Source organism: Podarcis raffonei, chromosome 4 (genome assembly GCF_027172205.1).
Source record: "Podarcis raffonei isolate rPodRaf1 chromosome 4, rPodRaf1.pri, whole genome shotgun sequence".
Classification (NCBI taxonomy): domain Eukaryota; kingdom Metazoa; phylum Chordata; class Lepidosauria; order Squamata; family Lacertidae; genus Podarcis; species Podarcis raffonei.
Window position 1 is genome coordinate 9,690,640 of NC_070605.1, and position 144,179 is coordinate 9,834,818.

General features: G+C 46.5%; 2 protein-coding genes and 3 pseudogenes across 2 annotated transcripts; 2 read left to right on the forward strand and 3 right to left on the reverse strand.

Annotated features, from left to right (window-relative positions):
• Nucleotides 1–659: 659 nt before the first annotated feature.
• MAP6 (microtubule associated protein 6) lies at nt 660–66,362 on the reverse strand. Its single transcript, XM_053385415.1, has 4 exons — nt 64,708–66,362; nt 21,602–21,815; nt 15,400–15,596; nt 660–867 (listed from the first exon to the last, which is right to left on the reverse strand). Exons 1-4 carry the CDS (start codon nt 65,517–65,519, stop codon nt 768–770), a joined length of 1,323 nt encoding a protein of 440 aa, XP_053241390.1. The 5' UTR covers nt 65,520–66,362; the 3' UTR covers nt 660–767.
• A 13,515-nt stretch (nt 66,363–79,877) lies between these two features.
• LOC128413257 (uncharacterized) lies at nt 79,878–79,948 on the forward strand (annotated as a pseudogene).
• A 9,858-nt stretch (nt 79,949–89,806) lies between these two features.
• MOGAT2 (monoacylglycerol O-acyltransferase 2) lies at nt 89,807–131,354 on the forward strand. Its single transcript, XM_053385416.1, has 6 exons — nt 89,807–89,940; nt 103,239–103,417; nt 119,726–119,930; nt 121,877–122,051; nt 122,932–123,131; nt 131,160–131,354. Exons 1-6 carry the CDS (start codon nt 89,847–89,849, stop codon nt 131,312–131,314), a joined length of 1,008 nt encoding a protein of 335 aa, XP_053241391.1. The 5' UTR covers nt 89,807–89,846; the 3' UTR covers nt 131,315–131,354.
• LOC128413258 (uncharacterized) lies at nt 93,279–93,349 on the reverse strand (annotated as a pseudogene).
• Nucleotides 94,434–94,504, reverse strand: LOC128413259 (uncharacterized; annotated as a pseudogene).
• Nucleotides 131,355–144,179: the final 12,825 nt, after the last annotated feature.

Genomic DNA, 144,179 nt, shown 5'->3' on the forward strand with positions numbered 1-144,179 from the left:
ATATTTTTCTCCCCTTTCAAACCAATGGAAACAAGATCTACAGTGCTCAGCCCACTAGGCATCCCTAGTAATTGGCCTGTAAAGGCACAAACCCGCCAAGACCATATAACACTGGTCCTGAAAGCCCTACATTGGCTCCCAGTACGTTTCCGAGCACAGTTCAAAGTGTTGGTGTTGACCTTTAAAGCCCTAAACGGCCTCGGCCCAGTATATCTGAAGGAGCATCTCCACCCCCATCGTTCTGCCCGGACACTGTGGTCCAGCTCCGAGGGCCTTCTGGCTGTTCCCTCACTGCGAGAAGCCAAGTTACAGGGAACCAGGCAGAGGGCCTTCTCGGTGGTGGCACCCGCCCTGTGGAACGCCCTCCCACCAGATGTCAAAGAGAAGAACAACTACCAGACTTTTAGAAGACATCTGAAGGCAGCCCTCTTTAGGGAAGTTTTTAATGTGTGACATTTTTATGTATTTTTAATCTTTGTTGGAAGCCGGCCAGAGTGGCTGGGGAAACCCAGCCAGATGGGCAGGGTACAAATAATAAATTACTATTACTTTTTGCTCTCCAGTTTTTGCCAAAATCCAACCCTCGCCATTCTCATCTGGGGAAGCAACTTGATGGGATGGATCCAGACACAATTCTGCAAATGATTCCAGAGGCAACAGAGGATCTAGCACCACTTTATTGATTTTTGGATTATTATTATTTTTGTACTATTATTCAAATAAGTCTTTTACACGTTTCATGCAGGCTACATGCTTGTCCCGTCTGCTTACTCAGGAATGGAAGGCAGGGGCTTAACGTCGACCAGTTGGTCCCGTCCTAAGGAAATGGGTTCCTTGTCTGTAGCACCAGTTGTTTTAATGGAGGCACTGAAAGCAAAAAGAAAGAAAGAAGTCATCATGCCACAAGACTGACCGAAAGCTTATTCTGTCACACATAAAAGCAGCAGAACTTGCAATCATTTGCGTAGCGTGGAACTGCAGAATGTGGTCCATAGGCAGCCAACTAAGGTGTCATCGGGTTGCAGCCGGCTAAGAAGCTACCGAAATCTGTCGCCATTCTTCTACTGTTGGTGATTGCTGCTGTTTCCAAACCCATAGCTGTCAAGCGTCCCTTATTGGGCGGGACAGTCCCTTATCCCAGCGCCATGTCCCGCTGCTGTTCCTCATTGAAGATGTCCCTTAAATAAGCTACTGAAGGTAATGGGGCCCTTTCTATGTCCAGCTGTCCTTTGTCAACAACAAATTGTTGCTGTTTTTTTGTGTTGAATATATGCTATATGGTAATTTATGGACCTAATAGGTATCTAAAGCCATTTGCATGCAACAAAATATGTATTTCATCAAAGTAATTGCTGATCCCTTATTTTGGCTGCTGATCCCTTATTTTCGAGGCTGCTGGTCCCTTATTTTCAAATCTGTAAGTTGACAGCTATGTCCAAACCTGGGCTAGCAGTAGGTAATGGAATATGCAGAAATAGCCAAACTAACGGGGGAAATTTGACCACAGGGCGAGGAAACATTTCAAAAAGAATGGGGGAAATGTATGTTGTATCTAGGAAAGATAAGATGAAATAGTAAATCCAGTAGAATTGGAAACAAACCTCATAATGGGAAAGATTAAGAAAAGTGATGGATAATGAAAATAATAAGAAGCAAAATGTATAAGGAAATTAATATAACGAACAGTAGTGGTAAATGAATACAGACAGACAACAAGAATTGTATAAACATGAGGAATTATTGTTTATGGATACACTATGGACAAATATGGAAAATGAATAACAATAGATAAAATGGAAGAAAATTATATGCGATATAAAAAAACCAGAAGAAGGAAGGAGGGAAGTCAGCTCTGAAGAGCAAGTATAAATGTAAAATGTAATACAATATGTGTATGTGGAGTATCTAATTGAAAAACTAATAAAGATTATTTAAAAAAAGAAGCAGCAGCTACCGAAATCAATAAACATCACTGTCTGTAGTCCATTATTCCAATGGGTCTACTCTGAGCATGACTTCGTTGGATAAAAACTCATAAAAACAATTCATTGGGTAGGGTTGCCATATGTCTGGATTTCCCTGGACATGTCTGAGATTCCAATAATGAATTTCGGGAAATTGGGAAATGTCTGGATTTTCGAAACTTTTTCCCAAAACTCAACAACCGTTCTTAAATTTATTTTTACTTCTTGAAATGTGGCAAGCTTATCATGGGGTGTTTCTGCTCTCAAACGTTGGCCTAAACCCAAGCTACTAGGCTAGGCTGGTTTTATGGTATGTTGAGCCCTCTGTGAGTTCAATACCTCCCCCATCCAATATTGGCAATTTAATGGATTTGCCAATTATTATTACTTGCATAGAAAGCAAAACAACTCCCCAAACTGTCTACTTAATGAAAAAATTAGAACTATACTCCTGTCAACAGCTGTGTGTAATGGAGCCATGTTGAAACTGGCTTCTGATATCGCACCCCGAAGGCTTACAATATGGAAGAAGATTCACATTTTATATATGAATAATCCTTTGTGATAGTGTTTATTTTGTTACGGGGCTGTAGCCAAAAGGTGGACAATAATTTAAGAGTGAAAAAAATCCAGTTGTTTTTCTTTGGGTCATTTTCTTTTTAAACTCAGATAATACGGCTCCTAAACAGCCCGATAGCCAAAGGAAGATGATGTATATTCTAGTCTGAGGCCTGTTCTCTGTTGTAGATGAGAGATAGTCAGTCCCTAAGCGGGGAAAATATCTAATCTGCTTTTGCAAGCTGCACCTTGACATCCGCATGTGGAAATTTCAACCACATATCTTGGAGTTTATTCAAAATGACACCCCGGCTGTTTGCTCCCCTTTAAAGCAAAAGGTAAAGGTAAAGGGACCCCTCACTGTTAGGTCCAGTCGTGACCGACTCTGGGGTTGCGGCACTCATCTCACTTTACTGGCCGAGGGAGCCGGCGTACAGCTTCCGGGTCATGTGGCCAGCATGACTAAGCCGCTTCTGGAGAACCAGAGCAGCGCACGGAAATGCCGTTTACCTTCCCGCCAGAGCGGTACCTGTTTATCTACTTGCACTTTGATGTGCTTTTGAACTGCTAGGTTGGCAGGAGCAGGGACTGAGCAACGGGAGCTCACCCCGTTGCGGGGATTTGAACCGCCGACCTTCTGATTGGCATGTCCTAGGCTCTGTGGTTTAACCCACAGCACCACCAGCATCCCTAAAGCAAAAGGTAGAGGCTGACAAATAGGAACCCCTTTGCCATCTATGAAGAATGAATTCGCCAGGAGGTGCTACAGTGTATGGAAAATTCTGATAGGTCATAGTGAAGACTTGACTGCACAGAGAGAGAGAGAGAAAAGACCAGAGATGGCTAGACACTTTGACTCTCCCTCGCTTGCAAAGCTTTCCCCAAAATGACCCACTTGGTTCACATCTGCGTGTCACAAATAATCTCTCTGTGTGTGTTGTAGTTGTTATCATGCTTTTGCATGACTTTGTGGCATCTTAATCTCCCGGGACCTGTTTTAGAGATGTTTATCGTGTGAATTGGGTGGAAAATCTGTGTGGGAGGGAAGAGTTAACCCCCGCCCCGAAAGTGCCATGGTTTCCATCTTTAAAAGATGAAGGAAAATAACCAGCAGGAGCTGCAGTCACCCGTCTTCTTGCAAAAGCCCATAATATGGTATTTTTTGAACATCCCCAATGCTGGTGGGGTTTAGTGGATTTGCTAAGCAGATATGCAGCATCCATTAAGTGGAAAAGATCCAGTGGTCACAATCCAAGCGAATTGCACGAACGTAAAAGCCTCGGGATCGGTCGTCTTAACTCTTGTTTTCGATTGGAGCATTTTCTTTTGTTTCTTAAGTATCTGTACAGGACTCTAAGTGGCAATTTCCAAAGCCAAGTTGGACATTTTGTGGAACCGAATTCTTGGAGAGACCGGGTTAAGTTCTTGAGAGCATCTTGAAAGTGAAAACATTTATTATGGTGTGTGCTTGCATAGGCGTGAGAGACAAAGAGAATATCTGGGTGTGTGAGGCATTTATTTTATGGGAATTTAATGTAGAAAATGCAATTTATTCTTAGGGACCAGGCAAGAAAGAGAGCTGGTAATCAACACTAGGTCCTGTCTCTGCACTTCCTACAACAGCAGGCTGACTGCTAGAGGTGGGTGAATTTGTTAATTATGGTTTCTTCATTTCTTCTTTTCTCAGTCCACTATAATTCTGCTTAAGTTCGCAATTAAAGGAACTCCTTGTGAATATTCAGCAGCATGTTAATTCCTCTTTACTCCAATATATGATTTTTTTCTATGCAATTTTGTCTCATATATGCATTTTCACACTTAATTTCCCCTAACATTTTTTGTACACACCATTTCCTTGCTGAACTGCATTGCAAAATTCAGAGAAGTGTGGATGTCAACGGCGACCTGTGTTAAAGTTTGCTAATTGTTTCAGGAAGTACGGATTAGGTAAGTATGCATTGAAATGCAATCCGAACCAAATCGCTTCCCCATCTTTGCTGACTGCTGTGGTGACAAAAAACTCCATTTGCAGTTTTTCCAAATTCAGTGCAAGTGGAAATTTCCCCCCAATAGCTCTGGTTACTTCTTTTCCCTGCTTTTAGTTCGGCGCTCAGAACTAAAATTATTTTCGGCCTTGCTCTAAATAAAAGCGAGCCCTCATGAAGCATGAATTTATTCCATTTGCTCGTTTCATTTGAGCTTTTCCTTCAAACAATTTATGGCGTTTGTCTAAATCAGGCTTTGTCCAGGACAGTAGCGATGCTTTCGTCTCCAGCGACAGGCTAGAAGATGTTTTGCTGCCTGAGGCAAAGGACAAAATGGCTAAACCAGCCCATTTCATGTGCAGGAGCTGGGCTGGCTGACAGCTGAATCTTATTTCAACACTGGGAATGGGACCGTGTCCGTCTGTGGGCAGCAAGCGGAAACTACAACTAATCCAGAATGTGACAGCTAGACTGGTGACTGGGAGCGGCCGCCAAGACCACATAACACCGGTCTTGAAAGACCTCCATTGGCTCCCAGTATGTTTCCGAAAACAATTCAAAGTGTTGGTGCTGACCTTGAAAGCCCTAAATGGCCTCGGTCTTGTATATCTGAAGAAGCGTCTCCACCTCCATCGTTCTGCCCGGACACTGAGGTCCAGTTCCAAGGACCTTCTGGCAGTTCCCTCACTGAGAGAAGCCAAGTTACAGGGAACCAGGCAGAGGGCCTTTTCGGTAGTGGCGCCCGCCCTGTGGAACGCCCTCCCATCAGATGTCAAAGAGAACAACAACTACCAGACTTTTAGAAGACATCTGAAGGCAGCCCTGTTTAGGTAAGCTTTTAATGTTTGATGTATTACTGTATTTTAATATTTTCTTGGAAGCCACCCAGAGTGGCTGGGGAAGCCCAGCCAGATGGGCAGGGTATAAATAATAATAATAATAATAATAATAATAATAATAATTAAGTCGTAAGGGAACAAGAGGGTCATATCTGTGGGAGGTGAAACACATAGCAGTCAAGTACGTTCTTAACCTGAGATACCACTTTAGCTAATGGGGTCTCCCGCTGCCGCCGCCGCCCGATTTCTGTTCTCATCCTGAAGCAAAGTTCTTAACCCAAGGTAGTATTTCTTGGTTAGCAGAGTCTGTAACCTGAAGCGTCTGTAACCTGAAGTGTCTGTAACCTGTGGTACCACTGTACAACATTCCTAGAACGGACATGTTAGGGGATGCTTTGTACCAGCCAGGAGAAAACTTCCAGTTTCCTCCTGAGCTGGGATAAACTTCCTCTGCATGTGACTAGATGTGGGCATGGCCGAATTTGGGTTGAGTAAGGTTAATAGACATCCCCATTTTCCTGGGGACAATCCCTGGATTTACAAATCAGTCCCCTGACAAAATCCATCTATTTAGTAGGAAGTTGAAAAGTGTCCCCGGATTCATTGAAAAAAATCTTATAACTTTAGGGTAGGGGAGCACACGTTCGTCTTATTATTATTTATTTTTGCCTTGTACCAGGACAAAGTTGAGAGGCTAGAGTTGTCATATTTGAAAAGGTAAAATTCCTGACAACCGCAAAGAAATCGTTGAGGGTTTTTTTCTAACGAAACCCCCCAAAATTTTTGGAGTACAAACTGTTGAGCTTTCTGCTTCCCTCAGGAAACCTATCCCCAAAATAGTGATTTGAGCCATTGTGTTGCCACGCATCCAAGTTTCTCCTGACATTTTGCCGCTTCGCCAAAATCCCGCCCCCCGATGCCATTTTTTTTGCACCAGAAATGTATGGCAAACCTCTGAGAAGTGCCTACGGTTAAAGCTGAGATGGGAGGTGAACCTGAAGTCTCACAAATTGCACCACCACACTGATACCCCTTTTCGCACACCACACAGTGAAAGTATGCTCAATGAAGGCAGAGGGTACACGGTCTTTTCACAATGTGTGAACTGGGCCCTAGCTGCATTTTTAGGTGGCACAACGGCATTTATCCCCCTCCTGGTACGCAGGCTGAGACCCTCCCTGCCCGCAGACTGTCTCGCCAGAGTGGTGCATGCTCTGGTTATCTCCCGCTTGGACTACTGCAATGCGCTCTATGTGGAGCTACCTTTGAAGGTGATCCAGAAACTGCAACTAATCCAGAATGCGGCAGCTAGACTGGTGACTAGGAGTGGCCGCCGAGACTATATAACACTGGTCTTGAAAGACCTACACTGGCTCCCAGTATGTTTCCGAGCACAATTCAAAGTGCTGGTGCTGAAATTTCAAGCCCTAAACGGCCTCGGCCCAGTATACCTATTGTTCTGCCCAGACACTGAGGTCCAGCTCTGAGGGCCTTCTGGCAGTTCCCTCATTGCGAGAAGTCAAGTTCCAGGGAACCAGGCAGAGGGCCTTCTCGGTAGTGGCACCCGCCCTGTGGAACACCCTCTCATCAAATGTCAAAGCGATAAACAACTACCTGACATTCAGAAGACATCTTAAGGCAGCCCAGTTCAGGAAAGTTTTTAATGTGTGACATTTTAGTGTATTTTTGGTCTCTGTGGAAGCCGCCCAGAGTGGCTGGGGAAACCCAGCCAGATGGGCGGGGTACAAATAATAAATTATTATTATTATTATTATTATTATTATTATTATTATTATTATTTTGTTTCATTTCATTTACAACCCAATTTTCCTCCAAGGTACTCCAAGCAGCCCACACGGTTCTCGCCATTTCCCTTCTCAACATCACAACAACCCGGTGAGGTAGGGCAGTACACATCTTGCCTAAGAAACTCTCCCTAGTTGAGAGGGGATTTGAACCCGCACCACCTCGGTCCTAGAAGAACACTCTGCCCCATGTTTCTAGAAAGGGGAATGACCCGTGAGGGGAGATCTACCCGACAACAGTGCTGGAAAACTATACTGTCTTATAGGCTGAGTAGAATTGGGTCCAATAAAAATGGATTTGGGAGGAGAGGAGAGGGGAAATGTCTTAAAATACTTCAGTTGCGCAAAGCCACATATTGAAAGGCCAAACATTAGTTTGGAATGTAAAAAGATAGATTGTCCAATTTGAAATTGTTAGAGGATTTTCAATGTTGAGTGGAGGCAATACTTTTTTTTCCTTAAAAAATGTTTAGGGGTACTCTCATTTTGACTCAAGAAAACCACCATTTTATACTTCAAATTGGGGAAAATAAATACAGTAAATGGACAAAAGTACAAAGATTCACAAAATGTTTAGGAGTATGCGTCCCCCTGTGTTCCACTGAGTGGAGGTATTAGAGTTTGGCATCTTTTCATGGATTTGCGGACAAAATTTGAAAGAAGACGACTCCAGGGTTCAGCCCAAGACATGCCACCTTTGAAACCCGACACATCACACTGCTGTACCCTTGACAGCCACACCGTTGAGCAAAACGTTTAATAAAACCATCCTCCAATGGTCACAATATGCACCCACATTTGAAAAAGGATTGTTTGAGCCTCCACACAAAACGGGAGCTTCTTGTCACATGTGTAACATCAAAAAAACAGTTGTTGGGTGTTTTAAGAGAAGCTTTTGTGGTGGGGCAATGTGGCAACACACAGAAAGTTCTTCCCACGTGATCGCGTTGGGTGGAATCCCAATCAAACATCCGCCATTTTCTCCTTTGGTCTCCAGTGAAAGAGTGTGGCAGGGACTTCATCAGGTAATGTTCCCATAAGCAAAGAGTCCTCAGAAAATGCATTCAAGAGTTTATCTTGCTGTTCACATTAACTGCTTCCTAAGGGTCGGGTTAGGGACGCGGGTGGCACTGTGGTCTAAACCACAGAGCCTAGGACTTGCTGATCAGAAGGACGGCGGTTCGAATCTCCGCGACGGGGTGAGCTCCTGTTGCTCAGTCCCTGCTCCTGCCAACCTAGCAGTGCGAAAGCACATCAAAGTGCAAGTAGATAAATAGGTACCGCTCCAGTGGAAAGGTAAACGGTGTTTCCGTGCGCTGCTCTGGTTCGCCAGAAGTGGCTTAGTCATGCTGGCCACATGACCCGGAAGCTGTACGCCGGCTCCCTCGGCCAGTAAAGCAAAATGAGCGCCACAACCCCAGAGTCGGTCACGACTGGACCTAATGGTCAGGGGTCCCTTTACCATTAATGGTTGGGTTTAGTTGGACAAGCTGTTCCTGTGACGACTGCATTCATTACAAGATGGGCTATGAGGGAGGCTGCCTTACCCTACGTAATATTATGTGCCATCTCGGTTTCCTTCCATTCAAGGAAATGAAGAAGAGGTTTTGTGGAGCGCAACATCCATAAGCACCAAGGCAAACTCAAAAGACCGTGATCCCAGGCACCTTTGCTTGTTCCTACACAAAAAGGTTCCGAGTTCCAATCTCGCTGCTGTCGGTAAACATATACCTACTGTAGTAGATGAATGACAAACCCTTTCAAGAAAGCACTAAAGCCTGTTTGCTGAAACGGGGAGCTTGTGTTTTTCATTTATATGTGTGGATTTGACTGTTTTATGCCTTTGAAAACCTATATCGAACAGTAAAAGCCACCAGCCAGTTCATCAATGCAATTAAAATAGTTTCCCATGATTTGCGGCATAGCTGCTGGGATTTGCACCAATAACCTGCTATACTCCTCCCGCCAATAAAATGTGTGTTTAAGATGCAACTGTCAATTTTGTGGCTGAATCAATAAGTTCATGTGCCACTAGACCTCAGCATGGGTGCCTTTTTGAGATCTGTAGGAGGCATAATATTGTAATAAGGCAAACCTGCCATGCAGGGTTAAGCCTAAGGACAATTTTCTCGCAAGTTCCCTTACTCATTCCTCACCGCAAAAGAACACACCAGAACCAAAGGCTGCCAAAACAATGGAGAAGAAATGCCTTTAACTTGCAGCTAGGGGAGAGTGGATATGTCTATCTTGGTACCTTATTTCCGCAGTCTTAAAATTCAGTTCTCCACATTTTCATGTTACGTTTGCATATATATATATATATATATATATATATATATATATATATATATATATAAAGACTTCATGAAAATTCCCCAGCATTTTAGTGCATCCTCCCCTCCCACCCCAAACACATTTATATATGCAATTTTGTCTAATATTCACATTTTTGCAAAACAGTTTCTCCTAACAGAGTGCTTTTTGGGTATGCTATTGTCACTAATATATATGTTTTAATGCACGCCGCCTTCTTTACCATAGTAATATTTGCCTGTTTGCGCACATTACTTGGCTAGAGAAATGTACTGCAACATTCAGAGAAGCGGATGTCTGAAAAGGTGGCTTTGCAGTTTTGCAAAGTGTGAATTGCGTAGGCTCACTTTTAAATGCAAACAGAAGCAAACTTTTGCCTCCTTCCCTACTTTCCCCCTCCACCAATTATTATTATTATTATTATTATTATTATTATTATTATTATTATTATTCCTAATCGATCAATCAGCTCAAGCTTAAAAGAGAACCAAACTTTGCAGAGCATCGTTCTCACAATTTCTCCCGGATGAAACTAAGGTCTCTTGTGGGACTTACCGTCAAAAAAGGAAACCTCTTTGGCTTACTCAATTCGGAGGGTAAAAACAAAAAAATCAAGGAGGTGGGTGTTTGCGTTCAGCATTTATTTATCGTTGTCCAGGAAGAAGAAGAAAAAAGTGACCCTCTATTTGAACAAACACACCGCAATCTATTGGCTATACATTAATATCGGTCTGGCTGTGATTATACTAACAGCAAAACTAAAGGCAGTACTGAGACAGTGAACTCTTAGCATAGTTCAGGGAGACAATTTTGCCCCTCTTGGTGATAATGCAGCAGAATCGAGGCCACAAAATACCCCTTAAGACAACTTGGCTCTGCCTCGCAGAATCATGGGCATGGATGCGCTTGTGAAAAGACCACACAATAGCCCCCAACAGAAACACCGTAGATGAGCAAAGCAAGTGGTTGTGGAATTTATTTCAGTTGTTTTTTTTGCAAAGCCAAGGTGAGTGGGGGTGTCAACAAGCCGTGAAGAGGACTTTAAGTACAAGGAAGGAGGTGATCAAACAAGCAGACGAGAAAGCGCAGGAATATTCAAAAGGAAACGGAGAAGGGAAGCCAGCAAGCAAATATTTGAAGAAGGAATGCAAAGAATGAGGGAGTTACAGAAGGTTGCCGAGACACAGTTCGGAAGGAAAACCTAAATGGCTGAATGAAACTATATCGTGTTTTGCATCCAAGACCACAGGAGATTTCGGGAGCTGCTGCTGCTGCAGTATGTCGGTCTTAAAAGAGACACTTGGGTGTTAACCAGAGAAAAGATAAGTCACTAAAGGCCTCTTGCACCCTCCATGACCCATGAGGATTTTTTAAATATGAAAACAAAACAAAACACACCTCCTTGTTTCATTAGACTGGAGTCTCCCCATGGACCGGTAGGGGAATCTTAGCATCCTATAAGAGGGCAGGTGAGCATTTAAGCTGCCCAGTTATGCTTAATGGGGCTTTGGATCAAAGCAGAAAATGCATTAGTTCAGATTTGGCCAACCTTTGGTCCTCCAGATGTTGAACTACAACTCCCACCACCCCTGGTCATTGGCTATGCTTGCTAAAGCTGATGGGAGTTGTAGTTTGGAGACATCTGGCAGGTCCAAGGTTCCACGCACTAGTCTTTCCCAAACTTGGGTCTCCAGCTGTTTTTTGGACTACAACTCCCATCACCCCTAGCTAGCAAGGGATGATGGGAATTGTAGTCCGAAACTGGCAGGAAACGCTGAATTAGATCAACCTTTGCTAATCTGACAGTTCTCAAATCAGCTCTAGCATCAGACTGGCAAAGATGCATACTTGAGGTGTGTGATTTTTCCTTATTTATGTGTGGTTTTTGTTCTTTAAACAGCCATCTCAATGAGGAGGGGAGGTCAGGATTCGGATTATGCGGGGAGAGGTGGGGCCACGCTTTTCCTCCTGCCCCACTGTCCTGGTGAAAGGTGCACACGCACGCACACCTAAGATGCTATTCAGCCTGCAAAGGAAGCTCCTGGTTTCCTGCCTCATTCGGCTGCTTGAGCCAAGCTGAATCATATCCCAGTTCTGCACAGGACTGGAGAAAGCATACCGGTAGTATAACATTTTTCTATGGCTACCCTTTGCTCTGTGTATCAACTGACAGTGCTTCAAAGATCAAATGCAGCGCCTTCTCCCTCTACTTTCCAAATCCATTCTCTGTTCCCGTCCACCCAAATAAATATCTGTCACCCCAAATTTCCAAATACAGTGGTGCTTTGGTTCTCAAACGCCTTGGTCGTCAAACAACTTGCAACCCAAACACTGCAAACACGGAAGTAGATGTTCCGGTTTGTGAACTTTTTTCAGAAGCCGAACATGCTCCGATTTGAGTGCCACCCTTCCATTTTGCATGCTACGCTGAGGCCTGTCTGTTTCTGCTATTTATTTTGCGTTTTTGTTTGAGAACCAAGGCACCACTGTGTGGCAGGAGAGAAAGGGAAAGTACCGGTATTTATTCGCCGCTTGAGCTGGGTTTTTGAAACCGCCTGTTTAGCTGGGAAAAGGCTGATGCAATGCTCCCACTAGGGTGAATTAGACTGCTGTGTCCAGCTGGCAGAAATTCAAGAAGAAAAATGGACCCAGGCCAGTTTTAAAGGTTGCGGATTCCTTAGGGTGATGGTGGTTAAGCGAAGGAGTTAAAAAAAAAAACTCTTTAGAAAAACAGAGATCTACCCCCTGGATCATGGCCCAACTTTTTGCTGCAGGGCTCTCATGGAGCATGTAGATGAGATGCTATTGCTGAATGAAGTAGCATCTTTTCAGAGCTGCAAATTTGTATAATCAAGCAATGTCCATGCAGATGTTTTTTCCCCCCATTTTCCTTTTTAAAAAGCATTCTGAATAGCAAATGAGCATTATGGATCAATCAATGAAGCTCTCCACGATGCATGTATCTTTGTTGAGATTTTTTTTTTCCTTTTTAATGCATCACACATTTGCAATTATATTTCTACGCTTCCTGATGGATATTCCTGCATTTCTCCAAAGTACTGGAGGTATAAGAACTTGCCCCTGACCGACCCGAACCCCCCACCCAACAACCCTTCCACAAACACACAAACCTGGCTATACGTCATACAAGTTCTAATATAGCTACACTTGGAGATACACCACAGAATTTTGTTACACATACGCTATAGCCGAAAGCATTCGGGAGCAAGCCTTAATAGAACACGTTACACACAAATACAGTACGGTTTTTGCATTCAGTTCAGGAGTCAAAGCCAAGCCCACAAACATTTGCTACCCAGTTATCATACAGCTCACCCCACCCTCTCCCCCACCCCACCCCAGCCTCTGAGGCTGCAATCCTAAAACCTCTACTTTCATGAGAGTAAGCCCAGCTGAATTCAATAGGCCTTACTTCTGGGCAGACATGGTTAGGTCTGCAGCCTGAGATCTGTTTTTCCCCTAACCTGGTTCTGCGGCAAAGACAGTATTTCTGCTTCTTTCTCAACTACCTCAAAAATTTACATTCTGCAAACCTTGCGCTCTATAAATAATAATACTAAAAAATATTCATGGGGTAGGGTGTGGGGGTGTGGAAGCCTTTCTCAAATATCTCCACAGCAACTGTGGACCTGGAAATTTGCCCTTTTGATCCAGTCACCCCTCCTGTTTTGTTAGCGTTCTTTTAAAAACTAATTGGCAATTTAGGGCCAAAGAGCAATTAAACCCAACGGCTGCTTCTCTGGACAATGAATTATTATTTTTCCAATCGCTTGCAGTGATGTTCTTACTTGTACATTGGAGGAACCAGAAAAACAAACTAAAAACTGTTTTGTCTTTGACATGAGAAAGCCCCCAGGGCTTTTAATGAACCTACCCTGTATTTTCAAAACTCACCTGGAGAGATACTAACTAGTATTTGTGATGGTGGTTCAGCAGCGATCAGCTGTCACTTGCATGACACCATCGTCAGTTGAGTGACATCATCATGAGGTCATCTGCTGGCGCCGGCTGTCCTCAGCAGACTCCAGGTTTATACAGTCTCTCACATCACACCTGCGTGGGTATCTGACATTGCACACATGCAAGACACACACAACGCTTGATCTGCCCTTTTTCGCAGGCGAAAATGTTGGGCAAATCATGACGTTGGTGCACATGGCTGCCAAGTGGAGATCTTGAAATTTCATGTTATTTTCAGCATGGGGTGGAAATTAGGAGACTTCTCTGCTGTTGGCAATGTATGAAACCAACCTCTGCTGAGGACAACCGGTCCCAACATGCGAGCTCAGGTAGGGCTAGGAGAGACCTCTGAAACCTGGGGAGTTGCTGCCAGCCAGTGTAGGGAATGCTGAGCAAGGTAGACCGAGGGCATGGTAGAATGCAGCTTTCTATGTGCCATAATCTGAAATCAGCAGGGTTCTGGCCATACCGTTTAGACTGATCACAGAAATCCCTGGGTCTTTTCTTATATTCTGGAAACCAAACCTTTTTATTTTCTGGTTTCTGATCTACCGTATTTTTCGCTTTATAAGACGCACCAGACCACAAGACGCACCTAGTTTTTGGAGGAGGAAAACAAGAAAAAAAATATTCTGAATCTCAGAAGCCAGAACAGCAAGAGGGATCGCTGCGCAGTGAAAGCAGCAATCCCTCTTGCTGTTCTGGCTTCTGGGATAGCTGCGCAGCCTGCGTTCGCTCCATAAGACGCACACACATTTCCCTTTACTTTTTAGGAGGGAAAAAGTGAGTCTTATAGAGCAAAAAAATACGGTACTTCTGCAAGGTTTCCTACCCCTGAACCTCTGAGCTACGTGGACTTGAAAGCTGAAAAACAGCATTTCCTCTGGGAGATGTTTAACGTCACCATTACAATTTTCGAAACCTCGCATGATGCAGGCTGCAGATGTCCAAAGAAACGAGGTTAATGGGAATTGCATTGTTCCTCCCCGTCTTTCCTTCTGTCATGCTTAGTAGAACTTTCTACTAGTGACATCACAACATGAGATGCTCTCCAACCTGATTGGCCGAGGCGGGGCTAGGAAATATGGAACGCTGTGACATCACAGCAAGTGCCACGTTCTCCTAAGGCATTGTGGGTGGAAAGGGGTGGGCCCTCAAATTCCAGGTCACGGGTTTTGCATCTGTCCTCAAAAATGAAGGGGCTGATCCTGCCCCCTTTCCAAATTGCTTAGGAGTGACAAGACTGTCCCGTTCACCCCCACAGAAATGTAAATGTCTCACTGACTTTAAAAAAAACACCGCAAGGAGGTTCGGGAGGGCTACCAGATAGATTAGTCTTTACGCACGAACCAATATTTATTTTACACCCCCTCTTAGTGGTATGAATTGAGCTTTATAGGCTAAGGCATAAGAAAGGGGCACTCAGGCAAAGACTAGTATTTGTTTTTAAGGGAGCTGGAAGGGGTCCAAATGGGATTCTGCTATCAGTGTGTGAATACACACACACTCCCTTTGCCTCATTGTTGCCCCTGGGTCCAACAGGTTTGGCAGGATTTTTGATGCCCCCAAAAACCAGGTCAACCTGTTTATCCGGGGCGAAAGCTGGACGAGAAGACCTGTCTTCCAGCCACTCTCCTATTCTATCTCCCCCCTAAATCTCTGATGTACATAGATTGAAAACTAATCTTCTGTGCCTTTTCCTGCCTCCTATTACGCTAGGCAGCCAAACAAACCCCCCCTTGCAAAAAGGAGGCTTTCTAATCCGCCTTTGAAATCAAAGATAAAAAGCTTCTAATGCAATTGGAACACAGGCAGATTAGAAGCCTCTAATTAATTTTGTGGCCTTTATTTTAAAAAAAGAAAGAAAATAAAGAAAATAAAAGGAGGGGGGATAGAAAACGAGAGAAAGAGAGAGAGAGAGAAAGAGAAAGCAAGTAAGAGCAGTGAAATTTACTCTTTCGCCTCGGCCAATTTATTGTTCATCTCTTTACTCTTCTCCTTTTCCTCGGCGTTTGTTGCGCTGGGCCCCTCGGCGCTCTTTTTCTTAGACGACCGGCTCGAAACCATCTGCTTATCTTTGGCCTTTTTCAGGGGTTTATGGCTTGTGGTCGTCTTTTTTGGCTTAGAAGGCTGAGGGCTCGGCTTCTCCACCTGAGCGGGTGCAACCGGCAAGCCGCCGCCGGCACAAAAGGGAAACAACAGACACAACACACAAGGAGAGGTGAGGGGGAGGGAGGAGAAAAGCGAATTTAGAGAGGCGTTGCCGAACGGTGGCAAAGGTTTCATCGAAAGGGCAGCATCAAGGCCTTTAAGCCAGGCACAGGCCAACTCGGCCCTCCAGATGTTTTGGGACTACAACTCCCATCATCCCTGACCACTGGTCCCGTTAGCTGGGGATGATGGGAGTTGTAGTCCCAAAACATCTGGAGGGCCGAGTTGGCCTATGCCTGCTTTAAGCTGAATGGTTAACTAACCTGTCCTTATAAGCATTAACCCCTCTTTGTGTGTGCACCACCATCGGGGTTGTGGGCCGCAAGATGTGCCTTGCACCTCTATCTGACATACAGCCGTACCTTGGTTTAAGAACAGCTCAGTTGATGAACAACTTGGATTAAGAACGCTGCAAACCCGCAAGCAGGTGTTTTGGTTTGTGAACTTTGCCTTGGAAGCAGAATATGTTCCGTTTCCTGTTGAGTGTAAATTGAGTGCCCCGGTGCTATGGGAAAGTGTGCCTTGGTTTAAGAACGCTTTGCTTTAAGAACGGACTTCCGGAATGGATTAAGTTCATAAACCAAGATACCACTGTATGGAGCATTAGGGGACAGTTAGTACCTCTGGTAGGGACATGTTGTGCTCCTTCTGGGGTAGTTTGTCCAGCTTTGGTGCTCACCCAGCACTCAGCTTTCACTTGTGGCTCCGTGGAGGACCTTAAGGGCCACAAATGACAACATTTTGGAGGTCCCAGGTCGCAAGGTGGTTAGATTGGTCTCAACTAGGGCCAGCGCCTTTTCAGTACTGGCCCCGACTTGGTGGAACGCTCTGTCACAAGAGACCAGGGCCATGCCGGACTTGACATCTTTCTGCAGGGCCTGCAAGACAGAGCTGTTCCGCCTGGCCTTTGGTTTGGACTCACTCTGACCCTTATGTTTCCCTCCCCTTATGGTCTTGATTTATCGGCTACTTTAAAATGAGGCTGCATTTTAAATTGGTTTCCCCGCCCCCTCTCTTTTCCCCCTTGAAATATACTCGGAATTGAGAGTGGATTTCATGCTCTTTATTCAACTCACAGTGGTGAGGAGGAATGGAAGTTCCCCCAGAATGTCTGCTTTATATACATTATTTACACAATGGGCTCCATGTGATTGGCTAATTCCGGGATTCACCTGTAGGCCAATCAGGTTGCGGATTCACTTCCACCTGGAGCTGGATTGGGTGGCTCTGTGGACCAATCAGACTGCTGCATTCTGGACCCTATTGTTCTGGGACCAATCCGACTGCTGCATTCTGAATCCTATTGTTCTAGGACCAATCAGGCTGCTGCATTCTGAATCCTGTTGTTCTAGGACCAATCAGACTGCTGCATTTTGGATCCTATTCAACTCAGTACATAACACCCCTATTATGTTTTTACTGTGATTTTATTGGTGTTAGGGCAGGGTATAAATAAAATTTATTATTATTATTATTATTATTATTATTATTATTATTATTATTATTTGCTGTCAGGAGGCAACAGCGGCCACACCCTAGGAATGGCTTCGACTGGCCAGCTAAACCAGGTGAGGGAAGCTGAGGGGGTCTCAAACCCTCAGGGGGTTAGGGGTTTCCCCTGCATGCGAAGACAGGCTCCGGCAGATTGAGTGGGTGAAACCAAGACTGGGTCCAATGGTCAAGAAGGCAGTTTCTGAACATGCCGTAGAGCAGAGACGTCCAGCTCCCATGAAATTGTGATTTACTCACAGAATAAAAAACTGGCAATCAGGTCAAAGTTGTTGACCTTTTTCAGGTCAAAGTTGTTGACCTTTTTTAGGAAGGAAAGTCAAAGTTGTTGACCTTTTTCAGAGGAGCAGGTAGAAATATTGAGAATGTCTTTAGGGGGAAATGGAAAAAGTCAGCCTTTTTGTTTTTGCAGCTTCTTTGTTCTGTTTTTGTGACTCTGTGGAACCCAGTTCAGCTAATGATTGATTGATTGTGTGGCTGCAGAACATTGTTTATTGCTTTCATTTTATGGGTCAGTGGTCTTGTTAGATAGTAAAAATCCATGTCAAATTGCTGTGTCAGGGGTTGTTTTTAAAAGTCCGGCGCAAATTAATCCATTTTGCATTATTTTCTATGGGAAAGCGCACCTTGGTTCTGGAACGCTTTGGTTTTGGAACGGACTTCCGGAACGGATTAAGTTTGAGAACCAAGGTACCACTGTATGGCAGGAGAGAAAGGGAATGGATTTATTCCCTGCTTGAGCTGGGTATTTGAAACCCCCTGTTTAGCAGGGGAAAGGCTGATGCAATGCTCCCACTATGGTGAATTAGACTGCTGTGTCCAGCTGGCAGAAATTCAAGAAGAAAAATGGACCCAGAGCAGTTTTAAAGGTTGTGGATTCCTTAGGGTGATGGTGGTTAAGCGAAGGAGTTAAAAAAAAAAACTCTTTAGAAAAACAGAGATCTACCCCCTGGAACCTTCCTGGGGATCAACCAGTCGGTCATGGTCAACCAGTTGGACATCTGCATTGGCTCCCAGTACGTTTCCGAGCATGATTCAAAGTGTTGGTGCTGACTTTTAAACCCCTAAACGGCCTCGGTCCAGTATACCTGAAGGAGCGTCTAAACCTCCGTTGTTCTGCCCGGACACTGAGGTCCAGCGCCGAGGGCCTTCTGGCGGTTCCCTCGCTACGAGAAGTCAAGTTACAGGGAATCAGGCAGAGGGCCTTCTTGGTGGTGGCACCCGCCCTGTGGAATACCCTCCCATCAGATGTCAAGGAGATAAACAACTACCTTGACATTCAGAAGACATCTGAAGGCAGCCCTGTTCAGGGAAGTTTTTAATATTTAACGCTGTACTGTTTTTAACACTTGATTGGGAGCCGCCCAGAGTGGCTGGGGAAACTCAGCCAGATGGGCGGGGTATAAATAATAAATTGTTGTTGTTGTTGTTTTGTTATTATCACTGCTGTAGAGCATAGCTGTCAACTCTCCCCTTTTCTTGCAAGGAATCCTATTCAGAATAGGGGGAATTTCCCTTTTAAAAAAGGGAAACATTGACAGCTATGCTGTAGAGGGGCAGGTGGGGCTAGTCCACCTGGGAAGGGAGCCCATCTAGGAGAAGGAAATCTCTGATCCTAAACCTCCGCTGCCTTGTGGGACATCTTCTGGAGAAGAAAAGGCTCAGGAGTCAACCAAATCCAAAGTGGAGTCTCTAAGATTGCTGGATGGCACCTTGTACACCTCCTTCCAGGAACTTCTGCAGCTAAGGTAAAGGTAAAGAGACCCCTGACCATTAGGTCCAGTCGTGGCCGACTCTGGGGTTGCGGCGCTCATCTCGCTTTATTGGCCGAGGGAGCCGGCGTACAGCTTCCGGGTCATGTGGCCAGCATGACTAAGCCGCTTCTGGCGAACCAGAGCAGCGCACGGAAACGCCATTTACCTTCCCACCGGTGTGGTACCTATTTATCTACTTGCACATGACGCGCTTTCGAACTGCTAGGTTGGCAGGAGCAGGGACCGAGCAACGGGAGCTCACCCCGTCGCGGGGATTCAAACCGCAACCTTCTGATCGGCAAGTCCTAGGCTCTGTGGTTTAACCCACAGCGCCACCCGCACCCCTAACTTCTGCAGCTAGCTGGTGCTAAATGGCTTGCTCTGCTTTCCTATTTGGACCACATCAGCAAGACTGAGAGGGGGGTCTTGTCATCTGGGCAGCACCGGACCTCCAGGCTTGTGCCCCAGAGAGGTCTCTTTGGTGCTGCTAATGTACTGGTTTTACTTCACCCCTAAAGGAACACTCCATTGTCTCTCAAGACAGACGAGTGCCAACAACCTGTATTTCCAGTCCGTTTCTGAGTCACTGTGCATTCATTCTCCACTGAGATCTGTGCTCTGAGTTCTAGGCTGTTCTGCATAAATGAAGCTCTGTGTGCCCCGTTCACTATAATGGGTAATACAGAAATGGGTGTAACTTCCAGTTTTGGTCAAAATCCTTGGATTAAGTGGTTTAAAGGAAAGGTAAAGGGACCCCTGACCGTTAGGTCCAGTCGTGGCCGACTCTGGGGTTGCGGCGCTCATCTCGCTTTATTGGCCGAGGGAGCCGGCGTACAGCTTCCGGGTCATGTGGCCAGCATGCCTAAGCCGCTTCTGGCAAACCAGAGCAGCGCACAGAAGCACTGTTTACCTTCCCGCCAGAGTGGTACCTATTTATCTACTTCTACTTTGACGTGTTTCGAACTGCTAGGTTGGCAGGAGCAACGGGAGCTCACCCCATAGCGGGGATTTGAACTGCCGACCTTCTGATCTGCAAGTCCTAGGCTATGTGGTTTAACCCACAGCGCCACCCGCGTCCCTCTTAAGTGGATTAAGCCTGCCCCAAAAATTGCAGCCAGGTGTATCCAGGGAGTTTGTGCAGGGCCCTTCTAAAACCTTGGGCAGTAAAGGCTGAGAGAGACCCCTACCCAGGACCCTGAAGAGATGCCCCGATCTATGCCCCTCACACCACCACCCCCGAGAGGACAGAAAATGTCTGAAGAGGCTCCATGTTTGATGGTGAAGGCACCAGCCTGAATCCTAAGGCACAAGTGAAGCTGAGAGCCATGCTACACCAGTACTCTGCAGATCCAGGAAATTAATCTGTTTACATCAGGGGTCAGCAAGGATTACTGGGCGTGGGCCGGATCACTCCCACGGAGATCCTCTGTGGGCCAGGCCGGCGCAGCACGACGCCGGAAATTATGTCTGTGCATGTCTGTGGATTCTGGAAATTGCGTCTGCGCATGTCTGGGACACGGGTGGCGCTGTGGGTTAAACCACAGAGCCTAGGACTTGCCGATCATAAGGTCGGCAGTTCGAATCCCCGCAACGGGGTGAGCTCCCATTGCTCAGTCCCTACTCCTGCCAACCTAGCAGTTCGAAAGCACGTCAAAGTGCAAGTAGATAAATAGGTACCGCTCTGGCGGGAAGGTAAACGGCGTTTCCGTGTGCTGCTCTGGTTTGCCAGAAGTGGCTTAGTCATGCTGGCCACATGACCCGGAAGCTGTACGCCGGCTCCCTCGGCCAATAAAGCGAGATGAGCGCCGCAATCCCAGAGTCGGCCACGACTGGACCTAACGGTCAGGGGTCTCTTTACCTTTATGTATGCGGTGCCGGATATTAGTTCTGCACATGCCCAGACGTTGAAAACTGCATCTGCGCAGAAGCGATTTTCAGTGTCTGGGCATGCGCAGAAGCAATTTCTGGTGCTGCGGACATGTGCAGACGTGATTTCCGGTATCTGAGCATGCGCAGAAGAAGCAATTTCCAGAGCAGCAGAAGTGAGTCTCCACGCCGCACTGTGCCGGTTTAGTGCAGCGCGCGGGAACTTGCCAAGAGGGCAGCATGGTTTGGGGGCGGCTCGCGGGCCGGTTAAACGGCCTCCGTGGGTTGCTTCTGGCCCATGGGCCGCAGGTTGGGGGACCCTGGCTTACATCAGATCATGTATAGATTTGGAGTGAACAAATGAGGGCACACAGAGATACTAGGGGTTATTATAGGCCCTGAAAACAAAACAAAAACCCCAAGGCCTTCAGCTTTTGCAACAGCAGGAGACTGATCTGATGGTTCCTAGTCGCTGTCGAATCTGGTTTGTGGGCCAAAATGAAACTGAAGTCAAATCACAGAGCAGTCCAAGGAGCTGAGAACTTCTGAACTAGCCAACCAACTGGACGGGATGTTGGTGGGATGCGCAGGGGAGTGATGGATCCTGCTGACCCCGCAGAGACTCCCCCCTCCCCAAATTTGCCACAGAGCAGGGAGGGAGAACCTCCCCCCCTCCAGATGATGCTGGACTCCAACTTCCATCAGCCCCAGCCAGCGTGCGAGGAAGCAGCATACAAAAGTATGAAATAAATGTTTTGTTTCGGCGGGGAAGTATCCCACAGAGGAGCCATACTGCTCGTCTCCCATCTCCCTTACCTTTGTGATTTCCTTGTAGGGCTCGCTGTACAGGCTCCGTATCCTCCGATGCTCGAGGAATTTGTTATCCGAAGGGCCGGGCTTTGCCCCTTCAACAGTGAACTGGGTGCTGTAACTCGTTTTGTGGTTCATCTTCCCCTCCGGAAACTTGTACTGGGGCTTGACCTTGATGGCTTTCACCGGCTTGACGTCTGTCCAGGGTTGGAATTCATTTCTGAGGGGAAGTGAGAGAGCTTAAGTGAGAAGCGGGAAAACAAAAGGCTGGCCAGAACGGCTAAGAAATAGAATGACTTCAGTAGCTTTCTATTTGTACACACCGTTATGCTGAACAGTGTCATTTGTTTAATTGACACCAAAAGAAGGAAATGCCTAGATGTGTATCACTGAAGGCTTTAACGTGGGGAAATTCCACTGGAGTATACTAAGTGGTCTCTGAACTCCTTGATGAGTTGATAATTAAGTGTTGTCTGCTAGCTGACATGTGAGTGTTTAACCTTAGATCAGGTGGCAAAGGTATTTGGCTGCAAATGCGCCATCTTGGAAGGGTGCTGGCTAAGTCTTTGCTCTCAGGCTCTGTGGGAGTGAGATGCTACCCATAACCTAAGATGCTGAACAGCCTAAGGGGCTGAAATGCAGGCAAAATGGAGCCCATGTGAAAGAGAGCTATGTTAGCCAGCTCTGATTATAAGTTTCTTTTATTTCTAAGAAGACGGGACTGTGTTTGACTTGCACAAGATGGAATTATGGAAAATCAATTAAAAAAAATCGGCACACAAAAAAGATATTGTATGGAATTATTTGGGTGTATCTTTGATTCTTTCATTCTGTTTTTGAAGAAAGTTCTGCAAGTAAAGTTTCAACAATCTAATGGGTCTAGACCAGTGTTTCTCAACCTGTGGGTCCCCGGACGTTGCTGGACTACAACTCCCATCATTCCTAGCCAGCATGACCAGTGGTCAGGGATGATGGGAGTTGTAGTCCAACAACATCTGGGGACCCACAGGTTGAGAACCACTGGTCTAGACGATGTTTCACTCCAAAAGGAGCAAGTCTTTATGCATCCGGTGACTTCATGCTGAGCAATATTAATATCTGCGATAGAAACAGAGGGCTCCCGCACCCTCTACCCAAGGGTTTGGGGGAAGAGGCTGTTGCCATGTCAGGTTGCCTGGTCTTTCAAAACTCAAGAACCAGAGCTGGAGGCTACAGAGTGATCAAGGGCTGGAGCTTAGTATCACTTGGTAGGGGAATAAGGTGGTACTGGGCAGGTCCAAAAGAAGATCCTGGTTTAGATCTGTTAGATCAAGGGCAGACCACTGAAAGTGGAAGACAGGAAGTTGCCTTGTACTGAGTCTGACCATTGGCCCATTTACCTCAGTGATGTCGGCACTGACTGGCAGCCGCTCTCCAGGATTTCAGACAGAGGAGATGCTGAGATGAAACTTGACAACCTTCTGCACAAAAAGAAGGTGTTTCCCCATCTCCAGTCAGCACGTCTGTCTCATGCTTGTGGGGTTCAGTGGCACTGTCAAACTGTGAGGCCATTGACAGTGGAACCTCAGTGGTCGAAGGCTTCGGAAGTCAAACGTTTCACTGACAATCCAGAAGCAAATTCTTCAGTTTTTTCAAACGCGCCTCAGAAGTCGAACGGCTTCCAAGGCGCATTTCTCCATTTTTTCCAATGGATTTTGCCAGCCGCCCATTGCGCCTTAGTTGTCGAACGTTTCGGAAGTCAAACGGTCTTCCGGAAAGGATTATGTTTGACAACCAAGGTTCCACTGTATAAGTTTTTCCCTTCTGTTTGGGGAACTTTTGTTTGTTTTAGTGATTTGTGCAGCCTGTCTGGAAGCCTCCTCCCTTTTGGGGGGTAAAGTCATTTAAATAAATAAATGTATGATGATTAGACACCATTCCATACATGTTTTTGTTTGTGGTTCTGTATACACACCTGTGGAATAATCTCTGAATTGGGTTTTCTGTGCATCCTAGTTCCAATCTACAGCGGAATGCATTTTGATTTTCATATGTTTCAAACAGTTGTTGTTTTTTAAAAATAAAAATTGAGATTTCCCAAGCTTGGGAATGTCACAGTCCTATTGTTTTTTTCCTGTTCTTTTAGATGCAGCCATCTTGTGCTATGCCACACCCCTAGGGCAGCCATTTTGTGTTATGTCATGACCCGTTGACCGCCATTTTGGCCCCTATGGGAACCATTTTGTGACTGGTGTCCATGACCACATCCTCAGAAGACCTCACAAGGTCAGCAAGCATTTCCGCAGCCCCCCAACACACTCAAGGGCTGTGTGCCTTTGGCATTCATACTCCAAACAGTCACTTATTTCATGAGTTTATAACAGCCGGAGCCAGTAAGCTGGCCAGAAATTGAGGGGATGCTGGGGAATATTCACATCCTCGTCCTTGTGGGGCAGGGAGCAGAATCCACTGACACAACGTGATATGGATAAAATGGATAAAATGAAGTCCCTGGAGACTGAAATGTGGAACAAGGAGACTTGATTCAACACTACAGCTGAGCTCAAAATGGCTGCTGTCCGTGGTTCCATTCTTCGCTGGTGTTCCCCCAAAATGTTGTTCTCCATGCACTCATTCCCCAAACACTTTGGTTCCTGCTACTGTAATGAAGGAGGCATGTACTCCTATTTTACTGTTTTTTGCGTACAGTGGTACCTCGGGTTACATACACTTCATGTTCCATATGCTTCAGGTTACAGACTCCCCTAACCCAGAAATAGTGCTTCAGGTTAAGAACTTTGCTTCAGGATGAGAACAGAAATCGTGCTCCGGCGGCGCTGCAGCAGCAGAAGGCCCCATTAGCTAAAGTGGTGCTTCAGGTTAAGAACAGTTTCAGGTTAAGTACGGACCTCCGGAACGAATTAAGTACTTAACCTGAGGTACCACTGTATTAGCATTGTTGTTGTCTGTTTTGTAATTTCAGGGTTCATAGGGCTTTTAAATAATAATCATCATCATAATCATCAACATTAGTAGTAGTGGTAGTATTCCAGCTTAGAGGAATATTTTTTTTTTAAGGTGAGCTTTCTGAACAAGAAAATAAACACCCATAAACTTCATATGAGCATACGAGGAGCCGCCTGGATCATAGCTGTCAACGTTTTCCTTTTTTTTAAGGGAAATTGCCTTATTCCGAATAGGATTCCTCGCAAGAAAAGGGAAAAGTTGACAGCTATGGCCTGGATCAGGCCTAGTCCATCATCCAGTTCTCACATATCCCTTCAAATTCATAATATTTTTGTTTACTGTACCATAACTTTAATGTAGTTCTATTTATATCTAAAACTTTCAACTCTTCTCTCTTTTGGTCTAATTTTTCCTTATCCTTTTGCTTAGACATCCTAAATTTCTCCTCCAATATCCTGACCTCCTCTTCTTCCTCCCTAATCCTTCTATCTTTCCCTTTTTTTAAAACACTGACAAGCTTTGAATACATTCTCCCTCAATGACTGCTTTCATTGCTTCCCATTTTGTTGTTAATGGGAGATCTGGGTCTTTATTTTCCTCAAAATACCTTTTTAAGGCTGTTTTAATTTTAACCTTACTCCGTTTATCAGATACCAACCAAGGGTTAAACCTCCAAGAATAGGACCCATTAATATGAGGTGGCGCTGTGGGTAAAACCTCAGTGCCTAGGACTTGCCGATCGTATGGTCGGCGGTTCGAATCCCTGCGGCGGGGTGAGCTCCCGTCTTTCGGTCCCAGCTCCTGCCCACCTAGCAGTTCGAAAGCACCCCTAAGTGCAAGTAGATAAATAGGTACCACTTTATAGCGGGAAGGTAAACGGCGTTTCCGTGTGCTGCGCTGGTGCCGGCTCGTCAGAGCAGCTTCGTCACGCTGGCCACGTGACCCGGAAGTGTCTCCGGACAGCACTGGCCCCCGGCCTCTTAAGTGAGATGGGCGCACAACCCTAGAGTCAGTCACGACTGGCCCGTATGGGCAGGGGTACCTTTACCTTTACCTTAATATGACCTATTTGAAGGATGGCAGATATAGGGGCATATATATGATCAGTGATCTGAATCATTCCGATATCCATTCCCTTCACCTATTCCCTAGCCTCTTGTGATATTAAAATACCAACAGGATTTGAACACAAGACCCCCTTTCCTCTCCTGCAGCTTCCAGCAACTGGTATCCAGATTCTGACAGGTGATGGGCTCCATATAAACAGCTGCACAACTCTACTGGTACTAACAGTTATAGCTCAGGAGCACAGTTCAGGGAAAGCTGGCTCCCTGTTCTCTATATCTCCCCATCCTCCTATAACAAACTTTCAAAAGTGGGTGATAACTGCCACTGCGAAAGGGGGGCGGCACTATCCTTGGGTGTGATTGGGCAGTGGGGTGTCGAATAAAAATAAGGGGCATTGGAAGCATAAAGAAGAGAAGAAAATTTTGAAATTAGCTAAAATGTATAAGACAAATAATAAATGTTGGAAATGTAAAGAAAAAGAAGGAACATTTTATCATATGTGGTGGGAATGTCAAAAAGTAAAGAACTTCTGGGAAATGATATATAATGAGATGAAAAAGATGTTGAAATATACATTTTTTAAAAAACCAGAAGCGTTTTTACTTGGTATTATAGGTCAGGACATTAATAGGCAAGATGTTAAATTGTTTTTATATGCAACAACTGCGGCAAGAGTATTGTTAGCTCAGAAATGGAAACAAGAAGAAATTCCGACGAAAGAAGAATGGCAGACGAAATTAATGGACTGTGCAGAATTGGACTTATCCAGCTTATCAGAGCTTGCAGGGCGGCAGCTGAAGAAGGAGCAAAAAGGGTTTTCTTGTGTGTGTGTGTTTCTAGCGGCGCGCACAGTTTGATCCATCTTTTAGATTTAGGGGAGCTAGTCTCAAACGTTTGTTGAGGGAGACCTAAGTTTTTTGAGGTGGGGAGTTATTTGTCCTGTCTTCACGCTTTTTATGATGGAGGACCGCTGTAGCCACCCCCAACGACACGTTCTCAAGATGGAGGGTGAGGGAACAGCTGCAGTCGCCTGTGGTTCCTGCGCAATGTTTGCCATCTTGCCAAAGGTTGCAGGCAGCTTTACCTGCAGCAATTGCATGTTGATTGCCCTCTTAAAAGACAAAGTCCAGCAACTGGAGGAACGTGTAGCTCCGCTCCAAAGAATTAGAGAGCTGGAGCTCTTCTTGGAAGCAACAGAGCACACCGTCTCCACCAAGGAGGAGACAGGGGACTCCCCTGAGAAGGAGGCTAGTTCACCAACACAGGAGCCAGATATATGGAGAAACGTGACTCAAAGAAGTAGGAGGCCCAGGGTTCGCTCTGATTGTTTAGAAATACACAATCGCTTTGAGGTCCTCTCCCCTAGCATGGAAGACAAAGAGCAGACTCCATTTGAGGATCTCTCCCTCATTACAGTCGATCAGGTATATGAAGACGAGCAGCAAAGTCAGCCCTCAGGGAATGTGCAGGCGACCTTGGAACGGACAGCTCACGGAAGAACCCCGACCAGACCTAAGAGGAGGCGTGTAGTGGTGATAGGGGATTCCCTACTGAGGGGAACAGAAGCAGTGATCTGTGGGCCTGACAAGATGTCTCGGGAAGTGTGCTGTCTCCCCGGGGCTAAGATCCAAGATGTAACTGAATGACTGCAAGGAATCATAAAACCCACTGACAAATACCCCTTCCTCTTGGTTCATGTGGGAACCAATGACACTGCAAGCAATAGCCTCCAGAAGATCAAAAGAGACTACGAGGCTCTGGGCAGGAAATTGAAGCAATTAAATGCACAAATTGTCATCTCATCTGTCCTCCCAGTTGAACGACGTGGCCCAGGGAGAGAAGGAAAAATAGAGGAAGTGAACAGCTGGCTTCGCAAATGGTGTAAACAGGAACGGTTTGGAGTCTTAGATCACGAACTGCAGTTTCTTGAAGATGGACTTCTGGCAAGCGATGGGCTGCACCTCACAACTGTTGGGAAGAATGTTTTTGCCAAAAATCTCAGAAACCTCATCAGGAGGGCTTTAAACTGACTAATGTGGGGGAGGGAGATAGTGCTCCTGAAGGTAGGAGTCTATCAATTGATGAAGATGATCATCCAAAGGTCATAGACCAAATGGAGCAAACAGCACGCAGACCTAGTGGTGGGAGGAAAAAATCCTTAAATAAGAGACACGGGGAATGATTAATGGACTTCAGTGTCTGTACACTAATGCACAAAGCATGGGAAATAAACAAGATGAGCTTGAGCTCTTGGTACAGCAAACTAAATATGACATAATAGGCATCACTGAAACCTGGTGGGATAAGTCCCACAATTGGAATGTAATAATGGAGGGATACAATCTATTTCAGAGAAACAGACCAGACAAGAAAGGAGGAGGAGTGGCGTTATATGTCAGGGATGTGTATACCTGTGAAGAGATCCAAGATTTAGAACCTCAAAGCCAAAGTGAGAGCATTTGGGTCAAAATTAAGGGACAGAAGAATAACAGTGACCTCATTGTGGGAGTTTACTATAGATCCCCAAGCCAAACGGAGGACATAGATGATGCCTTCCTGGAACAGATGGCCAAGCATGCGAAAGGAAGGGAGATAGTAGTAATGGGGGACTTCAATTACCCGGATATTTGTTGGATGTCAAACTCAGCCAAGAGCACAAGGTCAAACAGATTCCTCACTGGCCTTGCAGACAACTTCATTGTCCAGAAAGTGGGAGAAGCAACAAGAGGAACAGCCATTTTAGATCTGGTCATAACCAATGTTGATGACCTGGTTAGTGGGGTAGAAGTGGAAGGATCATTAGGCGTGAGTGATCATGCTCTTCTGAAGTTTACTATACAGCGGAAAGGAGCAGCCAAGCATACTAGGACTCAATTTCTTGACTTTAAGAAAGCCGACTTCATAAAACTTAGGGAAGTGCTGGGTGAGATCCCATGGACAGTAATACTAAAAGGAAAGGGAGTTCATGATGGCTGGGAGTTTGTTAAGAGGGAGATAGTAAAAGCACAACTTCAGGCAATACCAATGAGACGGAAACATGGAAGGTGCCTAAAAAAGCCAGGGTGGCTATCTAAAGAACTTTTAACTGAGTTAAGATTAAAAAAGGATGTGTACAAAAAATGGAAAAGGGGGGAAACCACTAAAGAGGAATTCAAACAAATAGCCAGCACGTGTAGACACAAAGTCAGAAAAGCTAAAGCACAGAATGAACTCAGGCTTGCTAGAGAGGTTAAAAGCAACAAAAAAGGCTTTTATGGGTATGTTCGTAGCAAAAGGAAGAACAAAGAAACAGTGGGGTCACTCAGAAGAGAAGATGGTGAAATGCAAACAGGGGACACAGAAAGGGCTGAACTCCTCAATGCCTTCTTTGCCTCAGTCTTTTCTGATAAAGAAAACAATGCCCGACCTGAAGAATTTGGAGCAAATGATTCAGCAGAGGAAACACAGCCCAGAATAACTAAGGAGATAGTACAAGAATACTTGGCTAGTTTAGATGTATTCAAGTCTCCAGGGCCAGATGAACTGCATCCAAGAGTATTAAAAGAACTGGCAGATGTGATCTCAGAACCACTGGCAGTCATCTTTGAGAATTCCTGGAGAACAGGCGAAGTCCCGGCAGACTGGAGGAGGGCAAATGTTGTCCCTATTTTCAGAAAGGGGAAAAGAGAGGACCCAAATAATTACTGCCCAGTCAGTCTGACATCAATACCAGGGAAGATTCTGGAGCAGATCATTAAGCAAACAGTCTGTGAGCACCTAGAAACGAATGCTGTGATCACCAATAGTCAGCATGGATTTCTGAAAAATAAGTCATGTCAGACTAACCTGATCTCGTTTTTTGACAGAATTACAAGCCTGGTAGATGAAGGGAACACAGTGGATGTAGCCTACCTTGATTTCAGCAAGGCATTTGACAAGGTGCCCCATGATATTCTTGTAAAGAAGCTGGTAAAATGCGGTCTTGACTATGCTACCACTCAGTGGATTTGTAACTGGCTGACTGACCGAACCCAAAGGGTGCTCATCAATGGTTCCTCTTCATCCTGGAGAAGAGTGACTAGTGGGGTGCCACAGGGTTCTGTCTTGGGCCCGGTCTTATTCAACATCTTTATCAACGACTTGGATGATGGACTCAAGGGCATCCTGATCAAATTTGCAGATGACACCAAACTGGGAGGGGTGGCTAACACCCCAGAGGACAGGATCACACTTCAAAACGACCTTGACAGATTAGAGAACTGGGCCAAAACAAACAAGATGAACTTTAACAGTGAGAAATGTAAAGTATTGCACTTGGGCAAAAAAATAAGAGGCACAAATACAAGATGGGTGACACCTGGCTTGAGAGCAGTACATGTGAAAAGGATCTAGGAGTCTTGGTTGACCACAAACTTGACATGAGCCAACAGTGTGACGCGGCAGCTAAAAAAGCCAATGCAATTCTGGGCTGCATCAATAGGAGTATAGCATCTAGATCAAGGGAAGTAATAGTGCCACTGTATTCTGCTCTGGTCAGACCTCACCTGGAGTACTGTGTCCAGTTCTGGGCACCACAGTTCAAGAAGGTCACTGACAAACTGGAACGTGTCCAGAGGAGGGCAACCAAAATGGTCAAAGGCCTGGAAACGATGCCTTATGAGGAACGGCTAAGGGAGCTGGGCATGTTTAGCCTGGAGAAGAGGAGGTTAAGGGGTGATATGATAGCCATGTTCAAATATATAAAAGGATGTCACTTAGAGGAGGGAGAAAGGTTGTTTTCTGCTGCTCCAGAGAAGCGGGCACGGAGCAATGAATCCAAACTACAAGAAAGAAGATTCCACCTAAACATTAGGAAGAACTTCCTGACAGTAAGAGCTGTTCGACAGTGGAATTTGCTGCCAAGGAGTGTGATGGAGTCTCCTTCTTTGGAGGTCTTTAAGCAGAGGCCTGACAACCATATGTCAGGAGTGCTCTGATGGTGTTTCCTGCTTGGCAGGGGGTTGGACTCGATGGCCCTTGTGGTCTCTTCCAACTCTATGATTCTATGATTCTATGGACAAAATGACAGGAAGGATTCAAAACCTGCGGGACCAGAGATTTACAGAAGATTGGAAGAAGTATCTGAATTATTTGAAGAGCAACTGTAATCAACAAATTACGCTAGTAGGACTACAAGAAGTTTTGTAAGGAGAAATATACAAAGTGTTACAAAGTAGAAAAAGATAGAGATATTGGTTATGAGTTTGAAATGTAATAGGGAAGATAAGAAATGCATACTGGGAGGTTAGATTGGAAAATTTTCAGACAGGATTGATGGAAGTCAAAAATTTGAATAAGATGTAAAAGTATGTTTAATTATTGTTGAAAATGATATGTTAAAAAACTAATAATATATATATATATAAAATAAAGAAAGAAGAAAATTTTGAAAAATCGTTCACACACGTTTCATGTGTTGTGCAATGACGCTTAGCCACGCAACATCAAAGCCGCGGCGAGTACTTTATTTTCCAAATAAACTCGCAAAACTTTCTGTGTGTAATGTGAATACAGGGGTACCTCTGGTTGCGAACGGGATCCGTTCCGGAGGCCCAATCGCAACATGAAAAGAGCACAACCTGCAGCGACACGTCTGTGCATGCGCGGGTTGCGATTTGTCGCTTCTGTGCATGCGAGTGACGTCATTTTGCGCTTCTGCGTATGCACGAGCGGCAAAACCCGGAAGTAACCCTTTCCGGTACTTCCTGGTCGCCGCGGGACGTTACCTGAAAGAACGTAACTTGAAGCAAACGTAGCATGAGGTATGACTGTATCACTAGGGTTGATTTTAATAAATCATTTTATGATTTCAAGCTTCAAGGTGTCTCATTTACAACAACAGCTTTCTTCACTACATTTCAGGACACAGATAGAAAGATAGATAAACAAAAGAATGCAAATTTATCTCTGCATCTTTGTTTTTTCGCTTAAAGAAGGTAGATGTGTGTGTGGGGGGGGGAGTGTTTCTGAGTAAATCTTTCCCAGCTAAAAAGTAGGGCGGTAGGCCAAGTAAGTTTAGGAACCCCTGTTCTAAAATAGCAATGAGAGGTAGGGTGTGTTGCTGTCAAACATCTCTGAGCTTCCACCATCCTCAGTGGAAAATAATCAATGAGAGTTGATGGTGGACTGACCAATAAGGTCTGCTTTAGCCCCCTCTCCCCTTTTCAGGATGATCAATCCACTTTGCAATCCATTTGAGCGACAGCGGGCCGCGATACTGCGTCCTTCCTCCAGGGCAGAAACACACCCATTAATTAAAGCCTAGCCGGTCGTTAATATTCAGTGCACACTCCAGACTAGCGGCAAACTGCTTGCGAAGACCACACCGCAAACACCACAAGCAGCCAATGTGTGTCTGCACGCATATGATTTCCCCCGCTTGCATTAATAGTATCCCAAAAGGGAGATTTGCATGTAGATCAGGGCTCCACTCAGTGGATTGAGATCTGCACGCACAACAGGTCGTTTCTAACAAGGAACTTTGGTCCAGACCAGCTTTCCTCAACTTGGTGCCTCCAGATGGCTTTGCTGGCTGGGACCGATGAGGGTTAAAATCAGGACAAATTCACCGTTCTGAGCACAATGCAAAGTTTCGGTGCAGACCTTGAAAGCCCTAAACGGCCCTATATACCTGAAGGAGCGTCTCCACCCCCGTTGTTCAGTGCAGACACTGAGGTCCAGCTCTGAGGGCCTTCTGGCAGTTCCCTCACTGCGAGAAGTGAGGTTATAGGGAATCTGCCACAGGGCCTTCTTGGTAGTGGCACCCAGTCTGTGGAATGCCCTCCCATCAGATGTTAAACAGATATACAGCTATATGATTCTTAAAAGACACCAGGGAAGTTTTTAGTGTGTGGTGTTTTTTTGTTGGGAGCCGCCCAGAGTGACTGGGGCAACCCAGTCTGATGATCTTCTTCTTCTTCTTCTTCTTCTTCTTCTTCTTCTTCTTCTTCTTCTTCTTCTTCTTCTACAGTGGTACCTCGGTTCTCAAACATCTCCACTGACAAATGTTTCAGAACCCAAATGCTGAAAACCCAGCCCATTGCGCCTCAGTCTTCAAACATTTTGGAACTCAAACTGTCTTCCGGAATGGATTACGTTTGAGAACTGAGGTACCACTATATTATTATGATGACTATTGATGGCTACTAGCAGAGCCGGATTGAGGTCTGATGAGGCCCTAAGCTACTGAAGGCAATAGGGCCCTTTATATGTCCAGCCGTCCATTGTCGACAACAAATTGTTGCTGTTTTTTGTGTTGAATATATGCTATATGGTAATTCATGGACCTAACAGGTACAGAAAGTCATTTGCACATGTTGCCGTGCAACCTATCCATGCAGAATGTGGGCACCCTATATATAGAAAGGAGCAAACCAGTGATATTTTAGGGAGCAGGCTAGCAGGCGGGGCCCATGACTTACATCATAGGAGCCGACACAACACAAAACACTGTTGCTGTATGTAGGGTTTATTTTATTTGTTTTTATCCTATATTTTGGAAATGTACACCCAGGTTTTTCCCCCTCCAATTTTTTTGGAGGCCCCAAGAGAGTGGGGCCGTAAGCTATAGCATGTTTAGCTTATACAGTGGTACCTCGGGTTACAGATGCTTCAGGTTACAGGCACTTCAGGTTACAGATTCCGCTAACCCAGAAATAGTACCTCGGGTTAAGAACTTTGCTTCAGGATGAGAACAGAAATTGCGTGGCGGCAGCGCAGCAGCAGAGGGAGGCCCCATTAGCTAAAGTGGTGCTTCAGGTTAAGAACAGTTTCAGGTTAAGAACGGACCTCCAGAACGAATTAAGTTCTTAACCAGAGGTACCACATGGGGTTGAATCTGGCTTGCATATTTCCCACAGCCATCTAGTTGACCACTTGCCTTTCTGAGACTGAAACCCTCTAGCTGTCACTCCTACCATCATGAGAGCATCAGAAGTTCTCAGGGTGGCCAACTGGATGCTTGTGAGGAAGCCCAAAAGGAGAACCATGAGCAACTCTCCCCTTCAGTGGTTTCCAGCAACCGTTGTTCAGAATCATTGGAAGGGACCACCTGTTAGAATTCTTGCTCCGTGATTGCAGTCATGGGATTGTTGTCTTTCACATGACGGTATATGTTTCGACTCCACAGAGTAGGAAGTAAAGGAGACAGGATGTTTGTGTTACTGTGTTCCGTGAAGTGGGACTGTTGTCATTTGTTCTTTTTCTCTTTGCTGTCTAATGCCAGAGAGAGAGGGAGCCATGTTGCGGTGCTCTGTGTGTGTTTCTATGTAAATAAAGTAGATTAGCCAAAATGCTGAGTTGCTGAGGTCTGTCACACGAACTGCGCAAACTCTGCAGATCCCTAAGTGTGCTGGTGTCGGTGGGCATCGGTCGCTGTGATATTCGGGCTGAAGAAAGCTTTTGAAGCTCCCGAACGAAAGTCCAGGAAGAAGAAGAAGAGTTTGGATTTGATATCCCGCTTTATCAGCACTCTAAGGAGTCTCAAAGCGGCTAGCAATCTCCTTTCCCTTCCTCCTTCACGACAAACACTCTGTGAGGTGAGTGGGGCTGAGAGACTTCAGAGAAGTGTGACCAGCCCAAGGTCACCCAGCAGCTGCATGTGGAGGAGCGGAGACGCGAACCCGGTTCACCAGATTATGAGTCCACTGCTCTTAACCACTACACCACACTGGCATGTGTCTCTGCCAGGGTCCTACTCAGGTGTAGGCTGAACTCTTAACCCTACCAGGATCATCTACTCCAAACCCCTGCAATGCAGGAAACTTTTGCCCAATGCGAGGCTCGAACCCACAACCCTGAGATTAAGAGTCTCGTGCTCTAATGGACTGAACTATCCAGGTCATCCAAGCATTGCGGTCTCCAACCACAGAGGCAAGAGCATCACCTTCATGGCTGACAGCCATCGATAGCCCTCACCTCATCCATGAATTTGTCTAATCCTCTTTCAAAGCCATGTAGGTTGGCAGCCATCCCTCATGTGGCAGGGAGTTCCGTAGTTCAACTACATGCTGCTTTTCCCCCTCTGTCCTAAATCTTCCAACATTCTGGATGAGATGCATTCAGGATGCCGGACTAGATTGGCCATTGGCTTGATCCAGCGGGCTCGTTTCATCTTCTTGCAGGAAGCCAGAGGCATCGATTGATGTTCTCTTGGAAGCAGAACACCGAACCTTTTAGTCTGAGAGTCGAAGGCAATTCTGAATGGGTTCCCACTGAATGGGTATCCCACTTTCCCTACTTCCCTGGCCCTAATGCAAAGATGAGGAGGGGGACCTCCAGGCAGGCGCGGAAAGAGACACGCCGCCGAGTGTGCCTTCATTAAAAAGCTCTGCCTCGTGCGCATCACAGAGACAAAAGGCACATGAATAATGTAACATGCAGCAGCTAAGAATAAGTGCAAGCCGTACGGAGCTCTACAACTGGTATGGGGCCCGGCACGCGAGTCTCGTTTCGCTGTAGTTTTTCTTTTAAATTTATTTAATCGTTTTTCCGATACAAACAACAACTGCAAAAGACACATACAACGAAAACCATAATAACACAACTTGACAATTCAGATTTGTATACACTGATATACCTATGACTACACCTTTTTAACAATCTTTTCCCACCTCCCCCTCCTCCCCCCACTGTCCGCCTTATCGCTTAAATACTCATTCCAGATTTCTTCGTATTGATCCATTCTTAATTTGCGTCGACATGCCATTTGTTCGTATGTCGCTAATCTGTCCATATTATCAATCCATGTGCTCAATGGAATCTTTTTGCAGCTCTTCCAATTCATCAAAACAAGTTTTTTTCACTTCTAATATAGCACGGTACACCCATTTTTTTTCTTCTGTTTCGCTGTAGTGAAATTAAGGGAGATGACAGCATCGCTGAAGGCAGCCTCGCCCACAGTAGAAGAACCCGGATGATACACCCGCAGCAAGCATGTTCACTGCAGGCACAGAGGCCAGCATTGCATGCAGCGACCGTCCCCTCTGTACATGCTTGCTGGGTTTGGATCCTCTGGGCCAGGTGTGGGGAACTCTTTGGCCCTCCAGATGTGGATGAGCCACAACTCCCATCACCCCTGGCCATTGGCCATGCTTGCTGGGAGTTGTAGTTCAACAACACCTGAAGAACCCAAGATACCCACACCTGCTCTTGGCAGACTCAAATCATGAAGGCGGCCTTTAAGAGAAATGGGTCAGTGGTGGTTCAGTGGGTGGTGGTTCAGACCCACCTAAGGACGGTTGTGGGCATGGGGGTTGGGCTAGATGACCCTCGGGTGCCTCCCAGCTCTGCAATTCTATGATGCTATGATTCTATTGGGACGCGGGTGGCGCTGTGGGTTAAACCACAGAGCCTAGGACTTGCTGATCAGAAGGTCGGCAGTTCGAATCCCCGCGACGGGGTGAGCTCCCGTTGCTTGGTCCATGCTCCTGCCAACCTAGCAGTTCGAAAGCATGTCCAAGTGCAAGTAGATAAATAGGTACCACTCCAGCGGGAAGGTAAACGGCGTTTCCCTGTGCTGCTCTGGTTCGCCAGAAGCGGCTTAGTCATGCTGGCCACATGACCCGGAAGCTGTACGCCGGCTCCCTCGGCCAATAAAGCGAGATGAGTGCCGCAACCCCAGAGTCGGTCACGACTGGACCTAATGGTCAGGGACCCCTTTACCTTTACCTTTGCTTCTCCAAATGAGTCAGTACAGCATGTAAAGCATGTAAAGCCATTGCCAAAGCATCCTCCGTAGTAGCTCTCGATAGCCCTCTCCTCCACCGTGAATTTGTCCAACCTTCTTTTAAAACCATCTACATTGGTAGCCATCCTTGCCTACTGTGGCAGGGAGTTCCATAGTTTAACTACGTGCTGCATGAAGAAGTACTCTCTTTTGTCGGTACTGAACCTGCCAATGTTAAATTTCTTTGGACGTCCATAAGTTCTAGTGCTTTGAAAGAGGGAGAGAAATGTTTATCTGTCTGCTTCCTCCATTGCATGTATAAATTTATAAACTTCTGTCATGTCCCCTTCCTTCCTTCCTTCCTTCCTTCCTTCCTTCCTTCCTTCCTTCCTTCCTTCCTTTCTTTCCCCAACCTAGTGCCTTCCCCGGCTGTGGCTGATGGGAATTGTTGTCCAAAACAGCTGGGTTGAGTGAAAGCCAGTGTTAGCCCCTGAACACCGGGAGAGGTAAAATAATTGGCAGCTGTGCCCCCCAAAAAACTCTGGTTGCTATGAAAATCTGAAGCAGTGGTATGTTTGTCAAGTCTCTCCCTGGAAACGAAGGGCGAGAAATGCATCCCAAATAGTTTGGCTCATTCCAGACCACTTAGAAAGCTGGACATTGGCACACGCAGAGTCTAAGATGCTTGGATGACTGGAAAATCCGAAAGCATGACTTACGGCAGTCTTGCTGAAGGAAAGCAAGTCTGGACTTCCTGGTCCCTGAACTGGAGATTGCCTAGAACCCTCACCATGTATATACACCCTTGATTTCAATCAGAGAAGAAAGATGCGATGCAGATTTAACCAAGAATAATATGTTTGATATGTTCCATCTGCAAGATGCACATTTTCAGCTACATGAATCTCCACCAAACCAAAAAGTCCAGCCAACTCTACCACAACTGCTCCCTCCAGATTTCCTTTCTCAAACTCCAACACTCCCCAAGACTCAGAGGTTGGTGCAAAGGCTCCTGAGACGGCCAGCCGTTTTTATGTTCCTTCTGCAGTTTCCCCACTGTTTTTGGGCTGGTTTTGCCAGTTTCGGGCCTTTTTCCAGTTGGAACCGATTGAGTTAATTATTTCCTGGCACCACGCATATCGCCGAGGTCTCACGCAAGTCAAACGCATGGAAGTAGGGATGAACCTGCCCACGTGTTTGTATTTGAAAACTACAATCGTGTGGATGAAATAACTTCAGCAAAGCAACTACCGTATATTTTTTGCTCTATAAGACTCACTTTTTCCCTCCTAAAAAGTAAGGGGAAATGTGTGTGCGTCTTATGGAGCGAATGCAGGCTGCGCAGCTATCCCAGAAGCCAGAAGGAGCAAGAGGGATCGCTGCTTTCGCTGTGCAGCGATCCCTCTTGTTGTTCTGGCTTCTGAGATTCAGAATATTTTTTTTCTTGTTTTCCTCCTCCAAAAACTAGGTGCGTCTTGTGGTCTGGTGCCTGTTTGCTTGCCGATCTGCCCACTCGACCACTTCCATCTGCAGAACCGTTGCAGGGGCCAAATAAGGCCCATTCAAGATTTGAAAGAAATTAATCTTTCCTTGTGGTAGCAGCCACATTTTGGAACTCCCTGCCTATTGATGTCAGGTAGAAACCGTCACTGTCCTTTTTTTTGGTGCCTGCTAAAAGCATTCTCCGCCTGCTTTTTGGGAGAAAAGCCATGACAAACCTAGACAGCATCTTAAAAAACAGAGACATCACCTTGCCAACAAAGGTCCGTATAGTTAAAGCTATGGTTTTCCCAGTAGTGATGTATGGAAGTGAGAGCTGGACCCTAAAGAAGGCTGATTGCTGAAGAATGGATGCTTTTGAATTATGGTGCTGGAGGAGACTCTTGAGAGTCCCATGGACTGCAAGAAGATCAAACCTCTCCATTCTGAAGGAAATCAGCCCTGAGTGCTCACTGGAAGGACAGATCCTGAAGCTGAGGCTCCAATACTTTGGCTACCTCATGAGAAGAGAAGACTCCCTGGAAAAGACCCTGATGTTGGGAAAGATGGAGGGCAGAAGGAGAAGGGGAGGACAGAGGACAAGATGGTTGGACAGTGTTCTCAAAGCTACCAGCATGAGTTTGACCAAACTGCGGGAGGCAGTGGAAGACAGGAGTGCCAGGCGTGCTCTGGTCCAGGGGGTCACGAAGAGTCGGACACGACTAAATGACTAAACAACAACAAAAGCATTCTCATTTAGGAAGGCCTATCCAGCTGTGCTGCCATGTCTTTTAATCTGGTTTATAGCTAATTGCAGATTTGGATTCTTTTTGAATGTCTTAAGTTAGTTGTTTGTAAGCGGGTTGTTTTAAGCCGATAATGTCATTGTTTCATCCTTTCTGTCTTGCGCAAAAAGTGGTGGCTCCTCCCAGTCTCTCACCCTGAAGGGGAGGGTCTTCCCTTCCCTGCCTCTCATGGTCCTTCTACCACCGTCATGTGTATGTAATCCTTGGACCCCGATAACAGGCCAGAGAAGAGAACACCAAAGGAAAACAAAAAAGAAGAGAAAGAAGAAAGGAGATAAACAGAAGGAAATAACGTGAGGTCACCAGGCTGACAGCAGATAGACTGATGGACATTTGTTGGGGTTCGAAACCGGGAAGGGGGGGGGCTTTGGGAATCCAAAGGGTGTACAATTATACTCTGTTTCCTTTTATTCTGTTTTGCTACTAATATAAAAATGGGGAATTCGTGGAAGGGAATTGGGGTCGACCTTAGAAAAAGATTTTTAAGAATAAGTACTGTTGTATAAAGACTGAGGTTTATAAGTTAAAATTGGTTAACTAAAATGAAGTAAATATAATAAGGTAAAATTTGGGGACAAGAACTTGCTGAGCTAAAAATTGGAACTGGAATACAAGAAGGGGAGGTGTGGGGAAGTCAAGGAAATATGTTATTGAAAAGTAAGGAATGAAAATTTTATGTGTTTTTAATTGCTTTTTTGTTTTTTCTCTATTTTTTGGAAACTTCAATAAATATCTATTTAAAAAAAAGGAAATAACAGAAGGAAGGAAGGAAGGAAGGAAGGAAGGAAGGAAGGAAGGAAGGAAGGAAACAAGGACTTTTCCTTTTCCGTCAGTTAAATAAAAGAAATTATTCAATACATTCCGTCTAGGATGACATCCAGCTATTCTACTTTCCGTTAAGCAATATTTCCCCAGTCTTCAGACCCAAACGTCTGAAATTGTTTTTAACGGATAATTCCATTGTTCTATTCTTTTTGTCAATGGGTGGTATATAATTTTTTTTTCTTCCAATATTTTTTTATTATTTTCTTTACATTATATATTATTTCATACCATACATTTATCAATATATAAACGTTTTTGCTCTGCCGAGCTTGTGACCTCCCTCCATCCCTTCAGTTGGTATCCCTTATCAATTTCTTTTCACGTATTTTATCATCACATCCTATCTATTTTACATTGTAGGAATTACTTCAATCCTGCTGGTGTTTTTAAGTTTTTACAGCTGTCCTTTAAATATTCAATACATTTACTCCAATTGTCCTGGAATCTCTGCATGGTATATAATTTTTAATGAAACAAATCACTACGAGCACGCTTTCTGAACTTATTCTGGTTGCAGGAGCTGGGATGTGATGCAAAATCTGATCTCTTTGAAAAGAAAAGGAAAGAAATGTACATGCACAGACTAGGCTTCGCTGCAGCAGTGCCTCAGGAAAGCAAACTAGGAACTCTCTGTCGTTTCAACACCATTTTCTACAAACGGATGTCCTCTTTTGCAAAATCCTGGAGCCCATTTTCTCAAACTACTAATTTAGCCCTGCTTCTCCCCATGTCAAGAATCTTTGCAAACACCAGGGCCGCCCCCAAAGGTCTCAGGGGAGTCTGCAAGGCCGGCTGAGAGCCTCAAAGCAGATGGCGAGATTGAGTGTCATCTTTTCTTTGTTTAATTAGCCATCCACTATAAAAGGACTCAGTGACTGAAGTGGTGGCAGCAGTTGACAGGCTTTTGCTGTGTCACAGGTGGTGTTTGTGGGAAAGCCATCATTAAAAGAGAGGGAGGGGGAAAAATCAGTGTCAACCATCACATTCTAGATAATGTGCAACGAAGCTTCGCAGACACTCTGCTTAAAATTTAATGCGTGCCAAGGTTTAGTCCTTGCGGCTTAGTCCAAGCTAACACTCCCTTTATTTCTGTTTGATCCTCTCCCGTCCCAGGGGGAGAAACAGCCTTTGCGTGTCTCCTGAATATGCACAAGTCCTTATCCGTTTCCCCGTTCATAACACTAAGGGGGGCATCCAATGCACTCGACGCTGTTAGTAGGTACAGCAAAAGTTTCCCCTCTTTCCTCCGCTTGAATGTGCCCCACAGTTCTGCTCTGGAGCAGTAGGAGAACCCCCGGAACAGTTTTAGGGGATGGAGATGGGGAGAAGACGCAAGACGAACAGTCATTAAACAGCCTGGGAGTCATTCTGGGCTCCCAGCTGTCCATGGAGGCACAGGTCAATTCTGTGTCCAGGGCAGCTGTTTACCAGCTCCATCTGGTACGCAGGATGAGGCCCTCCCTGCCCGCAGATTGTCTCGCCAGAGTGGTGCATGCTCTGGCTATCTCCCGCTTGGACTACTGCAATGCGCTCTACATGGGGCTACCTTTGAAGGTGACCCGGAAACTGCAACTAATCCAAAATGTGGCAGCTAGACTGGTGACTGGGAGTTGCTGCCGGGACCATAGAACACCGGTCTTGAAAGACCTACATTGGCTCCCAGTACATTTCCGAGCACAATTCAAAGTGTTGGTGCTGACCTTGAAAGCCCTAAATGGCCTCGGCCCAGTAGACCTGAAGGAGCATCTCCACCCCCATCATTCAGCCCGGACACTGAGGTCCATCTCCAAGGGCCTTCTAGCGGTTCCCTCCCTGCGAAAAGTGAGGTTACAGGGAACCAGGCAGAGGGCCTTCTCAGTGGTGGCGCCCACCCTGTGGAACGCCCTCCCATCAGATGTCAAGGAAATAAACAACTACCAGACTTTTAGAAGACATCTGAAGGCAGCCCTGTTTAGGGAAGCTTTTAATGTTTGATGCTTTATCGTGTTTTTAATATTCTGTTGGGAGTCACCCAGAGTGGCTGGGGAAACCCGGCCAGATGGGCGGGGTATAAATAATAAATTACTATTATTACTATGGTGGTGATGATGATGATTGCTTTCTCCTGCTCTAGGAACCAAACCAACATCTTCAAGCTACCAGAAAGGAGATTCTGACTAAACATAGGAGTAACCTTCTGAGAGCGAGAACAGTTTGACATTAGTCTCCCTTGGAAGGTGAAATGGACTTTTGTTGGATGGCCATCTATCAAGTATGATCTAGTTGAGATTCCTGCACTGCAGGGGGTTGGACTAGATGACCCCTGGGGTCCCTCCCAACTCTACAATTCTGTGATTCTGTGGCAGCTCCCTGTGTTATCAATATGATTCCTAATCTGGGGAAGAGGCTCAGTGGAAGAGCAACTGCCTTGTATGCAGGAAGTCCCAGGTTTGAGCCCCAGGATCTACAGATATAACTGGGAATCCCTAAGGAGCTGCTGGAGGTCAGTGTTGATAATACTGATCTCGATGGACCAGTGGCCTGATTCACTGTAAGACAGCTAGCCTAGGTTCCTATGAATTGCAGTGCAAGAAAGGAAGAAAGCACCCGTCGCTTAAACCAGAAGCGACGAGCCCTTTCTTCGTCCCAAGAGCTGCACTCCTCCTTGGCCAAACATTCCTGCCATAAACATCCCCTGATAAAAGGGCCACTTGGAGCTAGCGGTCATCAACACATCTTGTGGCAGGGAGTTCCACAAGTACGCAGGAATCTCCCCATTGTCGTCTGCTGCAGGAGTGGACCAGTCCAAGATATGCTTCTGGTTGAAGCAAAGGACAAGATGTTCACAGCGTTCAACTCAGAGAAGTTGAATGGCAGGGAAATACTATTTCAGCACTGGACAGCACCCTCCTGGGGGAGGTAGACGAATGTAGAAGACTCAATGACCCTTTTCTCTGTCCCACCACCCTCACAGGCATGGTTGGTGGGAATGCAGGAGAGGGTCTTCTCTGTGGTGGCACCACCCAGGCAACTTTTGAACTCCCTCCCCGGAGAAGTTCCTCCTTTCTGTCCTTCTGCCGGCACATGAAGACCTTTGTTCCAACCGGCTTTAGGGAACTGACTGCCTTTCATGAAAAAGCTGGTTCTATCCCACTTTCGTTGCAATTATTTGTATGGTTTTAATAGATTAGATAAAACAGTAAAGGTAAAGGACCCCTGACAGTTAAGTCCAATCGCAGGCGACTCTGGGGTTGCGACGCTCTTCTCGCTTTATTGGCCGCGGGAGCCGGCGTACAGCTTCCGGGTCATGTGGCCAGCAGGACTAAGCCGCTTCTGGCGAACCAGAGCAGTGCACGGAAACGCCGTTTACCTTCCCGCTGGAGCGGTACCTATTTATCTACTTGCACTTTGATGTGCTTTCGAACTGCGAGGTGGGCAGGAGCTGGGACTGAGCAACGGAAGCTCACCCCGTCGCAGGGATTTGAACCACGACCTTCTGATTGGCAAGTTCTAGGCTCTGTGGTTTAACCCACAGCGCCACCCGCATCCCTGGTTTGTCCGCAGACAGTTTTTCCTGGTAATGTGGCCAGCATGACTAAGCTGCTACTGGCAAACCAAAGCAGCACACGGAAACGCCATTTACCTTCCCGCCGGAGCGGTACCTATTTATCTATTTGCACTTTTTTGGCATGCTTTTGAACTGCTAGGTTGGCAGGAGCAGGGACCGAGCAACGGGAGCTCATTCCGTCACGGGGATTCGAACCGCCAACCTTCTGATCGGCAAGCCCAAGAGGCTCAGTGATTTAGACCACAGTGCCACCCACATCCCAATAGATCAGATAGATAGTTTTAATTCTATCAATTGTTTTTCAATTATTATTTTTTCTGTTTCTAGCGGTTTATCTGTATGCTGCCCCTGTCAGGGAAGAAGGCGGGGTATAAAATTAATAATAACCAGTGCTATTTTTCTAGGGAAAGGGGTGCCAGAATTCACCATGAACACCTCCCTCATTCTTTTAGAATGGCAATGGTGCCCACCTGAGTGGTGATAAAACTGAGTTCCAGCTGAAAAAAGTAATAATAATATTAATAATGATAATGGCCCCCAAAATTTCCAACACCTTGCTGTCCCTGCCTGAGGCAGCTGTCTCATTTTATTTTATTTTATTTGCTAGCCCTGGAGAATGAGTGTAAGAGAAAAAATGGGCATTGGCCTAAAGGTAAAGGTAAAGGGACCCCTGACCATTAGGTCCAGTCGCGGACGACTCTGGAGTTTTACATAGGGTAAGGCAGCCTCCCTCATAGGCCATCTTGTAATGAATGCAGTTGTCACAGGAACAGCTTGTCCAACTAAACCCAACCATTAAAGGTAAACGGACGCCTGACAATTAGGTTCAGTCGTGACTGACTCTGGGGTTGTGGCGCTCATCTCGCTTTATTGGCTGAGGGAGCCGGCGTACAGCTTCCGGGTCATGTGGCCAGCATGACTAAGCCGCTTCTGGCGAACCAGAGCAGAGCACGGAAACGCCGTTTACCTTCCCACTGGAGCGGTACCTATTTATCTACTTGCACTTTGACGTGCTTTCGAACTGCTAGGTTGGCAGGAGCAGGGACCGAGCAATGGGAGCTCACCCTGTCGCGGAGATTCGAACCGCCAATCTTCTGATTGGCAAGCACTAGGCTCTGTGGTTTAACCCACAGTGCCACCCGCGTCCCTGGGCATTGGCCTACAACTGTTCTAAAATGAAAACAAAATAAAGGAAATAAATTTGCAAGAGTTTGAACAAAGGCAAGCCTCTTGGACAGTTGGAAGATGGTAGAGCATCTGCTTTGAATGCAGAAGGTCCCAGGTAGGACTAGGAATGTCCCCTGCCCAAAAAACCCCAGAGCGCTGCTGCCAGTCAGTGCAGACACTATTGGGCTAGATGGACCAATGTTCTGATTCCGTAGAAGACAGCTTCCTGTGTTCTTATTGAACTGGGTGGTAAAACACCCTGTGTCAGCTCATTTCTGAATGGTGGTCTGCAACTGTTGTGGTCTGCCATGGAGGTGCTGGAAGAAGCAAAGATCACCAGTGTTGAAGCAATGATTCTTAAACATCAACTTTGTTGGACTGGTCATGTTGTGCGGATGCCTGATGATCGTCTTCCAAAGCAACTACAGTGGTACCTCGGGTTACAGATGCTTCAGGTTACAGACGCTTCAGGTTACAGACTCCGCTAACCCAGAAATAGTACCTCGGGTAAGAACTTTGCTTCAGGATGAGAACAGAAATCATGCGGTGGCGGCAGCGGGAGGCCCCATTAGCTAAAGTGGTGCCTCAGGTTAAGAACAGTTTCAGGTTAAGAACGGACCTCTGGAACGAATTAAGTTCTTAACCCAAGGTACCACTGTATTCCAGGTGTGGTCTGACCAAGGCAGAATAGTGCGATACTAATACAGCGCATGTATGGAAGTAGTGCTTCAGGATAAGAACTTTGCTTCAGGATGAGAACAGAAATCGTGCCCCGGCGGCACGGCAGCAGCAGGAGGCCCCATTAGCTTAAGTGGTCCTCAGGTTAAGAACAGTTTCAGGTTAAGAACGGACCTCCGGAACGAATTAAGTTGTTAACCCGAGGTATCACTGTACTCTATTTGGAACTTAAAAATGGAAAGCTGGTGGTCAACAAAAGAGGTTTCAAGACGCTCTCAAGGCAAATCTAAAAAAATGTAGCATCAACACTGACAACTGGGAAACACTGGCCTGCGAGCGCTCCAGTTGGAGAACAGCCTTTACCATAGGTGTCAGAGATTTGAAAACACTCGAACTCAGGACAAAAGGGAGAAGCGTGCTAAGAGGAAGGTACGCTTGGCAAACCCTCACCATGATCAACTCCTACCCGGAAACCTGTGTCCCCACTGCGGAAGGACATGTGGATCCAGAATTGGCCTCCACAGTCACTTACGAACTCACTGCGAAGACCGTGTTCATGGAAGACAATCTTACTCGGCTATGAGGGATCGCCACAGAGGAAGAAGCTGAAGTCAGCAGATAACCTGCTGAGTTACTCCCATAATGTGAGGAGGGGTGGAGCAAGCGAGAGACAGAGAGAAAAGCAGTGCAAATTATGGATCAAGAAAAGCCATCAGGATAATTTGAATCCTTATGGACCTTCCATCCATCACCAGGCACTTTCTATTACAATTATAATTGCTAGATGCTGCTCTGAACCTCCAGGGAGCATGGAAAAAGATGCAAAGGATCTCAAGGTCAAGGCAGACAGGAAATCGACCAGACAGACTGTTAAAGGGGAGGGCTGCTTCATCACCAGGTTGCACTCATCCAAGGATAACAAGGGTGCCAACCAGAATGAGCTTAGTGCAACCCAGCTCACGTGGAATCTGATAGACTGTGTGGGAAGCACCCAGAGATAAAAGGAGAGATTAATATAAGAATATTCGGGATTCCTGGTCCATGCCAAGGCGCTCTGGGCTCAGTGCTTTAACTTCAGTGGTTCTGAGGTTGACATATAGGTAAAGGTAAAGGGACCCCTGACCATTAGGTCCGGTCGTGGCCGACTCTGGGGTTGCAGCGCTCATCTCGCTTTATTGGCCAAAGGAGCCGGCGTACAGCTTCTGGGTCATGTGGCCAGCATGACTACGCCACTTCTGGCGAACCAGAGCAGTGCACGGAAACGCTGTTTACCTTCCCGCCGGAGCGGTACCTATTTATTTACTTGCACTTTGACGTGCTTTCGAACTGCTAGGTTGGCAGGAGCAGGGACTGAGCAACGGGAGCTCACTCTGACGCGGGTATTTGAACCGCCGACCTTCTGATCGGCAAGTCCTAGGCTCTGTCGTTTAACCCACAGCGCCACCCGCGTCCCTAGGTTGACATATCAGGCTACCCAATTTTTGTGCATGAAGTCGCAGCCGTGTAGGAACAAATTTGGCATGGGGACTCTGCAGCCTTTCGGATCCTGATTATCATCTTCCAAAGCAACTATTCTATTCCAAACTTAAAAATGGAAAGCATAATGCTGGTGGTCAACAAATCCACACCGTGATCAACTCCCGCCTGGAAACCTATGTCCCTACTGTGGAAGGACGTGTGGATCCAGAATTGGCCTCCACAGTCACTTACGGACTCACTGTTAAAACCGTGTTCATGGAAGACAATCTTACTCGGCTATGAGGGATCGCCAAAGAGAGAAGACTGCCACTGTAGTGCTTTCTATCATTTTAAAGTGCTATTTGACGTTTAAATTTGGTTTTCTTTTCCTTTCCTTTTCGCCTTTGCAAGGCACTTTGATTGCAACAGCAAAAAATTGCTAGCAGAAATCACCTTGTGCAACCACACTTGGAAGTTCAGATGGTGTCAGTTGGAAACGGCAGAGCTGGAAAAAGTTCAGAAATGGCCACTCAAAAATGATCAAGGTGCGATTCTCCCTTTTTAAGATGGGAGGAAGGAGGGTAAGATGGGGGAACCATTACTGAGAGTGTATAAAATTATGGTGTAGAGAAAGTGGAGATTTCTTTTCCTTCACACGTAACAATGGAACTCAGGAACATACAATAATAATAAAAATGAACGTTGGATGATTCAGGCTAGACAGAAGGAAGGAGGGCACAGACCATTGTTAATCTCCAGAATGTGCTTCACGGATAGCCACCAACTTAAAAATGGAAAGCGTAATGCTGGTGGTCAACAAAAGAGGTTTAAAGACTCTCACAAGGCAAATCTAAAAAAATGTAGTATAAACACCAACAACTGGGAAACACTGGCCTGCGAGCGCTCCAGTTGGAGAACAGCCTTTATCAAAAAGGTGCTAGGGACTTTGAAGACACTCGAACTCAGGACAAAAGGAAGAAATGTGCTAAGAGGAAGGCAGGCTTGGCAAATCCACACCGTGATTGACTCCTGCCCAGAAACCAATTTCCCCACTGTGGAAGGATGTGTGGATCCAGAATTGGCCTCCACAGTCAGTTACGGACTCATTGTTAAAACTGTGTTTATGGAGGACAATTTTTCTCGGCTAAAAGGGATCGCCAAAGAAGAAGAAGTTAGGCTACAATTCGTCTTCTTCCTGGGCAATGGCTTTGGTGGGTGGGGACAGGTGATGAGAGTCATTCATTTGCTCTAGGTGGGCCTGTGGTCCTCCATCTGGAATGAGAGAGTTAAGGTGCAAGCATCCTTGGACATAGTTCAGTTGGTTAGAGCGTGGTGCTGATAATGCCATGGGACAGATAATGTATGGGACAGAAGCATATTCCTGCAGTGCAGGGCGTTGGACAAGATAATCCTCAGGGTCTCTTCCAACCCTACAATTCTACGATTCTGTGATAAGAACTTTGTATCAGGTGTTATGTTGTGAGGACCTTGCCATAGCATAAAAAAGCACCAAATCTAAAGCTCTTACAGCTCCCTAGAGTCTGGACCAGGGGTAGGCAACCTAAGGCCCATGGGCTGGATGCGGCCCAATCGCCTTCCCAATCCGGCCCACGGATAGTCCAGGAATCAGTAGAATATGTGCTTTTATTTAAAATACATCTCTGGGTTATTTGTGGGGCCTGCCTGGTGTTTTTACATGAGTAGAATGTGCCATTTTATTTAAAATGCATCTCTGGGTTATTTGTGGGGCCTGCCTGGTGTTTTTACACAAGTAGAATGTGCCATTTTATTTAAAATACATCTCTGGGTTATTTGTGGGGCATAGGAATTCGTTCATTTCCCCTCCAAAAAATATAGTCCAGCCCACCACATGATCTGAGGGACCGGCCCATGGCTGAAAAAGGTTGTTGACCCCTGGTCTGGACAGCTCTTCTCTAAAACATTGCGATGTCCTCTTGCAAGACTCTAGATATGAGTTACAGATAGGTAGCCGTGTTGGTCTGCCATAGTCAAAACAAAATTTTTTTTCCCTTCCAGTAGCACCTTAAAGACCAACTAAGTTAGTTCTTGGTATGAGCTTTCGTGTGCATGCACACTTCTAGATATGAGCTACAGTTTGCACGCAGGAATTTTGCAAAAGTTTGCATGATGACTACACAGATTTGCCATGATCTGAGCAGCTCCTGGAAAGCTCACATCAGTCACCGATGACATCGTTTTAGAGGTCTTTGTTGCCAGATTTAAGAAAATGCAGGTTTCATAGCATGGGGGAAGGGAATAGGTTGTAGCATTCACTAAGGCCATATTCAAAATGCAAGAACGCAACAAGCCTGGAAACACGGGGGCATGTGACCAGCCCATTCACAAGAATGAGTTTCACAGGTTTGGGAAAAGCAGGGTGTGCCAAACTCATTCACAAAAGTGAGTGCCAGCAAGTGACTGGTTTTTGTGAGAGTTTGTGAAGCAGCTGTGATCTGCAAGTAACGGGACCTGAGATCTGGCCTGATTTGGCATCCAATAAGCTTTTAATTACACCCACTCCTTAGGAGTGTATGTTTATTTGTTTGCATGCTCTGCAAGCCTCTGAAAAGTAATTTTCACCCCCGCACACCGCACCAAAACTATTATTCATCCTTCCTCCTCCATGCCTGAGATCTTACTCTGCTTGTGGATTTGTTAACGGGAAAGAACCCGAAGGAAAATGACGGAGGGTTCAAGTAGCAGCTATCTTGGTGAACAGCTGTGAGCATGAGTGGTGAGGGCCGACAAAAAGAGCCTAGAGATGGTAGCCAGCGGTGGCTGGTCACTGCTGTGATTGGTAGAGCAGAAGGCAAGGAGCAAGCAAGATGTTTTTGGGTCTGGAGACCAAGCCTGATGGGGAATGGTTGAGGGAGCTAGCCAACCAGATACCTCCAGATACCTGAAAGGTGTGCAGAAGAGGGCAACCAAGATGGTCAAGGGTCTGGAAACCAAGCCTGATGAGGAACGGTTGAGGGAGCTGGCCAACCAGATACCTCCAGATACCTGAAAGGTGTGCAGAAGAGGGCAACCAAGATGGTCAAGGGTCTGGAAACCAAGCCTGATGAGGAACGGTTGAGGGAGCTGGCCAACCAGATACCTCCAGATACCTGAAAGCTGTGCAGAAGAGGGCAACCAAGATGGTCAAGGGTCTGGAAACCAAGCCTGATGAGGAACGGTTGAGGGAGCTGGCCAACCAGATACCTCCAGATACCTGAAAGCTGTGCAGAAGAGGGCAACCAAGATGGTCGAGGGTCTGGAAACCAAGCCTGATGAGGAACGGTTGAGGGAGCTGGCCAACCAGATACCTCCAGATACCTGAAAGCTGTGCAGAAGAGGGCAACCAAGATGGTCAAGGGCCTGGAAACCAAGCCTGATGAGAAATGGTTGAAGGAGCAGAGCATGTTTAGCCTGGAGAAGAGGAGACGGACAGAAGACATGACAGCCATCCTCAAATATCTCAAGGGCTGTCCCATGGAAGAAGGAGCAAGCTTGTTTTCTCCTGCTCTGGAGGGTAGGGCTCGAACCCACGGCTTCGAGTTACAAGAAAGGAGATTCTGACTCAACATCATGATTAACTTTCTGACGGTAAGAGTTGTTTGACCGAGGAACAAACTCCCACGAAAGGTTGTGGATTCTCCTTCTTTGGAGGTTTTCAAGCAGAGGTTTTTCAAGCATCTGGCCTGGATGCTCTAGTTGACGTTCCTGCATTGCAGAGGTTGGGTTAGATGACTCTGGGACCCCTCTTCCAACTCTGCAGTTCCATAATTCCATAAGCAGAGCCAGAGCCAATGACTGGCAGAGGCAACTAATTCTAGCGTTGTCCCCATCCTCTTCCTTCTATAAAGGCTAAGGTGAGCCTGTGGAGGAGGAAGCTGATAGGCAGATAGGAGGGAGGAAGGAAGGCAGGCAAAGACTGGCGAGCGAAGAATGAGGTTAGTGAGGCAGAGCTGCATTTGCCCCAATGGACCACCCCCTCCCCAGGGCCACTGAGATGCAAGGAGGAGGTCTCAGCACTGGAAACCCCAATGATTGGAAAGTTTAAAAAATAATAATCAGAGGGAGAAGTCACTGTTTTTCAAACAGCTCACTGAAGATTGAGCATGTTCAGTAGCCAAGGAACAACAACAACAAAACAACAACAACAATTAAATAAATTTGTATACTGCTCAGAGTATTGCAGAAGAATGATGTCAATCAACATCTGATGATCTCCTTCTACGAAGTGTCCTTTCCTACTGCATCACGGTGTGGTACGCTGGTTTGACATCATCTGATAGGAAGTGCCTACAGAGGGTGGTGAATACAGCACAAGATATTATGGGCTGTCCCGTGAATCCGCTGGATGACATCGCGGAAGAACGTTGCCTCAGGAGAGTAAGGAAAATTCTCAGGGATGATTCACACCCTGGCCGGCACTTTCTTGATCTCCTGCCCTCGGGCAGAAGATATAGAAGCATCACTAGTCGCACCAACAGGGTAAAGAACAGCTTCTATCCGTGGGCTGTTAGGCTGCTGAATGAAAAGAGAACAACAGGGAACTGACTTTTGGGTTTGGTGTGTGTGTGTGTCAGTAAACGAGGGAATTAAGACTAAGAGAGCTGAGTGGGGGGTGTTTACTGACACACACACACACCAAACCCAAAAGTCAGTCGCCCTGTTGTTATCTTTTCATTCAGCAGCCTAACAGCCCACGGATAGAAGCTGTTCTTTACCCTGTTGGTGTGACTGATCATGCTTCTATATCTTCTGCCCAAGGGCAGGAGATCAAGAAAGTGCTGGCCAGGGTGTGAATCATCCCTGAGAATTTTTCTCACTGTCCTGAGGCAACGTTCTCCCGCTATTTCATCCAGCGGATTCGCGGGACAGCCCATAATAACTTGTGATGTATTCACCACCCTATGTAGGCACTTCCTATCAGATGATGTCAAACCAGCGTACCACACCGTGATGCAGTAGGAAAGGACACTTTCTACTGTGGACCGGTAGAAGGAGATCATCAAATGTTGATTGACATCATTCTTCCGCAATACTCTGAGGAGATGGAGTCTCTGTTGGGATTTCTTAACCACCTGGGTTGTATTGATTTTCCAAGTAAGGTCTTCACTGAGATAAACTAGGAATTTAAAGGAAGAGACTCTCTCCACACAGCCCTCCCCGATGTACAGCAGGGCTAGTTCTCCTCTCTTCCTCTGAATGTCCAACACCATCTCCTTTTCCAGCTATATTTTATGTTATACTTACATTAACAAAGCAGAGGTTGGACACTTCAAAAGCTGCGCTCGACATTCTCTCATTTGGCTTGTAGCCAAGCGAGGGGCTCAATCCATTTCCCCCCTCCCTTTCTGAGCTACTCTGCTGACCTCTGCACACCTGAGCCCAGAGTGCTTGCCAGCAAAGCACTTTAGGGGAGTGGGGCGTCCGTGATATAATGCAAGCCTGCACACGTCCTCCTCTTTTCCCCCAACTGCATCACATCGCAGTAACTGGAGCAGACAAGTAATTACCTGGCAATAAATTTGCGGTGCATGGATGGGTGTGGGCTCAGCAAGTTCCCTAACCCTACACACAGACACACAGCCAGATTTAGGTTTGATAAGGCCCTAAGCTACTGAAGGTAATGGGGCCCTTTATATGTCTAGCTGTCCTTTGTCAACAACAAATGGTGGCTGTTTTTTGTGTTGAATATATGCTCTATGGTAGTTTATGGAACTAACTATTAGGTATCTCAAGCCATTTGCGCAAAACAAAATATGCATTTTATCAAAGTAATTGCTGAACTGAACTGAAATTAAGAAGTATATTAATAGTGAAATACAATTAAGAAGTATATTAATGGTGAAATAATTATTAAGCTCTAACTTAAAATGATGTAGGGATGCGGGTGGCGCTGTGGTCTAAACCACAGAACCTAAGGTTTGCCAATCGGGAGGTCGGCGGTTCGAATCCCTGTGGCGGGGTGAGCTCCTGTTGCTCGGTCCCTGCTCCTGCCCACCTAGCAGTTCAAAAGTACACAAACAAAGTGCAAGTAGATAAATGCTCTGGTGGGAAGGTAAACGACGTTTCTGTGCGCTGCTCTAGCTCGCCAGAAGCAGCTTCGTCATGCTGGCCAAATGACCCGGAAAAACTGTTTGCAGACAAACGTCGGCTCCCCCTGCCAGTAAAGCGAGATGAGCGGCGCAACCCCAGAGTCGGCCATGACTGGACTTAACTGTCAGGGGTCCTTTACCTTTAAAAAAAAAAAGATGTAGGTTTTATTTTAAAACGGCCCTAAACAACCTCGGCCCAGTACACCTGAAGGAGCGCCTCCACCTCCATCGTTCTGCCCGGAAACTGAGGTCCAGCTCTGAGGGCTTTCTGGCGGTTCCCTCACCGAGAGAAGTCAGGTTGCAGGCAACCAGGCAGAGGGCCTTTCCGGTGATGGCGCCCGCCCTGTGGAACACCATCCCATCAGATGTCAAGGAAATAAACAACTATCTGACTTTAAGAAAACATCTGAAGACATCTCTGTTTAGGGAAGTTTTTAATGTTTGATGTTTTATCGTGTTTTTAATATTCTATTGGGAGCTGCCCAGAGCGGCTGGGGAAACCCAGCCAGATAGGTGGGATATAAATTATTATTATTATTAAGCATATGCAAGAAGAGTTTTGTGCACTGGCCACGGTGGCGAGGGAGAAGAGGCAAACCTTGTCAAAGATTTAGCAGGAGCATTAAGCTTTAAGCACGGGCTATATCTGTTGTATTTCTAAAAGCTCCTCTGTTTCCTTGTGCTCACTGATGTCCGGCAAAGCTCAGCTGCCAGGATATCAGGCAGGTACTTGGATCCTCAAAATAGTATCCGATGAAGAGCTAAGATGTTTATCCAGAGATTAGCCGGACAATGCTATTATTAATGAAAGTGAGCAGGACTTGGGTATTATTCATCAAGCAGCAGGAATTTCAAAAACCAGGCAGCTACAAAGGTTGCAGCGTGGACCAAAAATGAACATTCTACTCTTTTGGACACCTAAAGAGCAAATTCAGTGGTTAACGAAACCAACTTGAAAATGCAGGCTCAAATCTCTCGCTATCTGTGAAACACCTTTTCCGATACTGGGGCGCACACTTTCCCCCCTGAATTAAAACAGGAGTGTGCCTGGGTGTGTAAAAGTGAGGAGTCCAACTCTGTTCTCTCTGTGTGAGTTGCCGATCTGGGTGTGCCTCTTCAGGAAGCCCCCGGGAGGAACCGACACAGAGATACAGTGGAAAACTTTTTTTAAAGGGAAGCTAATTCTGCTACAGGTGGCGCTGTGGGTTAAACCACAGAGCCTAGGACTTGCCGATCCGAAGGTTGGCGGTTCGAATCCCTGTGATGGAGTGTGCTCCCGTTGCTCGGTCCCTGCTCCTGCCAACCTAGCAGTTCGAAAGCACGTCAAAGTGCAAGTAGATAGATAGGTACCACTCCGGCGGGAAGGTAAACAGTGTTTCCGTGTGCTGCTCTGGTTTCATCAGAAGTAGCTTAGTCCTGCTGGCCACACGACCCGGAAGCTGTACGCCGGCTCCCTCGGCCAGTAGGGACTGGACCTAATGGTCAGGGGTCCCTTTACCTAATTCTGATACATCACTGAATTGGATTGCACTGGTTGGAGAGAGACTCATCTCCAGCTGAATGGAAGGGGGGGAGGCCACAGAGCATGCAGAGACATAACAAGAGGCTTCCTCTGTTGCCAGGGACATTGGGTTCGCCAAAACCTTTCACTATTTCATTCATTTATGTATCCAAGCACCATAAGCAGGCCCCTTGTGACCCCAGCTATCACGGACTGGCTGGAGAACGATGGAAGGAACCAGCTGGGGAACATAGCTGTCAACGTTTCCCTTTTTTAAAGGGAAATTCCCTTATTCCGAATAGGATTCCTCGCAAGAAAAGGGAAAAGTTGAGAGCTATGCTGGGGAACCCGCAAGGGAAGTAGACTCAGAACCTCGGGATTGGTGCTGGGACAACTATGAGTGTTCAGAGGGAGAAGAAGGAGAAGACTGGGAGCAGAAGGTGTTGGAAGCTGAAGAAGTAACAGGGTTTAGTGAGCAGGAAGAAACTGTGGTAGAGGGCAGTCCAGAATTAGAGGCAGAAGTGGAGGCAGGAGAGGAGGGAGACCAAGAGGCAGGCGGCAGAAGAAGCTGGGGTCTCCCCCTCCTCCTGCAACCAGTCCCCCCCCACTGGTCTCCTAGGACCAGAAGTGGTATGAAGAGGATGGAGCAGAGACACGCAAGGCGGCAAAGTCTCAGATTGCTTGGGAAGGATCCAGGGGAGAAGGAGACTTAGGGAACTGCGGCATCAAGGCAGAGTTGTGCTCCCAAGGTCTAGCCTCCTGAGCTGTTTGTTTCTTTGCATAAATAGTTAACTTCAATGACGCCATGTGAGTCCTTACTTGACCTGCTCTTGGCACCCCGATCTGACACCAGCACAGAGTCTGGGCGTTCCTGATCTAAATGGTCACATCCAACAGATCCATTCAACATAGTTAGAACGGGATATAACATCCTAACTTGGACATAACATCCACTGAAACCACAAGGACTGTCTTTGATGATGATGATGATGATGATGATGATGATGATGATAATGATGATGATGATAATAATAATAATAATAATAATAATAATAATAATAATAATAATATTTATACGCCACCCATCTGGCTAGGCTTCCCCAGCCACTCTGGTAGGCTTCCAACAAAATATTAAAATACAGTAATGCATCAAACATTAAAAGCTTCCCTAAACAGGGATTTGATGTGTGTGTGTGTTTAAATTTTTTTTTTTTGCATTTTAAATTTTTATTGATTTACAAATAAAAGATAAACAGAAAATAAAAAGAAAAAAACACACGTTACATATTTCACATCAAAAATTTCACATTACCGTCTCTTTTGAGACTTTCTTCAGCTTGTCCGTAAATCATTCGTGGTAATAATTAGAATTACGCATTTCCTGGCTTGTATTGACAGTATATATCTCTCTCTCTTCTATTCCCTTTAGTCAATAACTCTTAATCTTTCACAATGCTTCTTTAAATCCCATTAACGTTGTTTGTCCCTCACTTATATGTTCCAGGTAATCTACATATTTTCCCCATTCCTTAATGAACTTTTGGTCTCTTAAATATGTAATCTTTTCTGTCAATTTATCCAGTCAATTTATCCAGTGTGTGTTTAAAAATATTATCCACTGTGTTTAACTGTCCCCTTTTTTTGTCACCATCCGCACCAGCAGTCTTATTGCATCAGACCTGAAATCCCTCTGGTCTTTTCGTTGTGTAAAGCATAAACGCTAAATGCAAACAGTATAATATTGTTTTACAGGTTGCCCATTTTACAGCACAAATGCTTTCGCCTGCCTTTCCCACCCATCCCCTTCCACACAGGTGAAGCTGCCTTAGACTGAGCCAGTGACCAATCCCACCAGAATCTCTCCCAGATCTCAAGATCAGCGAGCTTTGCAGCTTGGCTGGTTTGCAGCCTCCACAGCTGAGAAGCAAAGGAGCAAACCCAAGCAAGTCTCATCCAAGCAAATTGTTATTTATAGGTGCCACATAATACCCATGGTGACAGCAGCCCCAAAATTAAAAGACGCCTGCTTCTTGGGAGAAAAGCACTGACAAACCTAGACAGCATCTTAAAAAGCAGAGACATCACCTTGCCGACAAAGATCCGTATAGTTAAAGCTATGGTTTTCCCAGTAGTGATGTATGGAAGTGAGAGCTGGACCATAAAGAAGGCTGATCGCCGAAGAATTGATGCTTTTGAATTATGGTGCTGGAGGAGACTCTTGAGAGTCCCATGGACTGCAAGAAGATCAAACCTCTCCATTCTAAAGGAAATCAGCCCTGAGTGCTCACTGGAAGGACAGATCCTGAAGCTGAGGCTCCAAGACTTTGGCCACCTCATGAGAAGAGAAGACTCCCTGGAAAAGACCCTGATGTTGGGAAAGATGGAGGGCACAAGGAGAAGGGGACGACAGAGGATGAGATGGGTGGATAGTGTTCTCGAAGCTACCAGCATGAGTCTGACCAAACTGCAGGAGGCAGTGGAAGACAGGAGTGCCTGGCGTGCTCTGGTCCATGGGGTCACAAAGAGTCAGACACGACTAAACGACTAAACAACAACAATACCCATTTTGCATTCTTAAGAAATTGATATTTTAGTGTGGCAGCACCTACATTGTGGGATTCCCTACTGACATCAGGCAGGTGCCTTCACTGTACAATTTCAGGGCTTGCTAAAAAAACAAAAGGAAGTCAAACCTTGAAATGTTCAAATGATTGTAAAATGAATGGAATGTATACATTTGAAGCGTATAAATAAAAACTTTTTTAAAAATAACAATAATATTAGCCTGTTGACCAATTGACAGTTGGTTAATTCATCTAATAGATCAATTCATCTAACCAAACAAACCAACAAACCAGATCTAATCAATCAATCAATCTTACCAGATCTAATCAAATCATTCTAATTAGAATCACAGAACTGAAGAGTTGGAAGAGACCCCGTGGGTCATCTAGTCCAACCCCCTGCAATGCAGGAATTTTCTGCCCAATGTGTGCCTAGGATTCATAATCCTGAGATTAACAGTCACACGCTCTACCGGTTGACTAAGCATTCAAGCAAACATTGCAGCCGTAGTTGTGATGCATGCATTTGCAAAAACATTTATCTCCGTTGTCTGTTTCTAGGATGCACTTAAAAACAGCATTCCCCAACATGGTGCCCCCCCAGTACAACTCCCACCAGCCCCAGCCTGATCACTGTGCTGCAGCCCAACTCAAAGCCTTAAAAATGGAGGTTAATGTGTGTATTGACCCATAGATCTTGTCTGTTTTATCATGCAGGGGTCAGCAAACTTTTTCAGCAGGGGGGCCGGTCACTGTGCCTCTCACCTTGTGGGGGGCCGGACTATATTTTGAAGAAGAAGAAAAATGAACGAATTCCTATGCCGCACAAATAACCCAGAGGTGAATTTTAAATAAAGGAACACATTCTACTTATGTAAAAACACCAGGCAGGCCCTACAACAATTAATGTGGGAGTGGGAGCAATTAACGTGGGAGTGGATTAGGCCTGTCCCATGGAACGGATCAAGTGCTCCTGTGTGCATTAGGAAACTAATTTAGCTTCGAGAACACTGTCCAACCATCTCGTCCTCTGTCGTCCCCTTCTCCTTGTGCCCTCAATCTTTCCCAACATCAGGGTCTTTTCCAGGGAGTCTTCTCTTCTCATGATTTAAGAAAGGTAACCAAACCATTGAGCCAATGAGCAGCGAGAGTCCTGGAGAGGCCTGTCTAGTCCAACACATGGTCTGAACCACTGAGCTTCTTGGCCAGGGGTCAGCAAACTTTTTGACCGGTCCACTGTCCCTCAGACCTTGTGGGGGACCAGACTAAATTTTTTGGGGGGAAATGAACGTATTCCTATGCCCCACAAATAACCCAGACATGCATTTTAAATAAAAGGACACATTCTATTCATGTAAAAACACACTGATTCCCGGACCGTCCACGGACCGGATTTAGAAGGCAACTGGGCCAGATCCGGCCCCTGGGCCTTAGTTTGCCTACCCACGGTTTCATGCATTAACAATATTGGGAAATAATAAGTCATTGCGCCATGTTTGCTCCTACAGCCACGGTCGACCAACCACCTTTCCAGACAAGAATTACTGTACTTAATTTTTACATCTGGATTCCATTCGCTGAAACTAAGAACAGCAAAGCCTTCTGAACACTGCACTGTCTGCACCAACGCTGTCACACAATTTGGGTTATCCTTGATTATTTTAAGGAAAGGAGAAGCAAAGACCTTTCTCTCTCTCATACACACATCAAACACACATGCACACACCGTACTGTCACTTCTTAAAGGTATGTGGCAAAACCATTGGAAAAACAGAAGGAAATTTCTCCAAAAAACCCCGGCACACAGCAGAAAATCAGCCCTGCTTTTCACTGGCGGGTGTGTGGGTGCTTTTTAGGAAACAGGATGCCGAAAGGCTCTCTGTGCACAGTCGCGGCTAATTGAAATGGGAGGAGCGCCCTGCAGTGCCTTTTTAGAAAACCAGAAGATGATTCACAGCGTCCCTTTTAATGAAATATAACTGCATCTGGAAGACCTACGATTCTATTCCTGTTTTCCAGACTTGACGGCCTTCCCAGCTTTTCAGGGATGGCATTGTGCTGAACGACGAGGGCAGGGAGAGAATTTGCCAGGTCCTCTGCTAAACGACAACCGGCCCTCACACACAGGAGAAGGGCGAAAAGAACAAGAATAGGCGAAAGGAAGAGGAGTGGAGCAACTACGTTTGGGTGGTGGGAGTACCAGATCGGCTTCACCGGTGCGTCTACACCATGGGTACGCAAACTAAGGCCCGGGGGCCAGATCCGGCCCAATCGCCTTCTAAATCCGGCCCGCGGACAGTCTGGGAATCAGCATGTTTTTACATGAGTAGAATGTGTGCTTTTATTTAAAATGCATCTCTGGGTTATTTGTGGGGCATAGGAATTTGTTCATTCTCCCCCCCTTTCAAAATATAGTCCGGCCCCCCACAAGGTCTGAGGGACATTGGACCGGCCCCCTGCTGAAAAAGTTTGCTGACCCCTGGTCTACACAGCCACGACCATCCCTTGCTTTGCATCTCCCCCCTCTTGGCAAGCAGCAGGTATGCCTGGAAACTGGCCAGGGTGGATAAAAATCAATTATTTTTTTTAAAAAATCAATCAATCAATCAATTATTTTTTAAAAAAACAAATAATAAAAATCAGATATATTTTTTAAAAAATAAATAATAAAAATCGGATTTATTTTTAAAAAATTTAAATTGGATTTTTAAAAATTTAAATCAGTTTTTTTAGAAAAATAAAATGCTTTTGGGGAAAAAATATTTCTAAAGATAGTCTCTTCTATTTAAGTTACATTATAGTCCAAAGGCTATTCACCAGGAAATATGGCTTTGTTTTTAATTATGTAGCATGAGGCTTTATATGCAACGTTTAAATTTTTCCATTAATCCATTCACAATGTCATGCTCTTCCAAAGGTTTCTGTAAGATTATTTGGGGCAGTTTTTTAAACGACAAGATATTATCACAGATGCTTGTTTTTGAAGAAGAGTGAGTTACAGAAGTTTTAAGTTTTTCATGTGTGCGTCCTATGGAGCAAAGAAGCCATAGCCCCGCGACCCTCTCCCAGCTAGAGAGGTGACGCGCGGGTATACCAGGAGCCTCTATAGCCGCGCGTCACCTCTCCAACCGGGAGAGCGCACGCGGGGCTAAAGAAGCCCTCTGCGACCCTCTCCCGGCTGGAGAGGTGACGCGCGGCTATGGCAGGAGCCTCTATAGCCGCGCGTCACCTCTCCAACCGGGAGAGCGCGCGCGGGGCTAAAGAAGCCCCCCGCGACCCTCTCCCGGCTGGAGAGGTGACGCGCGGCTATGGCAGGAGCCTCTATAGCCGCGCGTCACCTCTCCAACCGGGAGAGCGCGCGCGGGGCTAAAGAAGCCCCCCGCGACCCTCTCCCAGCTGGAGCCCTCTCCGCTGCGCGCCTTTCCGCTTCTCCCCAACCTGCTCTTGGGGGCTGGTGGTGGGCTTCCCCCCGCCAGCCCCAAGGAGCAAGTCGAAAGGAACCTGAAGCCTGGAGAGTGAGAGGGGTCGCTGCGCACCCACTCCTGTCCAGGCTTCCCAGGTAGCCGCCTGAATGCGACTGAACGCACCTTAAACGGCACCTTGTTTTAGAGGCGCTGGGCAGAGAGGGGGAGAATTTTTTTTTCTTGTTTTCCCCCCTCTAAAACAAGGTGCGTCCTATTGTCTGGTGCGTCCTATGGTGCGAAAAATACGATAAACAGTTAACTTACGAAACCTCACAATCATTTCACAATTATCTGCCTCTATATGTTTCTAATAGTACAGTGGTACGTTGGTTTACAAACAGTCTGGTTTGCATACGTTTTGGATTATAAACACGTCAAACCCTGAAATGCATGTCCCGGTTTGCAAACATTTTTTGGATTACAACCCCTTTTTTTGGTATTACGAACAAATTTTGGGGGCATGTTCATCTGAGAATCAATCACAGTCGGTGCCGGATTTGCGTATAAGCTAAACAAGCTATAGTTTAGGGCCTCACTCTCTTGGGGCCCCCCCAAAAAACCACTGGGTGTACATTTCCAAAATATAAGATAAAAAAACAAATAAAATAAAACCCACAGGCAGCAACAGTGTTTTGTGTTGTGTAGGCTCCTATGAAGTAAGTCATGGGCCCTGCCTGCTAGCCTGCTCCCTAAAACATCACTGGTTTGCTCCTTTCTATATATAGGGTGCCCACATTCTGCATGGACTGGCTGCATGACAACATGTGCAAATGGCTTGAGATACCTATGAGGTCCATAAATTACTATATAGCCTATATTCAACACCAAAAAACAGCTACAATTTGTTGTTGACAACAGACAGCTGGAAATATAACGGGCCCCATTACCTTCAGGAGCTGAGGGCCTCATCAAACCTAAATCCGGTCCTGATCACAGTCAGTTCATGGTTTGAAAAATGAGGCTTTAGAGCTGTCTTGCCCCCCAAATGGCAACCAGACTGTTTTGGTGACTGTAATCTTAGTTTAAGGAGCCATTTGGCACAGAGTCCAACCCCCCCCCCAAGTATCTAACACTGCCCCCCAATCTCACAATGTCCATGAAAGCAGTGACACACAGCGAATGTAACAGAAGAAAGGACTCTGTGCATACAGAGAACCAGGCAGAGGGCCTTCTCGGTGGTGGCGCCTGCCCTGTGGAATGCCCTCCTATCAGATGTCAAGGAAATACAGTCATACCTCGGGTTACAGCCGCTTCAGGTTGCGTTTTTTCGGGTTACGGACCACCGAAAACCGGAAGTACTGGAATAGGTTACTTCTGGGTTGCGGCGGCCATGCATGTGCAGAAGCGCTAAATTGCGCTTTGCGCATGAGCAGAAGCGCTGAATTGCAACCCACGCGTGCGCAGATGCACTGCTGCAGGTTGTGAATGCTGCAGGTTGTGACCCTGCATCCCGCACGGATCACGTTCGCAACCAGAGCGTCCACTGTAAACTGTCTGACTTTTAGAAGACTCTGAAGGCAGCCCTGTTTAGAGAAGCTTTTAATATTTGATGAATTGTTGTATTTTAATATTTTGCTGGAAGCCGCCCAGAGCAGCTGGGGAAACCCAGCCAGATGGGTGGGGTATAAATAACAAATTTATTATTATTATTATTATTATTATTATTATTATTATTACTAAAAACAGAGGTGTTGCATGTACCCTTGTGAGCAATCCTTTAATAAAAAAACAACGTATAGATCGATAGAGAGATTAGATATTGATATAGATAGACACACACATAATTTCATTTAAATGCACGATGCCTTGCAATATAACTCCTCTGTTAATGGGAAGCTGCCTGTATAACACAAGAAATAAATTTCCTTGATCTGCTGTTTGCAACCCATTCATTCCCTACTCAGCCCCCAGGAACTGAGGATGCCACGCCCGAGTCTTACTATTCCACTAGCATTCACAGATTAAGACACGGGTGGGTCACAACCATAGCTGTCAACTTTCAGATTTGAAAATAAGGGATCAGCAGCCTCGAAAATAAGGGATCAGCAGCCTCACCTGTCCGGGGACAGTCTAAGGGATATCTAACAATCCAGGATAGCAGCAGGAAGCAGCGGGAAACGGCACTGGAATAAAGGAATTTCCCGCAAAAAAAGGGAAGGTTGACAGCTATGGTCATAACCGAAAACAGCCAGCTGTTGATTGCTGATTTGCAACCGTACACAGGTCTCCTCCCCAGGAACCACCCTTCGGTTCAAGGCAAGTTGCTCCCAGGTAAGCATGTGGTGCGGCTGCCGTCTTAGTCAAGTGTCTTAAGACAGGGGCAGCCTCCAGAAGAGGAGGGACTACAACTCCCATCAGCCTTGGCCCAATGGTCAAGAATGATGGGAACTGTAATAGAACAACATTCAGAGAGCTACCCTGCTACCCTTGGCTAAAGATATAATCCTAAAGCCTTCTGAGCCTCAGTTCTTCTGAGCCTGCCAGCCCTTTCTCTCTCCAACCACATGTAGTTTCACAAAGGCTACATAATCTTCTTTCTGGCCTTGCAAGGCATCAAGCCTTCTGTATTACAGCATATACTGTGGAACTCCCTGCCCAGTGATATTAGGCCAGTGTGTCTTTCAGGACCTGCTAATACCATTTTTTTTGTTGAGCATGCCTACCCAGATATGTCAATTCACCCTGTATTTTCATGTGTAGTTTATATTTTTGTATTTTAAAAAAATCTGCTGGTTTCATTTTGTTTTTAACATCTGAGCTTATCAGTCATTTTAAAGTATGTTTTCTATTTCATGTAAACCACCTGGAGGTTATGATGATTTAAAATATATATGAATCCTGTGAAAGGAACTGAACGGATGACAGCAATAAGAAGTTTTAAAAGGCACAGAATAAACTTGAAATATAAAATTCTGCAAGTTCATATATGTACCCTCATATAATTTGGGGGATTTATAGATGGCAGAATTAGGAACACCCAACAGAATTCTCTTAGCAAATGTCAAAGTTTTGGTTCTGGCTGCAAAAATTCAGTTCTGGGTGTGAAATTTTGTACTGTCCATGTGAAAATTCAAGGACGGCAAAATTTCAGAGCCTCTTACAGAATTTCACCGTCAGCTCTGGAGGCACAACTAGATTCAACACTTGTTATTTCTAAAACCATGAAATCTGTTGCATTTGAAGTTAGAGGAAGAAAAAAGGAAAGAAGTTTATCTCCCACAGCATGCAAAATTGGCCAAAAACATTTTGATTACCCGGGGCGAAATATATTTACTGTATTTTTTGCTCTATAAGACTCACTTTTTCCCTCCTAAAAAGTAAGGGGAAAGGTGTGTGCGTCTTATGGAGCGAATGCAGGCTGTGCGGCTATCCCAGAAGCCAGAACAGCAAGAGGGATCGCTGCTTTCACTGCGCAGCGATCCCTCTTGCTGTTCTGGCTTCTGAGATTCAGAATATTTTTTTTCTTGTTTTCCTCCTCCAAAAACTAGGTGCCTCTTGTGGTCTAGTGCGTCTTATAGAGCGAAAAATACAGTATATAATGTTCCCCCGCAGTTATTGATCTGGGAAACAATCCCCTAGGGACTTCTCCTGCGTGGTTTTCACTAATCTGAATGCAAACTGTAAAAGGAGAGAACCATTCATACAAGCATGTATATGCTGACCACTGACCCACCTGCCTTCATATTGTCTACTCTGAATGGCAGAGGCTCTTCGGGTACCCAGGAGAACATTCCTAGCCCCGTAGTCAAGCATCTTCTCAATGGGAAATGTCAGGGATGGAACCTGAAAGATTCTGCATGTACAGCACGGGTCCTACCAACGACCTCCTTTGGCGATGGCAGCAGCTGGGGTGCAGAACATCTGCTTTGCTTGCTGAAGGGCCCAGTTTCAATTCTTGGGGCCTCCAGGTAGGGTTGGGAGATTCTCCCTTGCCTGAAACCCTGCAGGGCTGCTGGCTGATCAGTGTAGGCAATAGGGAGTTAGATGGAGCAGTGGTATATAAGGCAGCTTCTGATTTTCCTCATGTCAATGTGGCTTATGGAGGAGAACTGCCTTGTGGTTTGTGCCCAGTAGACCTGAAGGAGCATCTCCACCCCCATCGTTCTGCCCGGACGCTGAGGTCCAGCTCCGAGGGCCTTCTGGCGGTTCCCTCCCTGCGAGAAGCAAAGCTACAAGGAACCAGGCAGAGGGCCTTCTCGGTGGTGGCGCCCACCCTGTGGAACACCCTCCCACCAGATGTCAAAGAGATAAACAACTACCTGACGTTTAGAATACATTTAGAAGACATCTGAAGGCAGCCCTGCTCAGGGAAGTTTTTAATGTGTGACATTTTGATGTACAGTGGTACCGCAGGTTAAGTACTTAATTCGTTCCGGAGGTCCGTTCTTAACCTGAAACTGTTCTTAACCTGAAGCACCACTTTAGCTAATGGGGCCTCCTGCTGTCGCCGCGCTGCCGGAGCACGATTTCTGTTCTCATCCTGAAGCAAAGTTCTTAACCTGAAGCACTATTTCTGGGTTAGCAGAGTCTGTAACCTGAAGCGTATGTAACCTGAGGTACCACTGTAATTTTAATCCTTGTTGGAAGCCGCCCAGGGTGGCTGGGGAAACCCAGCCAGATGGGTGGGGTACAAATAAATTATTATTATTATTATTATTATTATTATTATTATTATTCCTGGCGACAAAGATCCAAGCATCTCCCACGAATTCGGCCAGCCCCCTCTCTCCGCTCGGCAGTCAGGCCCACCTCCAACCGCGCGACTGGACCAAGCAGGAAGTCCTACCATGTACGGGTCAACCTGCTGGAGCTTCTTACCTGTAGGAGGAGGTGCTCACCCGGGCTGTGACTTCCTCCTTGATCTGCCGGTTGAGAGCATCCACGGCTGCCCGTCCTTTGCTGGTGTCAAGCGACGTGGAGTACCCGGCCGCCACCTGCTGTTGCTGCTGTATCGGGTCGCCCTCAGATACAAGAACCTTCTTCTTGGTCTTCTTGACCCTCCCTTCTTCAGGCCTGGTGGGGTTGGCCTCCTCTTCCTTCCCTCTCTCCTCCTTCTCTGGAGCCACGTGGGTCTTCCTTCTCCTCTCCAGGCTCCCGGGCCGCTCCTTGGAGCCTTTGTCCAGATCCACCGCAGGAATGGGCATAGGTTTGGGGATCCAGGGATGGTCGCCTCTCTTGGGGATGGGCCAAGCACGGAAATCCTTCTGGTACTGGCTCTCCTTCTCGAAGGGCGTGTCCGACGGCTGGTACTCGCTCTTCGGCTTGCAGCTGGGCTCAGGTCTCTGCACCTTCCAAGCCTTGTAGTCCTGGCGCATCACCGAGTCGGCCGACGGGTCTTTCGGCTGCTGCCCGGGCTTGTGATGGCCTCCCGGGGCCGCGTGGTCCACAGCTGCAGAGGTCGCCCTGGCAACCGCATCCAGGTCACCCCCGCCAAGGGCAGAGGGCTGGGTCTCGATGGCCGAGGATGGGCGTGGCAGGTGCTGCTGCTGCTGCACCACAACATGGGTCCCCGGGATCTCGGTGGCTTCCGAGTATTTGGTGAAAACCAAAGGCACGGCGATGTCGGCTTTGTCCAGCTGGTTCCAGAAGCGAGCGATGCAGCAGGCCCGGCTGATGCAAGGCCAGGCCATCTTGGCAGCCTGGTCCAGTTCCACTCCTCCCTCCACGTTTGGGGAACACCTGCTCACCTCCCTCCCCCTCCCCAGATATAGACAGATACACACACAGAGAGACAATGGGAGCCACCAGTACAGTGGCGACCCAACTCTCTCTCTCTCTCCCTTACGTTGCAGGCGTGATTTTGCACAAAAAAATCAACGTGCGGCTGGCAAAAGCACCCAAGCTTGATCAGAGGCAGAACCTTAAGTAAGACAAACCAACACCCAGCAATTAAGAATAATAAAAATCTGGAGTCCTTCAGAAAAGAGGGCCAAACAAATTCGGAGCCTCTCCCTTTGACGGGGTTGAAGAGTCCGGAGATCCCAAGAGAAAGATCAGGGATGGGGAGGAAATTGTCCTATATCCGATTTGCCAATATCCAAAGCAGAGGGTGCCGGCAAGCCCCAAGAGGGAGGTTGGAGACCCGCTTGCTTTCAAAGGGCATCGCCCACCCGAGGAAGAGGAGAAAGGGGGGTCCTTCGGAGCCTCATGGCTGAGAGAGGGGACGGTTGGGTGATGGATGGCGGGGGGAGAGATCCGGCCTTGCAGCCCCACCTCTTTTCTTTCGCTCTGTCTGTCTGCCTGTCTTTCTCTCTCCGGCTCAACTGCTTGCAGACACCGAGTCAGGCTTCAGAAAGAGCCGCGCGCCTCCGGGCTCCGGCCATCGCCATCCGACGGCAGCGGCGCAAGGACGGCCCCGCTGGTTGCGGCTGCGGCAGAGAGGAGAGCGGACCGCACCCAGTCGCGCGCCCGGCGGAGAAGGATGCTGGAGGGAGGCGATGCGGTCGGATCACCTGCCTCCGTCAGCACGCACTGCACGCCGGGGAGGGAGGGGGAGGTGGGGGAGGAGGAGGAGGAGGAGGGAGGAAGCAGCCCTTAACCCTTCCCGGCCCGGACAGGAGAGGGAGGCTTTCCCCAAGGGTGGGGGGCGGGCGTGCGTTCTTCCCAAGGAAGAAAGGCGCTTGGCACGATGCGTAAAAAGCGCTCCACGTCTCCAAAGCGCTGCGCCAGGCAATGGTCCGGAGCAAGGCTGGCCCTTGGGTTCTTCAGCGTTGTTGCTGTTGTTTAGTCGTGTCCGACTCTTCGTGACCCCCTGGACCAGAGCACGCCAGGCACTCCTGTCTTCCACTGCCTCCCACAGTTTGGTCAAACTCATGCTGGTAGCTTTGAGAACACTGTCCCACCATCTCGTCCTCTGTCGTCCCCTTCTCCTTGTGCCCTCCATCTTTCCCAACATCAGGGTCTTTTCCAGGGAGTCTTCTCTTCTCATGAGGTGGCCAAAGTCTTGGAGCCTCAGCTTCAGGATCTGTCCTTCCAGTCAGCACTCAGGGCTGATTTCCTTCAGAATGGAGAGGTTTGATCTTCTTGCAGTCCATGGGACTCTCAAGAGTCTCCTCCAGCACCATAATTCAAAAGCATCCATTCTTCGGCGATCAGCCTTCTTTATGGCCCAGCTCTCACTTCCATACATCACTACTGGGAAAACCATAGCTTTAACTATAAGGACCTTTGTCGGCAAGGTGATGTCTCTGCTTTTTAAGATGCTGTCTAGGTTTGTCATTGCTTTTCTCCCAAGAAGCAGGCACCTTTTAATTTCGTGGCTGCTGTCACCATCTGCAGTGATCATAGAGCCCAAGAAAGTAAAATCTCTCACTGCCTCCATTTCTTCCCCTTCTGTTTGCCAGGAGGTGATGGGCCCAGTGGCCATGATCTTCGTTTTTTTGATGTTGAGCCTGGAGCAGGAACCGGCAAGCCACTCCAGTATCCCTGCCAAGAAAACTCTTCAGCGTTAGGAGCCTAGAAAGAGGCTCCTGGTGGATCAGGCCCCTGGCCCTCCTCGTCCTATTCCTTCTCAATGGCCTCCGCAGATGCTTCAACGGGAAACCCGCATGAGGGACCTGAGCGCAATGAGACTCAGGGTTTTCCATGTTTGATTATGTTTTTATATATGTTGGAAGCTGCCCAGATCAGGCAACCCTGTCAGATGGGCGGGGTATAAATAATAAAATTATTGCTATTACTATTATTATTACCATTATTATTATTGAAGGGGCGTGCTGGGGATTGAACCTGCAGACTACATTCAGAATCTTTTCTCTTTCTCTCTTTGGCGATCACTTGTAGCCGAGTAAGATTGTCTTCCATAAACACAGGTTTAACAGTGAGTCCGTAAGTGACAGTGGAGGCCAATTCTGGATCCACACGTCTTTCCACATTGGAGACATTGGTTTCCAGGCGGGAGTTGATCACAGTGTGCATTTGCCAAGTGTGCCTTCCTCTTAGCACGTTTCTCCCTTGCATCCTGAGTTCGAGTGTCTTCAAAGCCCATGACACCTTTGGTAAAGGCTGTTCTCTAACCGGAGCGCTTGCAGGCCAGTGTTTCCTAATTGTCGGTGTTTATACTACTTTTTAAAAAAGAATTGCCTTGAGAGAGCCATTAAACCTCTTTTGTTGACCACCAGCATTACGCTTTCCATCCAGTGTTTGTTCCCATTTCTGCACTTTTTTTAAAATGAATTTTTATTGTTTTCCTTACATATTCTTTTCCAACAAACCATAATAATACCATACATTCCCTTTGACTCCCCTCCCTCCCTACAATTGGTATATTTAACCCCTTTCTATCACACACATCATTCTCACAGTAATGCTGTTATACATTGGAGGTATTACCGTATGTCAATCCTGCTAGTGTCCTAACCTCTTTACAATTCTTCTTTAAATATTCAATAAATTTACTCCAATTATTTTGGTATCTTTGATCTTCCTGGTCCCGGATCCTCCCTGACAATTTGGCAAGTTCTGTGTATTCTATCAACTTCACCTGCCGCTCCTGGATGGCTGGCATGTCTTGTGATTTCCATCTTTGGGCCAGGAGAGTTATTGCCAGGAGGGTTCTTATTATGTTCCCCAGCCCCATTTCTGCACTCTCAGACTTCACACGCACTTGCCAAAATGTCTCTTGGAAGCACACAGTTTCTCATTTTTGGAGGCCACTGAAAACACACAAGCACACAAACACACAAGCATCTCTCTCTCTCTCTCTCTCTCTCTCTCTCTCTCTCTCTCTCTCTCTCTCTTGCAAAGGTGCTGGACAGCGCCCCAGAATGCCTGCCATTCTCTTTCCCAGGCAGGAATTTTCAGTACTAAAAATCTTTGAACAGATCCCCAGGCAACCCACCCTTTAAAAAGATCTCAAAAGAAAGAGCGAGGGAAAGTCCAGAGGGAGCGAAGGAGCGGCGAATAATGAATTAATCCCCCTCTTTAATCTACCATGGCGTGCCCATTTAGAAATCTGAAAGGCGGATCATAGGCTATGGGAGTGCCAGGGGGCATTTAAAATAAATAGAATCCCAAAGTCTCTAGAGCTGTGTGTTTGTGGAGGGAGGGCGGAATTCTATTCCTGGACGTGGGATTTTAAACCTTTGCAGGCTTTTCCCACAACAGGGGAAGGAAGGAAAGATATCAAGGATCCAGCACTGCCTTAACTACTTATTGCTGCCTTAATAATAATAATAATAATAATAATAATAATAATAATTTATTATTTATTATTTATACCCTGCCCATCTGGCTGGGCTTCCCCAGCCACTCTGGGTGGCCTACAACAAAATATTAGTAAAGGTAAAGGGACCCCTGACCATTAGTCCGCGGGCAGGGTGGGTCTCAGCCTGCATACCAGATGGAGCTGGTAAACAGCTGCCCTGGACACAGAACTGACCTAGAGTAGTACATGCTCCCTCAAATCCCAAGTCCTACACCAGCTGGTTTTAACCTTTAAAGCCCTATACAGCCTAGGACCCTCGTACCTACGGGACCGCCTCTCCTGGTATGCCCCACAGAGAAACTTATGGTCCTCAAATAAAAACATCTTGAAGGTCCCAGGCCACAGAGAAGTTAGGCTGGCCTCAACTAGAGCCAGGGCTTTTTCGGCCGTGGCTCCGACCTGGTGGAACACTCTGTCACAAGAGACTAGGGCCCTGCGGGACTTGACATCTTTCCGCAGGGCCTGCAAGACAGAGCTGTTCCGCCAGGCCTTTGGCCAGGGCACAGCCTGACTCCCTCCCTCGGCAATCTTCGCGGAGCTCTGGCCCAATGGTGGCCAGTGGCTTGAATTTAATTAATTTTATAATGAATGGTTTTAGAGTGTTGTTTGTGTTGTACTTTTGTATTGTTTTATTGTTGTTAGCCGCCCTGAGCCCGGCTTCGGCTGGGGAGGGCGGGATATAAATAAAATTTATTATTATTATTATTATTATTATTATTATTATGGAGAACCAACCAGAAATTGGAGAGATCTGTCTGGGGGAAATGCAATAGGGAGCCAGGAGTTATGAGCCAGTTGCTCCTAAGTGATGGCTGAAATAGGCAGCAGCTTCGCCATTAAGAGCAGCCACATTTATAATGGCATCTTAAGAATGATATTAAGGACATAGGAGGCTGCCCTATACTGTGTCTGATCACAGGAACTTTTGCTTGCAAGGCAAACACCCCACCCCTGAGCTATGATCCTTCCCCAAATTGCAGAATATGAAAAGATACAGAAGAAATAACCAATGGGTTGAAATTGCATATATGGATTAAATGTTCAAGGTTTGTGGGTGTTTGGGGTGGTGATTAACATTGGTTTTTTAAAAAAAGTTTTTTCCTTTCTTTTTCTTAAATATTTTATTGGGCTACAAAAGTACATACCTCATATTTATTTTTCAGATCACAAAGTCTCAAAGTTTCACTGTGTTCAACACGCACAATAGCCACTGACAGCCGTGGCAGCAACCGATCAAACGTCCACCATTTGCACTCCCCGTGTATAAGACGACCCCCACTTTTTAGGATGATTTTTAAAGGGGGGGAATAGTCTTATAACAGAAAAGTACGGTAATCATTCGTTCATCCTACACTGTCCAATGCCTTTCCTCATCGCTTTCCAAACCAGAAGTCCTATATTTATTTTATTTTATTTTATTTTTTAATGGAATTTGCCTTACTAGGACATTTGAGCCCTTTAACCCATTTTAAGCAAGCGAACCAAAAGCGAACCAAAAGCTGATTCGCTGATGCAAAATACTGACAGCTGGGAAGCCCCTTATTCTGAGAACACATCATCAATTTCACTCAACTAGGCCGCTTCTCCCCTGCTGAGACACAGCAGTCATTAGAAAGAGAGAGTAGCTGTTTCCTTTCTGTTTTAAGCCCTTGTTAGTCTAGTGGAGAAGGAAGGCAGATCACCAGATCTTTTACCATCATTCCCCAAAGATTTAAAGCAGCCACACTCTTCTCTTTGCGCTGTCTGTGTTAAGGGATTATGAGTGGATTGATTGACTGAGTTTTTATTTATTTATTTTTGATTTTATTTTTTTTAAAAAATTGTTATTAAACTTTATTAAATGTTGCACATAATGAAACACGTTATTCTATTATATAAAAGAAGATCTACACAAAAAGAAAAAGGAAAAGGAAAAGGAAAGGAAAGACAAACAAAAGTACAAATGAAAAATATTGTCAACAACACAGCTACCCAAGAAATACAAACCATCATTGATGATATTCTAAACACATAATTCCAGTAAGAGAGCCTTTTACCTTGACCGTATCTTTTTCTACCTGCAACTCTCACTTTCTTATCTGTACCTAATCTCCGGTTTTATTCCCTGGTTTATTTGATGACGTCCTTCTACCTCTATGCGGTTCCCAATTTCTCATAATGCTGGTGGTCAACAAAAGAGGTTTAAAGACTGTCATAAGGCAAATCTAAAAAAATGTGGTATAAACACTGACAACTGGGGAACACTGGTCTGCTAGCGCTCCAACTGGGGAACAGCCTTTACCAAAGGTGTCATGGGCTTTGAAGACACTCGAACTCAGGACTCAAGGGAGAAACGTGCCAAGAGGAAGGCAGGCTTGGCAAACCCTCACCATGATCAACTTCCGCCCGGAAACCAATGTCCCCACTGTGGAAGGACGTGTGGATCCAGAATTGGCCTCCGCAGTCACTTATGGACTCACTGTTAAAACCGTGTTTATGGAAGGCAATCTTACTTGGCTATCAGTGATCGCCGCCGCCGCCGCTGCAGCAGCAGCAGCAGAAGAAGAAGAAGAAGAAGAAAGGTATGTGAGGTGTTCTGATAGAGAAACGCTCTAGATTTTATTAACCCCAGCCTCTATTGGTATATTAGAAGTTTCCTTCTAGTAAATCAGATTGTTAGTTGAGTTCCAACATGACAGTGATTGAGGAATGGAGTGATCATTCTGTGATATTATGGCAGTGGGCAAAGCTGTGTTGTAACTTTTGAATGTGTGTGTTTTAATAATAGATAAATGCATATTCTGGACAATGGTTTGGTCAGGAAATGACCACAATACTCCAGTGACACTGCAAATTTGCCTGCTAAGTCTATGGGATGGTCAAGGCAAAGGTTTCAGCTCTCAGGAGCTCTTGACACTGATGCTGGCGGCTGCCACAACCTCAACTGCTCCCAAACGGAAAACCTGACAAGACTTGATTGTTTTGCTTTGGTATAAAAATACATTGAGTTGACATGTAGCTGGAAAAAAACCTCATAAATTATGTGTTGCCAAAGGCTCGGAGGGCCCTGAAAAATTTGGTGCTGTTTGGTGGGATTTTAACTTTGTTGTTGTTGTTGTTGTTGTTTAGTCGTTTAGTCGTGTCCGACTCTTCGTGACCCCCTGGACCAGAGCACGCCAGGCACTCCTGTCTTCCATTGCCTCCCGCAGTTTGGTCAGACTCATGCTGGTAGCTTCGAGAACACTGTCCCACCATCTCGTCCTCTGTCGTCCCCTTCTCCTTGTGCCCTCCATCTTTCCCAACATCAGGGTCTTTTCCAGGGAGTCTTCTCTTCTCATGAGGTGGCCAAAGTCTTGGAGCCTCAGCTTCACGATCTGTCCTTCCAGTGAGCACTCAGGGCTGATTTCCTTCAGAATGGATCGGTTTGATCTTCTTGCAGTCCATGGGACTCTCAAGAGTCTCCTCCAGCACCAGAATTCAAAAGCATAATTCTTCAGCGATCAGTCTTCTTTATGGTCCAGCTCTCACTTCCATACATCACTGCTGGGAAAACCATAGCTTTAACTATACGGACCTTTGTTGGCAAGGGATTTTATCTTATGTACAACAAATACAAACACCAAGGATTCCCTTTTCACAATGAAATACTTTCCTATTATTATTATTATTATTATTATTATTATTATTATTATTAAATTTAATTTCCATACCGCCCTATACCTGAAGGTCTCATAGTCTTAAGCCACCCAATACTGAGTCTTTTCCAAGTAGGCAGCTCTGCTGCTACTATTTTTATTGAATTGATTTGTATTGTTTGATTGACCACTTTAATCAAAGCTTTAAAAACCACACACGTATAAATCATATGGCCCCCCCCAAAGAATCCTGGGAACTGTCGTTTAACTACAATTCCCAGCCCCCTTAACAAAATTCAGTTGCTGAGATTCTTTGCAGATGTGCAAAACGGGCTTTAAACGCAGGGTTTGTACACAGCCTACAACTTCCACCAGCCACAGGCAGCACAACTTTCGCTGCTTTTCAGATTAAAGGAAGCCACACACGCATGCCATATGTTCCGGCTCTCCCTATTTACCAGGGAGAGAGAGAGAGACTCTGTTTTCTGACTCAAGTCCCTAGTTGAACCTGCCTGTGCGTTATCACTCAGAGACCGCGAAAATTGCCATTCTTCAAATCTCAGCCCCCTACTCAGATCCCGAGAGAGAGACAAAATGTGTGCTCAATTCCTAGAGCCCATGTGTGCTATGTCAGCAGTGGCGGAGCAAGGTGGGTGTGGTGGGTGTGGTCTGCCCCGGGTGTCACCTCCAAGGGTGTGTGTGACAACATGCTGTGTGGTACCCAACGTCTGTGAGAGACACTGTTGGTTTTGCGTGTGCAGGCTTCCCGCTGTCAAAATGGTCCGCCCGCTGACTGCCCCTCAGCTGTAGGGTGGCAGGCAGACTCCTAGTCACAAGGCATATGGTATCTGGCCAAAATCCTTCCCGCCACGGTGGTACCTATTTATCTGCTTACACTGGCGTGCTTTCAAACTGCTAGGTTGGCAGGAGCAGGGACCGAGCAACGGGAGCTCACCCCGTCGTGGGGATTTGAACCGCCGACCTTCTGATCAGCCAGCCCAAGAGGCTCAGTGGTTTGGATGCCAAGCAACCATGTGTGTGTAAATAATTAAGTTTGTGCTGGGTTCAAATGGTGAGACAACCTGGGTCGATTCTTTGCATTGTCTTATGATCCCATGTTTCTTTAGCTCAGGGGTGGGGAATCACACCCCTGGGATCTAAATGCGGCCCTTGAGGCCTGTCTCTGCGGCCCTTAGGCCTTTCCTTAGGCCACACCCAACACCACCCTCCTCCAAAGCCCTCCTCTGAACTCTCCTTGGGTGTTTTTGCCTAGCTGAAATGTGCCCTTGAACAATGCCTCTGCGTTCTTGGATGGGGGGATGCTCCTAATTTTGCCTCTGGCCCTGACTGCCACTTGCATGCGGCCCCCACAATGCTCCCTGCAATAGGATGCGGCCCTTCGGCTGGAAAATAAAACCTCCCCTGCCCCGGTGATGGGCGTGGCGCCAAGGGAACATTGCAGAATGGCACCCAATGGATCGGCAAACCTTCAGACTTTGCGATAAGGCGTAATCTTATCAGGAAGCCCGGCAGCAGGGACTTAGCTCCAGATCGGGTGCCATCAGCCTTTGACCATCAAAGGTGGCAAAGGCATTAGGTGGCTAAACGGCACATGAGTGTGTGAGCTGCGTGCGCCACCAAGCAGATAAGAGCTGCCCTTATATCATGTGGCCTTGCCCTTGCAGCAGCGAGGGTGTGTGTGTGTGTGTGTGTGTGTGTGTGTGTGTGTGCAAGGCAGGGAGCAGAGGTGAAATAGGAGGGTGCTGCCTCTTGCCCCCCCCTCCTGCTGTTGCGCTGCACCCCCAGGGCTCCCCCCCCCCGGGAAAATAGGTGCCAGAACTCATCATGCAATTGTTACAGTAAGTCACCAGGCTGCTTTCGCCACCTGCGCAAGTGCTAAAAACTACAGCAAGCTGTCTCCCTAGCTGGTCTGGGGGTTGCCCCTGGTTCTGGTGCAGGTCCAATAAATAAATCCATTGATGATAATGATGATGATGATGACTTATTCCCCGCCCATCTGGCTGGGTTTCCCCAGCCACTCTGGGCGGTCCCCAACAGAATATTAAAAACACGATAAAACATCAAACATTAAAAACTTCCCTAAGCGCGGGTGGTGCTGTGGTCTAAACTACATGCCAGTGCAAGTAGATAAATAGGTATCACTGCAGCAGGAAGGTAAACAGCATCTCTGTGCACTCAGATTTCCGCCACGGGTTTCTGTTGCGCCAGAAGCGGTTTAGTCATGCTGGCCACATGATCCGGAAAAATGTCTGCGGACAAACGCCGGATCCCTCGGCCTGAAAGCGAGAAGAGCGCTGGAACCCCATAGTTGCCTTTGACTTGACTTCACTGTCCAGGGGTCCTTTACCTTTACCGCTCCCACCTAGAAACTGCATTATACAGAGTCAGACCCTTGCTCCATCTAGCACATTGGCAGCTACCGGCAGCAGCTCTCCATGGTTTCTGACAGGAGGTCTCTCCTAGCTCACCTTAGGGATGCCGGGGATCAAACCTGAGACCTTCTGCTTCCAGGGCGGATGCTCTTCCACTGAGCTACGGCCCTTCCACCCATTGATGTCTGCAGGAAGGCTGCTGTCCAAGCAGCAGCAGATGCAGACAAGAGCCCTGCCCACTGTTGCTCCCAGGCAAGGGGTACAGTGGTCCCTTGGTTCTCAAACTTAGTCTGTTCTAGAAGTCTGTTCCAAAACCAAAGCATTCCAAAACCAAGGCGCGCTTTCCAATAGAAAGTAATGCAAAATGGATTACAGTGGTACCTCTGGTTACGTACTTAATTCGTTCTGGAGGTCCGTTCTTAACCTGAAACTGTTCCTAACCTGAAGCACCACTTTAGCTAATGGGGCCTCCTGCTGCTGCCGCGCCACCGGAGCACGATTTCTGTTCTCATCCTGAAGCAAAGTTCTTAACCTGAAGCACTATTTCTGGGTTAGCGGAGTCTATTAACTGAAGCGTATGTAACCTGAAGCGTATGTAACCTGAAGCGTATGTAACCTGAGGTACCACTGTAATCTGTTCCAGAGTTTTAAAAACAACCCCTAAAACGGCAATTTGACATGATTTTTACTATCTAACGAGACCATTGATCCATAAAATGAAACCAATAAAGAATGTACTGCAGTCACACAATCACTCAATCTACCAGTAGCTGAACTGGGTTCCACAGAGTCACAAAAACAAAACAAAAAAGCCACGAAAACAAAAATGCAAAATAAATAGCAGAAACAGACAGACCTCAGCGCAACACTCAAAACGGAAGCGTGGCACTCAGAACGGAGCACGTTTGGCTTCCGAAAAGAGTTTGCAAACCGGAACACTTCCTTCTGGGTTTGCAGTGTTTGGGTTCCAAGTCATTTGAGTACCAAGGCGTTTCAGAACCAAGGTACCACTGTATTTAGAAGCAAGCTATGGCTGATCCTGAAGTCAGCATATAGCCACTGTGGCTCTCATCTCGCTTTGAGGCCGAGGGAGCCCGCGTTTGTCCACAGACAGCTTTCCGGGTTGTGTGGTCAGCAGGACTAAACCACTTCTGGCACAACAGGACACTGTGACAGAAACCAAAATGCACAGAAACACTGTTTACTTTTCCGCCGCAGTGGTACCTATTTATCTACTCGCACTGGCGTGCTTTCAAACTGCTAGGTTGGCAGGAGCTGGGACAGAGCAATGGGAGCTCACTCCATTGTGCGGATTCGAACCACCGACCTTCTGATCAGCAAGCCCAAGAAGCTCAGTGGTTTAGACCACAGCGCCACCCACAGCAAACTGGTGGTAACACCTTGAACTTGGCATGGTAGAAAATCGGCAACCCGTGCAGGTCTCTGAGCACAGGTGTTGTATGCAGACAATGCCTCACACCTGTCAGCAATCGTGCCGCAGCATTCTGCAGAGGTGCAAGGGCCAGCTGAGAAGTTGGCAACCCTGCACACATGGGGGAAGACACCTGTCAGCGCTGCCCAAGGTCCCAGCTCACACAAGACCAACGCTGCTTCTTTCTCTAGTATAAAAATCTTTATTGAAGTTCAGTTTCACTTCCAGACGCGCAGCGCGCAACGCTACGTCTATACCTTAGACCGTCGAAGCTCCATCTGAATCTCCTCCCCCCTGACACCAGTTTAAGATTCTAGCCTTACTCCACCTCTTCCTCTGTTCCTTCCTTCTCTGGGTCCGCCTGCTAGTCGGAGTCTCAGCCCTCCTAGACTCCTCTGACGCTGAGTCCCCTGACTCTTCTCCCTCCCTCCTTCGGGCCTTTGGACCTGGCTCCCAATCCGGGTTTTCTGCTGTCCCGCGCTCCTCCACATTTGAACTTGGCGCGCGCGCGCAGCCTCCCACTTTCCTTCTGACCGTTACACTTGTGTCACTGCTCCCTCCTTCGGGGAGGCTAGCTGGACCCGGCCTTCCCTCCGTTTCCCCACCTTCTGATGGGGGCGTGGTTATCCCTGACTCATCTTCTCTCCCCGCTGGAGGAGAGGCTGGTCCTGACTCATGTGACCCTTCCCCCCCACTGTGCTCTGGTGGGGGAACTGGTCCTGATCCTCCGCTGCTCCCTTGGGAGTCCCCGCTGGTCCCTTGTTTCTGGAGCGTCCCCCCTGGGACCCCCCTTGCCCTTACCAAAGGCGCCCCCTTCTGGGAATCTTCTGATTCGCTGGAGAAGCTCATGGAATCTCTCGGGTCACTGTCATATTCCCCTACGCTCCCTTCTGATTCCTCTCCTCCGCTCTCTATTTGCTCTCTCCCCTGCGCTTCTGCTCCTGAGCCTCTGACATCACCCTTCAGCAGCCACGGGTCACAGCACTGCCTTACTTTCTCCTCCTATTCCTTGATAGAGATGGAGTTTCAGCCGGACAAAGCCCCATTTGCCGGGAGAGGCGTCTTGCGCGAGTCTTTTTTACCCTCCTGCCGTCTGCGGATACAAGAGGCTCTTCTGTTGGACTGACAAACAAAAGGTCTGTTGGTACTTGTTGCTTCTGTATTAAGGGAACATAGAAGCCTTGCAGATGCCTCAGACGATTGTTAGGGCCACAAACAACTCTCTGAACAGACTGGCGGGGAGGATGGAGCAATGTGGAGCCGGAAGATTTACATTGTCTCCTAAATGGAGGCATCCCTCCTGTTCTGCGGTATGCCTCCTCTGAAGCAAGTCCCACAGAGCCCAGTGGACTTTACGTTCGAGAAAATATGAGCACTTCGCCAGGGCAAAACCTAGAGGATTCAGATGCAAAATCTTTCTAATAACATTTTTTTTTAATTGAAAACATTTCAAACAAAAGAAAGTGAAAAACAAACGGAAAAATAAATAAAAGTGTATAAATACACACACACGCACACACACATCACACCACACCATAATTCTACACAGGCTTATCTAATACCACTGATATTGATCCACTGGAAGGAAAATCTATGCCCCTCCTTTTATTAATGGATGGAAGACATGGCAACTCTTGCAACATGTTTAGGGATGTTTAAAGGCAAAGGGTAAAGGGACCCCTGACCATTAGGTCCAGTCGTGGCCGACTCTGGGGTTGTGGCGCTCATCTTGCTTTACTGGCCGAGGGAGCCGGCGTACAGCTTCCGGGTCATGTGGCCAGCATGACTAAGCCGCTTCTGGCAAACCAGAGCAGTGCACGGAAACGCTGTTTACCTTCCTGCTGGAGCGGTACCTATTTATCTACTTGCACTTTGGCGTGCTTTCAAACTGCTAGGTTGTCAGGAACAGGAACCGAGCAATGGGAGCTCACCCCGTCGCAGGGGTTCAAACCACCGGCCTTCTGATCGGCAAGTCCTAGGCTCTGTGGTTTAACCCACAGCGCCACCCGTGTCTCACTCTGCTTCTAAATATACCTGCTGCATCAAGGGATATCTGATGAGAAGACAAGGCTAAGGAGTCAACCCTAAGGAGTCCCTAAGGCTGTTGGGTGGCCTTCGGATCGGCAAGCCCAAGAGCATGGGTAGGCAAATTAAGGCCCGGGGGCCAGATCTGGCCCAATCGCCTTCTAAATCTGGCCTGTGGACGGTCCAGTAATCAGCGTGTTTTTACATAGTAGAATGTGGCCTTTTATTTAAAATGTATCTCTGGGTTATTTGTGGGGCATAGGAATTTATTCATCGTTGTTGTTTAGTCGTTTAGTCGTGTCCGACTCTTTGTGACCCCCTGGACCAGAGCACGCCAGGCCCTCCTGTCTTCCACTGCCTCCTGCAGTTTGGTCAAACTCATGCTGGTAGCTTTGAGAACACTGTCCAACCACCTCGTCCTCTGTCGTCCCCTTCTCCTTGTGCCCTCCATCTTTCCCAACATCAGGGTCTTTTCCAGGGAGTCTTCTCTTCTCATGAGGTGGCCAAAGTACTGTAGTTTCACGATCTGTCCTTCCAGTGAGCACTCAGGGCTGATTTCCTGAAGAATGGAGAGGTTTGATCTTCTTGCAATCCATGGGACTCTCAAGAGTCTCCTCCAGCACCATAATTCAAAAGCATCAATTCTTCGGCGATCAGCCTTCTTTATGGTCCAGCTCTCACTTCCATACATCACTACTGGGAAAAGCAATTTGTTCATTTCCCCACCCAAAAAATTTAGTCCGGTCCACCACAAGCTCTGAGGGACAGTAGACCGGCCCTCTGCTGAAAAAGTCTGCTGATTCCTGCCCAAGAAGCTCAGTGGTTTAGACCACATGCTGGACTAGACAGGACTCTCTCGCTGCTTATTGGCTCGATGGCTTGGCTACCTTCATCAGATGTCAAGGAAATAAACAACTATCTGACTTTTAGAAGACATCTTAAGACAGCCCTCTTTAGGGAAGTTTTTAATGTTTGATGTTTTATCGCTTTATTATTATTATTATCAATAATATTCTGTTGGGAGCTGCCCAGAGTGGCTGGGGAAACCCAGCCAGATGGGTGGGGTGTAAACAACAACAACAACAATTCATTTCGTTCAGCATCCTGTAGCATAGTAAGCCCGTTTAAAGCACTGCAGCAAGGTTTAAGGGAGGGTGGAGGCCCTTAACACGGAGGTTTAGCAAACTGCTGTGTGAAGCACCGTCACCTTCTGTGGGGGGAATAACTGCGTGTGTCTCAGTGGTCCGAATGGACCGGCATCCCCTGAGTGAGGGCAGCTTTCGTTTGCTTAAATCCTACACTTGATACTACACGATCTTATCACTTCTCAGCCTTTTGGCTAAGATCAAGTGTAGTATCAAGCATAGGATTTAAGTAAACAAAACCTGCCCTCACTCGGGGGATGCCGGTCCATTTGGATCACAAGACACAGCCCTATGAACCTCAGTCTGCTTCCACCTGCCTACTTAGTTTTAACCTGCACAGGAGATGCCCTTTCCTCCTCCATCATCTCCTCCTCCATCTCTGTCATAATGCCATGCTAGAGAAGAACATCAGAGAGGGTTGCTCGATCAGATCAGGGGTTGGGCAAGGTGTAAAGGAGAGAGGGTTCTGTATGTGACAGCAGCAGCCAGAATATTATATGCACAGAAATGGAAAGGGGAGCAGGTTGCAACGAAGGAGGAGTGTGGCTTTTGAAAGCAATGGGCTGTGCAGAAATGGCAAAGCTGACAGCAAAACCGAGAGATCAAAATGGGGAACTTATTAATAGAAGGATGGAGACCTTTTGCGGACGATTTAAAAAACCATACCGCTATAGTCAAATGAAATCGCGGGCAGGATTCGAGATGAAAGCGGCGGAAGAAAAACAATAGAATAACGGTAACAGAGAAACACTTTTGTAAGAGATATATTATAATGCAGTGAGGAAGGTTTGAGTAAAAACACTGCGGGGATGGGAAGTCCATTTATCAAACAATGTAATGATATGAAGATCCTTGTGAAAATGTTTGAAAAAATTAATAAAAAAATGTACTTGGAAAAGGGGTAGTGGTGGGGAAGGACAAAGAGGTAGCTGGGGTTGGGGACAGGAACAAGCAGGCGTGGCGGCTCCTAATTCAGAGCTCTCCAAACTCTGTGTCACAACACGTTAGTGTCAGTGTGTCCTCACGAAACCCACGGGGCTAGATAGGGATCTGGTCATGTTGTTCTGATGCCTGATTATCATCTTCCAAAGCAACTACTCTATTCCCAACTTAAAAATGGAAAGCGTAATGCTGGTGGTCAACAAAAGAGTTTAAAGACTCTCTCAAGGCAAATCTTTAAAAATGTAGCATAAACACTGACAAATTGGAAACACTTGCCTGCGAGCGCTCCAGTTGGAGAACAGCCTTTCCCAAAGGTGTCCTGGGCTTTGAAGTCACTCGAACTCAGGACGCAAGGGAGAAACGCGCTAAGAGGAAGACATGCTTGGCAAATCCACACTGTGATCAACTCCCATCTGGAAACCTATGTCCCCACTGTGGAAGGGCGCGTGGATCCAGAATTGGGCTCCACAGTCACTTGTGGACTCACTGTTAAAACCGTGTTTATGGAAGACAATCTTACTTGACTACGAGTGATCTCCAAAGAAGAAGTTTAACCTCCGGTTTGCTATTACAGTGGTACCTCAGGTTACATACGCTTCAGGTTACAGACTCCGCTAACCCAGAAATAGTACCTCGGGTTATGAACTTTGCTTCAGGATGAGAACAGAAATCGCATGGTGGCGGTGCAGCATCAGTGGGAGGCCCCATTAGCTAAAGTGGTGCTTCAGGTTAAGAACAGTTTCAGGTTAAGAACAGACCTCCAGAGTGAATTAAGTATGTAATCAGAGGTACCACTGTATTCTGGAAGCCACCTAAAAAAGTCTAAAAAAGTGTGTCACTGACATGAGAAGTTTGGAAATCTCTGTCCTAGTTAGAGAAGAAAACCACCTTTGCCTAGGGTGCCTTAGTGCACTGCAAAGCCCGGTGCTAATCCTGCCAGGAGCAAAGGCAGGTGTAAACAAATATATATTAAGAACAGTGCTACCACAGGCATGCACCACTCTGATCTTCCTGAGGCATCTGTAAATACAGATTAGCACCTAGAAATGCGATACAAATCTGTGCCCTGCCTACTAATTCTCTTCGTGTCGGGGGATTTCTCAAGGAGTCAGACCAGTAAGAAACCTACAGATCTTGCTGTTTGCGTAAGGCGGCACAGAAAGGCTGCCAGGCAAACCACTGCCGCCGAGTCAGGAATACGAACCTCTCCATCTCCTATGGGTGAAAAGAAGTTCATTTAGAGAACTTCATGAGACTCTTTCCAGCAAGATCACTGTCTTGTTCCCACCTGCTGTTGTGATCTAGTCAAGCAAAAGGGCTACGGCTGCAGTCCTAACCCCACTTCCCTAGGCAAAACTCACTGAATTCAAGTAGGACTGACCTCTCAGTAGATGTGGTTAGGATCGAGCCGGCAGTGTCTCAGAAATATTTAGTAGAAAAATAAATCAAAACAATTCTTTAAGAAGATAGTTAAAAAGACTCTTCTTAAAAACCTAAGAACTCCCTTAAAAGAATCAAGTCTTCCAAAAAGTTATATGATCTAAGAAAGTCTTTTAAAAAATACTTTCCAAAAGAATTTCTTTAGATAACACAGACAGTCTTTACTTGGACTTTGTTATTTTAACCCACATGCAACTGTACTCATTCTACTTTATAGTTTTGTTTCTCATCAGATACCCTCATCTGAAGGTATCTGCATGTACATGCAAGCTTATACCTAAAACTCCTGTACTCAGTTGGTGCTACATTATACCGTATTTTTCGCCCTATAGGGCGCACCGGCCCATACGGTGCACCTAGTTTTTTGGGGGGGAAATAAAGGGGAAAAAATTATTCCAGCCCCCAGAACAGGCTGCTGCCCCCAAGCCTTCCGAGCCCAGCGGGAACTCCTGCGGGCTCCCAAGGTTTGCGAACATCTGCCCGAAGCCCGGGGTGCGCTCCGCTGCGCTCCACTGCGCTCCCCGGGTTTTGGGCTGCAGGCTGCTCTCCGCAAGCCTTGGGAGCCCGGCGGGAACTCCCACGGTGCACACCCACCCCTCTCACTCTCCAGGCTTCAGCGAAAGCCTGCATTCGCCCCATAGGACGCACACACTTTCCCCCTTCATTTTTGGAGGGGGAAAAGTGCATCCTATAGGGCGAAAAATACGGTAATTTTTAAATTCTTTTGGAAAGTCTTCTTTTAAAGACTTTCTTAGATCATATAACTTTTTGGAAGACTTGATTCTCTTAAGGGAGTTCTTAGGTTTTTAAGAAGAGTCTTTTTAACTATCTTCTTAAAGAATTGTTTTGATTTATTTCGACTACTAAATATTTCTGAGACACTGCCGGCTCGATCCTAACAACATCTACTGAGAGGTCAGTCCTACTTGAATTCAGTGGGTTTTGCCTAGGGAACTGGGGTTAGGACTGCAGCCGTAGCCATCTTGCTTGACTAGATCACAACAGCAGGTGGGAACAGGACAGTGATCTTGCTGGAAAGAGTCTCATGAAGTTCTCTAAATGAACTTCTTTTCACCCATAGGAGATGGAGAGGTTCGTATTCCTGACTCGGCGGCAGTGGTTTGCCTGGCAGCCTTTCTGTGCCGCCGTACGCAAACAGCAAGATCTGTAGGTTTGTTACTGGTCTGACTCCTTGAGAAATCCCCCGACACAAAGAGAATTAGTAGGCAGGGCACAGATTTGTATCGCATTTCTAGGTGCTAATCTGTATTTACAGATGCCTCAGGAAGATCAAAGTGGTGCGTGCCTGGGGTAGCACTGTTCTTAATATATATTTGTTTACACCCCGCCTTTGCTCCTGGCGGGATTAGCACCGGGCTTTGCAGTGCACTAAGGCACCCTAAGCTAAGGTGGTTTTCTTCTCTAACTGGGGCAGAGATTTCCAAACTTCTCATGTCAGTGACACACTTTTTTAGACATGCATCCTTTTGCAACACAGCACAGTGGTACCTCTGGTTAAGTACTTAATTCGTTCCGGAGGTCCGTTCTTAACCTGAAACTGTTCTTAACCAGAAGCACCACTTTAGCTAATGGGGCCTCCCGCTGCCGCCGCGCCACCGGAGCACGATTTCTGTTCTCATCCTGAAGCAAAGTTCTTAATTGGTGTTAGCCGCCCTGAGCCCAGCTCTGGCCGGGGAGGGCGGGGTATAAATAAAATGCATCATCATTATGATTATGATTATGATTATGATTATGATTGATTATGATTATGATTATCCCACCCCCTGTCCATCCCTGGATGTCACGATGACACCGGGCAACACATTTTTTGCCTGCACGATCGGCTGACCATTGGTGCTTGCAAACCCCATTCAGCCCAGCTGCGCCATTACCTGCCCCAAACAGCTTGGGGTCAGGATGCTTAGAAGGTTGTCTCACCCCCTATATGCCCAAATCAAGCGCTCTGCAGGTGAGGACCTCCTGCGGATGCCAGCTTATCAGGAGGTCCGTTCCACACAATGTAGGAATCAGGCTTTTAGTGTGGTGGCCTGCCCTTTGGAACTCCCCTCCCCTTGAATATTAGACAGGTGCCATCTAGGTAAAAGGTAAAGGACCCCTGGATGGTTAAGTCCAGTCAAAGGCGACTATGGGGTTGTGGCGCTCATCTCGCTTTCAGGCCGAGGGAGCTGGCGTTTGTCCACAGCCGGCTTTCCGAGTCATGTGGCCAGCAGGACTAAACCGCTTCTGGCACCACAGAACACCATGACAGAAACCAGAGCACACAGAAATGCCGTTTACCTTCCTGCCGCAGTTGTACCTATTTATCTACTTGCACTGGCGTGCTTTCGAACTGCTAGGTTGGCGGAAGCTGGGACAGAGCAACAGGAGCTCACTCCGCCGTGTGGATTCGAACCATCGACCTTCCGATCGGCAAGCCCAAGAGGCTCAGTGGCTTAGACCACAGCGCCACCCGCGTCCCTCATGGCTGGCCACCATTGCTAGCTCTCTCCTCCATGAATTTCCCCTGTCTGGACCGTGTCCTCGAAATCTGAAAATGTTATATGCTTACCTGGATAGAGAGAGGGTTTGACAAATGTCTCCACAGTCTAGCCTATTCTACACAAGTAAAATAATAATACAGTCTTACCTTGGAAGTCAAACGGAATCCGTTTCGGAAGTCCGTTCAAGTTCCAAAACATTCGGAAACCAAAGCGTGGCTTCTGATTGGCTGCAGAAAGCTCCTGCAGCCAACCAGAAGCCACGGAAGCCCCATCGGACATTCAGCTTCCAAAAGAACGTTTGAAAACTGGGACACTCACTTCCAGGTTTCCATCGTTTGGGAGCCAATTTGTTCAGGAGCCAAGGCGTTTGAGATCCAAGGTTGTTGTTGTTGTTTAGTCGTTTAGTCATGTTCGACTCTTCATGACCCCCTGGACCAGAGCACGCCAGGCCTTCCTGTCTTCCACTGCCTCCCGCAGTTTGGTCAAACTCATGCTGGTAGCTTCGAGAACACTGTCCAACCATCTCGTCCTCTGTCGTCCCCTTCTCCTTGTGCCCTCCATCTTTCCCAACATCAGGGTCTTTTCCAGGAAGTCTTCTCTTCTCATGAGGTGGCCAAAGTCTTGGAGCCTCAGCTTCAGGATCTGTCCTTCCAGTGAGCACTCAGGGCTGATTTCCTTCAGAATGGATAGGTCTGATCTTCTTGCAGTCCATGGGACTCTCAAGAGTCTCCTCCAGCACCAGAATTCAAAAGCATCAATTCTTCAGCAATCAGCCTTCTTTATGGTCCAGCTCTCACTTCTATACATCACTACTGGGAAAAGGAATTTGTTCATTTACCCACCCCCCCCAAAAAAATTAGTCTGGTCCCCACAAGCTCTGAGGGACAGTAGACTGCCCCCCTGCTGAAAAAGTTTGCTGATCCCTGCCCAAGAGGCTCAGTGGTTTAGACCACATGCTGGACTAGACAGGCCTCTACAGGCCTCTCTCTGCTCATTGGCTCGATGGCTTGGCTACCTTTCTTAAATCAAAGTTTCCTAATGCACACAGGAACACTTCATCCGTTCCATGGGACAGGCCTAATCCACTCCCACGTTTATTGCTCCTTGCAAACCACTCCTTTAATTCTGCGTCAGCAGAGACTTTGCTCTTTCGCGTTTCCTTCGCTGGTCCGTGGAGAGTCCTTTGCCATCCAGTTTGAAGCCACGCGCTGCAATGAAGGTCGAATTTGCTCCCCGCTCCATCCCTTTAGAAAGGCGGCTCCAGACGGCTTCCGTCCTCCAGTGGGTCTTCAGTTTCCTGGGTCTAGGTAAAACAAAACTAAATATTTGATTCAAGCAGGTAGCTGTGTTGGTCTGCTGTAGTCGAAATAAATTAAAACAATTCTTTAAGAAGATAGTTAAAAAGACTCTTCTTAAAAACTCCTTTAAAAGAACCAAGTCTTCAAAAAAGTTATATGATCTAAGAAAGTCTTTAAAAGAAGACTTTCCAAAAGAATTTAAAAATTATAATGTAGCACCTTCGAGACCAAGTGAGTAGTTTTATGTATAAGCTTTCGTGTGCATGCACACTTTTTAGACACTGATCTGAGGTATTTGAAGAAGTGTGCAAGCACACGAAAGCTTATACCAAGAACATACTTCGTTGGTCTCTAAGGTGCTACTGGACAATTTTTTAATTTCTGTAGATAACACAGACAGTCTTTACTTGGACTTTGTTATTTTAACCCACATGCAACTGTACTCATTCTACTTTATAGTTTTGTTTCTCATCAGATACCCTCATCTGAAGGTATCTGCATGTACATGCAAGCTTATACCTAAAACTCCTGTACTCAGTTGGTGCTACATTATACCGTATTTTTCGCCCTATAGGGCGCACCGGCCCATACGGTGCACCTAGTTTTTTGGGGGGGAAATAAAGGGGAAAAAATTATTCCAGCCCCCAGAACAGGCTGCTGCCCCCAAGCCTTCCGAGCCCAGCGGGAACTCCTGCGGGCTCCCAAGGTTTGCGAACATCTGCCCGAAGCCCGGGGTGCGCTCCGCTGCGCTCCACTGCGCTCCCCGGGTTTTGGGCTGCAGGCTGCTCTCCGCAAGCCTTGGGAGCCCGGCGGGAACTCCCACGGTGCACACCCACCCCTCTCACTCTCCAGGCTTCAGCGAAAGCCTGCATTCGCCCCATAGGACGCACACACTTTCCCCCTTCATTTTTGGAGGGGGAAAAGTGCATCCTATAGGGCGAAAAATACGGTAATTTTTAAATTCTTTTGGAAAGTCTTCTTTTAAAGACTTTCTTAGATCATATAACTTTTTGGAAGACTTGATTCTCTTAAGGGAGTTCTTAGGTTTTTAAGAAGAGTCTTTTTAACTATCTTCTTAAAGAATTGTTTTGATTTATTTCGACTACTAAATATTTCTGAGACACTGCCGGCTCGATCCTAACAACATCTACTGAGAGGTCAGTCCTACTTGAATTCAGTGGGTTTTGCCTAGGGAACTGGGGTTAGGACTGCAGCCGTAGCCATCTTGCTTGACTAGATCACAACAGCAGGTGGGAACAGGACAGTGATCTTGCTGGAAAGAGTCTCATGAAGTTCTCTAAATGAACTTCTTTTCACCCATAGGAGATGGAGAGGTTCGTATTCCTGACTCGGCGGCAGTGGTTTGCCTGGCAGCCTTTCTGTGCCGCCGTACGCAAACAGCAAGATCTGTAGGTTTGTTACTGGTCTGACTCCTTGAGAAATCCCCCGACACAAAGAGAATTAGTAGGCAGGGCACAGATTTGTATCGCATTTCTAGGTGCTAATCTGTATTTACAGATGCCTCAGGAAGATCAAAGTGGTGCGTGCCTGGGGTAGCACTGTTCTTAATATATATTTGTTTACACCCCGCCTTTGCTCCTGGCGGGATTAGCACCGGGCTTTGCAGTGCACTAAGGCACCCTAAGCTAAGGTGGTTTTCTTCTCTAACTGGGGCAGAGATTTCCAAACTTCTCATGTCAGTGACACACTTTTTTAGACATGCATCCTTTTGCAACACAGCACAGTGGTACCTCTGGTTAAGTACTTAATTCGTTCCGGAGGTCCGTTCTTAACCTGAAACTGTTCTTAACCAGAAGCACCACTTTAGCTAATGGGGCCTCCCGCTGCCGCCGCGCCACCGGAGCACGATTTCTGTTCTCATCCTGAAGCAAAGTTCTTAATTGGTGTTAGCCGCCCTGAGCCCAGCTCTGGCCGGGGAGGGCGGGGTATAAATAAAATGCATCATCATTATGATTATGATTATGATTATGATTATGATTATGATTGATTATGATTATGATTATCCCACCCCCTGTCCATCCCTGGATGTCACGATGACACCGGGCAACACATTTTTTGCCTGCACGATCGGCTGACCGTTGGTGCTTGCAAACCCCATTCAGCCCAGCTGCGCCATTACCTGCCCCAAACAGCTTGGGGTCAGGATGCTTAGAAGGTTGTCTCACCCCCTATATGCCCAAATCAAGCGCTCTGCAGGTGAGGACCTCCTGCGGATGCCAGCTTATCAGGAGGTCCGTTCCACACAATGTAGGAATCAGGCTTTTAGTGTGGTGGCCTGCCCTTTGGAACTCCCCTCCCCTTGAATATTAGACAGGTGCCATCTAGGTAAAAGGTAAAGGACCCCTGGATGGTTAAGTCCAGTCAAAGGCGACTATGGGGTTGTGGCGCTCATCTCGCTTTCAGGCCGAGGGAGCTGGCGTTTGTCCACAGCCGGCTTTCCGAGTCATGTGGCCAGCAGGACTAAACCGCTTCTGGCACCACAGAACACCATGACAGAAACCAGAGCACACAGAAATGCCGTTTACCTTCCTGCCGCAGTTGTACCTATTTATCTACTTGCACTGGCGTGCTTTCGAACTGCTAGGTTGGCGGAAGCTGGGACAGAGCAACAGGAGCTCACTCCGCCGTGTGGATTCGAACCATCGACCTTCCGATCGGCAAGCCCAAGAGGCTCAGTGGCTTAGACCACAGCGCCACCCGCGTCCCTCATGGCTGGCCACCATTGCTAGCTCTCTCCTCCATGAATTTCCCCTGTCTGGACCGTGTCCTCGAAATCTGAAAATGTTATATGCTTACCTGGATAGAGAGAGGGTTTGACAAATGTCTCCACAGTCTAGCCTATTCTACACAAGTAAAATAATAATACAGTCTTACCTTGGAAGTCAAACGGAATCCGTTTCGGAAGTCTGTTCAAGTTCCAAAACATTCGGAAACCAAAGCGTGGCTTCTGATTGGCTGCAGAAAGCTCCTGCAGCCAACCAGAAGCCACGGAAGCCCCATCGGACATTCAGCTTCCAAAAGAACGTTTGAAAACTGGGACACTCACTTCCAGGTTTCCATCGTTTGGGAGCCAATTTGTTCAGGAGCCAAGGCGTTTGAGATCCAAGGTTGTTGTTGTTGTTTAGTCGTTTAGTCATGTTCGACTCTTCATGACCCCCTGGACCAGAGCACGCCAGGCCTTCCTGTCTTCCACTGCCTCCCGCAGTTTGGTCAAACTCATGCTGGTAGCTTCGAGAACACTGTCCAACCATCTCGTCCTCTGTCGTCCCCTTCTCCTTGTGCCCTCCATCTTTCCCAACATCAGGGTCTTTTCCAGGAAGTCTTCTCTTCTCATGAGGTGGCCAAAGTCTTGGAGCCTCAGCTTCAGGATCTGTCCTTCCAGTGAGCACTCAGGGCTGATTTCCTTCAGAATGGATAGGTCTGATCTTCTTGCAGTCCATGGGACTCTCAAGAGTCTCCTCCAGCACCAGAATTCAAAAGCATCAATTCTTCAGCAATCAGCCTTCTTTATGGTCCAGCTCTCACTTCTATACATCACTACTGGGAAAAGGAATTTGTTCATTTACCCACCCCCCCAAAAAAAATTAGTCTGGTCCCCACAAGCTCTGAGGGACAGTAGACTGCCCCCCTGCTGAAAAAGTTTGCTGATCCCTGCCCAAGAGGCTCAGTGGTTTAGACCACATGCTGGACTAGACAGGCCTCTACAGGCCTCTCTCTGCTCATTGGCTCGATGGCTTGGCTACCTTTCTTAAATCAAAGTTTCCTAATGCACACAGGAACACTTCATCCGTTCCATGGGACAGGCCTAATCCACTCCCACGTTTATTGCTCCTTGCAAACCACTCCTTTAATTCTGCGTCAGCAGAGACTTTGCTCTTTCGCGTTTCCTTCGCTGGTCCGTGGAGAGTCCTTTGCCATCCAGTTTGAAGCCACGCGCTGCAATGAAGGTCGAATTTGCTCCCCGCTCCATCCCTTTAGAAAGGCGGCTCCAGACGGCTTCCGTCCTCCAGTGGGTCTTCAGTTTCCTGGGTCTAGGTAAAACAAAACTAAATATTTGATTCAAGCAGGTAGCTGTGTTGGTCTGCTGTAGTCGAAATAAATTAAAACAATTCTTTAAGAAGATAGTTAAAAAGACTCTTCTTAAAAACTCCTTTAAAAGAACCAAGTCTTCAAAAAAGTTATATGATCTAAGAAAGTCTTTAAAAGAAGACTTTCCAAAAGAATTTAAAAATTATAATGTAGCACCTTCGAGACCAAGTGAGTAGTTTTATGTATAAGCTTTCGTGTGCATGCACACTTTTTAGACACTGATCTGAGGTATTTGAAGAAGTGTGCAAGCACACGAAAGCTTATACCAAGAACATACTTCGTTGGTCTCTAAGGTGCTACTGGACAATTTTTTAATTTCTGTAGATAACACAGACAGTCTTTACTTGGACTTTGTTATTTTAACCCACATGCAACTGTACTCATTCTACTTTATAGTTTTGTTTCTCATCAGATACCCTCATCTGAAGGTATCTGCATGTACATGCAAGCTTATACCTAAAACTCCTGTACTCAGTTGGTGCTACATTATACCGTATTTTTCGCCCTATAGGGCGCACCGGCCCATACGGTGCACCTAGTTTTTTGGGGGGAAATAAAGAAAAAACATTTATTCCCCCCCCCCCCAGCCACGGGGCTGGGGCGGGGAAAACCCGAACTTCCCCCGACCCCAGTCCCCAGAACAGGCTGCTGCCCCCAAGCCTGCCGGGCCTGGCGGGAACTCCCGCGGGCTCCCAAGGTTTGCGGACATCTGCCCGAAGCCCGGGGTGTGCTCCGCTGTGCTCCCTGGGTTTCGGGCTGCAGGCTGCTGTCCGCAAGCCTTGGGAGCCCGGCGGGAACTCCCGCGGGCTCCCAAGGCTTGCGGATAGCTTCCTGAAGCCTGGAGAGCAAGAGGGGTCGGTGCACACCCACCCCTCTCGCTCTCCAGGCTTCAGCGAAAGCCTGCATTCGCCCCATAGGACGCACACACTTTCCCCCTTCTTTTTTGGAGAGGGAAAAGTGCATCCTATAGGGCGAAAAATACGGTAATTTTAAAATTCTTTTGGAAAGTATTTTTTAAAAGACTTTCTTAGATCATATAACTTTTTGGAAGACTTGATTCTTTTAAGGGAGTTCTTAGCTTTTTAAGAAGAGTCTTTTTAACTATCTTCTTAAAGAATTGTTTTGATTTATTTTTCTACTAAATATTTCTGAGACACTGCCGGCTCGATCCTAACCACATCTACTCAGAAGTCAGTCCTACTTGAATTCAGTGAGTTTTGCCTAGGGAAGTGGGGTTAGGACTGCAGCCGTAGCCGTCTTGCTTGACTAGATCACAACAGCAGGTGGGAACAGGACAGTGATCTTGCTGGAAAGAGTCTCATGAAGTTCTCTAAATGAACTTCTTTTCACCCATAGGAGATGGAGAGGTTCGTATTCCTGACTCGGCGGCAGTGGTTTGCCTGGCAGCCTTTCTGTGCCGCCTTACGCAAACAGCAAGATCTGTAGGTTTCTTACTGGTCTGACTCCTTGAGAAATCCCCCGACACGAAGAGAATTAGTAGGCAGGGCACAGATTCGTATCGCATTTCTAGGTGCTAATCTGTATTTACAGATGCCTCAGGAAGATCAGAGTGGTGCATGCCTGTGGTAGCACTGTTCTTAATATATATTTGTTTACACCTGCCTTTGCTCCTGGCAGGATTAGCACCGGGCTTTGCAGTGCACTAAGGCACCCTAGGCAAAGGTGGTTTTCTTCTCTAACTAGGACAGAGATTTCCAAACTTCTCATGTCAGTGACACACTTTTTTAGACTTTTTTAGGTGGCTTCCAGAATACAGTGGTACCTCTGATTACATACTTAATTCACTCTGGAGGTCCGTTCTTAACCTGAAACTGTTCTTAACCTGAAGCACCACTTTAGCTAATGGGGCCTCCCACTGACGCTGCACCGCCACCATGCGATTTCTGTTCTCATCCTGAAGCAAAGTTCTTAACCCGAGGTACTATTTCTGGGTTAGCGGAGTCTGTAACCTGAAGCGTATGTAACCTGAAGCGTATGTAACCTGAGGTACCACTGTAATAGCAAACCGGAGGTTAAACTTCTTCTTTGGAGATCACTCGTAGTCAAATAAGATTGTCTTCCATAAACACGGTTTTCACAGTGAGTCCACAAGTGACTGTGGAGCCCAATTCTGGATCCACGCGCCCTTCCACAGTGGGGACATAGGTTTCCAGATGGGAGTTGATCACAGTGTGGATTTGCCAAGCATGTCTTCCTCTTAGCGCGTTTCTCCCTTGCGTCCTGAGTTCGAGTGACTTCAAAGGCCATGACACCTTTGGGAAAGGCTGTTCTCCAACTGGAGCACTCGCAGGCAAGTGTTTCCAATTTGTCAGTGTTTATGCTACATTTTTAAAGATTTGCCTTGAGAGAGTCTTTAAACTCTTTTGTTGACCACCAGCATTACGCTTTCCATTTTTAAGTTGGGAATAGAGTAGTTGCTTTGGAAGATGATAATCAGGCATCAGAACAACATGACCAGATCCCTATCTAGCCCCGTGGGTTTCGTGAGGACACACTGACACTAACGTGTTGTGACACAGAGTTTGGAGAGCTCTGAATTAGGAGCCGCCACGCCTGCTTGTTCCTGTCCCCAACCCCAGCTACCTCTTTGTCCTTCCCCACCACTACCCCTTTTCCAAGTACATTTTTTTATTAATTTTTTCAAACATTTCCACAAGGATCTTCATATCATTACATTGTTTGATAAATGGACTTCCCATCCCCGCAGTGTTTTTACTCAAACCTTCCTCACTGCATTATAATATATCTCTTACAAAAGTGTTTCTCTGTTACCGTTATTCTATTGTTTTTCTTCCGCCGCTTTCATCTCGAATCCTGCCCGCGATTTCATTTGACTATAGCGGTATGGTTTTTTAAATCGTCCGCAAAAGGTCTCCATCCTTCTATTAATAAGTTCCCCATTTTGATCTCTCGGTTTTGCTGTCAGCTTTGCCATTTCTGCATAGCCCATTGCTTTCAAAAGCCACACTCCTCCTTCGTTGCAACCTGCTCTCCTTTCCATTTCTGTGCATATAATATTCTGGCTGCTGCTGTCACATACAGAACCCCCTCTCCTTTACACCTTGCCCAACCCCTGATCTGATCGAGCAACCCTCTCTGATGTTCTTCTCTAGCATGGCATTATGACAGAGATGGAGGAGGAGATGATGGAGGAGGAAAGGGCATCTCCTGTGCAGGTTAAAACTAAGTAGGCAGGTGGAAGCAGACTGAGGTTCATAGGGCTGTGTCTTGTGGTCCAAATGGACCGGCATCCCCCGAGTGAGGGCAGGTTTTGTTTACTTAAATCCTACGCTTGATACTACACTTGATCTTAGCCAAAAGGCTGAGAAGTGATAAGATTGTGTAGTATCAAGTGTAGGATTTAAGCAAACGAAACCTGCCCTCACTCGGGGGATGCCGGTCCATTCGGACCACTGAGACACACGCAGTTATCCCCCCACAGCTCGCCCCGCCCCTTTCTGCCTTAGGCCCCTCCCACTCCCACCCCAAGTCCCACCCCTTTTAAAGGAAGGTGATGGTGCTCCACACAGCGGTTTGCTAAACCTCCGTGTTAAGGGCCTCCACCCTCCCTTAAACCTTGCTGCAGTGCTTTAAACGGGTTTGCTATACTACAGGATGCTGAACGAAATGAATTCTTGTTGTTGTTGTTTACACCCCACCCATCTGGCTGGGTTTCCCCAGCCACTCTGGGCAGCTCCCAACAGAATATTATTGATAATAATTATAATAATAAAGCGATAAAACATCAAACATTAAAAACTTCCCTAAACAGGTCTGCCTTAAGATGTCTTCTAAAAGTCAGATAGTTGTTTATTTCCTTGACATCTGATGGGAGGGTGTTCCACAGGGAGGGCGCCACTACCGAGAAGGCCCTCTGCTGGTTCCCTGTAACCTCACAGTGAGGGAACTGCCAGAAGGCCCTCGGCACTGGACCTCAGTGTCCAGGCTGGACGATGGGGATGGAGACGCTCCTTCAGGTCTACTGGGCTGAGGCCATTTAGGGCTTTCAAGGTCAGCACCAACAGTTTGAATTGTGCTCAGAAACGTACTGGGAGCCAATGTAGGTCTTTCAGTACTGGTGTTATATGGTCTCAGCGGCCGCTCCCAGTCTAGCTGCCACATTCTGGATTAGTTGCAGTTTCCGGGTCACCTTCAAAGGTTGCCCCACGTCGAGCGCATTGCAATAGTCCAAATGGGAGATAACCAGAGCATGCACCACTCTGGCGAGACAGTCTGATCGAGCAACCATCTCTGATGTTCTTCTCTAGCATGGCATTATGACAGAGATGGAGGAGGAGATGATGGAGGAGGAAAGGGCATCTCCTGTGCAGGTTAAAACTAAGTAGGCAGGTGGAAGCAGACTGAGGTTCATAGGGCTGTGTCTTGTGATCCAAATGGACCGGCATCCCCCGAGTGAGGGCAGGTTTTGTTTACTTAAATCCTACGCTTGATACTACACTTGATCTTAGCCAAAAGGCTGAGAAGTGATAAGATCATGTAGTATCAAGTGTAGGATTTAAGCAAACGAAACCTGCCCTCACTCAGGGGATGCCGATCCATTCGGACCACTGAGACACACGCAGTCTGTAGTCCGCTGGCAGTAGGAGTACAATATGGGCATGTCTTTAAGTTAACGCCTTACATTAAAAACCTGACAGTACCAAATTATCAAAGGTTATTCACCAAAGTGAGACTAAATGTCTTCCCCTCTGCAGTGCTGGATGGCAGGTTGAGTTCCCTACCAGGACAGACTTTGCTCGCGTGCTTAAGACATCGATTCTATAAAACATATTTTGCTGCGCTGTGTGAAATATGAGCAAGCCAGGGCTGAACGGATACTACCCTTGCTGGTACCTTTCCCGGGAAAATCAGAGGCTCACTATGTCAGGTTCCTATTGGAAGACCTGACAAACGCTAGAACATTAGCAGGGGCAAAGTTTTTATCGGTGGTTGCAGGAACCAATGATCCCTATATTCTGAACAACATGCTTGTTTAACCTGGAGGTAGGCTGTCTGAATTGTGCATTGCTTTGTAACGATTTGTTGGGTTTCTGGACCATAATAAAGATTGATTGAATAAATCCTACACACTGCGTACCTGCTAAAGGTGAACTCCGCCCCGCCTGAAAAATGACAGTCCTATGTGACAGTCCTATGGAAGTGAGAGCTGGACCATCAAGAAGGCTGATCGCCGAAGAATTAATGCTTTTGAATTCTGGTGCTGGAGGAGACTCTTGAGAGTCCCATGGACTGCAAGAAGATCAAACCACTCCATTCTGAAGGAAATCAGCCCTGAGTGCTCACTGGAAGGACAGATCCTGAAGCTGAGGCTCCCAGACTTTGGCCACCTCATGAGAAGAGAAGACTCCCTGGAAAAGACCCTGATGTTGGGAAAGATGGAGGGCACAAGGAGAAGGGGATGACAGAAGACGAGATGGTTGGACAGTGTTCTCGAAGCTACCAGCATGAGTTTGACCAAACTGCGGGAGGCAGTGGAAGACAGGAGTGCCTGGCGTGCTCTGGTCCAGGGGGTCACGAAGAGTTGGACACGGCTAAATGACTAAACAACAAAGAACATGTGGCCAGCAGACCACGTTTTGACTGTGAGCTCAGACAGTTGGAAGTTAAGAATCTGATGCCTCATTGTAGAGGAAGATCATTTGTTGTGGTGCAATAGAGCAATGTTTCATGCTGGCCGATATTGAGTGGCGGCGAGAGGAGATGCTTGCAGTTTCCAAGGCGACAAGTTAGGGAGAGGAAAGTAGTGGCTTAGGAAGTTTGTAGGAGTACAGAGTGTTTTCCAGAGGAAACGGAATAAGGCAGCAGGGGAGAAAACAAACCGAACAATGGATAGTTTCAGGTGGATCTAGGCCAGCGATGTGATCCCAAGCATGGCTGTGCTGGGGTCCCAATGATGGCATTCCCCCTCCCATGCAATATTCCACCCAAGAATGTGATAACAGTTCATGTCTAGGGATGCAGAACCAGTAGTGGACCAGATCATTCCTTCTCTTCCCTTTGCAGGCCCTGATCTGGCCACAGTGATCCATGCGACGGTCACCTCCAGGCTTGATTATTGTAACTCGCTCTATGCGGGGCTGCCCTTGAAACTGACCCAGAAACTCCAGCGGGTGCAGAATGCCGCGGCGAGGCTCCTTACAGGGTCCCTGCCATGGGAGCATATTCACCCAGTGCTCTGCCAACTGCACTGGCTCCTGGTGGAGTCCAGGGTCAGGTTTAAGGGGCTGGTTTTGACCTTTAAAGCCCTATGCGGCCTAGGACCCATGTACCTACGGGACCGCCTCTCCTGGTATGCCCCGCGGAGGACCTTAAGGTCCACAAATGACAATTGGGAGGTCCCAAGTCGCAAGGTGGTTAGGTTGGTCTCAACTAGGGCCAGGGCTTTTTCAGTACTGGCCCGACGTGGTGGAACGCTCTGTCACAAGAGACTAGGGCCCTGCGGGACTTGACATCTTCCGCAGGGCCTGCAAGACAGAGCTGTTCCACCTGGCCTTTGGTTTGGACTCAGTCTGACCCTTATGTTTCCCTCCCCTTAATGATTTTTCACTTTTAAAATGAGGCTGCATTTTAAATTACAGTTTAACCTGTATTTTAAATTGTTTTTTTTTTCTTTTTCTTTTTTCTTTTTTTTTTTACTGAAATATAAAATGTATTATTATTATTATTATTATTATTATTATTATTATTATTATTATCCCACCCCCTGTCCATCCCTGGAGGGCACAATGACACCTGGCAACACATTTTTTGCCTGCGCAATTGGCTGACCATAGGAGCTTGCAAACCCCATTCAGCCCAGCTGCGCCTTTACCTGCCCCAAACAGCTTGGGGTCAGGATGATTAGAAGATTGTCTCACCCCTTATATGCCCAAACCAAGCGCTCTGCAGGTGAGGACCTCCTGCGGATGCCAGCTTATCAGGAGGTCCGTTCCACACAATGTAGGAATCAGGCTTTTAGTGTGGTGGCCTGCCCTTTGGAACTCCCCTCCCCTTGAATATTAGACAGGTGCCATCTAGGTAAAAGGTAAAGGACCCCTGGATGGTTAAGTCCAGTCAAAGGCAACTATGGGGTTGCGGCACTCATCTCGCTTTCAGGCCGAGGGAGCTGGTGTTTGTCCACAGACAGCTTTCTGGGTCATGTGGCCAGTGTGACTAAACCACTTCTGGCGCAACGGAACACAGTGATGGAAACCAGAGTGTACGGAAACACTGTTTAACCTTCCTGCCGCAGCGGTACCTGTTTATCTACTTGCACTGGCGTGCTTTCAAACTGCTAGGTTGGCAGAAGCTAGGACAGAGCAATGGGAGCTCACTCCGTTGTGTGGATTCGAACCATCGACCTTCCGATTGGCAAGCCCAAGAGGCTCAGTGGTTTAGACACCAGCGCCACCCGCGTCCCTCAGGCGCCATCTCTAACCATCGTGGCTGGCCACCATTGCTAGCTCTCTCCTCCATGAATTTCACCCGTCTGGACCGTGTCCTCAAAATCTGGAAATGATTCTTGCTTGCCTGGATAGAGAGAGGGTTTGACAAATGTCTCTGCAGTCTAGCCTATTCTACACAAGTAAAATAATAATACAGTTGTACCTTGGAAGTTGAACGGAATCCGTTTCGGAAGTCCGTTCAACTTCCAAAACGTTCGGGAACCCAGGTGCAGCCTCTGATTGGCTGCAGGATGCTCCTGCAAGCCAATCAGAAGCTGCGGAAGCCTCATCAGACATTTGACTTCCAAAAGAACGTTCGAGAACTGGGACACTCACTTCCGGGTTTCCATCGTTTGGGAGCCAATTTGTTCAGGAGCCAAGGCATTTGAGATCCAAGATTGTTGTTGTTTAGTCGTTCAGTCGTGTTCGACTCTTTGTGACCCCCTGGACCAGAGCACGCCAGGCACTCCTGTCTTCCACTGCCTCCCACAGTTTGGTCAGACTCATGCTGGTAGCTTCGAGAACACTGTCCAACCATCTCGTCCTCTGTCGTCCCCTTCTCCTTGTGCCCTCCATCTTTCCCAACATCAGGGTCTTTTCCAGGGAGTCTTCTCTTCTCATGAGGTGGCCAAAGTATTGGAGCCTCAGCTTCAGGATCTGTCCTTCCAGTGAGCAATCTCTTCTCTTCTCATGAGGTGGCCAAAGTCTTGGAGCCTCAGCTTCAGGATCTGTCCTTCCAGTGAGCACTCAGGGCTGATTTCCTTCAGAATGGAGAGGTTTGATCTTCTTGCAGTCCATGGGACTCTCAAGAGTCTCCTCCAGCACCATAATTCAAAAGCATCCATTCTTCGGCGATCAGCCTTCCTTATGGTCCAGCTCTCACTTCCACACATCACTGCCAAAGAATGCTCCAGCTACCGCACAACTGCACTCATTTCACACGCTAGCAAGGTGATGCTTAAAATTCTACAAGGCAGGCTTAAGCCGTATGTAGACAGAGAATTCCCAGAAGTGCAAGCTGGATTTCGAAGGGGCAGAGGAACCAGAGACCAAATTGCAAACATGCGCTGGATTATGGAGATCCAAGCTATGACTGTAATAATAAAATTACATTTGAGGCACCGCCCTCCAATGGCATATGGCTCTTGGGATGTCGTTCGGAATGTGGACCTCCAAAAATGTTCCCCAGCCCTGTGTTAAATGGAAGGGAGTGTGGCATGTGTGTATCTGAATGTGGCCTTGTTCCCTTGGGACATCCTCTTTGTCCGCCTGCTTTGGGGAAATTGATCTGTTTGTCTGGATGCTGCAGCCTCTATATCTCTCTCTCTCTTTCTCTCCACGGCACGGCTGATGCCAGCCGTCCTGCCCGTTAGCAGATGGGCTCAGTGGCAGCCGCTCAGCTCTGCCGCTCTCAGCCGTTGCTGTGGTTACACGAGGGAAGCGCAGGAGGCCTCACCGTGTGAGGCAAGCATGGGATGCCCTTCGCTGGCACAAAAACCAGCGGCCGCTACCCTCAGCCTCTCCTGTGTGGTCCCTTTCGAAGGAGGACAGCGATTCCAAAACAGCATGTTCGCGAAAGGGACTGCCGTTAGTGCAAAACGAAATGGAAAACGGACGATGCGTGTCCCTTTTGTTGGAAGGACAAAGGAAGCATTTTGTTTTTATTCATTCAGTTTCATCCAGGGAGCACTAGGTGGTTTATAACATGAAAACACCAAAATACGCACCTTAATTGCAAACAAAAACAATATCCCCCGTGGTTTAGAAAGGCCATGGATTAATTTTTGTCGCCTTCGCACCCTGTTTTCCATAACATTGTTGTTTCTCCCCTTCTCCTGCACCCTGTTTTCTATCCAATCATAACCACAATATTATAATCTGATTGCTTCTGTTGCTCATAAGCTCAAATCCTGTTTGTGAGGTCATTGCACTATAGCAGGCTTCCTCAAACTCTGCCCTCCAGATGTTTTCAGCCTACAACTCCCATGATCCCTAGCTAGCAAGACCAGTAGTCAGGGATGATGGGAATTGTGGTCTCAAAACATCTGGAGGGCTGAGTTTGAGGAAGCCTGCACTAGAGTATTTCTTTAAGTATACCTGAAGAAGTGTTATACCTGAAGGAGCGTCTCCACCCCCATCGTTCTGCCCAGACGCTGAGGTCCAGCGCTGAGGGCCTTCCGGCCGTTCCCTCATTGCGAGAAGCAAAGCTACAGGGAACCAGGCAGAGGGCCTTCTCGGTAGTGGCGCCCGCCCTGTGGAACGCCCTCCCATCAGATGTCAAAGCGATAAGCAACTACCTGACATTCAGAAGACATCTGAAGGCAGCCCTGTTCAGGGAAGTTTTAAATGTGTGACATTTTAGTTTATTTTTGGTCTTTGTTGGAAGCCGCCCAGAGTGGCTGGGGAAACTCAGCCAGATGGGTGGGGTATAAATAATAAATTATTTTTATTATTATTATTTAAGTAGTCTGAAAAGACCTCCAGATGTTTTGGACCAAAGTTACCATCAGCCCCAGCCAGCTCAAGGAATCTGGAGGAGACCAAAGGTCTGAGGAGTGGAGAACAAGAACGGGAGAGTGGTTTCACTCATGTCTTCTTCACTTGATCTGATCCAGCAGAGAGCTCTCCTCGCGTACTTAGAGGGGGCTCTGCCCTCAAAACGTCCGGGAAACAGCGGGTCAAGTTAGGGCCGAGTTTTGCAAGCTGGAAAGCAGGGCTGCTTCTTGCCCCACAAAGGAAATCTCACCCCCCATCTTGCCTAACGATTCTCACATGCATCAGAAGGGCTGGCAAGAATCAATGGATCTCGATTAATCATCAGTCAGCCGGGCTGAGGGCAAGGACATGGTATCTCTTACTGACTTGTACTTTGGGCTCCGAACAATCATAAAACAAGGCAGCTTACAGAAAGCGGCATTTTGCAACAGACTGATCTTTAAAAAAATAAAAGTAAATAAATTGTCCTGCAGCTGGTCAGCTCCTGTGTCATGAACACAACAGGCAGCAAATTCATAGAATCAAAAATTGTAGAGTTGGAAGGGACCCGAGGGTCATCTAGTCCAACCCCATGCAATGCAGGAATCTCAGCTAAAATTCAAAAGGTAATGCTCACCCCAGCATTAAGTAGGGATGGCTGAAGTGTGTCAACATCAGTCACCCATTTCTCCTGTCTTAAATTGAGTTTTCCACATTTATGCAGCAGTTTGTGATTTCATTCTTTAAAGAAAAAACTCCAGGAAAATGTGCCAGCATTTCGGTGCATGTATTTTGTAGGCAGTTTTGTCTATGTACACACTTTTGCAGGAGTTTTCCCCAATATATTGCAGGATCTGGGAGAGAGTCGACAGGAGGAGCCATAGTTGTATATCATAATTTTTACGTTACGAGCCAACATGAGATCTAGGGCTAGAGGACAGTGCACTAATTTAACAAATCATCAGCACCAACATCATCTCAACAACAGAATCAGGAGATTTGAAAGGAAGTACCCAGGTTTTGCAAGGTGGCAAAGCTCCTTCCCTCAGGATGTTGCAGATTGTTTGCAGGAGCTCAGACAACTTTATTTCTTTTCTTCTTCTTTTTTCTCTTCTTTTCTTTTTGGTGGTTCAGGTATCATATATTTTAACTGCTGTTCCAGTACAATTAAGTTCTCAGAACAAATTAATACAACAGCATAGGTTTTCATGTTTCCTTTTCACAGATCAGCAATCTTATCTTATCACAGTTGGATAGTTCTACTTTTGTTGTTGTTGCTTAGTCGTTTGGTCGTGTCCGACTCTTCGTGACCCCATGAACCGGAGCACGCCAGGCACTCCTGTCTTCCACTGCCTCCCGCAGTTTGGTCAAACTCATGCTGGTAGCTTCGAGAACACTGTCCCACCGTCTCGTCCTCTGTCGTCCCCTTCTCCTTGCGCCCTCCATCTTTCCCAACATCAGGGTCTTTTCCAGGGAGTCTTCTCTTCTCATGAGGTGGCCAAAGTCTTGGAGCCTCAGCTTCAGGATCCGTCCTTCCAGTGAGCACTCAGGGCTGATTTCCTTCAGAATGGATGCGTTTGATCTTCTTGCAGTCCATGGGACTCTCCAGAGTCTCCTCCAGCACCAGAATTCTAAAGCATCAATTCTTCGGCGATCAGCCTTCTTTATGGTCCAGCTCTCACTTCCATACATCACTACTGGGAAAACCATAGCTTTAAACTAGACGGACCTTTGTCGGCAAGGTGATGTCTCTGCTTTTTAAGTTCTACATAAAAGGTAAAAGATAAAGGTACCCCTGCCCATACGGGCCAGTCTTGACAGACTCTGGGGTTGTGCGCTCATCTCACTCTAGAGGCCGGGAGCCGGCGCCGTCTGCAGACACTTCCGGGTCACGTGGCCAGTGTGATATCGCTGCTCTGGCAAGCCTGCACCAGCGCAGCACACGGAACGCCGTTTACCTTCCCGCTATAAAGCGGTACCTATTTATCTACTTGCACTTTAAGGGTGCTTTCGAACTGCTAGGTGGGCAGGAGCTGGGACCGAAAGATGGGAGCTCACCCCGCCGCGGGGATTCGAACTGCCGACCATACGATCGGCAAGTCCTAGGTGCTGAAGTTTTACCCACAGCGCCACCTGCGTCCCAAGTTCTACATACCTTCATACAAATTCAAACAGATTTGCTTTGGAGGCTGCAATGCAGGAAATATTAGAGTATAACAAGAATTTACTTCCAAGCCATAGAACAAATCTGCAACAAGCATTGCACCTTGCAAGTTATCAGTTACAACAAAAACAGCTACAACAACAACATCAAGCCAATACGCTTGTTGAAAAGATCAGAAATATACCATTATTTTCCCCCCAACCACCTGGGGCAGCTAGGTTCCAGGACTATACTATGCCTGTTCAAAAATCAGGATGGGAAACAAACCAGTTACCACAAAAAGATGACTTTATTTCTTGGCCAATGACCATCTGCATTTGCCAACTGGGAAAGAGAACCAAACTTCCCTGTTCAAAGCTAGTTCCTTTGCTTGCGAGGAGTTTCCCACTTTGACTCCCCATGTTTTTGGTGTTGGTGCTGACCTTAAAAGCCCTAAATGGCCTCAGACCAGTATACCTGAAGGAGCGTCTCCACCCCCATCGTTCAGCCCGGACACTGAGGTCCAGCTCCGAGGGCCTTCTGGTGGTTCCCTCTCTGCAAGAAGCAAAGTTACAGGGAACCAGGCAGAGGGCCTTCTCGGTGGTGGCGCCCACCCTGTGGAATGCCCTCCCATCAGATGTCAAGGAAATAAGCAACTACAGTGGTACCTCAGGTTACATACGCTTCAGGTTACAGCCTCCGCTAACCCAGAAATAGTGCTTCAGGTTAAGAACTTTGCTTCAGGATAAGAACAGAAATCGTGCTCTGGCGGCGCAGTGGCAGCAGGAGGCCCCATTAGCTAAAGTGGTGCTTCAGGTTAAGAACAGTTTCAGGTTAAGTACTGACCTCCGGAACGAATTAAGTACTTAACCTGAGGTACCACTGTATCTAACTTTTAGAAGACATCTGAAGGCAACCCTGTTTAGGGAAGTTTTTAATGTTTGATTGTGTTTTTAATATTGTTGGGAGCCACCCGGAGTGGCTGGGTAAACCCAGCCACATGGGCGGGGTATAAATAAATTATTATTATTATTAGGATGTATGGAAAATCCCTGCTGAATATAACTACCCTTATCTTCCCGGGGTAAACGCCCTCCTGCCTGGGCCCTGTTCTGAGGACACCCTTTCCTCCTCCTGACCAACGTGCTTTCCTTTCGTAGCGCAATGTTGCATCGCGATCTTCGTCGGCCTCCTCTTCACCCGCTTCTGGCTGATCAGTGCTCTGTACGCAGCCTGGTGGGTCTGCGATTGGAACACGCCAACCAAAGGCGGGAGGAGAATCCACTTTCTGCGGAACGGGGCAGCCTGGAGATACATGAAGGACTATTTCCCTGTCACGGTAAGTGTGGAAGATTTTGTGGAGGGTGTTTAAAATAACCTTTGTAAAGAAACCAGAAGCTTTCCTTTTGGGAATTACAGTCATACCTTGGGTTACAGACGCTTCAGGTTGCGTTTTTCAGGTTACGGGCGCTCCGAGGGGGAGATCTCTTTGCCCCTCCTCCTTTCCCACAGCCCTCAGTCCTTAGAAAAATTGCAGAGGGTGAAATGGCTCAATCTCTTTCCACTGTTGTTGTTGTTGTTTAGTCGTTTAGTCGTGTCCAACTCTTCATGACCCCATGGATCAGAGCGCTCCAGGCACTCTTGTCTTTCAAATACAGAAAGGTAGCCGTGTTGGTCTGCCATAGTCAAAACAAAAAATTTTTTTCCTTCCAGTAACACCTTAAAAACCAACTAAGTTAGTTCTTGGTATGAGCTTTCGTGTGCATGCACACTTCTTCAGATACCTGGACTTCCATTTCATGCGGCTCAATGTGGTGCCTTCCATAGTTCCAGTTACAGAAAGGTAGCCGTGTTGGTCTGCCATAGTCAAAACAAAAAAAATTTTTGTGCATGCACACGAAAGCTCATACCAAGAACTAACTTAGTTGGTCTTTAAGGTGCTACTGGAAGGAAAAAAAAATTTTGTTTTGTCTTTCAAATGTTAACGGAAAAATCCGAGGGCTCCCTTGGACAAAAACAAAGACACCAACCAGGATAACTTGGAGCAAAACAGCAGCCTGTAGGCTTGGCCTTTATTGAACTGTTGCAACAGCATGCTCCCCTCACTTGCAGGAGAGAGGAGGACACAGAAAAATAGTGTGCAAGGCCTTATAAAGACTTTTGAAAACTCCACCCTGTAGACCAAGACCACCTCCAGAAACATCTTACATACATCACAGAAGGGAGGGGGTGAGGGAGGAGTTGTGGTGGTAACCTGAGTGTCCTGTCACCTGGCTGGTTCCCCTTTCCCCTTCCCCATGAGTACTTTCCAGGTGACAGAGGGGAGTTTGCAGTTTCCTGCTCCCAGAGGGAAGAGCTGATTATTGTCCTTTGTTCCAGTCTGTGCTGAATCCACTCCCATATGCAAGTTCTTTGTGATCTTGATGGTCTTCTGTCTGGGACCATCAGGGTTGGCATAGCAACTGGGCAGGGCTCCTGTGGATGTGCCGGTATGCTCAAGGGATTATGGCTGTCCTGTATCAAACCTTCCCCGTTTTGTAGTCCTTCCTTCATGGAGTAAAATAAAAGTGGAACAGTGCAAATCCGATGTATGGTTGATTTTCTATGAATTTATAGAGAAAGCGTAGCGTATGTAGTGTGTGAGTATGAGTGTGTGTGAAGTTTGTACAAACTGAATGATTGGGGGGGTTTCCTGCTACAAAATGTACATATATGAGATAAACTGCACATTCAACGAAAAATGTATTTCATAGGATTGGAGGGGACCACGAGGGTCATCTAGTCCAACCCCCTGCAATGCAGGAATCTTTTGTCCAACGTGGGTCACGTGGAATCTCTCTCTCTTTTTTTTAATGATATTTATTGAGGTTTTACAGACAGAAAAAAGTTACAGAATAAAAAAATAAAAAATAAAAATAAACAAAGGTACAAAAATACAAAGGAAAAATACAAAATACATGAAAAATAAAAAACAATTAAAAACAGATCAATCTTTTCATGTCTTATATTTCATTCACTTGTTTCCTGACCTCCTCACACCTCCCTTTTTTGTATTCCAGTTCACATGGTTAATTCAGCAAATCCTTTCCCTCTTTGTTTTTATCTTAATTCTATATCTTAACATATTATAACTTCGTATTTTCATCTGATAATCAATCCATTTTTACATATTCTTTTTAACCTTGTTGCTAAAGCCGTTTCATTTCAATCCAACATCATTTTAACATTCATTAATTTTACAATGTATCTGCAAATAGTCTTTAAATTTCTTCCAATCTTCTTCCACCAACTCTTCTCCCTGGTCTCGGATTCTGCCAGACATTTCCGCCAGTTCCATATAGTCTATCACTTTCATCTGCCATTCTTCCAAGGTGGGTAGATCTTGTGTCTTCCAATACTTCGCGATGAGTCTTCTTGCTGTTGTTGTGGCATACATAAAAAAGGTTCTGTCCTTCTTTGGCACCACTTGGCCGACCATGCCCAGGAGAAAGGCCTCTGGTTTCTTCAGGAAGGTATATTTAAATACCTTTTTCAATTCATTATAGATCATCTCCCAGAAAGCCTTAATCCTTGGGCACGTCCACCAAAGGTGAAAGAATGTACCTTCATTTTCTTTACATTTCCAACACTTATTATCGGGCAAATGATATACTTTTGCAAGCTTGACTGGTGTCATGTACCACCTGTATATCATTTTCATAATATTCTCTCTTAAGGCATTACATGCCGTAAATTTCATACCTGTCTCACGCTCTTCCAAGTGAGCTATTGCAACTGGTCTGGCCCTCCATGATTGTTGGAGAGGCTGTTATTCCCAGGCTGATGTTGGACTGCAACTCTCACCATCCCTGACCATTGGGCATGCTGGCTGGGGGCGGGGCTGGAATCCAACATCTGGAAAATGACATCTCCCCCCATTCCCCCCCCCTAAATATTGAGCCTGCATGAAACCTGCCATGTGACACTTGTCCAGCAGGTGGCGCCCCACAACCAGTCTTGGCTCCAAGGAACTTCCATGTCAGTCTGAAACGCCAAAGACATTTCCCCTCTAAAATGCAATAAAAGGATGGAGAGCTGTTAATAAGGAAGCTTTGAGAAGGATCGCAGCAGCAGGGAAGGATGAAAAGCGCTCTAGAGATTACTATTAAACTACACAATATTTGCGGGAGCTTGCAACCTGCGGAGAATCTTCCGGGTTTCTGGGGGTTTTCCTGTTGTTATTCTGTCTCTCACAGCTACAATAAACCTACCATTAAAATTATGGATGGGTCATTTCTTCGTCAGAGTGAAAACGGGCAAATTTAGCAGGGGATCAAATACTTTCCCCCCTCACTGTATAGTAGATTGGGAGATTTCGGAGGCGCAGTTAGCTTAGCCAGAGTGGAATTGAGCTGGGAATCAGCTGACCAGCTCAGCTGATAAGAGCATGATAATAATAATAATAATAATAATAATAATAATAATAATAATAATAAAAAAATAGATTTTATTTATACCCCGCCTTCCCCAGCCAGAGCCGGGCTCAGGGTGGCTAACACCCAATAAAATCACAGTAAAGGCATAATAGGGGGCAGGAAACCAATTTAAAATACAGGTTAAAATGCAATTTAAAATGCAACCTCATTTTAAAGTAGCCAATAAATCAAGACCATAAGGGGAGGGAAACATAAGGGTCAGACTGAGTCCAAACCAAAGGCCGGGCGGAACAGCTCTGTCTTGCAGGCCCTGCGGAAAGATGTCAAGTCCCACAAGGCCCTAGTCTCTCGTGACAGAGTGTTCTACCAAGTCGGGGCCAGTGCTGAAAAGGCCCTGGCCCTAGTTGGGACCAATCTAAGCACCTTGCGGCTCCAAATTGTTGTTATTTGTGGACCTTAAGGTCCTCCGTGGGGCATACCGGGAGAGGCAGTCCCGTAAGTCAATGGATCAGACCCGTGGCCCATCTAGGCCAGCATCCTGTTCTAACAGTTGCCTTTGAGAAACCAGCAAGCAGGATTCGAACCCAAGAGCCCTATCCCCAGCTGCGGTTTCCAGCAACTGATATTCAGTTGACTCCAGCTGTGGAGTCAGAGCAATGCCATTGTGGCTAGGAGCCACTGATAGCTCTCTCTTTTGTAAATGTATGCAATTCTCTTTTAAAGCCATCTAAGCCGGTACCTGCTGTCTTTGTCCATGGAGTTTTCTTGGAAAACTCCATCTTAAAAAGCATCTTAAAAAGCAGAGACATCACCTTGCCAACAAAGGTCGGTATAGTTAAAGCCATGGTTATCCCAGTAGTGATGTATGGAAGTGAGAGCTGGACCATAAAGAAGGCTGATCGCCGAAGAAAGGATGCTTTTGAATTCTGGTGCTGGAGGAGACTCTTGAGAGTCCCATGGACTGCAAGAAGATCAAACCTCTCCATTCTGAAGGAAATCAGCCCTGAGTGCTCACTGGAAGGACAGATCCTGAAGCTGAGGCTCCAATACTTTGGCCACCTTATGAGAAGAGAAGACTCCCTGGAAAAGACCCTGATGTTGGGAAAGATGGAGGGCACAAGGAGAAGGGGACGACAGAGGACGAGATGGTTGGACAGTGTTCTCGAAGCTACCAGCATGAGTTTGACCAAACTGCGGGAGGCAGTGGAAGACAGGAGTGCCTGGCGTGCTCTGGTCCAGGGGGTCACGAGGAGTCGGACACGACTAAACGACTAAACAACAAAAGCCGGTACTAATTGCTGCCTCCTGAGGCAGTGAGTTCCATAGTTTAACTCTGTGCTGCACGAAGAAGGACTTTTTTTCATCTGCTCTGAATCTTCCAACATTCAGCTTCGACGAGCTTGATTGTGGACTCAGGCCTATTATCTTTTCCATTCATCTTTACTTCTCTGGAAGGTGTTGATATTGAGCAAATCTTGTGTGGTTTCACATGAATCTCTATAGCACATTCAAGCTGATCGCAAACTCTTCTTGGTGAGGGTGCTGAGGCCAAGAGAGAAGAAGAAGAAGAAGAAGAAGAAGAAGAAGAAGAAGAAGAAGAAGAAGAAGAAGAAGAAGAAGAGTTTGGATTTGATATCCCGCCTTTCACTCCCTTTAAGGAGTCTCAAAGCAGCTAACATTCTCCGAGTCTCTCTGAGCCTTGAACTGTACCCCAGGACTGGCAACATAGAAGAAGAAGAAGAGGAGGAGGAGGAGTTTGGATTTGATATCCTGCTTTCTCACTCCCCTTCAGGAGTCTCAAAGCAGCTAACATTCTCCTTTCCCTTCCTCCCCCACAACAAACACTCTGTGAGGTGAGTGGGGCTGAGAGACTTCAGAGAAGTGTGACTAGCCCAAGGTCACCCAGCAGCTACATGTGGAGGAGCGGGGAATCGAACCCGGTTCACCAGATTACGAGACTACCGCTCTTAACCACTACACCACACTGGCTCCCAGAGTGACCCTCATGGGTTAATTTGGGTCCAAATCCATGTGAAGGGCTAACTGTATGGTGTGTGTGTGTGTGTGTGTGTGTGTGTGTGTTTGTGTGTGTGTGTGAAGTTGGGAGATCAAACACAAAGCCTTGAAGGACTTACCAAATCTTTTGAGGTGCCTGTAATAAACGTAAATCTGCCCTTATTCCCTTATGGGGGACACAAGAGCCCTTATAGAGTCCTTTGCAGGTTCGCCATCGGTTGGAGAAAATAACAGAGGCCAACCAGAGAATATTGAGAAGCAAAGCAGCTAGTAAGCCTGATCTTTACTGAGCTGTTGCAACAGGGTGCTCCCCTCATCCGCAGGAAAGGAGGAGGACCCAGAACGAAGGTGTGTCCACCCTTATATAGACATTTTAAATTGCCCGCCTTGGAGTCCAAGACCACCCCCCAGATACCTCATAGGTACGTCACAGAAGAGGCGGTCTACAACAGAAATCTGAGTGCATTGTTTTTACCCTGTCTGCCAGGTTACCTGTTAACGGTCACTTGACTGGATTACCTGGGGAGCCTGGCCAGTCTTTTGTAATGACAAATACTTAGTTCCTGAGCCCAGGTCACAGGCTCACCCTATTCATACACAGACATACCCTTAAGACAGGATTTGTGAAGGAAAAGATAATGGGGAGGCTTCCCTACCTCCCCCCTTCTGACAGAGAAAACATTTGGTCAGTTTGGGAGTGAAAATGGTTTCAGAGCGGTCCTCCTGTGCTGCTCCAGACATGTCCCATCGCGCCCTCTGGCTTAATCCATCGAATCAGGAGCCACAGGAATGGCTACAAGGTCCGTCCAGTCTCCTACAAACCCTCCCTTGGCGTGGGAAGGTGGAACTCACAGAGGTTGGCTACGGTCACCCCTATTCTTCCCTCTCCCCCTCCATTAGCTTCTTATTTTGGGTTGCTGGTAAAGTATAGGTGGGTTCCTACGAGGCAAGACACAGCGATAACAGCAGGAACCTTTATTGAGCTACATAACTGGGAAACAGGGGTGAAGCAACTGCTTATGTACAGTCCTGAAAGCCCGGGCCACTCCCACTCCCAACGTGATTGGCTGCCTAAACGTCCAAGCTGCGAATCGCGACTCAGAGTTCAAGGGCCAATGGCAGAGGCCCAAATCCTGAAATGTTCTGTGATTGGACATCATGTATCGAATCAGAACACAGGAGCTCAGCGTCCTTAGTCCAGACTCCAGCCGAGGCAAACGCAGACCGCTGAATACATCACACCAGTGGGACATCGCTTCCTGAAGAAATATCCGTGTTATGTACTGAGTTGAATAGGATCCAAGATGCTGCAGTCTGATTGGCCCTAGAACAATAGGATTCAGAATGCAGCAGTCTGATTGGCCCTAGAACAACAGGATCCAGAATGCAGCAGTCTGATTGGCCCTAGAACAATAGGATTCAGAATGCAGCAGTCTGATTGGTCCTAGAACAATAGGCTTCAGAATGCAGCAGTCTGATTGGCCCTAGAACAATAGAATCCAGAATGCAGCAGTCTGATTGGTCCACAGGAGCCACCCAATCCAGCTCCAGGTGGAAGTGAATCCGCAACCTGATTGGCCTACAGGTGAATCCTGGAATTAGCCAATCACGTGGGGCCCATTGTGTAAATAATATATATAAAGCAGACATTCTGGGGGAACTTCCATTCCTCCTCACCACTATGAGCTGAATAAAGAGCATGAAATCCACTCTTGACTCGGAGTATTTTTCAACCCGGAGCTGTCATTTTCCCAGACCGGTCTTTTGGACGTGCGGTTCTTCCATTGGCTCTCGACGCGCCAGTCAGGTGCCTGCCAATTCCAGAGGCGAGAGCTGGATTTCCTTGCCACCCTCCCGGTGTGGAGCTGTGTGTCGAAGGTTTCTTACCTGAGGCTTAGTCACTCCCGAGAGATTAACCAGAGCCCTCTAATCTTCCCATAATATCTCTGTGGCACAATCGAGGGAGTGTGTCTGGGGATAAAGAGGTGAAGTGATGATGGGACCTGGGCACCTGCCCACCCACCCTTTGTTTATCCAGGAAGTGGCGCTCCAAGAGAGAAAGAGGCACGTTGGGCATGTTTAGCCTGGAGACGAAGAGACACACAAAGGAGGTGTGATATCTGTACGACTGTCACACAGAAGATGGAGCCAGCCGGTTTTCTGCAGCTCTGGAAGGAAGCACCAATGGATTGAGATATGACAACTATTTATAGCCAGAGAAAATAAGAAAATATTCCTTTATGCTACAGGGGCTGTGAGAACACTAATTGCCAAAAATCGGGGGGGGGGGGGGGGAGAAACAATACTGTCAAAAAGAGAGTGGCGAGATAAATTATTTTACTACAGTGGTACCTCGGGTTAAGTACTTAATTTGTTCCGGAGGTCCGTTCTTAACCTGAAACTGTTCTCAACCTGAAGCACCACTTTAGCTAATGGGGCCTCCTGCTGCTGCCGCCCTGCCGGAACCCGATTTCTGTTCTCATCCTGAAGCAACGTTCTTAACCCAAGGTACTATTTCTGGGTTAGCGGAGTCTGTAACCTGAAGCGTATGTAACCCGAGGTACCACTGTATATTGAATTGCCTAGATTGACAGAAGCCATTAGTGGCCAGCCCAAGCATAATTTCAAAGAAAGAACGGGGAAAATATAGAGAATACCTTAAAAAGCAGTGCCCTCAAATTAATACTTGGACTTGTTTTGATTAACTTCTGCAAAATAAATTATGGTATAAATGCTAAAAACAGAAAGAAAATGGGGTGATAAGGAAGTAAGAAGGAGACAGTTTACCAAAGATAAAAAGAAAACTGTGTTGAGGATGAAGTCAATTGGAAGAAAAGAAGAACTGAAATATTCTATATATATATATGTTGACTATTTGATCTGTGTAAGTTTCCGTATGTTAATATGTTTTATTTGTATTTCTTTGTTTTTTGTTTGGATTTTGATTGTATATTATTAATTTTATGTTTAGTTTTAGTTTTATGAGTGTGTGTGTATGTGTTGTAAAATAAACTTAATAAAAAAAAATTAAAAAGAGAGAGAAAACAACTATTTATGTATGCAACCATAGCAGCATGGATGCTACTGGCCCAGAGATGTAAAGAAGAGAAAGTCCAGACCAGAGACGAATGGTTGTTGAAGATGATGGACTATGCCGAAATGGTGAGAATGACCGGGAGAATCAGAAACCAGGAAGAGAAGAATCTGTAAGTTGACAGCTATGAGGAGAACCCATCACTTAGGCTAAAGGGCTGGAAAAATCAACAACTAAATCACCTGAAAAGAACACTCCCAGTACAGAGGTGGATGGGGAAAGAGCTGTACTTAAGAGACCGGTTGGAAGAGGAAGGCTTTCAGCAGGCGCCGAAAAGAAAACACAGACGGCACCTGCCTAATATTCATGGGGAGGGGAGTTCCAAAGGGTAGACGCCACTGTCAGGAGCTCAGCCTACACTTGAGTAGGACCTTGGCAGAGACACATGCCCGACTGGCATGTTCCCTCCCTCCTGGTCGATCGTTCTGGAGCTTCAAAAGCTTTCTTCTGCCTAAACATCACAGCGACCGATGCCAACAGACATTGGCACACTTAGGGATCCGCAGAGTTGGCGCAGTTTGTGTGACAGACCTCAGCAACTCAGCATTTTGGCTAATCTACTTTATTTACATATAAACACACACGGAGCACTGCAGCATGGCTCTCTCTCTCTCTAGCATCAGAAAGCAAAGAGAAAAAGAATGAAGGACAATAGTCCCAGTTCATGGAACACAGTAACACAAACATCCTGTCTCCGTCACTTCCCACACTGTGGAGTCAAAACATTTACCGTCATGTGATAGACAACAATTAAAACATTAGCAGGATTTTAATCACACTTGTAACAAATACCATGGATGATATAGATGGGTACAAAATATAGATTATGGAATAATACGTAGTTGAAAATATTGACAATAGGATCCACAGAGGGAATGGGGGAAAGTCTTGAGATTCGGAGAAATCTGAATTTGGATTGTTATAAATTCTAATAAAAATGATTTGGGGGGGGGGACATCAGTTGCTGGAAACCACAGAAGGGGAGGGTACTCTTGTGTTTGAATCCTGCTTGGGGTCTTCCCAAAGGCATCTGGTCATGAACCTGATCCAACAGGGATCTTCATGTTCTACTTGGGAGTAGTCATCCCCAACAAACATTGTATATGCCATCAAATGCCAACAGTGTCCTTCAGCTCTCTATATTGGACAAACAGGCCAAACCTTACGCCAAAGAATAAACGGACGTAAATCAGACATCAAGAATCACAAGACAGAGAAACCAGTAGGAGAACACTTCAATCTCCCAGGACATTCTATACAAGATCTCAAAGTAGCTGTTTTACTACAAAGGAATTTCAGAAATAGACTGGAAAGAGAAGCTGCTGAATTGCAACTCATTACCAAACTTAAAACCATGGAGAGACCTGGTCTGAACAAAGACATTGGATTCTTATCTCATTATACATGACAAAGCCATTTTTCACCTTCGCACCCCTTGCTTTTTCCTGTAAGACCTATTGCAGTCGTTAAGAGTCGTCAACAGGCTCATCACAGCTATCTGCCAATCACCCATTCCCACCACCCTTCTGAGTAATACCCCTCCCCACCTTCTCACTATATAGAGGGATCTGGCAACTTCTGTTTCAGTGTATCTGAGGAAGTGTGCATGCACACGAAAGCTCATACCAAGAACTAACTTAGTTGGTCTTTAAGGTGCTACTGGAAGGAAAAAATTTTTTTGTTTTGAGCATCTGTGGAGTAAGCATCATTGCCTGAGCACATCCATTAAACAGTGGACGTTTCTCTTTAATGATTAGCCTGCCCTGTTTACCCTCCTTTGCCAGAGAGGAGGTCTCCCATCCCTCTCCCAGCTCCTGGTTGCCATGGTACCGGCCCTCGCATCCTAAGAAGAGCCTGGAGGCCTTACGTAACACTCTCCAGGTTGTTATACAAGGTAATCTTGCTTAATGGCTCTTCGGAGTGTGTTGTTTGCCTAAGGCAACAGGGCAGGGGAGGTGAGAAGGCAGCAGGATCCTGGTCATTGGACAGCAAGTTTGTTTGTACACCGCCCCCCTCCGCTGTCGGACAGAGATTACTCTTTGGCCACTGAAATTGGGAAAGTGCACCGACAGCTGAGGTCCCTCTAAGTCTCTATTTTCCAGGGAGAGCCCTGGATTTACAGAAACGGTCTCGGTTTCTGATTTGATCCCCAAATGTCCTGCTTTTCCTTAGGACAGTGGTTTTGAACCAGTGTGCCATGGGACCCTGAGGAGTCTTGAAGGATGGTCAGGGGTGCCGTGGGCAAGTCTGGCCCATAGCTGTCAACATAGATTTGAAAATAAGGGACCAGCAGCCTCGAAAATAAGGGATCAGCAGCCTTGAAAATAAGGGATCAGCAGCCAAAATAAGGGATTTTCCAGGCACAGGTATGTTCGACTTCTGAGCCCCTCCAAGCCAAAGGTAGAAAGCCCAGCCAGCAGCCACACGAAGCCTCAAGCGGTGGTTCCCACAGCGCAGCAACCCGGCAAAGGGGATGCAGCAAGGAAAACCACCGTCACATCTCCGCTGGGAAGCGCTGAGCAAAGGCGAGTCCCCAGGCAACACGGCTGATTTGATCGGCACAAGGCATGCAAGCTCCACCCCCCAGTCGTTCTTAGACTCCTTATTGGGTGAGCAACGCAGCCGAGCAACACATTGGAGCCTCCCTCCTCCCTGGCCGGCAGGGAGGGAGGGAGAGGAGCTGCTTCCTTTGAAACCCGGGAAATTTAAGGGACATCATCAATAAGGGACAGCAGCGGGACCCAGCGCTGGGATAAGGGACTTTCCCGCCAAATAACGGACGGTTGACAGCTATGGTTCTCCTTCTTTGCAGCTTTCTAAACAGAGATTGGATGCTCAGGGGATTCCTTAGCTGGGATTCTTGCATTGTGTGTGGGGTTGGGCTGGATGACACTTGGGGTTCCCATCCAACTCAACAATTATACAATTCAGTTGGTGGAGGGAAGGCTGAGTCCCATTTGCCCCACTGGACCAGACTCCACAGGAAACATTGGTGGAGAAGAAGGGTATCCAAGCATGAAACCAGATGTTCCAGGCTGGGGACATTGCAAAACCAGAGAAAATTCCCTCCTCATCCTGCTCTCACTGAAATGACACTGTGAGGAAAAGCAAACAGCCGTGGTGATGGTCTAGGCACGAAAGCTCACAGCCTGTGCTCTGAAAAGTCTCATTGATTTGTAAAAGACTCATTAATCAGGAAGATGGGCAAGGGAAGCCAGTCATCGGCCACTGGGATCTGAGAGTGCCTGATGTTGTTGTGGATAAATGAGCTCCAGGCAGAGGGAGATTCTTAGAAATAAAACAAGGGGAGGCTGTTAGGTTATCTAACTCAGCCACCCTCCCCACTAGCTTGTTCCAAGAAATCAGTGCCCAAAAGGGAAATGTCTTAATGGGAAATAAAGGACAGTCTCCCCATCTAACCCTGGAATCTGCTCCCGGAGTTGGGCAAAATGTAAATCAGGACCCGATGGCATTTATTGGTTTTAAAGTTCATTGATTCAACAACATTTATACACTGCTCAGTTGTCATAAAACCCCGGAGAGGTTTTGCAAAGCAAAACTTGGGAATTGTCAATAAAACACAGTTGAAAATGTTACAATTACAATAAACTAAAAACGAATTAGCAACACCTGCAACTGCTACATGTGTGGTCAGGCTTGCTTAAGCCAAAATGTTTTTAGCTCGCAACAGGAAGATTATACCTGCTTGATTTCAATAGGCAGGGAGTTCCAAAGTTTAGCCACTGCAATGCTAAAAGATTTGTTTCCTACCATTGTGGATCACTGCAGATGGTGACAGCAGTCACGAAATTAAAAGACGCCTGCTCCTTGGGAGAAAGGCAATGGCAAACCTGGACAGCATCTTAAAAAGCAGAGACATCACCTTGCCAACAAAGGTCTGTATAGTTAAAGCCATGGTTTTCCCATTAGTGATGTATTGGAAGTGAGAGCTGGACCATAAAGAAGGCTGATCACCGAAGAATTGATGCTTTTGAATTATGGTGCTGGAGGAGACTCTTGAGAGTCCCATGGACTGCAAGAAGATCCAACCGATCCATTCTGAAGGAAATCAGCCCTGAGTGCTCACTGGAAGGACAGATCCTGAAGCTGAGGCTCCAATACTTTGGCCACCTCATGAGAAGAGAAGATTCCCTGGAAAAGACCCTGATGTTGGGAAAGATGGAGGGCACAAGGAGAAGGGGGCGACAGAGGACGAGATGGTGGGACAGTGTTCTCGAAGCTACAAACATGAGTCTGACCAAACTGCGGGAGGCAGTGAAAGACAGGAGTGCCTGGCATGCTCTGGTCCAGGGGGTCACGAAGAGTCAGACACGACTAAACAACAACAACAACAACAACACAGTTGTGGAACGGTGGCATCTGTCACAATGCCAGTTCTATAGATGGAGGAGATTGAGCGAGCATAGATGGGGGAATGCAATCCCTGAGCAGATCTCAGGGTGGTTTGCAGCGGATCAGCAAGATTCTGATCCTGCTCTGAAACCCTGGAGAGCCATTGCCAATAAGTCTTGACTGAGCACAATAGATCCAATAGTTTGAAAGGCCGTCTCCTATTGTCACCCCAATTTCTGAGTGGTGCGAGATTTCTGGGGTTCCTGACGCTTGCCCAGGGTCCATGTTTACTTTCAGGAATGAGGCACAAGGGAGACTGCAGTGTCTTTATGATAGATGGTGTTGTTGTTTTACAAAGGTATTTTTTTTTTTGTTAAAATTTTCTTCATTTTCAACAACAATCTTCCAATTAATGACAAATTAAATCAGTCCAAATTACAAGAATAACAATACCACCAATTGTATATTCCAATAATAAAGATTTTTGGGAGGGACTTCCCATGTTCCGGATGTCTAGAGATGATCATCCTCATTCATGTCTCTGCATTTTTGGCTATTTTTCCAATTCAAAACTAATATTCTCCATCCTTATTCTCAGACTGATCAGTCGTTGTTTCTGTGGCTCACATCTTCTGTAGCAAAGTTTTTATATTGTTAACACACAGGAGGCGTCCGGTCCCCCCATATTATTATCTGTCCGGTAGGTAGCCGTGTTGGTCTGATGCAGTCAAAATATATTTAAAAAATCTGAAGAAGTGTGCATGCACACGAAAGCTTATACCAAGAACAAACTTAGTTGGTCTCTAAGGTGCTACATGGATGCGGGGTGGCGCTGTGGTGTAAACCACAGAGCCTAGGGCTTGCCAATCAGAAGGTCGGCGGTTCGAATCCCTGTGACAGGGTGAGCTCCTGTTGCTCGGTCCCTGTTCCTGACAACCTAGCAGTTTGAAAGCACATCAAAGTGCAAGTAGATAAATAGGTACCACTCCGGCGGGAAGGTAAACGGCATTTCCGTGCGTTGCTCTGGTTCGCCAGAAGCGACTTATTCATGCTGGCCACATGACCCGGAAGCTGTACACCGGCTCTCTCGGCCAATAAAGCGAGATGAGCGCCGCAACCCCAGAGTCGGACACGACTGGACCTAATGGTCAGGGGTCCCTTTACCTTTACCTTTAAGGTGCTACTGGACAATTTTCTATTTTTTATATATTCTATCCAATTATATTGGATATAATTAGATATAATTCAGTCCTCTTATCTGTCCTTTGTTCACCAAGTTCTCATTAAAGGCACTGGGCTTCGTTCCAAAAATAGAGTTTATAAATGGCAAGTCAACAAGTTCTCTCTGATGTCTACAAAGGTTATTTTAAGCATCCTTTTTGTTTCTGACTCACTATCCCAGGTAGCCAATGGTCCCCTTTCTCACCAGTTTCCTTACAGCAAGTGGGCAGCTTAAACTCCCACACTATCTAAACACCAACCTTTTCTGCGGTTAGAGCAAAGTGTGCTTCTGATTTTAATTCGGGGCAGAGAGGAGCTGTGCCCCCACGGTCAGAAAACAGGGAAACACCATTAAACAATCTCCGGGGTGAGCTCTCTGAATGGCGGTTGTGGCACAATGGGGCAGTGCATTGGCTATTAACCAGATGGTTGTGTGGGCATGCAACCAAGGAAATGGGGGCAATTGGCAGGTCCCCAGCTGGCTCCAGCCCACCGGCCGGTGTGTCAGGCGATCTACAGTCCTTGGTGCAACATCTGCGACCTGAACCACAGAAGCTGGGGCACACTACTCAGCAGAGTAAATGCTACACAACAGAAGTAGCAGGAGAAGTTGTGTGAGCATATTTAAAAGGTAAAGGTAAAGGGACCCCTGACCATTAGGTCCAGTTGTGGCCGACTCTGGGGTTCTGGCACTTATCTCACTTTATTGGCCGAGGGAGCCGGCGTACAGCTTCCAGGTCATGTGGCCAGCATGACTAAGCCGCTTCTGGAGAACCAGAGCAGCGCACGGAAACGCCGTTTACCTTCTTGCCGGAGTGGTACCTATTTATCTACTTGCACTTTTGAACTGCTAGGTTGGCAGGAGCAGGGACCGAGCAATGAGAGCTCACCCCGTCACGGGGATTCGAACCGCCGACCTTCTGATCAGCAAGTCCTAGGCTCTGTGGTTAACCCACAGTGCCACCCGCGTCCCTTATTCAGCATACATCAGGACAAAAGGAAAACATGTCCGACCTCCTTCGTGTCCAAAGCAAGACGGCAAAAGCAAAAACTATACAGAAATGGAAGTTCCCAGCAAGCTGTGCTGGAGTGCAAACAGGTGTGAGCCAGTGTGGTGTAGTGGTTAAGACTGATAGACTCGTAATCTGGTGAATCGGGTTCGATTCCCCGCTCCTCCACATGCAGCTGCTGGGTGACCTTGGGCCAGTCACACTTCTCTGAAGTCTCTCAGCCCCACTCACCTCACAGAGTGTTTGTTGTGGGAGAGGAAGGGAAAGGAGAATGTTAGCCGCTTTGAGACTCCTCCAGGTAGTGATAAAGCGGGATATCAAATCCAAACTCCTCCTCCTCCTCTTCTTCTTCTTCTTCTTCATGAGACGTACAACAATTCTACACGTCTGTTCTTAAGGTTGAACGGAATATCGCAACAGGTTGGCGGTTCAAGCCCACCCAATGATGGCTGTGGGCAGGATTCTTGCATTCCAGGGGGTTGGACTAGATGAACTTTGGGGTCCCTTCCAGCTCTACCGTTCAATGATTCTACGATTCTAGTGTACCAGGCAATAACTGTGGCTGAAGCAGACTCTGAGGGTCAGGAGAGCATTTGCAAGACTTCAGGGTGCCTGAAAAGAAATCAAGCTTTCGTTAGCCCCAAAATGGAAAACGAGCGATGTCCCAACTAAAGAAGAGTGGCGACTTAAACTGATGGAATACATGCAGCTTGCAGATTTAACGTATAGAATAAGAGAACAAGAAGAATGTACATTTAAAGAAGACTGGAAAATGTTTGCTGAATATATGGGTGAAAATTGTGGTCATTTAAAAATGCTGGCAGCATTAAGATAAATTCAACAGTGTAAATAAGTTTTGATGGATGTAACAATGGAATACTGAATGGTTTAGTTCATATAAAATATGCAGGGATTTACAATATGTAAAATGAACCATAGAAAGAGAAGAAGGGAAGTCATTGATTTAAGGTTGTTTAAATGAATATTTTGAAATGTTGATTAGAAAATATATATATACATATATGTATGTATGTATGTATGTATGTATGTATCTCTCACATGACACACCACAAAGAATCCTAGGAACTGCACTTTGTTGCTGAGAAATATAGCTCTGTGTGAGGGAAACTACAGTTCCCATGATGTGCTTGGGGAAGTAATGTGCTTTTACTGAGAAAAAAGAAAAAGGAAATACCGTATTTTTTGCTCTATAAGACTCACTTTTTCCCTTCTAAAAAGTAAGGGGAAACGTGTGTGTGTCTTATGGAGTGAATGCAGGCTGCACAGCTATCCCAGAAGCCAGAACAGCAAGAGGGATTGCTGCTTTCACTGCACAGCGATCCCTCTTGCTGTTCTGGCTTCTGAGATTCAGAATTTTTTTTTTCTTGTTTTCCTCCTCCAAAAACTAGGTGCGTCTTGTGGTCTGGTGCGTCTTATAGAGCGAAAAATACGGTAAATGGTCTTGCTCCGTTCTCTCATTCTCCCAGTTCAGAAGGTGAGTCCTGCAGGAGCCCTAAATGACTTTGGTCTTCTTACAGCTGGTGAAGACGGTGGAGCTGGACCCTACAAAGAACTACATCTTCGGTTTCCATCCCCACGGAGTTCTGGTGGCTGGGGCCTTCCTCAATTTCTGTACGGAGGCAACTGGGTTTTCCAAGATCTTCCCAGGACTGACCCCTCATTTGATGATGCTGAGCCTCTGGTTCAGAATCCCCTTTTTCCGTGACTATCTGATGAGTGGAGGTAAGAAGAGCTGTGGTGCTCAGGGTGGCTGATACTGGTTGGTGCAAATAATAATAACAAAAACAGTCTGTGCTTTTGTAAGCTCCCTGTACCCAGTAAAAAACAGATGCAGTAGCTGTGGCCTTTCAGATGTCATTGGTGTTTGTATGTGACGCCAATAAAAGGTTTGATGATGACAGCTGTCCATGGAGGCACAGGTTAATTCTGTGTCCAGGGCAGGTGTTTACCAGCTCCACCTGGTATGGAGGCTGAGACCCTACCTGCCCGCCGACGGCCTCGCCAAAGTGGTGCATGCTCTGGTTATCTCCCGCTTGGACTACTGCAATGCGCTCTATGTGGGGCTACCTTTGAAGGGGACCCAGAAACTGCAACTAATCCAATATGCGGCAGCTAGACCGGTGACTGGGAGTGGCCGCCGTGACCACATAACACAGGTCCTGAAAGACCTACATTGGCTCCCAGTACATTTCCAAACACAATTCAAAGTGTTGGTGCTGACCTTGAAAGCCCTAAGCGGCCTCGGTCTCGTATACCTGAAGGAGCGTCTCCACCCCCATCATTCTGCCCGGACACTGAGATCCAGTGCCGAGGGTCTTCTGGCGGTTCCCTCATTGCAAGAAGTGAGATTACAGGGAACCAGACAGAGGGCCTTCTCGGTAGTGGCGCCCGCCCTGTGGAATGCCCTGCTATCAGATGTCAAGGAAATAAGCAGCTAACTTATCTTTAAAAGGCAGCCCTGGTTAGGGAAGCTTTTAATATTTAATGCTGTATTGTTTTTAACATTCCATTGGGAGCAGTCCAGAGTGGCTGGGGAAACTCAGCCAGATGGGCAGGGTATAAAGAAATTATTATTATTATTATTATTATTATTAGTCATTGGACTCCAACTCCCATCATCCCCAAGCTCCAGCCAGCAAAGATGGGAACTGTAGTCCACCAGTATCTGGAGGCTTTCCATTTGGTAAACTGAGGCACCACAAGGACTTACACGTTTTGCACACAAAGGGTATTGCAAAACAGTGTGTTGGCATCCATCTGCCTTGAGAGACAATGGAGTGCATTTCCAGAGATGAAGTCCTGTGTTTGCAGCACTGAAGTGCCTACCCTGGGGTGCAAGCCTGGGCAGTGTGTCTGGCGGTCCTGAGCTGCTCAGATGACAAGAGCCCCCTCGTGGTCTCGCTGATGTTGCCCAAAGGAAAACAGAGCAAGATGTTTGGCACCAGCTTGGCTGCAGGAGTTGCCGGAAGGAGGCATACAAGACGCCATGCAACCATCTCATTGGCCCTGTCAGGAGTCCAGGTTCCCAGCTTGATAACACAGTAAGCGTAGATAATTAAAAAGGAGGATTACTGCAAAAACAAACAGATAGCTCCGGACGGCTATGACAAAGCCTCCGGTTTCATTACTCAAGATGACCCTTCTGAAGACTCCTTCCGGCGTCGACAGAAGGTATTGAACTTCCGACCCTTACGTCTCTTGTTTTGCTTCCTATCTAGCAGCCCTCCCATTCACCGACTCTTCAGACTTAGTGGATCAGCTCCAACCTCCTCCTTTTCTGAGAGGCTGTCTCTGAGTTCATTCGCGCCCTTTTCTGCTTCCTGTGAGCTTTAGCTGTATTCTAGCCTGCTCTCAGCTACTGCCTTATCAGCCTGCCCGTCAAGGCCAGGAAGGGCCGAAGTCTGCAGCTGCCGGCTCTCCCCTGCCTAACTAACATCAAAGCCTCTTTGCTCTTGGCTGCTTTCTGCAGTTGGCTGCAAACCTTTGCTTGGAGCTGGCTCATTCCTGACAGGTCCCAACTCTAGGTTTGTGTAGGGTTTGCTCTTTAGCCTCTTCCTCTCCTGATGTCCCACAAGCCAGCGGGCAGTGGCAAAATAATAGTATTATTAATAACACTGCTGATGGTTTTCAGGGAGCTTACTCTCACGTCTCCTGCATTTCATACCCAGGTTTAGTCCCATCTGACAAGGAAACGGCTGCCAACGTCCTACGGAGGTCAGGAGGAGGAAATGTCCTCACCATCGCTGTGGGAGGAGCCCGAGAAGCTCTGGACGCCCGGCCAGGGGCTTTTACTCTGTTGTTGGCAAACCGGAAGGGGTTTGTTCGGCTAGCTATACATCATGGGTGAGTCGCGGCACGCTGTCAGGCAAAGGACTGCATTCTGCAAATCCCGTACAAAACATTAACTCTGGTGGCACGGCTACCTGCAAATGCAGGAGGCAGTGATGACCCCCAACTTGGAGGGCTTTGAAAGAGGGCGAGAGAAATTCACAGAGGAGGAGAGAGCTATTGATGGCTCCTAGTCCTGATGCCTATGCTCTGTAACTTTATACAACTGGTGAGCCATCAGGTCAAGCACAGCTCTTCAGGGATCCAGGAAAATCTCCTGCTTTTGCTTCCTGCCTTGGATTGCAAAAGCAGTGTTGACATTGGACAAGTCACCATCGAGGGCAAGGGGTGGAGCCACAGTGGGCCCCAGGCCTTGCTTTTTCGTGCTCATAGGTAAAGGTAAAGGGACCCCTGACCGTTAGGTCTAGTCGTGGCCGACTCTGGGGTTGCGGCGCTCATCTTGCTTTATTGGCCGAGGGAGCTGGCGTACAGCTTCCGGGTCATGTGGCCAGCATGACTAAGCCGCTTCTGGCAAACCAGAGAAGCACACGGAAACGCCATTTACCTTCCCGCCAGAGCGGTACCTATTTATCTACTTGCACGTTGACGTGCTTTGGAACTGCTAGGTTGGCAGGAGCAGGGACCGAGCAACAGGAGCTCACCTCGTTGCAGGGATTCGAACCGCTGACCTTCTTATCAGCGAGTCCTAGGCTCTGTGGTTTAACCCACAGTGGGGCTGCATCAAATCCAAGATCCACTCCTAGACAGTGGTCCAAGTTGGGGTGGGGCTCCTTGCCCCTGGTATAAACACTGGTTGTGCTTCGGGCATTATGATGATGATGATGATGATGATGACGCAACACTTTCTTTTCCATTCCTCTGCCCCCTCCCCCAGCACTCCTCTTGTCCCCGTGTTTTCCTTCGGTGAGAATGAGCTGTTTGATCAAGTCGAAAACCCCAAGGGCAGCTGGCTGCGGTGGATCCAAGAGCGTTTGCAAAAGATCATGGGGATCTCTCTCCCGCTCTTCCACGCCCGCGGAATCTTTCAGTACAGTTTTGGGCTCATTCCGTATCGGCGACCGATCCACACTGTGGGTAAGTCTGGTTGGGAGAGTAGCTAAACTGCAGCTGGGAAGCCAAATCCTGTGTGAAGATTACTCTTTTCTGGAAATTAAAGCAGTGTCCAAACCATGGGTAGGCAAACTAAGGCCTGGGGGCCGGATCCGGCCCAATCCCCTTCTAACTCCGGCCTGCGGACGGTCTGGGAATCAGCATGTTTTTACATGAGTAGAATGTGTGCTTTTATTTAAAATGCATTTCTGGGTTATTTGTGGGGCATAGGAATTCGTTCATATGTTTTTTTCAAAATATAGTCCGGCCCCCCACAAGGTCTGAGGGACAGTGGACCGGCCCCCTGCTGAAAAAGTTAGCTGACCCCTGGTTCAAACACTTGTTAAAATATTCAAAAAAGCTTTCGCTTGCAGAACATATAGCTAATGAAGAACATATGCAAAGTACCGTATTTTTTGCACCATAACACTCACTTTTTTCCTCCTAGAAAGTAAGGGGAAATGTCTGTGCGTGTTATGAAGCGAATGCCTACGGATGGCGGGGGGGATCTGCTGCAGTCATGAGCAGAGGATCCATGGTTCCCTTTCCTTGCCTCCTCCGTGGCTCGCTTTGAAACAGCAAAGCAGGAGAAGAGCCGCTGAGTGGGGAGGAGAGAGGGACAGAGAGCCTGCTTGCTTTAAAGGAGCAAAGCGGGAGGGGAGAGGAGCCTTCTCCTCTTATAACCCTCTTCTGCATTATTAACAGCATCCTTCTCCACCCACCCCACGCGTGTTCCTTGTCCCTTGAGTGCTTTTCCTTCCCTCCCCACTTAAAACATGGTTTCAAAGCACGGATCCACACGGATCCTCAGGATTTTTGCACTGGGTCACCCCAAATTCACCATCAGATCACATAGCATGATGTCCATGGCTACAGCTTGCACCAAAAAAATCACATACCCACTGTTGCCTGGGGCCGCAGTGGTGCAAAAACGTGCTTACAAAGCATGGATCCACATGGATCCTCAGGATTTTTGCATTGGGCTACCCCAAACTCACCGTCAGATCACATGTCTGTGGCCACAGCATGAACCACAAAAATCATACATCCACTGTTTCGTTTAGATTTTTTTTTCTTGTTTTCCTCCTCTAAAAACTATGTGCGTTTTATGGTCGGGTGCGTGTTATAGAGCGAAAAATACGGTATTTACATTCACATAGTTATTCAAGTGTGGGCCTAGTTTTTCTTAGTTGAAGATTACATAGGGTTCCCATATTTCAAAAAGTGAAAATCCAGACACAAAAACTGTTGAGCTTTTTTGGATAGGGAGGGGCCAGTTGATGAGGGTTTTTTTTGCAATTTTTCAAAAAAGAAGAAAAAGCTTTTGAGCTGTTTTGGGGAAAATTCGCCAAAAAATCAACACGTCCAACACGGGCTGCCCAGGTTTCCCCAGATATTTTAAACAATGTTTGGAATTTCTGCCCAGATGCTATTTCCGACGGACAAATCCCAGATATGTCCAGGAAATTCAGGACGTATGGAAGCCCTAGATTACTGATTCTTCCGTAAACATTCAACCAAACTGTGTCTTTCTCTCTTCCGCTCAGCCTTCTGTGGAATATCCAGCTTGGCCATGCAGTTCCTTCTGTGATGTTTCCACTTTCTCCTTCCAGTAGACCTCTCCTTACTGCTTCTTAGGGTGAACATAAACTTCTGCCCTTCTTTCCATCACATGTTTCGCACAGAAACATTGTCAGACCTCTCCTTTATTGCGATTAGAGAGAGAGAACGCAATCTAACATGGCCTCTTCTTCAGCGTTCATGGAGCTGCAGCCATGAGTCAAGTCACTTGCACAAAACCAAATGGAGAATGTAATAAGACACCTCCCATGTGACCAGAGTTAACCAATCTCATGAGAGTTACTGGGGAACGTTCCAGAATGAAACACTCAGCAAGGCATTTAAGCATTCTCAATTTCAGTAAATTAAAACCACTTAAGCAAAGTTGAACGACGTGGCCCAGGGAGAGAGGGAAAAATAGTGGAAGTGAACAGCTGGCTTCGCAAATGTTGTAAACAGGGACGGTTTGGATTCTTAGATCACGGACTGCAGTTTCTTGAAGATGGACTTCTGGCAAGCGATGGGCTGCACCTCACAACGGTTGGGAGGAATGTTTTTGCCAAAAATCTCAGAAACCCCATCAGGAGGGCTTTAAACTGACTAATGTGGGGGAGGGAGACAGTGCTCCTGAAGGTAGGAGTCTATCAATTGATGAAGATGATCATCCAAATGTCATAGACCAAATGGAGCAAACAGCACACAGACCTGGTGGTGGGAGGAAAAAATCCTTAAATAAGAGACATGGGGGAATGATTAATGGACTTCAATGTCTGTACACTAATGCGCAAAGCATGGGAAATAAACAAGATGAGCTTGAGCTCTTGGTACAGCAAACTAAATATGACATAATAGGCATCACTGAAACCTGGTGGGATAAGTCCCATGATTGGAATGTAATAATGGAGGGATACAATCTATTTCAGAGAAACAGACCAGACAAGAAAGGAGGAGGAGTGGCGTTATATGTCAGGGATGTGTATACCTGTGAAGAGATCCAAGATTTAGAACCTCAAAGCCAAAGTGAGAGCATTTGGGTCAAAATTAAGGGAGAGAAGAATAACAGTGACCTCATTGTGGGAGTTTACTATAGATCCCCAAGCCAAATGGAGGACATAGATGATGCCTTCCTGGAACAGATGGCCAAGCATGCAAAAGGAAGGGAGATAGTAGTAATGGGGGACTTCAATTACCCGGATATTTGTTGGATGTCAAACTCAGCCAAGAGCACAAGGTCAAACAGATTCCTCACTGGCCTTGCAGACAACTTCATTGTCCAGAAAGTGGGAGAAGCAACAAGAGGAACAGCCATTTTAGATCTGGTCCTAACCAATGTTGATGACCTGGTTAGTGGGGTAGAAGTGGAAGGATCATTAGGCGCGAGTGATCATGCTCTTCTGAAGTTTACTATACAGCGGAAAGGAGCAGCCAAGCATACTAGGACTCAATTTCTTGACTTTAAGAAAGCCGACTTCATAAAACTTAGGGAAGTGCTGGGTGAGATCCCATGGACAGTAATACTAAAAGGAAAGGGAGTTCATGATGGCTGGGAGTTTGTTAAGAGGGAGATAGTAAAAGCACAACTTCAGGCAATACCAATGAGACGGAAACATGGAAGGTGCCTAAAGAAGCCAGGGTGGCTATCTAAAGAACTTTTAACTGAGTTAAGATTAAAAAAGGATGTGTACAAAAAATGGAAAAGGGGGGAAACCACCAAAGAGGAATTCAAACAAATAGCCAGCACGTGTAGACACAAAGTCAGAAAAGCTAAAGCACAGAATGAACTCAGGCTTGCTAGAGAGGTTAAAAGCAACAAAAAAGGCTTCTATGGGTATGTTCGTAGCAAAAGGAAGAACAAAGAAACAGTGGGGTCACTCAGAGGAGAAGATGGTGAAATGCAAACAGGGGACACAGAAAGGGCTGAACTCCTCAATGCCTTCTTTGCCTCAGTCTTCTCCGATAAAGAAAACAATGCCCGACCTGAAGAATTTGGAGCAAATGATTCAGCAGAGGAAACACAGCCCAGAATAACTAAGGAGATAGTACGAGAATACTTGGCTAGTTTAGATGTATTCAAGTCTCCAGGGCCAGATGCACTGCATCCAAGAGTATTAAAAGAACTGGCAGATGTGACCTCAGAACCACTGGCAGTCATCTTTGAGAATTCCTGGAGAACAGGCGAAGTCCCGGCAGACTGGAGGAGGGCAAATGTTGTCCCTATTTTCAGAAAGGGGAAAAGAGAGGACCCAAATAATTACCGCCCAGTCAGTCTGACATCAATACCAGGGAAGATTCTGGAGCAGATCATTAAGCAAACAGTCTGTGAGCACCTAGAAAGGAATGCTGTGATCACCAATAGTCAGCATGGATTTCTGAAAAATAAGTCATGTCAGACTAACCTGATCTCATTTTTTGACAGAATTACAAGCCTGGTAGATGAAGGGAACGCAGTGGATGTAGCCTACCTTGATTTCAGCAAGGCATTTGGCAAGGTGGCCATGATATTCTTGTAAAGAAGCTGGTAAAATGTGGTCTTGACTATGCTACCACTCAGTGGATTTGTAACTGGCTGACTGACCGAACCCAAAGGGTGCTCATCAATGGTTCCTCTTCATCCTGGAGAAGAGTGACTAGTGGGGTGCCACAGGGTTCTGTCTTGGGCCCGGTCTTATTCAACATCTTTATCAACGACTTGGATGATGGACTCAAGGACATCCTGATCAAATTTGCAGATGACACCAAACTGGGAGGGGTGGCTAACACCCCAGAGGACAGGATCACACTTCAAAACGACCTTGACAGATTAGAGAACTGGGCCAAAACAAACAAGATGAATTTTAACAGGGAGAAATGTAAAGTATTGCACTTGGGCAAAAAAAATGAGAGGCACAAATACAAGATGGGTGACACCTGGCTTGAGAGCAGTACATGTGAAAAGGATCTAGGAGTCTTGGTTGACCACAAACTTGACATGAGCCAACAGTGTGACGCGGCAGCTAAAAAAGCCAATGCAATTCTGGGCTGCATCAATACCAGTATAGCATCTAGATCAAGGGAAGTAATAGTGCCACTGTATTCTGCTCTGGTCAGACCTCACCTGGAGTACTGTGTCCAGTTCTGGGCACCACAGTTCAAGAAGGACACTGACAAACTGGAACGTGTCCAGAGGAGGGCAACCAAAATGGTCAAAGGCCTGGAAACGATGCCTTATGAGGAACGGCTAAGGGAGCTGGGCATGTTTAGCCTGGAGAAGAGGAGGTTAAGGGGTGATATGATAGCCATGTTCAAATATATAAAAGGATGTCACATAGAGGAGGGAGAAAGGTTGTTTTCTGCTGCTCCAGAGAAGCGGACACGGAGCAATGGATCCAAACTACAAGAAAGAAGATTCCACCTAAACATTAGGAAGAACTTCCTGACAGTAAGAGCTGTTTGACAGTGGAATTTGCTGCCAAGGAGTGTGGTGGAGTCTCCTTCTTTGGAGGTCTTTAAGCAGAGGCTTGACAACCATATGTCAGGAGTGCTCTGATGGTGTTTCCTGCTTGGCAGGGGGTTGGACTCAATGGCCCTTGTGGTCTCTTCCAACTCTATGATTCTATGAAAGTCTGCTCATGCCTAGAAAGCCTGGGTCTAAGCAGTTTTCCACTTCACTTTCTAAGTGTTTTCCCCTTGCTCGTTCCTTCCCGTACTTTATCTCCTTAATCCGCTTTTCGTTCCTTCCCTACGGAAAACTCGCTCTTTAGTGCTACATTGGAGCAAATGTCAATCCGGAGAAAACCCCAATCGCCATTTGCTCTGATTGAGCACTAGAAAGCAGTTTTCCCTGGGGGAGAGCCGCAAGACGAGAGGAAGTGTGCATAGGCCTTTATCCAAGTCACATTTTCCAAAACAATGGGCAAACCAAAACGGTCATTCTTCAAAATCCACATACCTCCCAATTTTTCAGTTCAGTTCTTCAGCCAAGTAATGTGCACAATAAATGCGGACACTTGCGTAAAACGCAAGTAGAAATGTAGATATTTATGAAAATAGCAGACAAAATTCATTATATAAAGCAGGCATAGGCAAACTCGGCCTTCCAGATGTTTTGGGACTACAACTCCCATCATCCCTAGCTAACAGGACCAGTGGTCAAGGATGGTGGGAATTATAGTCCCAAAACATCTGGAGGGCTGAGTTTGCCTATGCCTGATATAAAGGGATTGGCTTTGCAAAAACATGTGCATTGGGCAAAATTACCTACAGAAAAATGTACGGTATATTTGGAGTAATTTGCACCATAATGCTGAATTTTCATGAGGACGTTAAATGGAAATAGCGGAATGTGCGAAACTTAAGATTGGAAAAGTGAGAGACAAAAGCATTCATTAGCTTAAAGACCCCCTTTTCCAACCATAGCTGTCAACTTACAGATTTGAAAATAGGGGACCAGCAGCCTTGAAAATAAGGGACCAGCCGCCAAAATAAGGGACCTGCAGCCTCACCTCTTCCAGGCACTCCAGTCTTCCTGTCCTCCTGCAGTCTGGTCAAACTCATGCTGGTAGCTTCGAGAACACTGTCCAACCAACTTTCTAACCAGAGGTTCAACTGAATAGAATCTGAATCACATGCACCACAAGGCCTATGCAGCCTCAACTTAAGATGGCTCCCCGGCCTGGCTTTGCACTGCAAAGTTTGCAGCAACACATGCAACAAAATGGCGTCCAGCATTCAAAACCCCCCTCAGCTTGCATTAACTAGCCACACACACACAGCCTCCCTCCCTCCCACGAGATCTCCTTTCCTTTTCCCCCACCATGTGCCACCGCTCCAGACAGACCTTTTCCCCGGCAAGGGTGAGTGGGCTGTCAATGACGTATCCATCCGATTCTGATCTGAGCACTCAGCACAGGTATGTTCAACTTCTGAGCCCCTCTGAGCCAAAGGCAGAAAGCCCAGCCAGCAGCCAAACAAAGCCTCAAGGAAAACCACCGTCCCCTCTCCGCTGGGAAGCGCTGAGCAAAGGCGAGTCCCCAGGCAACGCAGCTGATTTGATCAGCACAAGGCATGCAAGCTCCACCCCCAGTCATTCTTAGACTTCTTATTGGGTGAGCAACGCAGCCAAGCAACACAGTTGGAGCCTCCCTCCTCCCTGGCCGGCAGGGAGGGAGGGAGAGGAGCTGCTTTCTTTGAAACCTGGGAAATTTAAGGGACATCATCAATAAGGAGGGACAGCAGCGGGACACGGCGCTGGGATAAGGGAGTTTCCCGCCAAATAAGGGACGGTTGATAGCTATGTTCTCCAACAATTGGGGATCCTATTCTGCAACCAAGCACAAGGTCGTTTAATACTAGTAATGATTCTCCTGCCTGATGCCAAACACCGAGAGAACGTTTCTAGGACTGAATTCACCGTGGCGCGGTAATTATCGCTGGAGCCGGCCACAATAACATCAGGTTAATTCAAAAAGACAGTTTTGTACAGGTAACACCATCCTCTCTGATAGGATTTGACAGGCAGTGGTTGCCCATAATTGTTTGACAGCTTGTTTGGACCTTCTCCGTGTTTAGACGGACTTTCGCCATCTCGGCAGCGGAGGAGACACTTAATGGGATGTTGGTCGGAAACCGTGTTAGCCCATTGTTGTCTGACAAACACAATTAGCACAGCCTTTCAGAGGGAAGGCAGGCAGGTCTCGCTGGATTCCCGGCCCTGCCGCTTCCTGGCGCCAAGCCCCAAACCCAAACAACTTTGGCTCATCCTCCCCCCCCCAAAGGTCAACAGCTCTGGCTGATTATCTTTATTGCATTTTGGGGGGGGGGGAAATACCAAAAAGTATAAATTAAACATTACATCCAAATATTCAAAAATAGAAAGAAGAAATACATAAAAAGAAAATATCTAAAAAGAAAATAAAAAGAAAAGAGAGAGGAGGAGAAGAAGAAAGAAAGGAAAAGAAAAAAAGAAAAATGAGAAATAATAATAAAACACGAAAAATAATTAGTCAAGTGCACAAAATTGTTCACAGAATACAAACAGTACTTTGAATATTCTATACGCCAGTTCTACGAAAGAAATACATTTGTAATCCTCCTTTTCTTTCTTTCTTTCTTTCTTTCTTTCTTTCTTTCTTTCTTTCTTTCTCTTTCTTTCTTTCTTTCTTTCTTTCTTTCCAGTCACTTTCTTTCTGATCCGGAAAAGTAGTTTGAATCCCTTCTATATTAGTTGACTTCCCTCTATCTCTTTGTGGCTTCAACACTTCTCTTAAGTGACAAATATTCTGCATTCATTTAATAATATCAGTCCATCCGTCCCCCCCAATTATATCTGTGAAATTAATCTAAGCACAACCAAGTATTATTTTTGGAACCCTATTTTGTCAGGTGGTTTTTAAAGCAATCCCATTTCTTTTTTACCTTATCGCCTGAGTTTTCTTAACCTCTCTTTGCTGTCTTTTTCTCTCCACCCGCCCGCAGTTGGAAAACCTATCCAAGTTGAAAAGCGCCCCAACCCCAGCCAAGAGGAGGTGGACAAGTTGCACGAGCTCTACATGGAGGAACTCTGCAAGCTCTTTGAAGAGCACAAGTTGAAGTATGGAGTCCCAGAGGATAAGCACCTTTCTTTCATTTGAAACAAGGAAGCCGTCCTTTCCATTCCCTTGCCCACGTTTAAAAAAATAAATAAAATAAAATATTTATGCTTTTCAGTTTTATACATTTCATTAATTTTACAATCATTTTAAGGTTTCAAAACTTGACTTCCTTCCCCCTCTTTCTGAGATTCCTTAAATTTATTTTTAATATCTTCTGCATATCCATATTAACTTCATTTGCTCATTTATTTATCTACTTTAAATATATACAGGGGTACCTCGGTTTAAGAACAGTCCGGTTTAAGAACAGTTTGGTTTGCGAACTCCGCAAAACCAGGAATAGTGTCTTGGTTTGAGAACTTTACCTCGGTCTAAGAACGGAATTTGAACGGTGGAAGGGCACTGGCGGTGGGAGGCCTCATTAGGGAAAGCACACCTCGGATTAAAAATGGTTTTGGTTTAAGAACGGACATCTGGAACGCATTGAACTGTTTCCGAGCACAGTTCAAAGTGTTGGTGCTGACCTTTAAAGCCCTAAGCCGCCTCAGTCCAGTATATCTGAAGGAGCGTTCTGCCCGGACACTGAGGTCCAGCACCGAGGGCCTTCTGGCGGTTCCCTCACTGCGAGAAGCAAAGCTACAGGGAACCAGGCAGAGGGCCTTCTCGGTAGTGGCGCCCTCCCTGTGGAATGACCTCCCACCATATGTCAAAGAGAACAACAACTACCAGACTTTTAGAAGACATCTGAAGGCAGCCCTGTTTAGGGAAGATAGATAGATAGATAATACTTTATTCGGCTATAAGCCCACAAGGTAAAACCAATCAATAAATAAAATAGCATTTTACATTCTAAAATATCAACTAAAATATTTCAACACATAATCTCCTTCACGTTACATACAATCTCTAGATGTACCATATTGTGGCCTTGAATATAAAGATGGTGGATAGAGTTTACTAGATTTTTTAATAGTCATGCAGCATTCCATGAAGTCTTTTATATGAAAGAACTGAATTCAGGAATCTGGCAACCTGTAATGTTCTATAAGAGTCAATGTCCTGGAGTAGATAGGCTAGATGTAATTCAGGTGGTTTAGCAACAGTTTCCAAAATGATTGAACTCAGAATCCTTGATCGGGGAACAATATATAAAGGACAATTAAACAAGATATGATAAAGGGATTCTATTGATTTGTTGTCACATGCGCATAAAACAGAGGTTTTACCGTTAGAAAATCTATTGCTCAGCACATTTGAGGGGAACACATTAAATCTGGCTCTAACAAAAGCGAATCTATGTGACGCAACCGATAAGGTAGACAGATATCGAGGTATCTGGGACATAAATGTAATGCCCTGATTTATCGGGGAACATGTACCTCCACCTGTAGTAAGATTTTGTTGCAAATCAACCTCCTCCAATCTTTGTTTGATGACCTTTTTTGCTGTAATTAGATCTAAATTTAGTATATCGGAAGGAGAGATTCCATAAGACAACAGTTTGGAATGGATTTTTGTTGCCCATGGGCTGGTAAATTCATCTCTCCTGTTTAGGGAAGCTTTTAATGTTTGATGTATTACAGTATTTTTTTTAAAAAATTGGAAGCTGCCCAGAGTGGCTGGGGAAGCCAGATGGGTGGGGTATAAATAATAAATTATTATTATCATTATCATTATTATTATTATTATTATTAAGTTCATAAACCAAGGTACCACTGTACTCTTATAAAACTGCAGGTTATTACAATAGTCCTGCCATAGTTCTTATCTGTTTACAATTTATCAGTCAATATTCAATAAACCATTTCTTTTATAAGCCGTCCTTCCCATTGTGGGAATGTTCAGGGAGGCAGGAGAGGATATACTATTTAATAATATCCTTCCTAACTTGCACTAGCAAGCTCTATAACTTAGCAGAGTTTTAACATTCCCCTTTAAACGCACAGTGGGTAGCTGGTTGCAAGCTTGTTCAAGCCTCTTAATATTAGGTTCCTGGTAAGTTCCCTTATATCCCTCTTAAAAGAATAAGCACACGACAATCTTATTTAAAGTCAATAAAAGAAGTTTACTCACACATTCAGTTCACAGATGGATCCCTGAAGGCAGACTTAGTTACAAAAGTATAGACACAGCTGTCAACTTACAGATTTGAAAATAAGGGACCAGCAGCCTCGAAAATAAGGGATCAGCAGCCAAAATAAGGGATTTTAGTCAACCAGCAGCCAAATGAAGCCTCAAGTGGTGGTTCCCACAGTGCAGCAACCCGGCAAAGGGGATGCAGCAAGGAAAACCGCTGTCACCTCTCCACTGGGAAGCGCTGAGCAAAGGCGAGTCCCCAGGCAATGCGGCCAATTTGATTGGCACGAGGCATGCAAGCTCAACCCCCCCAGTTGCTCTTAGTCTCCTTATTGGGTGAGCAACACAGCCAAGCAACACAATTGGAACCTCCCACTTCCGTGGCCGGCAGGGAGGGAGGGAGAGGAGCTGCTTCCTTTGAAACCCGGGAAATTTAAGGGACATCATCAATAAGGGACAGCAGCGGGGCATGGTGCTGGGATAAGGGACTGTCCCGCCAAATAAGGGACGGTTGCCAGCTATGTAGACATGTGGAATCCATCCCATATGGAGATAGTCCCTTTGTTTTCTGTTGGCTGGAAGCCAACAGAGCATCTCTAGCTAAACAAAGGATCCTCGTACTTACGGGACCACCTCTCCTGGTACGTCCCACAGAGGACTCTAAAGTCCATGAATAATAATAGTGTAAAGGTCCCGGGCCCTAAGGAAGCCAGACTATCCACCAGGGCCAGGGCCTTTTCAGTGATGGCTCCGACCTGGTGGAATGCTCTGTCCCACAAGACTAGAGCCCTGCAGGACTTGATCTCCTTCCGCAGGGCCTGTAAGACAGAGCTATTCCGCCTGGCCTTCAATTTGATGTTTATTGACTGGAGTCCCCCCCCCCCCATGACCTCTGAATTTTTGAATTATATTGACACTGATGCTGCATTTATGTTGTATTTTATGCTGTTTTTAAGTCGCATTTTAACCAAAGTTTTACATTTGCTGTTAGCCTCCCTGAGCCCAGTTTTTAAACTGGGAAGGACAGGGTATAAATAAAATTTATTATGATAAAACTGCTGGTCCTACGAAGGAGGAAGTGGAAGAGAGAGAGATAGCTGTGTGCCTTGTCCTTTTCGTTACCTGGACAGGTAAGGTCACACCCACCTCTAGTCACATGCAAGAGGAAGTATGTCCCAGCCCAGGAGGAAACAGGAAGTTCCGACTGGCTGGAGCAAGCATCCCCTTGCAAGTCCACTCTAGGAAAACAAGGAATGTTGTACTTGACTGCTATCTATGTATCACATCCCACACCCATTCCCTTACCAACATTTTGGGTCGCCTCCAAAGAAGTAGGAAGCAGCCACTGACACTGTTTTGCAAACCCGTTGCCCTGAGGATTTGTGACATGCTAGGATAAGTACCCTCTTGCCCAACCCTCATGTTTTCCATGTGTGCAACTTGGAACGCAAGCAAACAGATATCTCTGGATTGTTAGGATCGTCCTACTCTTGTGTAGGACCCTGGTAGAGACACATGCCTGATTGGGTTGTATATTTGTGGAAATAAAACCATATATCCTAAAGATTCCAGAGTCTCCGTTGACCTTCATTCCAAGGAAATAAAACCCTTGGTAACTGCTGGAACCCATGATCATAGAATCATAGAATCATAGAGTTGGAATAGACCACAAGGGCCATCGAGTCCAACCCCCTGCCAAGCAGGAAACACCATCAGAGCACTCCTGACATATGGTTGTCAAGCCTCTGCTTAAAGACCTCCAAAGAAGAAGACTCCACCACACTCCTTGGCAGCAAATTCCACTGTCAAACAGCACTTACTGTCAGTTCTTCCTAATGTTTAGGTGGAATCTTCTTTCTTGTAGTTTGGATCCATTGCTCCGTGTCCGCTTCTCTGGAGCAGCAGAAAACAACCTTTCTCCCTCCTCCATGTGACATCCTTTTATATATTTGAACATGGCTATCATATCACCCCTTAACCTCCTCTTCTCCAGGCTAAACATGCCCAGCTCCCTTAGCCGTTCCTCATAAGGCATCGTTTCCAGGCCTTTGACCATTTTGGTTGCCCTCCTCTGGACACGTTCCAGTTTGTCAGTGTCCTTCTTGAACTGTGGTGCCCAGAACTGGACACAGTACTCCAGGTGAGGTCTGACCAGAGCAGAATACAGTGGCACTATTACTTCCCTTGATCTAGATGCTATACTCCTATTGATGCAGCCCAGAATTGCATTGGCTTTTTTAGGTGCCGCGTCACACTGTTGACTCATGTCTAGTTTGTGGTCAACCAAGACTCCTAGATCCTTTTCACACGTACTGCTCTCAAGCCGGGTGTCACCCATCTTGTATTTGTGCCTCTCATTTTTTTTGCCCAAGTGCAATACTTTACATTTCTCCCTGTTAAAATTCATCTTGTTTGTTTTGGCCCAGTTCTCTAATCTGTCAAGGTCGTTTTGAAGTGTGATCCTGTCCTCTGGGGTGTTAGCCACCCCTCCCAGTTTGGTGTCATCTGCAGATTTGATCAGGATGCCCTTGAGTCCATCATCCAAGTCGTTGATAAAGATGTTGAATAAGACCGGGCCCAAGACAGAACCCTGTGGCACCCCACTAGTCACTCTTTTCCAGGATGAAGAGGAACCATTGATGAGCACCCTTTGGGTTCGGTCAGTCAGCCAGTTACAAATCCACTGAGTGGTAGCATATCTCTTGCTGCTTTGTGCAGCACACAAAACTGCATATATATCTGCAAGTGAGGATTATACGTGCATCTGATGAAGCGTGCTGTAGTTAAGCTTATTACAAAATAAAAAATGTCTCCAAGGTGCTCTTGGTTTTTTCTTAAAGTGGAGTTTCAAAGCAATATGTGGAGATTCAGACAATACACCCAAGGGCTTACGAAGGACAAAAAATAAAATAAAATTCTGATCTGGATTTCCCTCTTATTTTATTTAGAAAATCCATAAGCTGCTCAATCACACGGTTCTCCAAAGAGGGTGCAAAGAAAAACATAGATAAAAACCCAGCTAAAAGAAAGAAACCACTTAAAAACTAATATGCATAACATCGTCGTAATTAAAAAGCAGAAATAAAACCAACAAAAGCTTTGCAAAAGAAATGTAAGTAACAAAACCACGAGCCTGGACTCAAGAGAGCTACTGAAATGGAAAGGTTTTCAGCAGGGATCGAAAGAGATTCAGTGATTGAGCTTGCCTAGGATCCATTTCCCAACAGAAGCAATTCCCCCTTTTCAGAATGGCAAAGAGGATCCCATGGAATGTCACAAACACTTCGACACATTCCTTGAGTCGTCTTAGACGTAATCCCGTTGAACGCAGCATGGAAGGGCATCACTCTTTGCCGGGCGGCTATTATTAGCTGTGTGGCTTGAGCTTTAAATTAAATAAGACTGGGAGGTGCTTAAAGCAAGCAAGCAGATTTATTGCGGCAGTAGGGGGAGGAGAAAAAGGAAGAAATCCACTGTCTTCAGGGCCTGGCTTAAGCGTTCTTGAGAACAACAGAAGGCGGTCCACATTTAGGCTGCCTTTGCGGGGCGTTTTGGACGTTCTCCGGTTGTTGAAGTGGCAGAAGTGGCTTCTGTTCCACTCACTTAAATCTTTTGGCATTGGGTCCTTTGGCCCGGGGGGATGCGGGTGGCGCTGTGGGTTAAACCACTGAGCCTAGGGATCAGAAGGTCGGCGGTTCGAATCCCCACGACGGGGTGAGCTCCCGTTGCTCGGTCCCTGCTCCTGCCAACCTAGCAGTTCGAAAGCACCTCAAAGTGCAAGTAGATAAATAGGTACCGCTCCGGTGGGAAGGTAAACGGCGTTTCTGTGTGCTGCTCTGGTTCACCAGAAGCAGCTTAGTCATGCTGGCCACATGACCCGGAAGCTGTACGCCGGCTCCCTTGGCCAATAAAGCGAGATGAGCGCCGCAACCCCAGAGTCGGTCACGACTGGACCTAATGGCCAGGGGTCCCTTTACCTTTATCAGGATGGTTTTTTGCACCTGTTCTGAAGAGGTTGTGGTTAGTAAAGCTTTGAATCATCATGATGGATTTGGACAATTTTTATTCCCAAAGGAGCCAGCTTTTATGCATCCAATTGCTTCATGCAAGACAATATTAATTCTTCTTCTTCTTTGGCGATCCCACGTAGCTGAGTAAGATTGTCTTCCATAAACGCGGTTTTAACAGTGAGTCCGTAAGTGACTTTGGAGGCCAATTCTGGATCCGCATGTCCTTCCACAGTGGGGACACAGGTTTCCGGGTGGGAGTTGATCACGGTGTGGATTTGCCAAGCGTGCCTTCCTCTTAGCACATTTCCTTGCGTCCTGAGTTCGAGTGTCTTCAAAGCCCATGACACCTTTGGTGAAGGCTGTTCTCCAATTGGAGCGTTCTCAATCCAGTGTTTCCTAGTTGTCAGTGTTTAGACTACATTTTTTAAGATTTGCCTTGAGAGAGCCTTTAAACCTCTTTTGTTCACCACCAGCATTACGCTTTCCATTTTTAAGTTCGGAATAGAGCAGTTGCTTTGGCAGACGATCATCAGGCATCCGCACAACATGACCAGTCCAATGAAGTTGATATTGAAGAATCATTGCTTCAACACTGGTGATCTTTGCTTCTTCACGTACACTGGCATTAGTTCGCCTGTCTTCCCAAGTGATGTGGAAATTTTTCGGAGACACCCTATGCAATAACTGGGTATTGCAGCTCTGTGAGGGGAATAGTGGGAGGGGGGAAGAAGGTCCTCCGAACAAATTTCAACACCCTTTACAGAGACCTGTCAGGAGTAAGCATAGACCAATGGTACCAAATAGTATGGGAAACAGCCCTACTAGAAAAATTAACTAATAAACTGAAACTGACACGGGGACAAACAGAAGAAGACGCCTTCACCCCGGTATGGCTCCCCTTTATCACATACACAACCCAACAGGACAATGACAATAATCCACCAACAGCATACAAATCAATATGGCTCACCTGATCCAAAACACACACACACCCCACTCACACACGAAAACAAAGATCACCACAGCCAATCACAAGCAAACAATCACACCCTAGGCCAACCCCAACCTCTCTCACCACCAAAGGAACACAAGTGAACAACACAAGCAATGCTGACACCAAACTCTACATACATTAAGCATAATAGAAACACCGCCACCCGACCCCACCCCCATCCATCTTCCCTCTCTCCACCCCCCTTTCTTTTTTCTTTCTTTTTTCTTCTCCCCCTAATGCCTCAACAAATGAAACGGATTTATAAAAATGTTACATGGAAGAAGAAGAAAAAAATACGAGGCACTACACTTCTGTAAAACAAGAAAATCCTTAATAAAAATATATATATTTTTTAAAAAAACCCTTTACGAATTACAGTTCCCAGGATCTTTTGCTGGGAAGCCACGATGGTTGAAAGTGTTGTGAGGGAGTTTTATATGTACAGTGGTACCTCGGGTTAAGTACTTAATTCGTTCTGGAAGTCCGTTCTTAACCTGAAACTGTTCTTAACCTGAAGCACCACTTTAGCTAATGGGGCCTCCTGCTGTTGCTGCACTGCCAGAGCATGATTTCTGTTCTCATCCTGAAGCAAAGTTCTTAACCTGAAGCACTATTTCTGGGTTAGCGGAGTCTGTAACCTGAAGCGTATGTAACCTGAAGCGTATGTAACCTGACGTACCACTGTACAGTGCAGAAAAAGCCTTGGCAAAAGGCTGCATTCTGTGTTCTGGGCACTCCTCAACACTCTCTGTGCTGGTTCAATTCATTTGACTCTGGGTTAGAGGAAGAAGCTTTGTACAGCTCTTGAGAAAATGTCTGGGGCTCCTTTGAAGGATTTCACACAGCCACAGCCGCGGAGAAAAGAACCTTCGAGCAAGAGGTTCGGCATGTCCAGGAAACATTCTTGAAACCAATATAGACACCCAGAATGTCCATCAAAGTGGTCAGAACATGACTGGGGGCGTCCAGCAGCTGTACAGGGCGGTGGTTATTTTAAAAACAGAGCATGAAATCTAGCATCTGGGGAAAAAGAAACCCATGTAATTTTAGATAGCCCTTGTGCATTCATTGCAGACCAGTGCTGTGCACCACAGGGCTGAGACATCTGTCAAAGCAGGGATGGGGAATCTGTGACCCCCTGCAGATGATGCTGGATTTCCTTCAGCCCCGGCCCGCAAGGGCTGATGGGAGTTGTAGTCCGGAAACAACTGGAGGTCTGTAGATTCTCCGTTCGTGGGTTATAGGACTCTGGGGTTGCGGCGCTCATCTCGCTTTACTGGCTGAGCAAGCCGGCGTATAGCTTCTGGGTCATGTGGCCAGCATGACTAAGCCGCTTCTGGCGAACCAAAGCAGCGCACGGAAACGCCGTTTACCTTCCCGCCGGAGTGGTACCTATTTATCTACTTGCACTTTGACATGCTTTCGAACTGCTAGTTGGCAGGAGCAGGGACCGAGCAACAGGAGCTCACCCCGTCGCGGGGATTCGAACCACTGACCTTCTGATCGGCAAGTCCTAGGCTCTGTGGTTTAACCCACAGCGCCACCTGCGTCCCTAGATAGATAGATAGATAGATAGATGGATGGATAGAGATAGATAGATGATAGATAGATAGATATAGATAGATATAGCTAGCTAGATACATAGATGATTGATTGATTGATTGATTGATTGATAGATGATAGATAGATTATAATATATTATTATTATATATTATACCCCATCTATTCTCCTGATGGGACTCAAGGCAGCTTACCGGTAAACACAAGAACCGTTAATGTAGAAAGAAACCAATCACTGAAAAACATTGAAGCATTAGAATATTGAATTATAGAGTTGGAAGCGACTATCCCAGTAAAGAAGCCCAGAAGGGCACAATGGATGCTGGTATTGATGCCACCACAGGCTCCAGTATCTTGTCCCAAGAAGAAGAAGAAGAAGAAGAAGAAGAAGAAGAAGAAGAAGAAGAAGAAGAAGGCACTATCTGTATCCAAAATCAGTAAATTTACTCTTGTCAGTATCCAGGCATGCCATGTTCTGCCCAACACTGGGTGGGGAGCACATCACATGTGTGTAAAATCATGCGTACGATATGCACCTCACATCATGCAGATCAGGAGGAGGCCACGAGACCCAACAACGCCCACCTGCACGAGGTCTGGCAAGGCCAGCTGCCATTGTGGGGAGGCCCAGAGAGGCCTGGCCGCTCAAGATTGGCAGCTCAGCCCAACTTACTTACCATCCCATAGAATTGGCACCTATGTCAGTATCTACTCTTCTGGCTGCAAATAGCATGGATGTAAGGTAAAGGGACCCCTGACCATTAGGTCCAGTCGTGACCGACTCTGGGGTTGTGGTGCCCATCTTGCTTTATTGGCCGAGGGAGCCAGCGTCCAGCTTCTGGGTCATGTGGCCAGCATGACTATCTATCATCTATCATGTGGCCAGATGACCGAGCAATGGGAGCTCACCCCATCACGGGGATTTGAACTGCTGACCTTCTGATCAGCAAGTCCTAGGCTCTGTGGTTTAACCCACAGCACCACCCGCGTCCCAGCATGGATGTAATCCATGGCTAAATTATATCTCTTTGAAGAAGGCAACATTTGCTTGGAAGCGGAAGTGTTTTGTGGTTAATTAAACGGCATCAAAGCCTATTGAAGCACATAGTGTGGCTGTTTCTCTTGGGTGTTGCCCAGTACTTTTTTCTAGGTGAAGGGGTGGCAACTCCAGGTGGGGTGTGTGTGTGTGTGTGTGTGTGTGTGTGTGTGTGTGAGAGAGAGAGAGAGAGAGAGAGAGAGAGAGAGAGAGAGAGAGAGAGAATAAAAGAAAGAGGCACAAAAAGACGAGAAGTCTTGAGGGGAAATAAACTGGCCTTGATGGAAAGTCTCCCCTTCTTTCCTACAAGGTTCACGTGGGGGAAAGGGGTCACTCTGCACACAGACGGAGTTAAACTAGCATTAAACCGCTGCCAGCCCATCGGAGCAATATGTTACAACTCTCAATTTCAACACAGTTGGAAGCCGAAACTTTGCGTAAGAAGCTTCCATTCTCCCAAGAGATAAGCAGGGGCCAGATGGCAGATGGTGAGAGAAGTGTTATAGGAGGCAGAGGGTGACTGGCCATGTCTGCAAAGCGAGGATTGATCGCTGTTCCCAGTCTCGATGATGATGAAGATGGCAATGATACAGATAAAAAAATTAACAAATTACATGCCAGTTGCTCATTGCACAAAAGGTTTCCCGAGCAACTTACAAGACGTTTAAAATGTAAGTAATTAAAAAGTTACCTTGTAAAGTAAGCAAGATTACACAGGAACACATTCATATAGAAACACACCCGGTTCATTAAAATACACTAAGAAACATTCTCCTCACAATACAGTGGTACCTGGGGTTACATACGCTTCAGGTTACAGACTCCACTAACCCAGAAATAGTACCTCGGGTTAAGAACTTTGCTTCAGGGTGAGAACAGAAATCGTGCTCCGGCAGCGCAGCAGCAGCGGGAGGCCCCATTAGCTAAAGTGGTGCTTCAGGTTAAGAACAGTTTCAGGTTAAGAACAGACCTCCGGAACGAATTAAGTACTTAACCCGAGGTACCACTGTAGAGGGAAGAGATTTGTCGAGCTGGAAGGGACCTCAAAGGTCATTTGGTCCGAACCCCTGAGGTACAGGAATCACAGCTAAAAAATCTCTGACTGGTAGCCATCCAACATTTGTTTAAGCAGAGAGCTTTCCTCTGACTCTTCCCTCATTTGGGCAAGACTTCCATATGGCAGCTCTGGGATGGATAGATGTTTTCTATTTCCTATCCTTTCCTCCAGTAGTCAAAGCGATCAAATGCTTTGTGAAAGGCACCCGTGTTGTTATCTACTTGGAATGTAGGAAGGTAGCAGCCGGAGGATGAAATTTACTTACGTAAGTTCTAGCCAAAAATGGACCTTGAAGCAGCTTACAAATATCAGTACAGTGGTACCTCAGGTTAAGAACTTAATTCGTTCTGGAGGTCCGTTCTTAACCTGAAACTGTTCTTAAGCTGAGGTACCCTTTTAGCTAATGGGGCCTCCCGCCGCGGCCTCGCGATTTCTGTTCTCATCCTGAAGCAAAGTTCTTAACCTGAGGTACTATTTCTGGTTTAGCAGAGTCTGTAACCTGAAGCATCTGTAACCTGAGGTACTACTGCATTAAGACAGCTCCTTGCCCTCGGGCTCACCACCTACAAAGACACGACACACGAGGAAAATAGGAATGGGAGGGCGGAGGAGAAAACAAGCCCAAGTCCTTACGGTTACATTTCTTAAAATAACAGCGATATCAGTGATGGTTACAGTTTTTCTTGAAACCCTTGATGGATCTCTGAGCCGCAATGAAACAGAAAACAGACCCTGGTCTATGGAAATCCTTCAGGTGGAATCGCATTACGCAGAATCAGACCACTGATCAAGCTGGTTGTCTAGCTGTCGGCTTCAATTGATCACAGAGGCTCTTTGGGATATCAGGCAGATGTCTAGACAGGGCGCAGTATCGTGTGTATGTTTCCAAAGATCAAAGCAGTGTCTTGTGTATGACAAAGCTGGGTTGTGACCCTTTGCCTAATACCCTTTTCCTGATTTGAATCCTCGTCCACCAAAGTTGCTCTTTGCCCTATAGAGCAAAACAGGTAACAGGTACAGTTTGGCTCTCTTGTGTTTCACTGGGGACATCTGCATGCATGGCCTGGGCTCTGGGCTTGGAATACAGAACAGTCTTCTCTGACGTGCTGCTGTTAGACCGTTTCTTGCAGAGAGGGGAATAACTTGTTATCTTGCATATGATGATAAGGGAAGATTCAGGACAGGGAAAAGAAAAGAAAACAACCATGCAGCGCATAGTTATACAATGGAACACACTGCCACAGGAGGTGGTGAGGGCCACTAACTTGGATGATGATGATGATGATGATAATAATAATAATAATAATAATAATAATAATAATAATAATCCAGTCATACCACATGTTGTGTTTGCTTTAGGTTGAGCATTTTCAGGTTGCATTCCGTGGCAACCCGGAAGTACCAGAAAGGGTTACTTGCGGGTTTTGCCGCTTGCGCATGCGCAGACACGCAAAATGACATAATGCGCATGCGCAGAAGCAGCAAATTGCGACCCGCGCGCGCGCAGATGTGGGTTGCTTTCTGCTCAGGTTGCAAACGGGGCCCTGGAACGGATCCCATTTGCAACCAGAGGTACCACTGTAATAATAATAATAATAATAATAATAATAATAATAATAATAATTTATTATTTATACCCCGCCCACCTGGCTGGGCTTCCCCAGCCACTCTGGGTGGCTTCCAACAAAATATTAAAATACAGTAATGCATCAAACATTAAATGCTTCGCTAAACATGGATGGCTTTAAAAGAGGATTGGACAAATTCATGGAGCAGAGGGCTATCAGTCTCTACTAGCCACAGTGGCTATGCTCTGTCTCCACCATTGGCGACAGCAATGCTCCCGAATGCCGGTCTCTGAAAAACACAGGAGGGAAGAGTGTTCTTGTGCTTGGGTGCTGCTTGTGGGGTTCCCAGAAGACTCATAGAAGCATGCAGGTGGGAGGGACTCCAAGGGTCCTCTACTCCAGTCCCCTGCAATTCAGGAATCTCAGCTAAAGGATCCAGGACAGATGACCATCCAACCTCTGCTTAAAAACCTCCAAGACAGGAGAGTCCACCACCTCCCAATGGAATCCGTTCCACTGTGGAAAAGCTCTGACTTGTCAGGAGGTTCTTCCTGATGTTGGAATCTCCTTTCTTGTGACTGGAAGCCATGGGTTCGAGTCCTA

Excerpts from the sequence above, each read along its gene's own strand:
- MOGAT2 (XM_053385416.1), top strand. The coding sequence starts at position 89,847 with ATGAAGGTCGAATTTGCTCCCCGCTCCATCCCTTTAGAAAGGCGGCTC. Across the intron at positions 89,941-103,238 it reads CTTCAGTTTCCTGGGTCTAG|CGCAATGTTGCATCGCGATC; the intron begins GTAAAACAAAAC and ends TTCCTTTCGTAG. Across the intron at positions 103,418-119,725 it reads AGGACTATTTCCCTGTCACG|CTGGTGAAGACGGTGGAGCT; the intron begins GTAAGTGTGGAA and ends GTCTTCTTACAG.
- MAP6 (XM_053385415.1), bottom strand. The coding sequence starts at position 65,519 with ATGGCCTGGCCTTGCATCAGCCGGGCCTGCTGCATCGCTCGCTTCTGG. Across the intron at positions 21,816-64,707 it reads GTGAGCACCTCCTCCTACAG|AAATGAATTCCAACCCTGGA; the intron begins GTAAGAAGCTCC and ends ACTTCCCCTCAG. Across the intron at positions 15,597-21,601 it reads CCTACAAGGAAATCACAAAG|GTGGAGAAGCCGAGCCCTCA; the intron begins GTAAGGGAGATG and ends GCACCCGCTCAG.